Source organism: Lates calcarifer, unplaced genomic scaffold, assembly GCF_001640805.2.
Source record: "Lates calcarifer isolate ASB-BC8 unplaced genomic scaffold, TLL_Latcal_v3 scaffold_86_184, whole genome shotgun sequence".
Taxonomy (NCBI): Eukaryota; Metazoa; Chordata; class Actinopteri; family Centropomidae; genus Lates; species Lates calcarifer.
In genome coordinates, this window is record NW_026118180.1 from 1 (window position 1) to 144,179 (window position 144,179).

General features: G+C 40.1%; 5 protein-coding genes across 6 annotated transcripts; 2 read left to right on the plus strand and 3 right to left on the minus strand.

Moving 5' to 3' along the window:
- Window positions 1-496: 496 nt before the first annotated feature.
- Window positions 497-11,232, minus strand: LOC108885124 (serine protease HTRA3). Its single transcript, XM_051069644.1, has 3 exons — window positions 8,981-11,232; window positions 812-911; window positions 497-707 (listed from the first exon to the last, which is right to left on the minus strand). The coding sequence occupies exons 1-3, from the start codon at window positions 9,393-9,395 to the stop codon at window positions 548-550; spliced, it is 675 nt and encodes a 224-aa protein (XP_050925601.1). The 5' UTR covers window positions 9,396-11,232; the 3' UTR covers window positions 497-547.
- A 5,647-nt stretch (window positions 11,233-16,879) lies between these two features.
- On the minus strand, window positions 16,880-36,160 carry LOC108885126 (SH3 domain and tetratricopeptide repeat-containing protein 1). The gene is made up of 19 exons (XM_018679315.2): window positions 36,015-36,160; window positions 35,343-35,396; window positions 34,267-34,397; window positions 30,779-30,884; window positions 30,470-30,610; window positions 30,126-30,324; window positions 29,925-30,001; window positions 28,329-28,524; window positions 27,232-27,362; window positions 25,265-25,303; window positions 23,804-25,168; window positions 23,151-23,291; window positions 22,840-23,061; window positions 22,550-22,730; window positions 22,180-22,330; window positions 20,726-20,848; window positions 20,300-20,450; window positions 19,685-19,881; window positions 16,880-17,922 (listed from the first exon to the last, which is right to left on the minus strand). Exons 1-19 carry the CDS (start codon window positions 36,016-36,018, stop codon window positions 17,629-17,631), a joined length of 3,903 nt encoding a protein of 1,300 aa, XP_018534831.1. The 5' UTR covers window positions 36,019-36,160; the 3' UTR covers window positions 16,880-17,628.
- Window positions 36,161-36,829: 669 nt separating this feature from the next.
- On the plus strand, window positions 36,830-53,045 carry znf16l (zinc finger protein 16 like). The gene is made up of 3 exons (XM_018679316.2): window positions 36,830-40,213; window positions 47,651-47,860; window positions 50,712-53,045. Exons 1-3 carry the CDS (start codon window positions 39,463-39,465, stop codon window positions 51,416-51,418), a joined length of 1,668 nt encoding a protein of 555 aa, XP_018534832.1. The 5' UTR covers window positions 36,830-39,462; the 3' UTR covers window positions 51,419-53,045.
- An 8,157-nt stretch (window positions 53,046-61,202) lies between these two features.
- Window positions 61,203-82,201, plus strand: sstr1b (somatostatin receptor 1b). Of its 2 annotated transcripts, XM_018679317.2 has the most exons (3): window positions 61,206-61,630; window positions 67,175-67,244; window positions 78,091-82,201. In XM_018679317.2, the coding sequence occupies exon 3, from the start codon at window positions 78,677-78,679 to the stop codon at window positions 79,781-79,783; it is 1,107 nt and encodes a 368-aa protein (XP_018534833.1). In that variant the 5' UTR covers window positions 61,206-61,630; window positions 67,175-67,244; window positions 78,091-78,676; the 3' UTR covers window positions 79,784-82,201. The 2 variants fall into 2 exon arrangements, with proteins under 2 accessions (XP_018534834.1, XP_018534833.1); XM_018679318.2 differs by lacking the exon at window positions 67,175-67,244 and having other exon boundaries at window positions 61,203-61,630.
- A 24,897-nt stretch (window positions 82,202-107,098) lies between these two features.
- On the minus strand, window positions 107,099-111,127 carry cd248a (CD248 molecule, endosialin a). The gene has a single exon (XM_018679319.2). The coding sequence runs from the start codon at window positions 110,853-110,855 to the stop codon at window positions 108,564-108,566; it is 2,292 nt and encodes a 763-aa protein (XP_018534835.1). The 5' UTR covers window positions 110,856-111,127; the 3' UTR covers window positions 107,099-108,563.
- Between the last annotated feature and the right edge of the window lie 33,052 nt (window positions 111,128-144,179).

The window sequence follows — 144,179 nt, forward strand, 5'->3', positions numbered from 1 at the left end:
TATAGAGTTGGAAGGAGGAGGCTTAGAATTAAGACTGGAAATGGGGGAAGAGCTCATCTGGCTCTGACCAAAGTTCAAAATACACCTACAAATACCTCTAAAGCTCACAGATTAACATGCTGCATCCACTTTGTCTAATCTGTACACAACAGAAATGGAAAAACAATAAGTTTTGTTTAATATGAGGAGTTACATGATCCAAATATTTCTTGACAAATAACAGTGAGGTTGTCAGGGTCTGTACCCTCGTATTTATCAACCGCAACCCATACTATAGCAAAAGAAGAAAAAAAAAAAGCTATGTGCATGGATAAACTGATGTCTGATTGTACAGTGATTGTCATTTTTCCATTTCTGTTTTTGTATACATTCAACAAGTAAGATAAAAGATATACATGAGTTAGTAGAGTGTATTTTTGAACAGCCCTGTTTCCATTTTCTCTGTACCTAACTCACTGACATCAGATGCTCAACTATTCCTCTGAGGATTAAGCATATAAATTATGTTGAGAAAGCTTAGACCATTTCAAGTGAAAAGGATGAAGGATCACAGAAATAAAACTGGATTTTGTACCTTGAGGTGCTGTTGGCCGGACACTGGAGAGCTGCTTGAGACTACATGGGCGTTGGTAACAATTAGTCCATTCTCTGACATTACAAACCCAGATCCACTAGACAGTGGGATGTTCCGGCCAAAGAGAGGATGCCTGGGATGTGGGGAAATGCAGCAGTAAATTTAGCTGTACTGGATTATAGAGAGCTGATGGCCCATCATTTTGTGATCAGACACACACACATACACAGTCAGTACCTGAGGAAGAGCTCGATGTGGACCACAGCAGGGGCAATTTTCTCCACTACATCAGCTATGAAGTTGAACTTGTAACGAGGACTGGCAGCATGTGAAGGACCTATACTGACAAGAAGAATTATATGTTTTAATAATCAGTCAAGACTTTGATTTGTTAATAATCAAATGAAACTTCTGACATAAGCCAAGAGGAAAGAGTGTTAAATAATGTAAGTGGGAAGTTAATTAGAGACTTTCACAGTGTCATGAATTGAAAGGAGAGATCTAAAGACGTCTTTACAGTTTTGTGTTGTAACTTAAAACAACCAAGAATGAAAACAAAATCTTACATTCTTGCACATTGGCATTACACAGCGAGATAAGGACCCCAGGGAGTATTTCGTTCAATATGAGTAGGAGCAACAATTAATATCCCAGTTTTCTCAACACTCAGTTTTAGTCCATCCAGTCTGCTAAAACTGTTAAATTTTTTAGTTTTTACTTTATTATTATTTTCAATACCCAGTTGGGGTGCTCCACAAGAAAACACAATGTTAGAGACATACCTGTATGAGACAAACCAATGTAAGACTAAAACCACTGACACCACCCCACAGCATTTAAGTGTAACAGTACCAGAACGTGCATCTGACCGTCATAGTGACATAAAGCAAAGCAGTCTTAGCATTGTTTGATTTCTAATGGGCTGCTTAAAAAAACACTTTTTTATTAAGACAGCTGTTGATAATAGAAAGCAGTACAGATTATCCTAAGGATCTGGGCATATTCTAATGGATCAGTATCAGCTAAAATAACACTGATCAAAATCTGATCCTTTCATTACTGTGTGCTCTGCTGTGTTTTATCAGCTGTCACTTATTAATGTTGACTCTGTGAGTAACCTGATGACAGGCCTATATTAAACTTGGCTGCTTAGTTTGTGTGTTCTTTGCACACCACTGTAAGTGCTTGTCAAACATAGATAGTGAGGGAAGAAGCTCCACACTACCAGTGAACAGAGTTTCTTCTGTCAGAAAATCTTCAGTATCTGGATCTTGGAGGTCATAAAAAATAAGGTGTTTGAGTTTGATTAATTAGTCTACAGCTGTGGCTATTCTAATCAAGATTTAAATCATGTAAATATCAATCAGACTCAGGATCAGCAGATACTCAGTATTAAAGGACCAGGGCCAAACAAAACTTGATCTGGACACCCCTTCCTCTGTTTTCAATGTGTGTTGGCAGTATCCACCCCAGCAGGACATACAGTATGCAGTTTTTTGTTTCTTTTAATGTTTAAAAATATGTAGAGAACTCGCAGAGAAGGTAGAGAAATGTAAAGTGAGTAAATCTGAGACAGGACATTGCAAATCAGTCACCTCTGTTTTACTAGCCAAACATTAATAAACCCACATGATGGCACACACTGGGCAGTTCTAATGGAAAACCATCTTTAATCTACCAAGGTTGTGCTGTCATCTCCTGCACTGTTCAACCAACTGTAATCATCAGTTATATTCTGTCTATACAGCTGCACTATATGCTGCTAAGCCAAGTCAGCCTTTGAGGAACATGTGGTTTGTTATTTTAGACTGAAAAGAGTTTCTCAAATGACAGAGAGAATCCAACCAAAGACTGAAGTCAGTGAGTTTACGTCTTAACATTATTACCTAACAGACTTTCCTTCTCATGGGCCTAAATGTAATTTAATCACCCATGAGACTAATAAAAGGAGAAATTTCAGGTCTAGATGATCAGTAAACAGCTGAAGGATGGTATCTATGGAAACTATTGTCACTGATACCTCAGTACTGAACCTGCATCCCATAGAATACTCTATTGGGATGATAATGTTACTCTTTGCAGGATGTGTAAATAGGCAACAACAGTTTGTGGTGTTGTTGAATTACCTACATTATATTGTTTCTATTATTTTGTTGACCTCATTTATATCTGTGAGGGCAGGCTAAATAACAGAAATATCTCTCTGTATAATGTGGCACAGTTCCCAGTAAACCAGCAGCTGAGTGTTTGGTGGTGGCTGTGCATCTGCCAGCTTATTTTGATGATTTTTTGCCCCTTAGTGGACAGCAATTCACTCATGCAGCTTTAATATATATATTTTTAATGGATTTTTGGATGTCAGTATTGTTAGACATAACAAAGGGCAAATCTGCAGATATACAACTCTGCACCTGCTTTCACGAGCCTTTTTAAGTTGCACTTAAAAAAACCTTGAATGGACCGAGATGGTGATTTAAAAAAACATTGAAATATGGAAACAGAGCAAATAAATAATGAGGTACATGAAGCATGTGATTTAAATATCACTCAAGCTTCCAGTGAAAAACATCAAATCTGTGCGGAGCAATAACGTAGCTGAAACCTTCCAGACATCAGTATATCAAACAAACACAAATTCTCTCTGCAAGTACATTGACAATTGCTAATCGGTTTGTTAACCTGAACCGTACCAATGATGGCCAGAGCTTTTAAAATAAAACCCAAGAAGAAATAAACTGTAGTTTTTCTTCTTGGGTCCATATTATACCTTACGTTTCTGTTGGTGTCGTGAAAGTATGTGCAAACTCCAACAGTACCAGTCTGATTCTTCATCTATTATCCCCAGAAAGACTGGAAGTGTGGAAAGTATCACTGAGAACATGCAGAAAACACAAACTCACACAATATTCATATACACTCTGTCATCACATTTACAAAGCCCTGTGTGTGGTTCTGTTTCATAATCTCTTCATCTTAAAAGTGAATGTGAAATTGTGTGGACCTGTGTAAACCTGATTTCCACTCTCACACCACATGCACCTGTAAACTATGATCAACAGTGACATTGCTTTCAAATGTCGAGATGGTGATGAATAATCATGTTGTTTATAGCACTAGAATCAATACACAACATTTAAGAGAACATCTCTGGTGTGCCTTTGACTGGTATTATTTAGTTCCTAAGTGTGTGGACTGTAAAAGAATAACTTAACTGACACAGGGTTCACCTAACATCCTGTATCATCCAGGGCTTACATACCATATCATTAAATATCATCAATACTAAGTCGACATTTTGACCTGGTGGTGGCAAAATCGAAATTATTCAGCCTGTGGGGGAGCATGAATATGCTCAATACATTTTGGGTCAGTCTTCCTCTTAGATTCTGAATCATTTAGCCTGTTGGTAGTGCTAGAGAACAGCTAACAGGGTGAAAAATCTTTGAAGTCATCCTCAGGGAACCATGAATATCTACAGTAAATGTCATGCTAGTCCGACCACTGCTACAGTCATCAGCACAATTCCTGCTCATGAGGTTACACACACACACACACACACACACACACACACGCACACACACACATTACCAAATGAGAGATATCAGCTGAGGAAACAGGAAGTCCCTGCAGCCCAGAGTTGTGGCAGACTATATTTACATTTTCCTTTGATCACAAGCCCTTTTATTTTGTCTGGGTTTAAAGGGTATGTGGTTGGCACACACACACACATGCACATATCACTGGAGCATTACATCCCTATGGGTGCGGTGAACTAAAAATATATGGGTGATTAACCTGCAAGTCCCATCTCCCACATCAGATGATTTACCCAACTGATGTGGTAAATCATTCATGCCTTTTTAGATCACTTGAGTTTAAAGAAAATAGCCCTGAAGTACCATTCATTTTTGTATAAGTAAAGTTTCAAAAGTAATAAAGCTTTAAATCTATGGTTCTGTATATGTGCCTACATTTTGAATGCAGAGAAAGATTCTAATGCAGGTTATATTTTGTAGAGAAATTAACACACAAAGAATATTTAACTAAAAACAAAATGATTGTGTGCTCAATAAATGTATTTGTGCATTTGCTACTCTAAATTTGATGTGATGCAGTTCATGAAAGCTTTCACATGTGCTGTTTTAAATACTCTCCATCTGGTTGTGTGTCTCTTATACACAAAGGAAGTCATTTATTTTAGCTTTCTACCAGCAGCAGCAGAATTTTCTCTCTGGAGGTGCACAGTTACCTTCTTAATGGAAAAACCGTCTGACTTACCAGTTTCAATTACATGAACTGATGAAATCCAAAAGGTAATTAAGAGTAAGATTTTTCATAGCTCTGGTAATGTTGCAGAGTCCCTTGATCTCAGCAGCAGAGACTTTAAGCTACACATCAGTATCAGGGCAGATATTGACCAAAATAACACAGATCAATTATCTTTTATTACTGTACTCTGTTGTGTTTTGTCCACGTCTGCTTGTGTTTCGGCTCCTCTCTACAGGGCTCTACTATTCAGTATCCAGTTATATAAGTCACTGAAAATGAGTGAGTGTGAATGCAAAGTATTGTTTGGGCACAGTGATTCATCTTCACCAAGCTCTAATACAAATCATCATTAGCAAAGCAGTGTAGAAAACACTCAGCTACAGCTTTCCATGTAGAGCTGCTGCTGTGTATTACTCTCACCGGTTCAAATATCAAACGCTGAAGGCAGTACATCATAAACTGTCTCTAAATAATGTTGATTCTTTGAGTTACTCAATGACAGGCCTAAATTAAACCTGGCTGTTGTTGGTTTGTGTCTCTGCACACCACTGTCAGTGCTTGTCAAAGTTTGTGAGGGGAGAAGCCCCACTCTGCAACACCACTGTGAAACTCTATTTTTCAAGCCACGAATTCCAACAAACCCTGTGAGCCGCCCTCTTTTTGGCAGTAAGCAGTCTCGTAGTCACATCACTGTCACTACTGGCATTCTCCCACCTCCACTTTCATTCATACCATATCTATAATTAAAGCTTATAAACTTTATCTTTTCGAACCATGGTCGATTGGATCAGGAAGCTCTTAAAAACTAAGATGTTAGACAGTAACTTAGAGATAGGGAAACAGTCTTGCGTCAATTGTCATGTCACTGTTGTTTGACCAGCAAGAAAACAAAAAGTCACTCCTCTTCCACTGCCATATATCACTGCACAGGCTTCCATCCATCCGTAATCTATACCGCTTAACGTTAAGGGTCATAGAACTGACATATGCAGACAAACAACCATTCACACTGCAAACTCCACAAGAAGAAGCCCCCGGATGAACCAGTTGGAACCCAAAGGTTCTTACTGCGGGGCAGCTGTGTAGAGCAGTCGCCCACCAATCAGAAGGTCGGTGGTTTGAATTGAAGTCGAGCTGAAGTATCCTTGGGCAATTGCCTCCGATGTGTGTGTGTCACATCGGTGTGTGAATGTGTTTAGAAAGCACATTATATATATATATAGAACATGTGCTGTATGAATGTGTGTGAATGTGATCTGTAGTGTAAAACGCTTTGAGCGGTCAAAAAGACTAGAAAAGCGCTATATAAGTACAGTCCATTTACTGTGAGGCGACAGTGCTAACCACTGCACCACTGTACCAACCCCACAGGTTTGATTCTTTCCTGGGATAGACTGCAACTTGTTTCTTGTTTCCCAAAGCAGGCAAGAAAATTAGTTATTGCGGGTATGATTGTTACAGATTTAGTCATATATATTTAAAACCACATTTTCAGGGACTTTAAACTTAGGTACTTATTGTCAATATACTGTGAACATTATGTTGAGTTGCAGGCTATGACTGATACATAAATGGCAAGTTGCAAATATGATGATACTGAATATGTCAGTAAAGTGTTCACAGACAACATATTTATTTTCAACTAGAAATTCAGATCTTTCAGTATAAAGTGACTACAGCGTTTTTAAACTTCTGTGTGGTTCTGCTTAGACTCTCACAGCATTGGGTTGAGGTTATGGAATGCTCCTGGTCTAATTTAATACAGAAAGTATCTATTTATATATGTGCTTATTCATACATTTAAACATCCATCCTCCACCTCAAATGTAGCTCTTCTTTCATTCAGAACACACGCTGCCTCAGACCATAATCCAGTCTGTGACAGTGCTGACACCACAATGTAACTGAGAAAAGTATATGAATGTAATTTGTTGGGGACAGGGTTACTCTGTATGACAGGAAGGCTATATGATGGCAAACAGAGGGTAAATACTGTTGTCAACTCAATATACAGGTCAGAGATTAAACTAGCATGTTAGCGTGCTTTCTCTTGCAATGTTTTTTCCTTTACTGTATGCAAAATCCTTTTCTACTACTTCAGTTGTTACACATAAAACTTATACTATGCTCTGAGCTGTTTAAACTCTCTGGATGGAGCTTAAACTGTGGGAGGACCCACTGCAGCTGTATTTATTACTTGGACTGACTTGGGATGGAAAATCATAGAAATATGTGCTTCAACCTCTGCCATCTTGGCAACAGCATCACTATCTAAATGAATAGGGAGAGAGCCAAAACTTCACTTTCAATGGTCACCAAGACATAAAAACTTCATCCACAAAATCACCAGTCAAATCTGATAAAAAACTACTTAAAAAGTTTGGCGAATTTGCCCCAAAATAAGCTTTCAAATGCATTTTTCCCACAGGTTATACTTGTACTACGCATGCACAACAGCTTCATTCCATAGCTCTGTGACATGATATCGTTGTTACAGTTATATGATCTCTGGCTTGTGCTTTGGACACAGCTAAAGACAGTGCTGAAAGCTACAAAGACTGGACAAACCAAGACTGTTTCCACCAACTTGCACAAACTCTTTAGACAATGACAGTCAACACAAGAGAACACACTGAATGACCAGTCTGTTACCACTGAAGTAACGCAAACTCAGCCAACTTTAACATGTTCTTGTACCAAAGTAAATATGGACAACAACCAGAGAATTTCACTGTTTCAGTGTGGTAACATTTGCTCGGAGAGGGCCAAAAAAGGAAGAAAAATACAGTTTGGTGAGATCCTGGATGAAGAGGCATGTAGCACTAAACAGTCTACAGAGAGAACTAAAGCAATCTCCATTTTTCTTTGATTTTCTATTTTATTTTTTTTACAGGTGGCACATAAGTGACATCATATCAAACATGGTTTTAAAAAATCCTTATGAAAACGACTGGCAGAGACTGGATACGCACTCTATACATATCACACACTACATGATTTTATCTGCTGGCTGTCAACACCTGCCAACAGACCAGCTTACTCTCATCTATCATCACACCCAAGTCATATTCAGAACTGGCTCAAAAGATGTTCATCCCCATCTTTAGGAGATCACCAAAGTCCATCCATTATCTTTACCGCTTATCTGTTAGATTACCAACGTCCATAAATCATCTAGGAATAGGGGTAATTGTACTTGTATGTCTGTGATTTTAACAGTTGACCATCACTTGAACCACACCATCAGCATGGCTAAAAAGCCAATAACTCTAGTATAAGTTTACTTATACTTTTTACACATGCCTTTAACTACCTCACTGATTATCACCATCTTCTGTATACAAACTGTACATTTATGTTTATTACAGTTTGCAATGTTTTTGCACTTTATTTTCATCCTTCTTCTTTTTATATTATATTTGTATCTATTCTATTCTTCACTCTTGTTTGTTCTCACTGCTGCTGTAAACGAGATGAATAAAGTCTGTCTTAGCTTATCTTATCTCATCTTACATAAACCAGAAGTAAAACACCATTCAGAGACAGACCTTCATCTCTAAATCATCCAGTACCAGTGTGGATCAAGACTGTGGTGAACTCACAGTTTATGGTGCATGCCCCTCTCTCCCTTTAAAGGAAAGAAATCCAACTGTTTGTGTGACCACAGGGTGCTGAAACAGAATCTCCTCACAATGTTCTAAGGGCCGTCATTTCATAAAGCAGCTCCACTCATTCACTTCATTCTCTGACAGAAACGAGAATGTTTACACTGCGAGGCCTTCAGAATCCCAAGCTACAACACATGAAGTCTGTGTTATGGTGGAGGGACTTTCTGAAGCAGTCTGCAGGACAGCCCTTTTACTGGAGGTGTGGTTAATTTCCAGTCTGCTCTGTTCCATTTTTTTTACTTGTGCACGTTAAAGCAGTTGGTTTGAGAGGACTACAGTATTCAGTCAGTTCAGATACCTGCTATAAGCTGCTAATTTGACTTTCCAGTATTAGACTATTGTAAAAGAACACTGAGGGGTTGGTGGGTGGTTTTTTAGGAAAGAGCTCTGTTTAGTGTCTTAAATACACTTCAGGGTCTGGTATAGACCGTGTGGTTACCAAATGAAGTCACCAATGCGTAAACCGTACCTATACTGGTCTCACACGGTCCTTTCTGGGTCTGGGTGATGCCAGGCAGTCCCTGTTGCAGAGCCTTCCTACTGGTCGCCTTCAGGTGGCACACATTACTGTAGGTCTTTCCATCGCTGCCACAAACTTCGTGGCTGAACTTGCACTGACAGAGCCCCTTAGAGAGCCGCTTGCCCGCCGGGTGATGGCACTCCAGTCCGTCCCCACACGGCAGGTCGTCCTTGCGGCCGCACGGCTCTCCTTCCCCCTGGGCGCACACCAGGCAGCAGTTGCAGCGGTCCGGCACGTAACCGCTGGGGCAGCTGGGACTCGGACAGGTACTCACATCGCACCGTGTTGGACATGTGGCTTTGGGCTCAGCGCTGGCAGACTCCTTGAGATAGAACAACACAGCTGTGTACAGGAAGATCTGCATTTTGTTTTTAAAGGAAGAATTTTGACGCGGATAGAGATATTTTACGCGGAGATCATGTCCACTGGTTCCGCGCTGCTCATCTCTCTCTGGAGAATTCCCATGGATGGGTGGATGCTCCTTAATGCTGCAAAATACACCAGTATTAATGATCCTAATTTTGGAACTTGAACGGTGAAACTTCTAACTCTCTTGTTCCCGAGCGTAATTGCGCGTCCAGACGCGACCGCTATCCAGTTCGCAGTTCAGAGGATCAGCTGGAGTGAATGACGTTTTCCGTCTTCCCCTCGCTCAGGCTGACTGATGATCCACTCTGCTGGCAGGGCTTCGCCTCGAGCTGTGAAGCCGGCCGGACAGAGGGAGGAGACGTGGGGAGCAGTGCCCTTGTGGAGGCGTGGCGATGGAGATGAGACTCAGATGTTGCCATCTTCATTGTTGTGTATGTATGAACTCAGAATTAGACTTAAAAATCAGATTCTACCTCATCCCACAGCCACTCCCCTAATGCACCCACCCCTTTAGATATTTAGATTTTGGTTCATAAGTCATTTATTTTCTGTACAATGTATCTACCAACATGGTGTTTATAAGCTGTCTCCACAGTCCCAGGACACATGGTGTTGAAATACCGAATCCTCTCACAGTACAGTAGGGACAGGAATTAAAACTCAAAGGTGTTCATAGGGGCGGCTGGAGGAGGAGGAGGTAGAGCAGTTGCCCACCAATCAGAAGGTCGGTGGTTCGATTCCCGGCTCCTGCAGTCCGCATGCCGAAGTATCCTTGGGCAAGATACTGACCCCAATGTGTGTATAGAAAAGCACTTTGTATAGAACATGTGCTGTATGAATGTGTATGAATGGGGTGAATGTGATCTGTAGTGTAAAGCGCTTTGAGCGGTTGAAAAGACTAGAAAAGCGCTATATAAGTACAGTCCATTTACCATATCATTGTAAATGAGAAGTGTCAAGTTTAGTACTGAATGCTTGATCCAATCCATAGACGTGGTTACTGATTCTTTGGTCCAGTATTCCCTCATTTAAATTTGAAAACTATTTTCTTCGCATTCAGGCAAAGCATTCTCTTTTCAGGTACAGAGTACATGTTCATATTCCTCAAAGTAAAGTACTGTTTAAGCAGAAATGTCAACACACAGAACCACTCCTGTATGAGCTTATATTTTGTTGGTTTGCTGGTGGTCATCTTATAGATTGCCCACTGTGTGTATGTTTTTTATTTGTAGAATATACATTTCTCCCACATTAGAAAATTCCCAGAAATAACTGAGAACATGACCTCAGTGTCTGTACAGTCATGTAGTTTTTCCTTGGATGTTGACTGATTCCTTTAAAGACATGCAGCAACTGTGTTACACTAAAAATGGTGTGAGTCAACCCACACAGAGGCCAGTTTAGGAGAGATGCTCCATGCTCTATAGCACAGCAGAGACTTGAGTTAGATGTGAGAGGAAAGGTTGGAGGTGGTTGAGGGATCAGAATTGCCATCAGTGTATTAGTGTCTCCTGCTGGTTGTTGGTACCTGCATGAACAGTGGTGGGATTCTGGGACCATGTGAATCTCTGCCAAGCCAAAGCAATAACTGCCTCATCAAACACTTTACACTGCTTCACATCACCTCACATCTTTAGGTAAACAAAGGCCACAGCTGCCTGCCAGCTGACTACAGATATACACATGTTCTGCACCTGAAGGAGAGGAAATACCTAGTCTGTGTTCTCAGTCCAAAAAATATCCCCGGCAGACAACAAAACAAACGTGTTGTACCACTGTTAAACTGATTACACAGCCTCATCCAACAAGTTGTCCAACCTAAACAACCAAATCAGTTGTTAGTCCCTACCCTCTGATATGATCCATAAAATGCTGGTTTGGGTTAAAATAAGTACTTTTTCATGGTTAGAGTTGACTTGGTAGCAGTATCTTGTGTTTAATTCATGTTTTGTAGACCCATCCACTCTGACCTCCACTGTATGCACACTTTGTGTCTCACCTGACTTCCATCTTTGCTCCCGCCAAAGGCCAGGCTTCTTATCAAACATGTGAAGTTGGGTGCAGATTGGACCATGCATCTGTAGCTTCCTGTTTCATGGTGAAACATCAAAATTTGCCATGCTGCCGCATATGCCCATCAAAAAAAAAGCCTTCAAAATGTAACATCATCATTAATGGGGTTTTTTTTGGGATGTTACATACGTCTACAGAATTTCATACATGTAAGTGAAATGAAGTGAATCTTTGATTTTTATTAAGTTTTGGTGAGATTTACATTTTACAATATGTTGTATCTTATAACCTTATTTTTTAATGTAAATTTCAGTAAATAGTTCAATATTTCCCTCTCTAATGTAGTGCAGTTGAAGTATAAAGCAGCATTAAATAGAAATACTCAAGTAAAGGAGAAGTACTTCAAAGTACAATACTTGAGTAAATGCACTTTTTACCACTTTAGTAGTCATGTTCAGTTGGTCCAACCCTGTCACCTGACACAAATGCAGAACCAGGCATTACATCCTGTTTCAACGTTTTTCAAATCTTCCCTCATCACAGAATGTACAGGGCGACTACAGAAGGGCTAGCAGCAGGGAAAGATGGTGGTTACAGTTAACAGAAAAAGCAAACTCTGATTATAGGTCTGGGATTATAGGTCAGGGAGTGGACTCAGGCCCCCTGGATAAAATCAGGCGTGCTAAATCCATTCATCACCCTGACCTCACCATGACCTCCTCCTGCTTCCTGAAGACACATTACTTTCTCCTTGTCCTGTAATCTCATCATAGGTTTTACTTGACCTCTGACTGTGCCAATGTAATGTGTAAAATGTGTAAAATGTCATAACAGCATTTATTTATCAAAATGTACCTCAGTATATTATTTGATGATTAAGAAAATGCACTACTTGAAATTGTGTAATGGGCACTGGTTGTACATAAACTAATAATCATCATCATAATAATAATGAATATTTCTTTATTAGCCATTCTTGGGTATGGGTACTTGGATAAATGGATTTTGCCTGTTTTTACCTGCACCTGATTTACTGACTGACTGAGACAAAACATGCACTCATTTATTTGTGAGCTAATTGTTTTACCCTGTAAACAAAGAGACAAACTGTAGGTGTAAATGTAGCTGTTGCAGTGACTGGTGGCTCTGTGGTGGCTTCAGGCTGCAAGGAGCAGTCGACTCTATGTGCTCTCTGCATTTTTTTCTTTCTCTCCAAAACATGAAGTCATCCACTCTTTGCTGCCGACTGGGGTCATGAGGACACGCTTTCATCACTGTCCCCATGTAAGGGCAATTTAAGACAACCAGACCATGCAGCCCCACTCCTTCACTCAAGAGATTTTGCTTTTCCTCAGAGGGTTCTAGCTTTTGGTGGTCTGTTTCCTGTATGAAAAGGAAGCAGAGCGGCTTGTGCCGGGGGGACAATGTTTTTATCTTGAGATTACAAGGACCCAAATGAAGAAGTAGATTTAATAACAAAAATTAAATATCTTACAATCTCCATATAAAAAGCCCAAAACCAGGTAATAACACAAGAGAATCCATAAAGAGGTAGCAGGAGAGACTCCACTCTGAGCCATCATGGAGAATACATGACACAACTGTACTCTAAAGCTAAAAAGAGACAAGACCTTATATACACAGGAGAATAATCAACCAATGAGACACAGGTGGGACTGAAAACAGAAGGGAAAGAAATAAAGACAGGAAGTAAAACCACAAGAGACACAGGAGGAAGGTGATTACCAAAATAAAACCATGAAATGAGTCACACACACTACATTGCAGATCTCAAATGCAGAATCAACAGAGTGTGTATGGAAGAGGAGGTGGCCATCAGAGCTCTGTTACAACTACAACCAATACAGAGACTGGTGTTTGTGATGACTGCTGTGTAAATGCCTGACAGAGCTGAAATGACCAGGCTTCGGTGAACTTAGCTGTGCTCAGTTTCTCCCCTGAAGATGAAGGAACACAACCCAAAGTTACTAAAACTGAAATGAGAAAACTAGCTTCCTGACATAACTAGCCACAGCTTCGTGACAGCTGTAGCTGAGGGAGGCCCTGCAGTGGGGGTGGCTCGCTCTGTAGCAACCGGTGCTGTCTGAGGGGATGCCTGTGCAGCAGATGAGGAACAGTGAGTTTTGGGCCTCACATAGACAGCTGGAAATATGTTTCTAGATCTCTAAAAAAAAAAACAAAACAAGTACCTGCACTGCTGTCCTTACTTTGGCCCAGACAAAGTGGATGTAAGCCTGAATTGGCCCACATCTACAATAGCAAATATGGTGAAAATAACCCAAATCAAATGTGGGGATTTTTTGGCAAAGATATGGTGCTCACAGGAAATCTGAATGTGACCCTGATGAGGTCTGTGTGGTAAATGTTTGGACCAGTTTTTGTCATGGTTAGGCTGTTCCACCCTACCTTCCCTTTTTGTTTCCCTCTGCTTTACCCTCCATTTTGTGTATTGTGACTCTAAAGTACCTGTAGGTGTGAATGTGAGTGTGAATGGTTGTTTGTCTCCATAAGCCAGCCCTGTGATAGACAGGTGATCTGTCTAGAGTGTACACCTCCTCTCACCCAACGTCAGCTGGGATAGACTCCAGCTCCCCCACAACCCTTATGGATAAGTGGTATAGATAATAGATTGATAGATTGTTTGTCCTCATTCATTGTCTGTGTATGTGTGTGTGAGTTCATCCTCCTGGGTGTGGCTTCTCTGCACACCTGCACCTAATCACCTAATCAATTCCTCAACCTGCTGCAGGATTTAAACCCCAGCTCAGTCCTCTCTTTACCAGGTTGCTACTCTCAGGCCTGTTTACATAACAATGGTTTTGCTAAAAATGGAAATGTTTTCCTTTGTACTTTAATGAAGTTCCACTTCATACAACAGCATTGTGAAAATGATCTTTGTACAAACTGATGTGCATAAATGATTGAAAACACAGTAGTATGCAGGTCAGTAGATGGCTCGATAGTCCTCCAACTGTTGACAGTCCTCCATTGTTGTTCTTCTATTTTCACATAGCCATGCGTGGCGTGGGGCAGTTCTTTTGGTGCATGTTCTTTACATATGTATACTACTAATATCTTGGGTTTGCAACATGTATTAATAAGCACTGTCCCATTCATGCTGTTTGCTGACAATGATGTGTGTTTTCACTTATTAACCAGTACCATGTTATTAAATCTCATGTGAGTTAATACTTATCTATTTGCCTTTTGTTCTCATGCACTCCATTTGATGAGCATGTGAGAGTAAAACTAAACTGATAGGACTGACTAATTAGACATGTGGCATCTCCTGGGCATTAAACCTTTACAATATAGATGCAATATGCATAGAGCAAAAATTCATTTTGAGAAGGCCCAGTCTCATTCCAACAAAACACAATAATAATAAACCATAAGGGTTAGAACCCTAACCTTTAATGTCTAACCCTAACTGTTACACTACCCTAAACACACACACACACACACACACACACCACAGGCGTGAGTCTGTTTTTAATTCTCACTTTCCTCTGAGAGGCTGTTGGTCACAACAGGGGAAGCGGGCTGTGGACTGTTTATATTCAGGGTTCAATGACAGTCCAGGCTTGTTTGGACAGACAGGATGGGTGTTGACTACGACATATGTTTCTCACCCAGTCGTGGGTGTGTTTATTTGAAATGGTCTGTCACTTGAGGAGACATAGGGCTCCTTGTTCAGCAGGAAAACACTATCGGAGGGTAATAGAGGGATACAGACAGCACGTAATATTTATCTGACCATTCTTTCTTTTTCTAAGTCTCTACTGAATATTCCATACATCATGACTCACTAACTGCTGGAGATATTTTGAGATTTAACTACAGGATACACTGCCACTGCCTCTTTTTCCTGTAGTGTACTGTGTACGAAGTACACTGAACATTTTAATTAGACTTTTTTAATGAGAGTTCCCCCCTTACACCTTTTGAATGTCATCATCCCTGTGTTAAAAAACACAGGGGGCTGTACTGTTTCAGGTACAGGTGAGGGATGAAATACAATCAAGGAAGTCCACATATCAAAAACAAGGATAATGAGTTTGAGGCTCTATCCTACACCAAAAACGCTGGACACAACGTTTGTATACTCTGACAAGATTTTACGACTAACAGTCATGTTATCCTCCGTCCTGCTTGTTATCAAGCAATCCATAAAAGATGAAATGGCTGGATGAACCACATTTTTTTGCAGTGGCCTCACTGCGTTTAAAAAGATTTTCTTTTTCCTTGATAGTTGCAAAGGAGCACATACTGAATGACAAATGATGAATGAGTAAATACAGAGACACCACAATGAGCAAATGGTATACTATGATTACAGCATTGCTAGACAACTGCCAGAGTCTAGAGAGACTCTGCATGTGCCTGCACCACATAAACAGATGACAACATTCATCAAAAAGAGCTCATTTATACAGCTGTCTGTATGGAAAAGATTCAGGAAAAGACACTGCAGTTTGCCATTTGCTCCCTTGCACCACACACTGTATAGGTTTATCTCAGTAACTGACACCACCTGACCCAGACTGGAGCTGTCTGATTGTGAAGTTCGCGGATGACACAGCTGTGGTTGGATGCATTACCAACAATGATGCATTACCAACAGGAGGTGGAACAGCTGGAGGGTTGGTGCAGAGATAATAACCTCTGTATCAATGTGAAGAAGACCAAGGAGATGATCGTGGACTTCAGGAGGGGCAGACACCTCCTGTCCTCCGTCCTGTCCTCCAGCATCATTGTGTGGCAGCTGCTCAGCGGCAGAGATGAAAGCTCTGCAGAGGGTGATGAAAGCTGCACAGAGGACTGTGGGACGCAGCCTTTCCACCACCACAGACATCTACACCGCCAGATGCAGGAAACGGGCTGCCTGCATCCTGAAGGACCCTACTCACCCCGCACACGCTCTGTTTTACCCTCTCCCCTCAGGCAGGAGGCTACGGAGCATTAAGAGCAGGACCACCAGACTGAGGAACAGCTTCTTCCTGGAAGCTGTGAGACTGCTGAATTCTGGAGGACCCCTGTAGCCCCTGCAACACCCCCCCACCCTCCCACCTTTTTGCTGTCACTTTAACTTTTTGCACACTACCTCAACGGTAAATACTTTGGATATTGTTGTTGTGTCATGTCATTTCATTTATTTCCTTTTTCTATATTTATATTACTTCTTAGATTATATTGCATATTCTATTTTATACTTAGTTAGTTATTTATTTGGGACCAGAGTATCACATGTATTGGAATGACAATAAAGCTCCTTGAATCCTTGAATCCTTGAATAATTTGGTCTGATCCTTTGTCGTGCCCAAATCATTCAAATCATTCAAATCATGGATTCTGAGGTTGAATGCTACCTTACTTACTGGTCTCTATGCTTGCTGACAGGTACATATTATATAGAATGTGGTAGCTCACCTCTGAACAGTATGGTGTGTGTCAGAGAACTTTAATTTGTATTTAACAAACAAACATTTTTTTTGTAAAAAAAATTATATTCTTCCCTTCCTTGTCCCCCCAAAAAACTTGGCTGTTACATGATTCATAGTTAGAGCTCTTCTACAGCACCCAGACCTACTTTATAATCAAAAACATTTGAAATGATAATACAGAATAACAAGAAACACCAGTTTCTGATTGTAAAACACCTACTTCCTTTGTTCATAGAGCCTAAAGCTAAACCTGTGACTATAAGCTATCGGGTAAGGCCTTACAAGTATCAGAACACAAAAAATGTCACAATATGCAAATGATATACTTCTGTTTATGTTTGATGAGGTGAATCTGTACTAGCTGTAACCAAGAATATAAGAAACAATGTTCTTCCTTTAGCATGTATTTCAGTTGTGAGTGGCCCACAACATTCTGAATGTCATGAATTGTCCTTTGCTTGGTTAGGACATTTACCTATTTATTTAATTCTGATTCATGAAGGCCTCATTGAACACTGAATCTTGTGCTTACAGTACAATGTAGGTGACAATAAATCATCTGGGGCACCTTCATCTTTGTCATCTCCACAGAGTGTCTTAAAAAAATTGGAATTCCTTTGTGATAATTTTATTCTGTGCGTTAACTTGTGCAGGGTTTCTCATGAAATCAGATTATTCTGTGCAAAAAACACAAGGCAAAAAAGAAAAAAATAACACATCCATTCAGCCATCTGGTGACGTCTGACTTCTTCACACATCTTGCAGAAAGTTAGTTTTTTGTGTAAAAGAATATTTTCCAGTGGCCGTGTACTGTGAGATGCTGCTATAATGTTGATCTGGTGAGATGTTAATCCTTCTCACATTCAGCTCTGCAGCAAATCCTCTTGCCCTCTGGTAAAAGAACAGAGACAGCTCCCGGTCTATGAGGAAGTTGTGGTAGATGGTGGCGAGACGTGTGCAGAGCTGCAGCTGAGATCTCTTGTTGCCTAGATCCATGGCTGCAGCCAGAGCCAAGTGGTAGTAACCTGCAGCATCAAACGGGTCCTGTAGTGATAACAGCAAAATGTATGACCCCTTAAAAAATATTTGGCCATTGTATTTAATACAGGTGATAAACACATTAATACTGAAGTTGAGTGAGGTTGTGTTTTCTTTTATGCTGAGATTGCAATTCTTTCATATTTCATTTATTTTATTTATATTCTTATTTCAAGAATATCAGCTTATTTTGTTATTAAAGTTATATGCTTTTACAGAATTTGACCACTGGTACAGAGGCATAGTACTACTGAGCAATGATCTTACCAGTGGGCCATCATTTTGTTTGTAGTAAGGACGCTATGCTGTGCCAACAAAGGCAGTAAAGAATAAGAGGGCATGCTAGCCAGTGTAAGCAAATAAAAAATATCTTCAAAAACTCTGACTTTGCAAATGTTTCATTAAGAATTAATGCATTAATAAATTTGAAGGATAACTATGCTGTGCTTTGGTGAGAAACACTGAATGTAAACAACTTCTACCTCATACCTCATGCAGAGTAATAAGTCATATGACTTGGATTTGACTCAGGCTCAGGAGTCCTGAATTTAATTCAGGTAGGACAAATTTTTGGCAAAATTAGAAAAGACCTGGAATTCAACTTTGATATATAACAACTTGTTTAGTACTTGAAGAGTACAGAGTTCAGGACTTGGATTCTGTGACTTGTTATTCTTGAGATTTGTTGGTCCTGACTTGCAACTTCATGGCCCTGACTTGGACATAACTTATGTGACAGTATGTTGGTCCACACTTTTTGGCCACCATTTTTGTGGCTGTCAGTAATGAAAATAAGAACCGTCAAATACTGATTATGTAGAGTAATAATTTGTCAACAGTATGCAAAGAGTGATGTGCCTTTAAAAGAAAGAGTACAGCATTAAGCTGATTTTAAAGGAGTATTATGTGGAAATGGTTTTATCAGTATTTACTGTTCAAAGAAAACATGTGATATATGTGTGTTAAAAGCCACTATGTGTGAGTAGATGTTAGTGTGAAAAAGACATATAATTTAAAAAAAGAAACAAGGAAGAGTTAAGAAATAATGTTGTAAAAAATAAAAGGTAACTTAGTTTTTAAAAAAATACAATCAGAACAGGCCAGAACATGATGGTGTAAAGCAGAAAGAGAAAAGGCCAAAAGAGGACAGGGTCTGCCCTGGCATGACCCTGTAAGCTGAAGTGCAGCCGGAAGAAAAGCACAGGGGCTTTCCAGAAGACAGTGACCTTGGAGAGAAGATAAGAGTTTATTTTTAGAGCCCAGGTGCTTCTCAAGAGACAGTGACCTTGGAGATACGAGTGTAACTTTTTTTGAGGAGCTCAAGATAGACATCTAAACGAACCAATGTTTTAATGGTGTAAAATTGACTGACCAGTAAAATGACCTGAGAGGCGTGGAAAGCCACAGCCAAAACTGTATAAAAAAGGGACAGAGCCAGTACAGGTTTGGGGCTCTTCTGGTGTGTCATGTATGCACTGTGAACAGTTCCCGGGTTTCTTTGTCGACAAATAAACTCTGCTGCCTTGGACACTGCCGTCTCCTGATAATTTTTGGACACCTGAATCAGGCTGAAGAATTCTGATCGTAGCCCAGTGGTTTGGGACTTTAAACCCAAATCCACATCAATTATCAACTGATATTATAGAGATATTTAAGGCTTTATTCCACACAACAATGTAGGTAGTGACTATAGATGACAAAAGAAAATGGTAGGACTAATCTCCAGATTCAGATGGTTTCGGGGACTTGAAATAATGAAAAGCCATACCTTCAGGTCATAGAATATCATGTCCCCTAGTGTCTGGTAGACCCTGACATAGTACAGTGTTTCCTCCTCAAACTGCAGAGGTGTCGGACAGAGGGTCAGAGTCTTCAGGTAATAGTGCTCAGCAAGTTCATACTGCTCCAGACAGCGGTATAGACAGGCCAGGCGGTGGTAGGCCACTCGCTCATTCAGACGTTCACCTGTATGTAAAACCAAACACAAAGGTAGTGGACACAGTTACTCAGTTACACAAATGTCAGTGCTGACATCTATCGTACACTGAAGGTGAACCTTTTTTATTCTTTTGTGGATTCCAAGTCAATTTGAGCACATTCACACTCCCAAGAGCTAAGCCTAGTCCACCCTGCTCTACTAGATTACAGACCAGTAGCATTTGACTGTGATTGATGCCCACCAAAATGTCCGCTGGGTGCTTTGCTCACTTGATTAAAAAAAAAAAGTTTTACTTTCTATCGTGAAGTACTTGGTGACAGTGGAGAGGAAAAACTTCCTTTTAATAAACAGAAACCAGCTGCCACATCTGTCAGTGTGAAGGCACTTATGCATACAGTATGAAAAAAATTCTAAATTCTTTGTGTTGGAGTTGGTTTTTCATACCCTGAGTGATACTGATGTCCAGTGCAGTCTGAGCAAACTCAACAGCTTCCCCATACAGCTTGAGACTGAGCATCACTTCAGTCAGCTTATTGCACAATCTCAGCCTGGTATGAACACTGCTGCTCTTCACTGCGATGGGCAGAGCTCGGTCCTACGTGGTAGATTACACAGAGAAACACAAAACATTTTGAAATGGTAATTCTGGTCTACTTTGACTTCGGCCTTATTTTCATAGTTTTGGTAATTTGACAAAGTAGGGGGGTGTCCAGAGATCTTTATGAAGACATGATAAGTCAATATGAAAAGTGGATGAATCATGAAAAATTGCAGCGTATTACAGTATGGGGGCCTCCAGGTGATGACAACTACATGTCTAAAGACTAACAAGAAATCTTTATAGACCAGCTTGTTTTGTTCAGACTCTACCCTGTAGAAGGTGACAGCCTTGTCTCTGTCCTGGCAACTGTTGAGGAAAATGTCTCCTGCAGCCTCCAGAAGCTTCAGGATGAACTTGGTGTCTCCTGTGCTCAGAGCGACATCCTGAGCTACCTGACAATGGCATCAAAAAAAAAAAAAAAAAAAAAAAAAAACAGGCTTTCATTTTTATGCATTTCATTATGAGTTTTACTTTACCTGTCAAAGACAAGACAAAGCTGACACCAACACAGCAGCTATTTAGGGTTCCATGGCCAAAAGAGGGCTCAACACACAATCCTGGAGAGTCAGTATGGATGATATGTTGGAGAGGTACAGCTTTCTAATACACTTACCACTTTTTAGGAACGCTTATACACCTGCTGATTCCTGCAGCCATCATGCGACAGCAGTACAATGCATAACATTAATGCAGATACAGCTCAGGAGCATCATAATATCTCAGTCACTTTGACCATAGAATAATATAATGAAATTGGTGTCAGGCGGGCTGTTTCAGTATTTTGAAAGTGCTGATCTTCAGGTATGTTGTGATGGTGGTGCACAGGAAGCAGAGATTCAGTGAGGATGAATGCTTTGAACCCCCATTGAAAGACTGACTGAGTTTATCTTCTACACTGTTATTAAGGAGATCACGATGGTGAAGGACTTTTTCATTGTGTTAAATAGACGTTTGGTTCAACGAGACCTAGGTTGCAAGCCCAGAGGACAATGAGAGGACTGTGTATTTTTGTGTCCTTTACTCACTCAAACATTAATGGATGAACTCCAAGTAAGTGTAGGATGAGAACTGCAATTTTGCGAGCTGTACATGGCTGGAATTAGCCAAAAATGTAGAACATATGGTTTAATCAAAACTAAGATGTGTGGTATCTTACTGTTCCATTTGGAAACGGGATGTTATGTTGGTACTGAAGGATTTCTATGTTGTTGGTCATCAGTGTTATGAGTTCAGTGGAATATAAAATAAAATGCACTTTGCTCTGTATGGTCCTTTGGTTTGTAACTCCAGAAGGGGGTTGTTCAGTAAAGCTACAAAATGCTGCCCTCCCCTGGAAGAAGATAAAACTATGAAAACACTTTATGAAATAGATTTTGCTCTATGAGAGTATTTAAATAATGCCTGCTCATTCAAAACAAAATCTGTACAATTTCCTTTTGTTATTTTGTTTTCTTTGGAGTAGAAATGTTAGTTGCTGGAGGTCAGTGTTTACATGTCATAGTTTTGTATGTCATGTACATATCTCATATGGGATGGACCACTTTAATGATATGACAAAACTGAGAAAAAAATATATATATTTTTTAGCTGATACTGTTCATCCACTATTTGAGAATTTACAGTATTTTAATGCTCAACAAAGTTTGTAGTTGAGTTTCAAAAGTTCCAAATATCATGCTGCAGCTGATAGGCAGAGACATTGAGATAGAAACTGTTCTCAGACCTGAACATAAAGATCAACCAGTTCAGTCTGGCCCAGCAGGTGGTAGATCTTCCCAGCCTGTAGCCAGCCATATGCCTCCTTCTCCCTGAAGCCCAGGTCAATGTAAATACCCAGACTGCTCTTGGTGTAGTCGAGAGCTGCCCGGTACGCCCTGAAAATATTCAATTTACATTAGCTCAGATTATTTTCAAAATGGTTACATTGTTTCAAATATTTTGCTGTTTGATTGAAAAATTCATCTTTGACAGGAGCAAGTGAGAATGTAAATGAATGTTATATTGGACTTATATTGGACCCTCAAAAAGCAGTGTCTATCCACAGGGACCCCATGGGTTGGTCCCAACCTGGATATAAAAACAAGCCCACACACCTTTCTGTGCCCAGAGTGAGGTAGAGCTGGCTTATAGCCTCCAGTGCATCTCCCTCCTGACCTCTGTCTCCTGATTGTCTCAGCAGCTGGACCTGGTGCTGGCTATAGATGATACACTGTTCCTGGTCTGGACTCTCACAACCATACAGATGGCACAGGTTTCTGGTCGCAGTGAGCTGACCTGACAATGGGCAATGGTCAATTACAGATTATTGAAAAGAGGATAAATGCAGCATTATCCCAGAATGTAAGACAGAGCAAATGTAAATGTCTGTGATCTACACACTTACAGTCTAACAGGTTGGCATTGATAGCCAGCAATAAAGCCCATTCATAGCATCCTTTTCCATAGTACAGCTGCTGCTGCTTCACATAGTGCTGCCCCAGCTTGAGGAGCACAGTGATAAAGTTTGCCTCATGACCTTCTTCATCCAGCTCTGAGAAGAGCTGCACAGCCTCAGTCAGGTGCCTCTGCGCTAGTCCTTTAGCTCCAGCCTTCAGACACAACAGCCCTTCACAAGAATGAAGAAGGACAACGTCATCTCCCTTGAACTAAACTCCACTAGAAGAACAATCTGTTATAAAGCCTGTACAATCTTACCTAGGTTAGCCTGAGCTACAGCCAAGTTTGGCAGGTCCTCATACTCTTGGCAGATGTCAATGGCAGCCTGGTAGCTCTCTGCTGCTCTCTGAAGATTGCCCATACATCGAAGTGCCACACCATGCATGTTGAGGACCACACCTTAATGTGTAGTTAAACGCATTTACTTTAGTATTTATGACACAGCCTGATGTGAATGTATTTTTTCTGCTTAACTCATACTGCACATTGTTGTCTTATGTATTGCCCTCATGTGCTTAATTGCACCTTGAAGATGCTTAGTGTTAATTTCTTAGGATATGCACAATGCTCTGAAGGGGCATGGGATATAAAGAGAATCTACAATGCACATGTACATATGCAAACTTTTTTAAAAACTAGACGGTTGTAAGGGGAATCTACATTACATAACCAATTATCTAAATCACTTATTTGTAGGTGAAAACAAAAATGAACCTGTTAAAAATGTCGACAGATTGGACCGTCAAAACTGTAACCACGTATAACAATGTATGACAAGTAGTGCTACAACATCTAATGAATACTTACTAACTATAGTACTAACTATACTAAATAACTATAGCTGGGTAATAATTTTAAGGGTCATGTGGTTTTTGCTTCACAATCATATATAACGAAAGTAACCCACTGACCTTCCTGAGGGGTTGTGCAGTGTTCTGGCATGGAAGATAGAACCAAGTCCAGTATATCCAAAGCAACATTGGGCTGGTTGTTGTCAATGTGAAGCCATGCCAGCCAGGTGAAGGTACTGTTTCTTTCTGGCACAGAGATGGGGATTGCCTGTAGAGGTGGACTGTTGCTGATGAGAATATGCATATGGTGGATAGCATGTTCAACCATTTTGTGCTTGTAAAAGAGTTGGCAGAGACAAACAGTAAGCTGATGGTGCAAAACATGGTATCGGTTCCTTCCTCCTTCTTGAACATTGGTAAAAGAGAGGGCTCGATGTAAAAATGGAGCCACCTGAGATGGAATGGAGGCCTCCTGCTCAGTGATCCCATTCAGTTTATTGACATTGTCCAGAGCTAGAACCATGCTGTTAAGACAGTCTCTCAGTTTGGCAGATGGCTGCAGAGAAGCTTTCCTGGCTGAACTGACACTGAGGTTGGGACGGCAGAGGTCACTGTAGACCCTTCCCAGGGTCAGGTATCCATGACTGAGAGACATGCTCCATGTTCCTTGAGCTTCAGCACAAAGAACAAGTAGTCTCTCAAGGTATGGAACAGCTTGAGCCCCGTCAGCACAAGTGCAGTGGTGCTTTGCCAGTAGATAACAAGCCCGGGCTTCTGCCATTTTGTTATGAGAGAGAACAGCTTTCTTGAGGATGTATTTAAGAACAGAGCTGTCCTCTAAGCTTCCAAGGCAGTCTGGGATTCCCAACAGAAACGCAACAAGTCGCTCTGTTACAGCAAAGAAACTTTCAGCATTTTTCTGCAAAATATATATAGCAGCCAGGTTGGAGTAGATGCTGGTCAACAACTTGAGATCACTGAAGCCTTCTTGTGGAACACTCAGGGCCTCCTCAAAGTAAACCCGAGCCTGGCTGAACTTAGACCTCCCAGCACAGAGCTTACCCAACAGGAAGCACAAACGAGTCTGTGACCAGAGGAGTCGCTTCTTCTTCGCTGTTTCCCTCGCAACACTCAGAAAGGCCATCAGCTCATTCTCATCAGAGTGCCCAGAGAAGGTAGTGGAGGTGAGGCATTCAGAATTCAGCCTATACAGGAAACCAAACTCTTCTTTACAGTCCTTTCCCTCCAAAAAAGAGAAGAGGTGAGTGAAGTTCTCAGTGTTGTTGTTTCCCTCTACAATTGGGTGAACAGTGAAGCATGGGGGACTTGAGTCCTTTGCCTCTGTAGGCAGGACCTCCAAGTCCTCCAAAGATCCACTCATGGTCACAATGGAATCTGTTGAGGAGTCTTTTCCTTGGTCAAGAATCCTCTGAATATTTCTCTTCAGATCAATCTGCTGAGGATCAACTTTGCCTGAAGAGCTGACTGCATAAGAAAAATGGAAAGAAAAAGCAATGCTAAAATAAAAAGAGAGGACAAGCTATTTAAAAAAAAAAGTGACATTTAAGTAGCAATACTTACGTGATGGTTTCTTTTCAAAGTCTTGGTAACTGATAATATCTGAGATTGAAGAACGAAAAGTGCAAGAAAGTCAATGATATAAGATCCTGAATACAGAACAACTGGTGATTAAGATCTATAAATAATTAAAGCAATGGTTCAGTTCAAATTGAACTTTTTTAAAAACATCTATTAGGGACAGACCAATTATCTTCCGGGCCGATTATCAGCGTCAATATTCTGTATTTTGATGCATATTGGCATCAGCCTTTTTTTTTCAGATCAATATAAAACAGAGTTATTTTGGCTCTGATGCAGCCGTGCCTCTCTGTCTGCAGTCACTACTCTGTCTCCAGCATTGTCCCGCCCACAGCACCATCTGATCATCAGCAGAGCTACGGCAACAGCCAATCAGCACCAGCAGTGAAAGTTTATAGGAAAACTTTATAAGAGATGCTGACCCTGGGAACTCCCTGCACCTTTTGTTTTTGTTTGAACTTAAAACAAAGATAAGTGAAAGATAAAATAACATTTCAGTTATATTGAAATTTTGGAAAACTTTATTTACTGTAGAAAACTTTAGGGAGCTATTTATTTGTTTAAGTTTTCATTTAACTTCATAAGACATGCTGCTGAGCCTGGGAGCTCCCTGCACTTTTGGTTAGAATTTTAAAACAAAGATGTCTAAGATTAAAAAAACTTTAACATGTTGCAAATCTGAAAAGCTGTTTAATAAACATATGCTTAAAGGCATTTAAACAAAGTTTAAACAAAACAAAGTGTTGGAGTTTGTATTATTCATAATTTTGACGTCAATATTTTCACTTTTACTGCAAATGAATATCGGCTCCAAATATCGGTATTGGCCCTGAAAAAAACATATCGGTCTATCTCTAACATCTATGGTATCAACTGCAATTGAAGTCAGCAAATGTAACTTGAGTAAGAGAGCCCTGCATTCATCAAATGGGAGGAGTAGCATTCCCCACAGAGGCAAATGAAAAGGTAAAATAGGATCAAAAAAGTGCAGTTTGAGTTGTGGCAGGTCATAAATAGGAACTGTTGAGTTACCTCTCTCACATTAAATGGTAATATAGCTGAAATGTGTACATGCTTACACAGTATTTGATGGAACAGTGGAAGTTTTGCCAGATGGCAGTGCTCTGTGATGAGGCAAAACCATGTGTCTCCTGCTGAGCCAACACTTCAGTGAAATAATGTGCAATGTCAGCCTGAACATGCTGCATGCACTTGGTGTAAGCTTTGGATGCATGGTATTGTTTCAATCGAGTTTGCTCCATTTCTAGTGAAGGCAGAAGTTGTGATAGTTTTTACAACAAGGCCATAATTTGTTGGGTACTGGTCAGGGTGTATAGTTCGATCCACAATTAATTGCAATAACTTGTGATCTTCTGCCTTTTCACCTAGTCCACTGTCAGGTTAAAGTATTCATTTCTACAATACTCTGGTTTATGAACAAACACATGGAAAGCTTATAGCATTCCCATCAGTTTTAGCTGTACTTTGTGTTTAGTGCTAATTAGCAAAGGTTAGTGTGCTACCACACTAAACTAAGATGGTCAACATGGCAAACATTATACCTGCTGAAGTATAATGCGTAAGTACAACCTCATAGAGCTGGTACTGTGGCAGATTTTTAGTCTTGTACAGTCGTTTGTCACTGTGGTAGAGGTACTGACAATGTTGCATTGCCGACAGGTGCAACAGTTTAGCACTGAAAAAAAAAAGTCATTCATTTCATTTGGATAACTTGCCAGATTTTTGACACAGATCTTTTCTCATCAGTCTTACATAGGCTGCTACTGGTGCAGGGAATCATATTTTATTTTAAAACATTCCTGCAAAATATGAAATTTAAGCTTGATTTTAATATGCAGCTGAAATGCAGGTGTATTACCATGCCAAAAAATGATGATGGAAAATCTGTACAAATCAGTAACCGTGAGTCATTCTGTAGCCTTCCTTACCCAGTTTATAGTTCTGACCAGTATCATTTTGAGATTTCTTCTTCAATAGGGCAGTTGTTTCCTCTATGACTTTGTCCTCTTTCAGACTGAAGAACATCCCTTCCTCTTCCTCCAAGAAAATATCTGTTGAGCTGCAATGGTGACAGAGAATAGAACAACATATAGTATTGTCATATACAGTGGCATGAAAAAGTCAGTGAACACTTTGGAGTGACCCTGTTTTCTGCATTAATTCATTCACAAACATTCACAGTGCTGGTGGAGGAGGTGAACCTGAAACATCTTGTAATATGTCTAATGGCCATATTCCTGTTTTATTGAGTATATTCACCTGTTGTGTCATTTTAGTTCATGCCCTTCACCCCCTGTTCCTGCCAGTTCAACCAGTTACTGCACCTGCTCCCCTCTGCTCTTGTCTCAGATTGTCTCTGTTACCCTTTCTAGTGTTCTGCTCCTGTTTTTTGGGCTCGTTTTTTTTTTTTTTTTTTTTTTTACCTCATTGATCATTATACATTTTGTCTTTGGAGTCATCTTGACTGGGTGTCCTCTTCAGGGTAGAGTAACCACAGAACTAACCAATCTCGCTCTTGTCTAACTGTGGACAGTGCATCTAAACTCTGAGATGACTGTTTTCTGAGGCCTGGTTCATATAGGCAGATGATTCTTGTGAATAATAAACTCAAAATGTTTGAGTATTTTTGTTTGTTTGTTTTAATCAAAGTAGCTCCAACCCACACCTCCAGTCTGGTTTCACTGACTGGACTCCAGTTCTGTTAACTCCTGACTCCATTTAGCTTTTGCTGATGTCATTAGCTGAGGGGTTCACATACTTTTTCCACCCTACACTGTAAATGTCTAATGTCTAATATCTAATATGGACAAGAACAATAATAATTTGTGTGTTATTAGTTCAAACAGATTGTGTTTGTTCATTATTGTAACTTAGATGAAGATCTGACCAGATTTTAAAACAAATTAACACACATGCAGATAATTCCAGAAGGACCACTTACTGCCACTGTACTCTTTTGTAAAGTAACTTAATTTTTGTTTCGTTAAAATGGATAACACGTTACCAATATAGGCAATACACCCACCTGTAAATGTCAGTGAAAGGTGTCACAAGGCTAGTCTTGACCAGACCCACTTCTCCTGTTACCTCCTTCCTCCCTGTGAACCAGTCAAAACAAGACACCAGAATTCCCACAATGATGATGCGATCACCTGGTGCCATGCTCAGCTCATCTGGGCCCTCAGCATCATACTCCGCTGTGGCCAGGCAGGTTCCTCTGGCTGAATGGAGGAAAATATACATGATGATAAATTTAGAGCAGAATATTAAGTTTGAAGTGACGCCTTTAATTCTCTTTGGAGAATACTGACCAAAAAATATTATTGAGAACTTGATAGAGGTGCTGCTATATTATAGGTGCTATACTATATTTACATACTGTATGTGAAGTCAAAAGTCAGTCAAAATACACTAAATGAAATACAGGATTTGTCATGAATCATCCACAGTGTGACCTCATCTTCCTGTTTTATTTTGAAATCACCCTTCCTTGTTTGTCTCTGATCACTTTGCTTCCTTTGTGTGTTTTCTCACCTGTTTTCAGTCCCACCTGTGTTTCATTAGTAATCATCCCCAGTGTATATACAGTCCTGTCTTTTTCCCTTGAGTTTGTCTGAGTATTGAGTGAGTTATGTTTTAGTTTCCTCATGTTAACTGACCCTCAGCTGTTCTGGACTTTTGACCTATTTTGGGATTTATTTTCCTATTTTAGATTTGTTTGCCTTTGACCCTTGCCTGTGGTCAGTCAGTCTTCTGCTGGTTATAATAAATCAATGACCTGCTCAAGTGACACCTCTGTGTCTGCATTTGGGTCCATCTCCTGTGTCCTGACTCATTTAACAGCTGTGAGGCTTTTATCATCCAGTCCTGTTCATGCAGGTGTAGAGCAGGAATATTCTAACCTGACACTTGTCACTGTTATTCTGATGATTATGCTCATGTCAATGCATGAGCCACAGCTGACCTGCCACACTCCACACCACATTTTGGATGACTTCATAAGGATAAATAAGTCTACCACAGTGCACCACACATGTTCTGCTGCCTGCTGTCTATGTTGGTCAGCTGGTTATTAATCACACAGCCATCAGTTCAGCCAGGACACTGAGGAGAGGCTGAGTTGTCCAGTGTTTGCTGTTGGATCACAAATTTCAGTAATCCTGTATGGGCTGATTGGTTTTGGGCATATTTATCCCTGTTTGAAAGACTAAGCACTCCAGTATGTGCTTAGTGTGTCAAGCATCAGCCCCAAGCAAGCTGAAGTATGAGCTGAACAGGAAGTGCTGAGAGGATCTGAAGATTCAGCTCAAGTTCAAGCATAGATTCAAGTTCAAATCATCTAAGTGTTAATGATCAAATGAGCTGTGTGAAATGTGTCAGCTGAAGTGGAGGTCCTAAAATACATTTTAATGATAATAATAATAATAACATGAGGAAGAAATGCTGACAGCAACTGATTTACTAAAGAAATGAAAGAGGTTGAATTGTCAGTTGAAGAGCAAACTAATAAAATGTATGTTTGTTACTGAAATTCTTAAAGGAAGTTGAAATAGCTGTTTTTTGTATGTTTCTGAAATGATTTCTGAGAGAAACTAGTCTCAGTAGATTTTACTGCACTTACCAAACTGCAGAGGGAAGTCACAGGCAGGTTTCCCACCACCGACTAACATGTTCTCAGCACAGGACTTAAAAAACCATCTGTTAACAGACAGGATCATATGAGCACAGAGCACAACACCTTCTATATACTACTGTGTGATCACAGAACAATGAGAACAATATAGACAATATCCACACAGCCCTATGTGTAGGAGTGACTCACTGATGGAAAGGAATAACTGGCTCCAGAGCAGGTTTGGGTGCAGTGCCCCGGGCTCCATCGGCTAAGCAGAGGACAGACCAACCAGAGCCAAGAAAGGGAGGCTCAAACTGGGCTATGTCTCCCTGCTCCAGGTACAGGTCTCCTCCAGATGTGGAGCTGTCAAACATCTGGTTGGCACTACAAGTAGCAAACAATGAACCTAAGGACAAAGATGAAGCGAATGTGTTTGAAGGCTGTTGTAATTACAACAGTGCTCTTGTTATGCTTCTGTCCAGTAAAGCCTCCCAGCAGACTTCTTGTCTTCTTTGGATGAGCATCTTCTGAAACTACATTATATCACCTACCCTCTTGCATGAGGATGCCTTTGTAGATAAGGTCAAGAGTTTCCTCCTGAATGGAAACGTCAATAGCAATATCGTCTCCCAAAGAACTGAGCCAGAACTTCTGGTCAAGCAACAAATTCTCCATACACTGACCTAGGAAACCTGGAAGAGAGGAGGGTGAGCAGAAAAGTCATGTTCATACTTTACTGTGAAACAGGTATTGCATACAGCTAATTACCACTTTAGTAATTAATTGTGCACTTTTACATTACTGCAGAAAATGCCATATATTGCAAAAGCTGTCACTGACAACTTTTAGTCCAAGCATACCTATTGTATAATATGTGGTGAACTTCCATATCTCCTCAAATGTTTTGAATCTTACAAAAATAACTTTGTCTTCACTGTTGATGGAGATGATATGAGCAGACAATTCCTGTAGACATAGAAAAGAAACAAGTTACAACTAGACAGGAGATTTTTTCTTTCACATTTCTTTAATTAGATTAGATTAGATTAGATTCATCTTATGTAAACAATCATTAGTCCAAAAATATTTTTTCTGTTTTTCTGAACCAAAACCAACTATTTAAAATGACTGATACCTGGATCAAAAGTGTCTAAATAAACTACATTCCCATGTACAGTGTAGGAAAGTAAACAACATAAATCACTGGTCAACAGCCTCATTCCATAGATTCTCCATGGTGTGTGACAGTATCTATGCATTATTTTGTATTGGACGAGCTTTCCCCTCACTTCTTTCACATACTTACCACATCTGGTCACAATTTTGGATATTTAATCAAATTTGTTTTCTTCTCTCCCTCTGCCCAATCATTTTCACATTAACAGAGTCATTACCCAAAATGGAGTTCGTTATTTTATAAGATAGTGAAGCTTTGAGGTTTTCCTGTGGTAATTCTAGATAGCTTATAATTATATTATCAGCCGCCATTGTAATAGTTAGACATGATACAATGTCTTATCTGTAAGTGCTTCCAGAAACATAATTTTCCTACTGACTTAAATTGCACTACAAAATTACTTAACAGTAACACACTGTTCCAAAATAGATTGCCAGTGGTGCTTAAACCATGGGAATGCCACTGCCTCCAATACACTGTATTTTTGTTTTGCCATAGTAAGGAGTATATTTGTAAATTAAGTTTGAACATTTAATGAATTCCTTTTCCAAATCCACAGAAAATGTTTTATTAAATCACCAAAATGCTTAAAAATAGTGGATGGTATTTTGATTTGTAGCATCACAGTAATGTAGTTAAATGTTGGATCTTTGATCTTTTTTAAATTCATTTTCATCATTCCTAGAAATGGATTACAATGTAACAGCACCATTTCCCTACATAAGGCCTAACTTCTTTGCTGCTGTCATCTTGCTAGGGGATGACGTGCACTTAGCTGCTTGATGACTGCAGCCACAATGCTAAAATTTTTTACCTTTGATCCATGACACCCTCTCCTCTCCTCTCAATTTGAAATTAGCACAGTTTTTCAGAAAGTGTTTGTTATTGTTATAGTATGGAGAGTAGACTTTCCTTTTCTCCATCTTACTGTGACTACTGGCTAGAAGCTCTGACACACGCGGGGCTGTAGGGATACTTGTCTCTGCAGCCTTCTCTGTACCAAGGAAAATGGTGGTGGTCTCACTGGTTTGCTTTAAGTCTCTCCTGTGTTCTCTCTTCTTACTGGAGGACTCCTCTCTCCTGTAGCTGACATACTTGCATACTTCACACTATCCTCTTGAACTTTAAGTTCATATTCCAGCCACTCAGCAATGCAGTCAGTGAGTGTGTGGCTGCTCTCATGGGGTGGATGAATCCCTTAAAGCTGGCAGTGAGGTCAGGGGGTAGCTTACCCAGCAATCTCAACATGGGAACTACACAGCCCACACAGCTTCACGCCCCTAGCTGTTCCAGCATGCCCACCAATGGGTGCACTTGGAGAGCAAACAGGCAAAAGACTTTTGCTTCTCCACTACAGACATTTGGGTCATCCATCAACTCTGTGATGTGTTGCACAGCCAGATTGTGAGGCTTCCCTTACATCTTGGTGAGGACGACCATCATCTTGGTGTAAGGCTGCCTTAAGTTTCTATAGGAATCTGCCACAAGCAAGGCTTCTCCACATCTGAGGTGGTCTGTGAGGGTCTGGAACTTGTATTGCTCCATGGTGTCATCTGGGAGGATGTTCTCCAGTACAATCTTCATCCTGGAGAATTCTCTCAGATATGGTGACGTCAGATGTGGTATGGACAGCTTGGGCCCTCTGTATGTAAGCTCTGGTATAGATGACAGGTCTGTGTATCCTCTCTTTATTCATATATATGTATACTGTATACTCATGGCTACCATGGTGCATAGAATGGCCGCAGCTGGGCTCTCTGGCCATAGTGGTCTGCACAGGGGAAGCTTACTTGAGGAGGGCAGAGGAGCATGGTGTATAAGAAGGGTCTTCTTCTACCTGGTGTGAAATTGTAAGGCAGAAGAAATCCTCTGCTAGCTCATCACCAAGGTCAGGAGGTGGTATGCCTGTGTGGTATGTCTGTGTAGTCAACATTATGCACTGTTTCATACATCTGGGCAGGTGGTGGGTAGTATCTCTCTTGCCCACAATCATCTGTGCTTGGTAGACAGGAACGTGAAAGTGGCTGTTCAGCAGGTCTGGATGGGGATCTCTGTCACCAGTCTCTGGAACTGTTGTCAGAGCTCTGTTGATTCATATCCTCTAGCACAGAAACAAGCACGGGTACCCAGCTGATCTGGTGCCTGTGAGTTGCCAGCTCTTGGCTGATCAGCTGCCACCTGGTGGCCAGATCTGGCAACTGACTGATTTTGTGGGTCAGAACCTCACTGTCACCTCTCATATCCTCCAACGTTTGTTCCTTTTCTTCTAACAGCACACTCTGGTCTGGTGCACTGCCTTGGCTGATCGGTCCTGAGTGATTCCTGCTTGGCTTCTTGTGTGTTCTGAGGAAATGGGGTATGGAACCTCCTCTGGGACCCTGGTCCATTTAGGTTGTAGTCCGACAGGTGGGAAGGAACTGTTTGCTGTCTTTTGGGTCGGACGGCCATCTCATCTGGGTTGGGGGCATTGCATCTCCACACAGGAATTTGCCTATCTGGCCCGATCAATGGAAAATGAACTGTTCAAATCACTGTGGAGAGTCCAGTTAGAACTCTGGTGTTATAGTAGAAGAGGGATTCCAGTCACAAAGGCCTTGTTGCAATAAAGGGTTCCTTTATTTATACTTGTTTATTTTTATATTATACTCTCATGAACTTGAGGTAGTAAACTGGTGGTATTGCGTCTTGTGGTTGTGCTGCTTGCCAACTTGCTTTCTTCACACTTCTCATCAGACATGTTCTGTCTTTGTGAAGAGTTTGGAAAAAGTGGACTTGGTGCAGAGTTATCATTTGAGTACAACTGTGAGTTAACAATTGTATCAAAAAGTATAATCTGCTAAAGTTTTGTTAGCAAACACTGCAGAGAAGAAGCCACATTTTGTGTTGGGTTGTGTTTGTTTCCACTTGATTAATGTTACTCTGCTATTTGTTTACAGATTTCAGCAATCAGCGCGCATATATAAACTCCAACCTTGTCGGGGCCAGCAGTCCTTATGGGGACCAAAGCCCTGTTCTAATTTCATTTCTGAGATTCTGGTCCAGACTAGGGTTAGGCATGAATTGGTTATGGTTAAAGTCAGAGGTAGGTTTTGCTTTACACTGTCCACACTGAATGTAAGTCAAGTCCTAATAAGGATAACTGAGCAAACGTGTGTGTGTTATTAGTTGTACCTTGAATAGAGCATTGACCTTGCTGCTGTCAACCTGCAAAATGCGGAGTTTCCCTCTTAACATTTCCTTTATCTCCTCATCAGCAGGAAGACGATCAGGACCCCTGACCACATCCAGCATCACTGGCAGAGCTGAATATAGAACACACAGTTTGAGCATGGTATGACTGGATCTTTTAGTGTGTGTGCTCACTCATCATTTTTTAGATACCCACAGAGGATTAAATTTGTTTCCACTGGTGTTTTAAGTTCAACTCACATCCATGATTAAAATACAAACTACTATTGAGCAACTGGTACTATAAACTCATCCAGTAATTTCAGTAATTTCATTGAGTTGATGATGCCACTGTGTGACTGACTCATAGGTTAATGAGTGACTTCACAGGGACTCACAGGTTCAAGGTATAAACCATTTTAAATTCTATCACATGATTTTCCACTGAGGTCACTTTTGTTTAACAGTGTATATGTTTGCTCTTATGACTTGCTGACAGTACTACTGAAACCAATACTTAATGGTAAATTTGAACTCCTCTTGAACTTAACAGTCATACTTGAATGGGCAGAATAAAGTGACATTTTTTGAACACATCCGTGTTCCAAACAAAATTTCTGTCCAATTAGGTTACTGACCTATCATCTAATGTTGTCTCTCATTATAGTCTGAACTACCAGTACTATATGTACTAAAGGCTGCCAGTGAAAAGTGTTTTCGTTTGGCGGAACAGCAGTGACATACTGTATTGTTGTGCCAAAAGCCAGTTTAACAGCAAGAGCATACCACTGAGAACAGGCATAATGACACTACAAGTCTGGCGCACCATTAGTATATGACAGGTAAAGGGTGGTATCTGCAAGTGGAACAAGAATGACATATCTGTCTTTAGTGGCAAATACCAGTGGAACATCAGTGACATACCAACTGTCAAAAGTGGCATAACAGAATAAGCATATGCCACTAAAACAAGTGTTGGCGTGGTGTACCATCAGATACTCAGTCTCACATCACTCATGTATTATTCTGTAAAAACAAAAGCAAAAAACATAAAACTGGCTTGTTTCCTATGAAGTCACCTGTTGGGAAGTTTTCCTCATGTGTAGATAGAGTTCCCTTCAGACTTGCAGCATCTGTGGAGAAACAATGCACTGTTTACAACATTAAAAAGCACAGCTGCCGTTCCCTCATTATCAAACTGAGGTGATCTTGGGGCGGACTCTTCACCCCCACCCTTCCACTGCGGCTCAGATCACTCTGTGGTTTAAAGGCTTCTGCAGTGGTTAAAGCCCCCTAAAGATGACCATATAAAATGTAAGACATCTTTTCATTTAACCAGTTTATAAACCATGCTCCAGTGATTTAATGAATGCCCCCAAAATGTTTTCATATTGTTTTGTCTGATAAACAATCAATATTTAATTTACATTGAGAGAAAAGCTGAGACAGCAGAACATCCCACCTGGGACCAGCTGTTGTTTGGTATTTGACAAATTATTAACAATCAAACTTATCATTGATTTATTTCCTGTCATCAACTATTCCTTTGTCTATCCCGTTAAAATGAACAGATCGTGTAGGCCAGAGAAAAACATGGATATCTAGAGACTATTAACACCATGCTTTGACCATTGAAAGTCTAACATTTGGTATATTAACCACGTGACATTGTCTATATTTGCACGGACACACTTAGAAGTTTCCGTGGCGATAGGCTAACGGGAATATTATAAAAACACTAGTTCACATACCCATCTTGCTGTGCCGGGTTGATTCTCATTTGACTTCCAGTCCCCGCTGCTGCTGCTGCTGCTGCTGCCGCCGTCAGTCCAGATGTTTCTCCCGTGCTACACCCGTGGTTCCCTGGCTGATAAGTCCAATACTACGACCTCACACATTCTCTGTCTACAGACGGGATCGTCAAGCTGACTACAGTAACTATCCTGGTGTTTCTTTTCAAAATAAATGTCTTTGGCCTCAACTATAAATGGCCGCAAATTCCTCCAAATGAATGAATACTGAGAGTGAGAAAGGCTCCTGTTTTGGGCAGAAGATGTAGTTTATTTTATTGTATTATTGTATTATCTTGATTCATATTTGAATCAACTCTACATTTTGTTATATTTAACAAATATGAAAAACATTGATTTATGATTTAATATAGTGATGGGTGGGATGTTGATGCAACTTGGATTTAGTGTTTTATCTTCAAATATTTGATTTATTTTGGGTTTATTTTATTTACTTATTTACTTTATTTACTATTTAGGTTTATTTGTGTATATATCATTCATTTTCTTGTTCATGTTTATCTAATCAATTATTCCTGTTTTTGTTGATTTATCATATTTATTCATGATTTCTTCTTCGTACAAATGTTACTTCTCCTTTTTAAATTTTGCTGGAGTCAGTATTTACATACCTTAGCTGCCACCCTTTGAAACACCTGTATATGTGATGAAAAAACATGATACATAATGACAATTTTATTATGTGTCTATTATTTTGAAGATTACTCCATTTCCTGTATCACTCTGGTTATTTCAGCTTGGACACTTTACTGACCTTATTGTACAGACCCAAATTCTTTTGAGTACTATATTGTTTAATTATTAATTCTGCCTTTTACTCCTACTCATGCTGTAGACTGTGTGTACGAATATCAGTTCTTTAATGTTTTGAAAGCTTCAGCCATGAAAGGTTCTTAAAGTCATTCTTCAAAATTCAAGTGCACAGTTTTCTGGTTAATAATCACTCACTGAACAAATAAAGATCTTTCCATGACAAACTCACTAAATGGCCAGGGGGTGAGGGGGATACAGGCTTATGTTCATTCTCTTACATATAGATCAGCTGGAGTTATCTCCCAAATATAAAGAGAGAACACACACTCCTTCTGTCCTAAACTTTCCCCCTCAGTTACACTCTCTGTTCCTCTCATTGTATGTGTGAGTTTGGTTCTGTGTATAATCCAGAGTGTGTGTTTCCGAACATCCCAGGAACAGACTCAGCATTTCCTTTCCCTCAGTCAGTTCCTGCGTCGACTCAGAGTTGCTCTAAAGTTGGAGAAGGACTCAGGAATTTATAACGGCAGCAAACAGACAATCACAGGAGAGAATCACAAGATCTGTGACGTCTCAGCACAAAGACATTGGCAACGCATTCTGCAAGGTGTCTGAAAAACCTGTGTCATATAATACTCTTCTCTCATTACACTTTTTATTACACGTAGTGCTTGTCAGATGACAGTCTCAACATGGTGTGAGTATTTAGAATATATCTGAATACTGTTCTCTGACTGCTCTGCCATCATGATATAAATGGTGTATAAATATCATAATATAGAGAAGATCTGAGCTGATGAAAATGCTCATGTATCTGAGTCTGTCATCTGAGTCCTGCACTTAAAGCAGTGAGTGCTTTGCAGACTCTTCTTGGCCTGGGCCTCAATACAGACTGCTCTGCCTTGTTGTTGAAGGTTATTGGGGCAGTATGCAACCTGAAAAAATACCTACAGAGATTAAGCCTGAAAAAAGTTAGATGATTTGTGTGTAATACATACATACACTGATCAGCCACAGCATTAAAACCACTGACAGGTGAAGTGAATAACATCAATCATCTCTTTACAATAAACAAAGTCCTGCTGGGAAACCTTGGGGCCTGATATTCATCTGGATGTTACTTTGATACATGCCACCCAATTTAACATTGTTGTAGACCAAGCACACCTCCCCATGGCAAACACACTCCCCAATGGCAGGGGCCTCCCCCAGCAGCACAATGCTCCAACCACACCATAAAAACTGCTCAGGAATGGCTCAAGGAACACGACAAAGAGCCCAAGGTGTTGACCTGACCTCCAAATCCCACCAATCCAACATCTGTGGGATGCAAAAAATATAATCTAAAAGAGGCACAGGCAGATAAAAATGAAAGCGCAAGAAGCAAACTCTATAATAAACATATATGTGCAGTTATATAAAAAAAGGTATATAAAAAAAAACAAAAAACAAAAAAAAGGTCCATAGTGCAGGTTTATTGTTGGGTCAGTCTGGTGTTGTACAGCCTGATGGCTGTTGGAATGAATGACCTGCGGTAGCGCTCCTTCTTGCACCGCGGATGCAGCAGTCTGTTACTGAAGGAGCTACTCAGGTCTCCCAAAGTCTCATGCAGGGGGTGAGGGGTTGTCCATGATAGACGTCAGCTTGGCCAACATCCTCCTCTCACCCACCTTCTCAGTGGAGTCCAGAGAGCAGTCCAGGACAGAGCCGGCCCGTCTGACCAGCTTATTCAGTCTCTCCCTGTCTCTCTCTGAGGATCCACTGCTCCAGCAGACCACTGCATGAAAGATGGCAGAGGCCACCACAGAGTCATAGAAAGTCCTCAGCAGTGACCTGCACACTCCGAAGGACCTCAGTCTTCTCAGCAGGTGGAGACGACTCTGGCCCTTCTTGTACAGGGCGTTGGTGTTATGGAGCAGCTGACAGTGAGGTCTGTAGAAGTTGCTGCACAGTGGTGATGGGAAACAAATCAGAAAGGAAAGCTGAAGCAAAACGTTTTCTTTATGTGCATATTTCAGAATCCTCATCAGTTAAAAGAATAATATAATCACAACACTGAGATATGACTACATTGGATTTTTGATGAGGAGAGGTGTGCTGTGGTTAAATGTCACATCCAAAAAGTAAAATCTGCCAGTGGGATTCATCACAATCTGACAACCCAGAAGTTACTGCATCAATGGACAGACACTGATCAATATTAAACATTAGTAAATAATTCAACCTAATTATTAAAATTTAAAAGGGTGCCTTATTAGAAAGTAGTAGGCTTCGATTACACTGATAAAATGGTCACTCTCCTATTGTAAAACTTTAGAGGGCGCTACTTATGGATACCGATCTTCCGAATTCAGCCATTACTCTAACTCTGGTGTGTGTATGTCAAGCAAAAATAATATCAAAAAGACCACTTCCTTTAATGATTTCAAAATAAAAGTCTGATTGATGAAGCTAAATCCAGGCAAATATTTGACCTAATGATGCCTTTATTTTGAAGATAGATTGCTATGATATCCGGTACTACTCGTGCAAACTCTGAGAAACCTAACTACTGTCTGTCAGCATCATCCAAACATTAGCTCGCTGAGTAGCTTTTAGCTAGCTAAACTCTCCATAAACTAAGCTCAGCGAATCTATGAGTCGCAAAAGAAACTACAGTTTCGCTGACACGAGCCTCTCTCCTGAACTCCACGGCGCCTTCATGGAGCCTCCCGGGTCAGCAAGCCGAGCCGACAGCGATTTCCTGGAGCTGGAGCCCGACGAGGAGCTGCTCTGCTCGGTCAGCGACATCACCGAGCACCTAGGCAGAAACATCACCGTGGTGCTGGAGACAGCGCTGTCTGAGATCCGCAAAATGGTCAGCATCAGGATACGAGTCCTGAAAATGGAGCTACGTGAAAAAACGGAAGAGATTGAAGTGTTAAAGGCGAGACTGGATACAGTTCAGAGGGATGGCAGGGAGCCTTTCCCCGGCGTTACAACCACGGAACCATCTACGGAGGCGGGCTACAAGAAACCTGATTTCACCTCCGGAACCAAGCACAACAACGCCGACCCCAGGAGAACCAAAGCTGTCATGCCTGGTGTGAAAAAGGAGAATATAGATGCTATTTGTGACTATCTGATGAAAGACAAGAACTCGAGGGGTTGTGCTGAAATGGACGGAGACCAGAGCGGTCAAGCCAGCGGCGAGAGGGAGGCTCGCCAAGAGCAGGACCCGCACTCTCTCAGCCTGTGGCCTGACAGCGGGATGGCTGGCTCCGGGTCTGGGCACGGAGACTCCGAGTCCACCACAGATGACATCTTCAGTATGCTCCCCTCAGGCAGCAAACGGATGTATGACTACGAATGGATAGCACCAATCGAGTATTCCTCAGACCTCAAAGGTAAACTCACAGACCCAGTGACGGGGTGTGAGTCACACAGGGGTTCCTATACTTCTGAGGACATGTTGCGTGGTCCTGCGGTGACAGCAGCAGGCCACATGAAGAGTCAGGAGGGATAAGAATGACAATGCTCTGGTTATAGGCTAGTGACAAACTGTCAAAAAGGGCTTTAGTTTTTGAGATACTCCTACCGGGGGTAGAACAAAACCTAACAATGTTTTTCCTCATCTCTAAGGTCTCCCATATATGGAAATGGATTCTTAGGTTAAAATATTTTACTGCAAACATTATTAAATTGACACATATTGTTATACACCCCAAACCTAAAAAAGATCCAAAATATAGCCTGGCCGTATGGGAGTTAAGACATATAAACTCATGTAGATTAATAACACAAGCTCTGACAGCTTTGAAACTTGACATAATTGTGGTCAGGAAGTTGCTTTAGCTATCAGAAAAACCTGGATGTGAATATCTTGATGTATGTAACATATAGAGACCTATGAACACTTAGCAGACATGCAAAAAAGGAATATCTATGCAGGATGTTCTCATTTACTTTGTAGTTGCTTGGCCAGGGATTGTCATAGAAACACATATGATGGCTTGTTGGAAGGATGGGGTTGTGCTGAATCCAGTGATACCAAATATGTAAATATACCATGCATAGTCAGTGTGTTACGTCACTCAATGTATGAAGTGTCCCAAATGAAAGAAACCGAAACACTGACATTATCAAGTGTCCAGGACCAAGCTCATTATCAATGGTGAGAAGAATGTTGACCAAATCAATGTTATTGTAAAGTAAGTCACTTGGGGTAAGTGCTACTCTTTATTTATGATATATTAAATAATAATATATTTCATATGACACTTTATACAGTTCATATGGAAACAAATATCCAGTAATCAGGTTAAATTGAAATAGAAAACCTTTATTAAAATATCTACATCCACTTTAATTTATTTTTGGTCAAGTCATTACTGCATAATGGAAATTAATAGTGTTAATGTCTTTGTCCAAACCAGCAGAGCACAGTAAAGCCTGCACTGCTTACTTCACTCTCTTGGTGTGATCTTTGATTAAAGTGTTGTGGTCTACAGTGAGCTAGCTGCTGTTGGTTGCTGGTATGCTGGTTTCACACCGCAGGCGGTCTGTGCTTTGTGCGTTCGGTGTGAAACTGGCATTAGGCTACTGGGTGGATCTAGCTGTAGCTATCTACATCATTGTCTTCATGGATATTTTCCTAACCTGACAGGTAAATCATTTCAAATACTGTGTCATGTGAAAAGGCTGAGACTGGCCTAGCCTAATCTAAATTAAGTAGCTTAATAGCCTAGCTATAGAAAAAAACTCAGGCTCTTATTATTACTATTATTATTGTTATTATGTCATGTGAAAGAGACATGTGTATGACATGTCTATACATGTGTATGAAAGTACAAAATCTGAAATGTATATTACTTTTCCTTTTTACTAGTTTCTTGAATTATGGAGAATGTCTTACAGACAAAAATTTGTATCATCTGTGGGAAAAAGGCAGGAAAAGGCAAGAAAAAACCTTACCTTACGTCCACAAGCCCACAGGTGAAGGCCTTCAATGCATACTTACCCTTGATCAGCAGAGAGATGATGATATTCATAAAACCCTGGCTCCATATACAGATGACATACTTTTCTCCAAAATAATAGTATCATATCATGTATCATGTGGAGCAAACTACTGCCTTAATACAAAAGTCAGTGAGTGTGAAGTTCCAAATCTTGAGAGTGAGAGCACATCTGCACCAAGAAGTAGTAGTAGGGCTGATACAACAACATTTAACATATGGAGAGATTGTTTCATTTGTGGGAAGGCCAGTACTAGACCAGAACCTCTGACAGCTATTACAACTGGTACAGGCGCAAGTACCAGAGACAAGGTCCTTCATGCAGCTTCTGAAAGGCTTGATGAAGATGATCTTCGGCTGGTTTCATGCCCCAATCTCTTTGCATATGATGCCAAATATCATAGAAGCTGCCTTGGACACTACATCTGGTGTGGCATGGCTTTTCTCCATGTTTCAGGCTTCCAGACATTCAGTGACATAGGTGAGTGTATCTGGAATAAGATCAAAATGTTAATGGGAAAGGAAGGCATCAGCTGTATTGTTTTAGTGTTTGAAAGGCAAAGAAGAGGTACCATCCAAACCAGCAGGTGAACACATATTATCACAGGACAAGCAAGTGTTCCAAACTACAAGAAATACCTGAAGATCAGTGGGAACAAGGCTGCTCTATGTAGCTTTGTCAGCAACTACATCACTAGTACTGGGCCACTGAAAATCTCTTCAGAGAACACAGTCATATTGGCAGGTGGCTTTGAAAATGGTGAGGAGGTCAAGAGGGTTAGCAAGGTTGGTGTTGACTGCTTGACAGATGTTTACAGTGACCAGGAGGAGGTTGACACAAAACTGGCGTTACATGCAATACACCTTGCAGAGTCACATTCTCGTCTCATTGTCAAATGTGATGACACGGATGTACTGGTTTTGTTTGTGTACTATTCAAGACAAGGGATGTTTGGATCCTCAGAAGTGTTCATGCACTCTGGACATGGCCTAAAGGAAAGATTTCTCCCAGTTTGTTCACTCAGAGTCTTGAAGCAGCTCTTTGTGAGTGTTTACCTGCATGCCACGCCCTCATGGGTTGCGATACCACAACTTGTACAGAATTGGGAAGACAACTGCCTTCGCAAGACTGAAGACCCATCTGTCTGAGTTAAAAGAAATGACCAAATTTGGACTGTCTGGAAGCCTAGAAGAAGCTTTGCCTGTGGCAAGAAAGTATGCCCTCCTCCTATATGGGCAAAAGAAAAAGGAGAACGGCCGTCCTTGCACCAACCTAGATGAGCTGAGGTACACACTAGAATCTACCACAGATTCTTCAGCAGCAAATCTACCCCCAACACAAGATGCCTTCTAGCAACATGTATTGAGAGCCTTATACCAAACAGCAGTGTGGCGTCACAGCCACCTGGCCAAGCCTCAACTCTGGAACCCAGTTGGTAGAGGATGGAGGCTCAGACAAGATGGGTCCATTGAACCTGTCATGTTCCAGAAGGCACCAGCACCTAAAGAAGTTCGAGACATCACCCACCTGTACTGAAAAGATGGAAACTGCAATGATACCAGCAAATGCCAGTGTCTTTCAGTGGGCTTGACTTGCACTGAGTTTTGCTCTTGCTCTTTCCCAGACTGCCCAAATATGACCCACTTTGTCACTGATGATGGCTTCCAAAAGCAGCCCATGAAAAACACCAGCCAAAGAGCTGGGGAGTTTACCGTGAGAGGGCTCATTCCTCCTCGTGTTTTGTTTAATGAACATTTGATTTGATTTGAGACAGTAATTTAATTTGTACTGTGTGAAGTTAAGTTACAGTTTTATTAAAAGGATCATCAAGGCCAAACTACAATCCTGTCACCTTGTCACTTGTGTGTGCTATTGCTGAGCCGTAAACCTTAGCTCGATCCATGCCCCGGTGATGTCACACGGTACAGTACAGTACATTGCTATGCAATGCAACATATTCTTTTATTTGGGACAGTTTATATATTTAGTGATGAATGGTTATGCATGGTATTTACATATTTGGTATTGCTGGATTCAGCACAATCACATCATTCCAGCAAGCCATCATATATGACAGTACATGTATCCATAATTACGGTGTTATCTTTCAATTTTAATCTTTGTTTCCATATGACTGTATAATAAAAGGTGTCATATAAATGTATCATTCATTAAATGCACCATAGACATAGGCAGCACTTACCTCAAGTCACTTGCTTAGTTTGCAGTAACATTGAGTTGTCAATGTCAATGATTCACTTCCTTTCATTTGGGACACTTCATACATTTCAGTGACGTAACACACTGACTATGCATGGTATATTTACATATTTGGTATCACTGGATTCAGCACAACCCCATCCTTCCAACAAGCCATCATATGTGTTTCTATGACAATCCCTGGCCAAGCAACTACAAAGTAAATGAGAACATCCTGCATAGATATTCCTTTTTTGCATGTCTGCTAAGTGTTCATAGGTCTCTATATGTTACATACATCAAGATATTCACATCCAGGTTTTTCTGATAGCTAAAGCAACTTCCTGACCACAATTATGTCAAGTTTCAAAGCTGTCAGAGCTTGTGTTATTAATCTACATGAGTTTATATGTCTTAACTCCCATACGGCCAGGCTATATTTTGGATCTTTTTTAGGTTTGGGGTGTATAACAATATGTGTCAATTTAACAATGTTTGCAGTAAAATATTTTAACCTAAGAATCCATTTCATATATGGGAGACCTTAGAGATGAGGAAAAACATTGTTAGGTTTTGTTCTACCCCCGGTAGGAGTATCTCAAATTTTTGGGGGCATTGTTACTAGCCTATTAAGATCTGCTCTGGTCATGAGATAGTGACTCATAGTTATGAAATATTAAGTAAAAATGTAGATTGAGTCCAAATAACTGGGGCATGGTGGCGGTGTGGTAGTTAGGGTTGCAAAGGGGTGGAACATTTCCAGAAACTTTCTATGGGAAGTTAAGATGGGGAATTTTGGAAATATTCCAAGTTGAAAACTTGTAAAATATTTTATGATTGATGCTGGATAAATAAATAGACACAGGCTAGATGAATAGATGAATACTCATCAATCAGCTGATGAATCAAACTCTAACCAACAGAAAACCGGCTGAAGGAACAGCATCACAGTTGAGCAAGCTACCATCTTATTTGGGAAGCAGCACTCTAGCATTATAGATAGCCTCTTAAATTCAAGACAGTTTTTATTCACATAGCGCCAAATCACAGCAGAAGTTACCTCAAGGCACTTTCCATATAGAGCAGGTCTGGTCCATACTCTTTATATTATATTTTTTACAAAGAGAGATCCAACAGTTCCCGCCATGAGCAGCACTAGGCGACAGTGGCAAGGAAAAACTTAAGAGGCAAAACAGACTTCAAATTGTCAATGAAATGGTCTTAGCTAGCTTACATTTAGCATCTCTGATTTACTGGTTAGGTAGCTACTGTATAAACACATTTTGATGTATTTTTTGCTAGTTAAACTTTAGTAGCACAGATCAAATATATTGAACCCAGTAATATGATATGATGAACTGACTTAACCGGATGTCGTCTGTAGACTCAGATGGAGTAGTGTGGCTGTACTGAGCAGGATTCTAGAAATGATCTGTACATTTCATGGAGGAATGCACAGAGCAGGGTAGAAATACAACTGGATTTGCATTAAATCTGGCTGTTTTAAGCAAGATTATGCTGCAAGATACATCTACATTTAAGTTCCCTGTTACAGGCTAACCTGCAATTCTGCAAATTACTAGTTTATTCCTGTTAATTCCCAAATATTCCTTTTAATTCCCATGCAAAGTGTCCAACATTGAAAATTCCCAGAATTTTGCAACCCTAGTGGTAGTTAGCACTATCACCTCAGTTCTGTCGTACCTGCGTAGATTTCTCCCACAGTCAGGACATGCAGGTTAGTGGAACTGCAGACTGATTTGCCTGTAGGTGTGAATGATAACCGTTTCTAGTGTCTAATGACTGACTGCTGACCTGTCCAGGTGTACACCTCCTCTCACCCAGTGTAATTTGGGCTCAATTCCAGCTCCCTGGCACCCTCCATAGAATAGAATGGTATAGCTAATGGATGGACTTAATCATAACTATGTGATAACTCAGACTCTAAGTAGGAAAGTAGAACAAATCAGTCTGTTGAAGGTGAGATTGGACACAGTCCAGAGGAATGGTAGGACCATCCTTTTCCCGGTGTGACATCCATCAAGCAGTCTGCAGTGGCTGCCGTCAAGAAACGTGGTTACACCCACAGTCTTTGTTGTAGTCTGTTCCACCTTTAGGCACTGTTTCCCTCACGCAAGCATTGTGTTTCCCATGGTGCCACCCCCTCCACTTTTGGGGTAGGCTTTAGTTAGGTTATGGTTAGATGTAGCAGAGATTAGGTTAGGGTCAGGTTGAGTATCTCAAAGGACAACTGGTTGGAGTTGGGCATAATGTTCAGGTCCACGTCAGACTATGTAAATTTGTCATCTGTCAGAGAGACTGTTTGTCAGACTGTTTATACTATGGTTGGTATCTCTTTAACATCTGTGCCAATATTTGACCATTGTGAGCAACTTTGCAAATCACTGAGTAAGATGCATCAGTGGAATAGTAACTTGATTGGTCATGTATTTAATCATTAGGTTAGCTAAAGATAGACACTGCTGACAGTAGTGATTTTATTGTGGTAGCATATGGCTGCCACCATGACAAAACAAACAAAAACAGAAATGAGGACAAGGATTTTTTCGTGGTGACAGCAGTCAGTAATTTCAATTTCGCAGTTGTTGGTAGTACCAGAGGGAGTGAAACAGCCACACAGCATCAAGCTTTGAGTGATATTCCCAGAGACCTCTGCTTTGGTTTTATCTCTCCATACAACATTATCTCAGAGAGGCTGTGACTTATCTAGAAAAGTGACTCTTTAGATGTCTTGTTTGGTGTATTTTTCACAATCCACACACTAACCATCGCCAACTTCTCTCACTGAGTTTCTTTTTAACACCACATCCTCTAAGCTTCTGAACAGTTTTCTGACTGTGAAACTTCTTTGTGAACTCCTGAAAGAGGGATTTCTAGAACTTTGGCAAGTCCCTTGAAGCTCTAGGAATTGGTGTGTTTTTTCAGTATTGCATTTCTGATGCTCTCAGCTCTCTTATATTTGACATTGTGACAAAGAAACTGGAAACAATCAGCCCTTCATTATGCATGTGTTTTTAATTTTTTTTAAATAGTTTGTTTGAGGAACTGATTTAAATTCTATCTGAATGGTGCCAATAATTGTGTCCAGTGTACATTCTATGTGTCTTTTATTTCACCATATGACATCTTTTTTGTAGTTCAGTAACTAAATTGGTCCATTTCAACTTATTTCTGAATTAAATCATTATTATTATATAAAATGAAATCTTCTAAATGATGTACTTAAAATTCAGCCCTAATCTGTTCAGGGCGTTCCCTGCCTCTCGCCCACTGTCAGCCAGCCCCCCAGCGGTATAGATAATGAATGAATGTACTTAAAATTCAGGGATGCTGATCATTTTGGGAAATTTATCCAATTACTCCCACTACTCAATAAATGAAGATGATGACATATTAAATAATAAATTATGATTAATTATAATAGATATTAGTGATTTACTACATTATATAATTTTGAGCTACTATTTTAAGGTAATATTGGCAAATATTTTTCCTTACTTACTTATGTAAAGCATTAAGTCAGTTAGCTGGATTTGACAACTAATATGCTAAGTACAAATTTCCTCTGCAGATTATTCAAGTTCATGTGATCATATTTTTTCCAGTCATGAAGGAGTCTGAGTGTGAGAACACCCTGACTAGTGAGACGGATAATGATGACAAAGATGAGACATCGAGGAGGGAGGAGGATGGACTTGACCAGGCCCAGGTTCCGCTCTCACATGTCCAGCCCTCTGACTTCTCCATGGAGACCCAGAGCTCTTCGGTGGAGGGAGGGAGTCCCCTGGAGGTCAGCGCAGACAGGCCCGAGCCAGGTGGGTAAGAATGGGGAGAAGGGGAACGAATGATTGTCCTAACTACAGAAACAAGACCAAAAGTGTAATAAACTTAAAAATACATTGACAGACGTTGGTGTGAGCCAGGGCTGGGTGAATGACTGTCACATGACTGCACCAAGACTCACCTGGAGTCATGTCCCCACTCCTTTGATCTAATATATAATATAAAGAATTTGAGCCAATTAGCATTTTAAAGCAGACATCTTCACACCCAGCCTCAGCTTCTGGCTGACACCTTTGTAAGAATTTCTTTTCTTTTTTTTTTTTTTTTTTTTTTACAATTTTTGACTATTTGAGGCAGGTATCTTTGTTGAACACTAAGTGAAGTGTTTGATCCCAGTTAAGGAATTAAATCGTCGAAAGCCCAGTATATTCAAAGCTGTGAAGGTAAACCTCAGCAAGTACCTGACTATGATCTGACTATGATGCTTAATCTTGGTATTTCCCATATATAGGCTCTGTTTGGGCGACTCGCTGAGGCATAGAAAATTACTGGGTTTCAACTTAATAAATCTAATACTTATTTCCCTCTTTTCAAACTAATTGATTTTGGCCACACGCCTGTCTGTGTGCTGCAGTAGCCGAGTGGGGACTAGAGGCTTCTCTGTGCGTAACCGCATAGCTAGCATCTACCGTAGACTACATGTGAGATATATCTGTCAATATCTGTAAATAATATCTAAATAATCAGGGTTACACTCTCCCTCGCTAAACTGCACATTGGTCTCATACTGTGCTACCCATCATAAGTACATTCTCTGGGAAACACATCTGACCTCATCTGATTCTGAACCAGAGCCTACATCAGACAAAATGGCCTTTTGTAAATAATGGCTTGTCCAATATCTGTGGCTCATATACACTCAGTGGCCACTTTTTTAGACACACCTGTGAAATCTAATGCAACAGCTCAGCCATAATTTTTACATTCACAAAGACAATAATGATCAGTTTTGAACTGTCACTGTCAGAGAGGTATTCATCTCTCTGTATTTGTTTACCAAACAAATACATTAGAAACACATTTTTAATATAACACACCACCACTGACTGCAACCTCACCAATAAAGATATAGCTTAATCAACATCAAACAGACGAACAAAAGCTGGCCATTTTAAGCTTGATAAAGGGAGAATATGTGGCAGAGCTGTTGTACAGGATTGCACTGGATTGTATAGGTATAGCTAACAAAGTGCTCAGGGAGTGTATGTTAAAATATTATCATGCATTGCATTTATTGAAAAGAGTGCAGCCAAGGCACTGTTTACGATTATTTATATAATGTGTGTATGGGCACTGGCAAAAAGGGTAACAGTGAAACTGTATATTGCAGTGCCAAAAGGTGCAGAGAAGCATTCTGGGTTCACCTAAATGAAAAAGTTAGGGGAAACACTGCAACCAGTGTAAAAAGTTTCTCTTGGGCCCTCAATGAGGAATTCCTTTTCAACTGGGAAGAAAGAAGTAAAACAGCTCTGACATGATGGCAAAAAACTTAAATAAGATTGTTTTCTATCAAAAGAGTGTGGTTTACACATTAGCATATGTTTCAGGTGTTGGGTAGTACTGTTGCATGTCTGAAAACATTGTATAAAACCTGCAGTGTTCAATCAGTTGGGTCTGAAGAGTTCAAATTAGCAAATTAAAAAAACAGAAGACAGAAGTGAGCTGACCAGACCTCTGTAGCTTGCTCCTCATCTCTGCTGCAGGTCAGAGGATAGGGCCACATTAGTACCTTTAAATTTACGTCAAATTCCAAACGGCAAGGAAAGATGTGATGCAGAAATTCAGCTAAATAAAGTTCTTAGAGAATATAAAGAATATAAAGTCAACTTCTACTTGCTTAAGTTCACATATAGCTTGATGCACAGTTTTTCTCCACTCTGCTATCTGTACCTGCCAGGTCCACCTTCATCAGACTGGCTTTGGTATCTAAAGGATGAAATTTACAAGTGATTATAAATACCTACATTTATCCATAACTGACTGATTAAACTAATATATTATGATGCCTTAATTGCATTAATATTAATATTATATATTGCATTAATATTTAATCAGAGTTGATATACTGGGAGATCAAAAGTTAACTGTCTTGAAATGAGTGAAAGGTCTGTATTGAAGAACCAACTGCAACAACAGTCGTGTTTCAATGGCAGCTCTCTTTACAGATGATTCTTTCAGGTGCTTTTTGTTGGACAGGTGTTTGTTTCTCTTGAAATTCTATCGGATTCAACTCAGGGGACATACCTGCTCAGGTCATCTTTCTGTATTTGGGTTTTCATAGTAGCATTCTATAAATGTCTTCTACACCTTTTGCATGCATGCAGCCCCATATCAGCACACTACCACCATGTTTCATGGTCAGCACTGTGCAGTCATTGTGGTAGTCCTGGCAAGGTCCACACCAAACATGCTGGACTCCATGTGATCCACACTCATTTATTTTGGTTTCATGTGACCAAGGAATTTGCTGCCAGTGTTTGTTCATGCAGTGTTCTCGACACTGTCTAACCAGTCACTGAGACACCAATTTCCACAGATAATCCCGGTGCCAAGTGCCAATTCAGTTTCTCACTTGTTTAGCCTGTTCCTCTCAGTGTAGGATCATGTTGCATTAGACACAACCCAGGCCAAAACTGGAGGCTGTGGTGTTCACTGGCTCTTTTGAAATCTTGTTCATGTAATTAGCCTTAACTGGAAATCACAGGTTCAGTCACCTGTGTTGCATTAAAATTGTACTTTGGGGTCTTTGTTTTCAATGTAGTCTGTCTAATGTGTGTGTTTCTAATTAGACACAGAATCAAATACCCTACACTCTGATTTCAGGTCAGCAGTTCCCCAGTCACACCTACATCTGCTCTCTGTGTGGAACCTTCTGCCCTGACTCTGTATTCCTGGAAGAACATATTAAACTGATACACTCAGACTCTGCTGGTGCCCAGACTCTCCAGGCCCTGCAGTCCACCTCCTCTTCTGCACCCAGCATGGGGCATGGCAGCAGTGACTCCAGAAGGGGTGAGGGAGGGCAGAACGAGGATGGCACAAGACCGGGGGCTGGTATCGGCATCAGTCGGGGAGGAGGCCTTGTGAAAAAGGAGATTAAAATTGAGGGGGGGTATGAATGTGGAGACTGTGGCCGCCATTTTAACTACCTTGGCAATCTGCGGCAGCACCAGCGTATACACACTGGGGAGAAGCCCTTCATGTGTCCAGAGTGTGGGGAGAGGTTCCGCCATGCAGCCCGGTTAAAGAGCCACAGGCTAGTGCACAGCGGAGCCCAGAGCCCCTTCCCCTGCCCCCAGTGTGGCAAAGGTTTCTCAGTGCTGTCTGGACTCAAGAGACACCAACGGGTGCACACTGGTGAGAGCCCATACGCCTGTCCTCAGTGTGGTCGACGTTTTAAGGAGCTCGGGAACCTGTACACTCACCAGAGGATCCACAGCGGTGCCACACCTTACTGCTGCCAGCAGTGTGGGCGCAGCTTCCGCCATCTGGGAACTTACAAGAGCCACCGCTGCACCCCAGCACAGTAACCAGTCTGGCTGCTACGCTCTCTACGCTCTCACTAACCACTGATACCATGAAATATAAAAGCACGTGGTGCTGACTTTGAGGTGTGTGTCTTCATTGTGTGGCTGTCTGATGTCACTGTAGGAGGTGCTGCTCATGTAGAGAACCAGGCTGGTTTTCATAAGATGCTGCCCAAGCTTTCATATTCTGCTGCATTCATGGCATTTCTCCTCAGGCATCAAGCAACACTGTGTTGTTGAGTTTGAACGTTCATTCTAGACTGTGGAAACAGCAGCCAAAGTCTCAACTCAAGATCCAGATCCTTGTTTGTTAAAAAGCTTTCAATGATAGCTTACAGTCCTCATCAGCAGATAGAGTTTGCTCAGTTATCAAAAGTTCAGTTCAGTTCAGGTGAATTTTATTTATATAGTATCAGAATCACAACAGAAGTTATCTCAAGCCACTTTTCATACAGAGCCAGTCTAGACCATACTTTAATACTATAATATTCACAAAGGGAGACCCAACAGTTCCCACTATGAGCAAGCACAAGGTGACAATGGGAAGGGAAAACTTCCTTTTAAGAGGCAGAAACTTCCAGCAGAACCAGACTCAGGGTGGGCGGTCAGAAATCTTTGAGCACCTACAGTTCTGTTAAAACTGAGAAAACTCCATCTGCTCAAACCTGAGTTGAGTTAGTTTTGTTTAAGAGCTGTATCAAGACAGAGTATTCAGTACTAGCAGTAAGAGGTGTTTGGTGGATCCCGGTCCACAACCAAGGAGGAGGACCTTCCCTTTTTTGAACTGGACTGCATCAATGCTGACGACAAAGGACTGTTACAGTGGTTTTGCATGTTTCAGCCCATTTCCATTCATTTTGATATACTTTAAAGGATAAATCCAGTTTACCATAATTCACAATTCTTGACATATCTTTTTTCCATCATTTCCAAAATGCATGAACACTGTGCAAAAATACAAATCCATCAAACAATTAGTCAGGAAACAGTTTATCCACAGTATCAAACTGAGATAAGGTTAGGTTCTGTTAGCCCTGTCACCCCCTGATTCACTAAGTTTCAGCACAAACAAGTCTTTATTTAACCTTTTATCTCTTTTTTTGCTGTGACCAAGGACCAGCACTACAAAAAACAATAACAACAAAAAAATCATACAACAAGGAAAAAAGAAAGAAAGAATGTTAAAAACAGTAAGTTACATTCATCTGGAGCTTGGTGAAATACAACAGAGAAAGCATTTGAATAGATGTAGGTCTAGATGAATCCATTTATTGGTTTGCTCCTTGATCTACTGAGCCTCCAGTAGACCTGTCATGACCCAACTCTGGAGACGGATGGATCTGTAAGAGGAACACTGGGACATCGTCACCTACATGTGGACTATCTGTGTAACTGCAACAAAAAAGATGTGGGTCATACAGCACTGCTGATTGTCTTTCATCATGATACTGTTTGGTGCTATGTGTAGAGCAGAAAGTTTATCATATAATTTTTAACCAGTGTAATCTAATGTTACAGACTATATATTGGTTATTTTATATGTTTGCCTGTATGACAACTATTAAATTCTGTGATGATAGAAAAAAACATACTTGAAGGAAAATAAAATGCCAAGTGTCTGGTGGGTTTACTCATTTGATCTGATTGAGTCAAAGCCAATTAGAAGAATGACCTGGTTTAGTCAAGCTTGTCTGAAAATGAGTTTCCACGTCTTTAGCACTGTGTTGAAGACTAAACGCGAGAAAACAACTTATCCACATCTGTGGAAGTGAAATGCTAACCATTGACAATCTTCTTTCTAATAAAGAGTTCAGTTTAGTCCTGTGTCAAAACATAAAAGTACTGGTTTTAATGTTGTAGCTGATTGGGGTATATTACAGACAAAACTGCTTCCTGCTCTAAATAGGAAAAGGGGGAGAGAAGGGATTTTGTCAAATTCTCTTGTTTCTGTATGGTGGAAAAGGTTCTCAGTTAATAGAAAGTTGGATATGAAATCCTTTTTTAAAAAGGGCAAGGGTCACATTACTTATGCCATTGTATGTTTTGTGCCTGCTGTGCTGCAGTTTTTCAGAGGCGTCGGAGATTGTGGACCATATCTTTACATGAATTGCCTTTCTTTCAGTTCCCTTTCTAACAGTATTCACTGGGACATGGTGAGAAATCATGAAGGACTTTTTAAAATATGATGAACTGAAATAGATATATTTTCTGTGTTTAGCCCTGGTAGAAAAGCACATTGTAAGGCACGGCCAGCATTAACTGATCATGTCGTCATGTACAGTAGACTAATAACCAGCTTCCGATGCAGGCAAACCCACTGTAACATGCAGATCCGATCTTTGGGGGCATCCATCGTGACTGTAGAGTACCAGTACACGTCTGAGCCCACGGCCCCTCAGTGTTTCCATACATTCACTGATCACTTTGGTCCTGACATTCATTTGGACGTTACTTTGTCACGTACCACCCATCGAAATATTCTCACAAACCAAGCACACACACCCCTAATGGCAACAACACTCCCCAATGTCAGGGGCCTCCCCCAGCAGGATGATGTTCCCACCACACCACAAAAACTACTCAGAAATGTCTCTAGGAACATGACAAAGAGCCAAAGCTGCTGACCTGGGCTCCAAACTCCCCAGATCCCAATCTGATTCAGTACCTGTGGGACCTGCCTAATATTGCACAGGTCCCCCTCCTACTGGGGGACCTATTTAAAACAGATCTGACTCTGGTTCCTCAGCAGAACATTGTATTGTAACAATATGATGAATGTTATTCACTTGCAGCTGTCAGTCGTTTTAATGTTATGGCTGATAAGTGCCAGTAACAGTGCATTGCCTGTGCATTGTACTGGCAATGCACTGGCTGGCTTAGGGAATGTATTTTCCATTTTTTTGAAAACTCCTTACCCAAAAAACAGACAGAGACCGAGACAGGTAGGTAGAATGACAGATGGCAGAGGTTTGTGGGTTTAGAATAAGATAGTAAGATGAGTAACTATGATTTTGCCCATACAAAATGAGCCTTGAACCCATCACCCTACTACCATCTTCTGTCATCAGTGGCTTACTTGGTGAGTTTGTAAATCCAACTCATTATCCTCATCAGGTAAAAATTTGCAATAATGCCAAGCACTGAACAGAGACTCTCCAGCCTCTGTGATGCTTTATAGTTTTTAACAGTAGGGGGCCCTATTCCTCTGCACAAAAGCCTGAGAGCAACTATGTGTTGAGTGTTACTGTGCTATATATAGGTTCATGCTGGTGAACTTCACATGTGAAATAACCTTCAGTGGGACATTCTAAAAGGCTTGAGGTGAAAAAAGATTAACAAGGAAAAAAATGAGTTTGGGTGAGAAAATAGTCCTTTCAGACTCACATGAAAGGCACTGTGGGATTTAAGAATGACACTAAAGAAACAGAACTTGACATCTGGATTTTTTATGCAAGAAATTGTGAAACATCTAGATGATGATGGCTACCATAAAATGATTGAACACTGAATTAAATTCATATAAGGTCACAAATTAATAATGAAAAAAAAAATCGTCTTTCATTCAGGAAGCAAGGACACGTCAAGTCCAGTCAATTTTATTTATGTAGTGGAATATCACAACACAGATTATCTCAGGACATTTTTCATACAGAGCAGATTTAAGGTACTCAAGATGTGCTTAATTTGAATGTGAGATAATGCTTCATTTGATCTCCACAGATAAATCATTGCAGTAAAATATATGATATTCCTGAGCAGAGTGACACTGTAAACACATAGATATGCACAATAAATACAATCTTGAATTATTTGAAAATTATGTAAATATAACAAGATGATATGACAAATATTATCATATTGATATGTAATTATCACATGTAGATGAAGTATTAGTATAATTAAAAGAATATAATGAGTAACACAACAGTGTTAAATTTACAGTGTTAACTGACATTAACGGTGGTCAGTGTTATTTTAATACTTGATTTATCAAAACCAACATCCTTGGAGTAAAATCCTTAAAGTGTGTGGATGGTGTGGATTTTGGTTGTTGCAGGTATGTCCACACAGGTGGCATGGTAGTGCAGTGGCCTCACAGCAAGAAGGCTCCAGTTCGAGCCCCAGTTCACCCAGGGTTTTTCTGTGTGGAGTTTGCATGTTCTCCCTGTGCCTGCGTGGGTTTTCTCCAGGTTCTCCAGCTTCCTCCCACAGTCTAAAGACTCTTGGTGACTCTAAATTGCCTGTACACAGCAAAACTGCCAGTGTTCATTTCTCAACTGAGTGTGAGTGTAAATTAACACTGAGAAGAGTGGACACATATAAACACTTAAATTTAACACACAGTGATTTTGCTGTGTATGTTTTTGATTTCCATTGTTGCTCTCCAGGCAGCCTTTGCTTTCCCGTCATCTCAGAGCACTTTTACAATCAGTGTGCATTGACCTTTTCATTGCATGGTTTTACAGTAGGGAGCAAGGACTGATTTCAAAGCTACTGGTGCATTCAAGAACATTCACGCATTAAGAGTCAACTGCTGGACAGTGACCTTTTTAAAGCGAAGAACAATGCAAATTGCTAATTTTCCTTCTCATAGGATGTCAGAGAGTACAGTAAGGCTGTGTCCTGGTGAAAGGTACACTTAGCTCCACAAGGTAAAAGTCCTCTAAACCAGCAGAGCATAAATCAGACTCTATGTGAGTGGTATTAAGTCTGATCATTTATTTCTGCTACATATAAATTTGCAAACCTGCTGACAATGTGAAGAATACTATACTGTGATGAGAATGCACTGCTCTGGACTTAGTGGGTGTGTGTGCAAGCAGTACGCAGTGTGGCTCCCTCCTCAGGAGGGAGGGTGTCATTTGCAGGTGGTTAGGGCTGCCAGCAACTATGACAGATAGAGAGAGGGTTAACTGTTCCTGTGCTAGGAGGGGAGGTCTGCTGCCTCCTTTAGTTAGCCCAGGGCTGGGCATACACTGGGGCATGAGAGAAGCTGGTTGAGTGGCGTCCCTGGCAGGGAGAATCATACTTGGCCTAACCCTTATCGTGTGGTTTAGGAGACTGACTCCACTGTGTGCAGTGTTATGGATTCTTGTGCATTCTAGGTTTTGCAGTGATATGTTCATTTGATGTGTTTGCATCTCTTGATCGTGATGTATACATTTTTGTAGAACTGGTGTGGACAGATTTGCTATCCCTCAAGCGTCATAGCTTCCTTCTCTCCCTATGCTAAATGAAAAATGAACACAGAGTTATCAGATATTAAAATTAACTCTTACAGTACAGACTTGCATGTTTGGGTGTGGGAACAACAGTCAATATTAACTATGATGACTATGAACACTTTATACTGAACAACAGACCTGCTCATTATTCAGCAGAAACTTAAATTCCTGCCAGAAGTCTAACCTCTTTCAAAAACACCAAACAGGATAATATATGTTTCACCGTATGCATAATGCGTCTCCAAGTAAACATAAAGTTAGCAACTTTCAGATTACTATCTTTACAGATTATTTAGTCTCTGAAAGGTGCTTTCATGCTGCATTAGAGCTGGGGACACAACATAGATCAAATCGTGTAATATTAGTGATCTGCCATTGGCTCAGCTCTTTGAGAATGATTCAGTTACATAGCTCGTTATTGGTCGAGATAGAGTCAGCATGGTTGCCATCAATTTTGTTCATCAGATCACTTGTTTTTACTGTAAATAATGGATTAATAATGACATAAAACACTGATTTATCAATTTCATTTCTTGTTAAGATCCAAAAAGAGCGCTGGTTTCCATGATGGGTTATAAAGCCACTGGAAAGATTATAATCACAAACAATGGATTGTTGTGACAGCTAAACAGCGCACTGCAGGACAGTTTTTAAAGTAAGTTTGCATAAATCCATTAGCATCAACATCTGGAATGACACCAGGAGGTTAATAGGCTAGCCTGGCTTTCATGTAGGGTACTGTATGACATTTTGCAAAATAATAACCAGTTATGGTTAAAACATAACATTTTTGTGTGCCCTACAGTCTAATGCAAGTTCTAGTAGATTCTGGCCACAGGAAAGTGCCAGCTTTTAGAATTCTTGGTCTTTCAGAGATCCTATTTCAGACTATTTTGTTCAGGATCATCTATAAAGAAGCAGTAACTAGTAGCCTCATTTTCAGATCATAAAACAAAGGCAAACTGCAGTAACTGATATTCTTCATGATGAGACAGAGGCAGGCAGATTCTGTAAACCTAAAAACCCAGTAGGACAATACACGACTGATCACGTTGAGCTGGTGTAAAAATCCTGTGCTCTGCCTTTACGTGGCAGTATAGGCTCCCACATTTATATTATTATATTCTTCTCTGCGTCCACTTGTCTTCTGTATGTGCCAAACATGGCTGACATAGACCTTGTTGTATGACAGGTGTCACCAAGCTGCTGCCTCACTGAATCACGTGTTTCGGTCTTGCCCATCCCTTCATAACTACTGGCCCAATATTTCTGGAATATTATCAAGGGTACCTCAGTGCCCTTCGATCCAGTTACATCAACAGCACTTTTTGGGGTAAATTTAAGTAGACCCTGTTGCCTTGTGTGACCCTATTGGCTAGACAACTGATATTACCTCATTGGAAGTCACCCTCTCCTACATCACATGAGGCTTGGATCAGAGATGGTCTTCATTTTAGTAAATTGGAAAAGATTAAGCACACATTGTGGGGGTCTACAGCTAATTCTTTCAAATTATGGCAACCCTTCTTTGATCAAAGAAACATTGCAGTTCCAACATTTCAGATTACAGAAAGGGAGGGACAACAACTTGTTTGTGATTGGACAGAACCCCAGTCACAGCCACAGTCAGTTGGTGCTAGATGCAATCATAATGAGCCCCGGAGTGAAAATATGTATGTACATATGTATGTATATATATAGTTAGGACATGTTTTACAATGTTCCCATGTTTAAATTAATTTGTGTGCTTTGATTAGTTCATGTACATGAGGTAAGTGTATATACAGAGAGCCATGACAACAGACAGGCTTTCTCTCCAAAGCATGAAGTGCACTGCACCTACTTCAGTGTTAGGCTGATCATTACCTTGCAAGACAACATTACATTAAATAAATCGCCTACATAATACATTAATTAGTCACTAATTATGACATAGTATAGAACTGTAAAGTATCACAACCACGTCAGGCTCCTTCACCAGAAGATGAAGCTGTCAGGTTGTCCTTCATGTTAACCTGAGGAGCACCACCAGGAGCACACCTGGTTTTCTTCAGCATAAGGTGAAGGAAAGCCCAAGTTATATTTGAATTATGTCAGTGAGTTAAAAGAACATCATTATGTCAGTCTGCCTTACTCAGTCTGACTCTTCTTCTGCAGATACCTTCAGCCTTATGACATGTAGGGAGGTGAGAGTCAGTATCATTCATCGAGTCTGAGCATAAAGCCCAGCTGCAGGAATTCAATAAAGATCAAAACACAGCTGAGGTGAAGACTGAGGAACTGAACAAACATCTGTACAGAGGTGCCATTAACCTGAAGGTACTAGGTCTGTCTTTCTATTTTTGGTACTGGTTTCCAGGGGAACAACAATAGGCTGTTACAATCCATGACATATGTTGCTTGCCAAATAATTATAAGCGGTCTCTCTCTCACTCACACACACACACACACACGTCCTTAAGGCAGAAATGACTTATGTGAAGTCTCATATCACATTCAGAACATGTTACCAAATAAAAAAGTATCCTAGAACGCTGACACACGACTGTCAGCTGCACCTTGAGTAAACCTGTTTAGCTCAGAGGTGAGCCATATTTACATTATAATAACATTAATATCCATTTATACGTCCCACTGTGCCAGCACCACCTAACACAGGAGGTTTCATTTTGCATTCACTATAAATCACTCATCAGTGACTTGTTATAAATGCATGATGTTAATATGTGTTTATGAGAGAGCAAAAGTTACTTACAGTAGAAGTAACACTGGACTGTAAGTTAAAGTTCATGATTTCATTTCACTTACCATTGTACAGTACTTTTGTGGATTCTTGGCTCATCACATGAACAAATCTGCAACACTGTGATAAAAAGATAAAAATAAAAATATAAATGAGTAAAAGTATAAATATCTAGTAATAAATATATGGAAGATAGATGTGGTGTTTCGCCTTAGTTCACTCTCTGCTACTGTCTATGTATCTGCTCCTTTTGAAGCAGAAGGCAGTGCTGTTGTTTTTATGGTGATTTATTGATCTTTTTACTGAACTTATTGTTTATGAGTTACCAACCAGAATTCAAAATGCTCAAAAAGGGACCACATGCTAGCACTACTGGTAAATTTCCTGAAAATGCAGGTTTAAGGACAGATTCATGGGGCTCCAACCATTTTATTCATTTCTACAATGGCACATTTCTTGCCATGTACAAACAAACAAACAAACAAAAAACTGGCAAAGTTATACAGTATAACTTTATATTCAATTTTGAAACAATAATAAATAATCGTATATATATTGTTAGACCTATCCAGTTGATCATATAATACTACATGATGATGTGATTCTCTGACACTCCTTCATATGGTGGTTCAGAACTTGTTTTGACACAGTGACCAGGCCAAGTTTAACACACAGCTGAGTCTGAAAGCCCTGCAGCTTCCAGCTTAGTGGGACCCATTCAAAACTGCTGCTAAGCCAAGTGAAAGAGCAACAGCCTCATTGTATTTTGTGTTCATATGTTGAATTGAGAGGAAACAATATTACTGAGTTACATCTCAGATGAGAAGGGCTAGTATTCAAGGGGAATTGCAACATGCTGCTGCATCACACAGGTTAGGCACATAATAATTGAGAATATTTTCTCTGCCTCATGTTGTCTGAGCATTCTCAGATGAGGAGGGCTTTCAATTGCAACATGCTTATCAGCAGCCACCAAAAGCTACCAGCTGCTCAACGTTTGAACCCCACTCTTTATTTAGCCAAGGATATTATTTTTCTTGCTACATCATGCCTGTGTGCCTCCTCCTGAATCTGATTGTGGCACTGCTCTGTTTGCACCAGTCTCTTGTTGCTGCTCTCCCTGAAAAGTCACATTTGATTTTCATTAGCTCTGAAGATATTTAAAGATCTATCTTGAACTGCAGTGCTGCTGTCTCATTGGGACTGAACACTACACGTCTATAATGTGAGAGTGAAAGCTACTGTAGTGATTTTGGACAGTCTGTGCTCTAGCCTAGGTGGAACCCTATAGATAATCTTAGAGTATACCCTAATGCAGTCTAATACAACAGTAACTGCAATAACTCCTCTTCATGAAGGTTCTAATGTTCTGTTTTTGTTGAAACTGTTTCAGAGAGGTGATGATTTAAATTTATTATCATTTTTGGTGGCTACAGACAAACACCTGTGCCTCCTTGTATCTGAACACCTGGAATTACCAAACATCCAATTAATATTATCATTTAGCATCAAAAATATGTTTTCAGGAACAGAATATTGAGATGGAAAGTCCTGTCTGTGTGTATACAACAGGATTAATTTTAGTAACTAAGTGTACTTCCATTATTACTATCAGTTTTTATTTTTTTTATTAGCTGAAATAAAAGGTTGCATTCAGTTAGTCACTATGACTATGACTGTCACCAAAATCTCTCATTTGTCTTTTTCACTGCAAGACTCCCCCATACCAGGGACACTGCGTGCCAATATCACTGTAACAAAATGACAGGGAGATATGTCCATATCTGCAGTTGGTTTTCTCACCTTGTTACATTTTTTTGATGCAGTTTTTTTTCCACCTTCCAATTCATATTTCCACGGATCCTTATCTTCTCCTTTTCCTCCTCTTACAGCGACAGCTGTGGGTGTAAACGAGCAAATGACAATGTGTGTGTGTGTGTATGTGTGTGTGTGTGAGGGAGAGAGAGAGAGAACATGTCAGCATGCTACAAAAACAAGTGTCTAACAGCACCGAAGGAGAGAGAGCGCAGACTGAGAGTGTGGAGAGGCAGAGGAGTGAGTAGTGGCGTTAAGCAGCTCACAGATCAGTGGATGCTGACAGACACGCAGCTGCTAACAGGCAGACAAAGACAGAAAACAGGATTCTCACCTTCCAGGAGGAGATCTAGGAGGGAACCAGACATACTGGCCATTTTTATCATCACAGTGATGGGAAGACAGCAGCATTACTGCATCTACAGATAGATGGTAAGTTCATGACACACACCTGCAAGAATTTGAATTTGATCATCTGATTGATGAAAACAAGAAAGTCATGTGTTGATGAGCTCAGCTGATTTCTGTTTCTTTTTTATTTGGCATTTACCATGTAAACAGGTGCATAAATAGGCAAATTCATTTTTGAGGTTGACACGTTATCTGCAGCCAGCCCAAATGCTCATTTAAAATGAAGAGGAAAAAAACATCCTCAACAGCATTAAGAAAAGTACTAGTGTTTGTTCTGACCTTCATCTTTTGTATGTGCAATATTCATGTTCATCAGTGAAAACTCATCAGACCTGCTTCATGTAAGATTCAAATCACTGTCCAGAAATATTAACTCATCAATGTTTTTTTGCCCAGAATTTATACAAATAGATTCAGTGAAAATATTATATATAAATATAAAATCAAGTTAGATATCTCATTCATAGCATTTATATACATTCAATCAGTTCAAATAGAATTATTCTGTGCTTTCACATTATGTATTATGAAGTATACATGTTTAGTTTCTTGTTAAGATCTGATCCATATATACCAGTGACAGTATAGGAGGACTGGATTTTACTGCCTCATCTTTTTAGCAGAATATTGACCATAAATATTGATTAATCTGAAAAAACATATCAAGACCTCTAGCGGCCATATTAGTTATGACTCTTGTTCATGAGGAGAAAAGGTGGCAGTAGTGTGAAGATTCCAGAGACCATGTGGGGAGGAAGTTGGGATGAATCGATGGGTGAGTAAAACATCTGACTCTTACAAGGAAGACCACTGTTCACTTCCTGTTTCCAAATGACAACAAACTCCCTTAGCCTTAACAAAGTTGTTTTTGTTTTTTTTAACTCAAACCATGATTTCTTCCTAAACCTGACCATGTAACCATAGTGTTAGATCATAAAATGTGTAGTTCTGTAACACTTTTGAAAGGCACAGACACGTGATGTAATCCTGGCAGGGGTATCAGTGCTACATATAGCATTTCATAGCAACTGGTCTCCCCTACAGGGTTTTTTAAAACCAGACAGCTGATTTTGGGGCTGTGGTAGAGATTCTGTTCAACAGCTTGCAGCAGGGGTTTGCAGCAGGTCTTCATTCTGAACAGCTCCACTGTCACTGGTGGGGTGGGGGTGGGCATGATCGTCTTCAGAAATGGAACCTTCAGACACCTGCTGTTGAGAGAAAGCAGATAATATGACCCTGGCTTTGCCTGGGTTGGGTGCTTTACTGGCAAAGCCCCCAATGCCTATCCCCACAAAGCACCCAACCCAGGCAATGGCAGGGCCCCAGGCGTGCTAGCACCTGGTGGTGCAGACTAGCTCTAGGGACATGGAATGTCACACCTCTGGCAGGGAAGGAGCCTGAGCTGGTGCAGGAGGTGGACACTAGATATAGTTGGGCACACTTCTACACACAACATGGGCTCTGGAACCAAAATCCTGGAGAGGGGCTGGACTCTCTCCTTCTCCAGAGTCATCCAAAGTGAGAGGTGCTGGACAGGAGTGGGGATACTCACAAGCCCCTGACTAAGCGCCGCCTTGATGGAGTTTTCCACTGTGAACGAGGAGGTCACCTCTCTGTGACTGAAAGTTGCGGGGGGTAAGACTCTAGCTGTTGTGTGTGCGTATGCACCAAACAGCAGCTCTGAGTATCCAGCCTTCTTGGAGTCTCTGGATGGTGTCCTGGAAAGGGTGCCGGCTGGGGATTCCATAGTTCTGTTGGGGGACTTCAATGCTCACGCAGGCAATGATGGGGAAACCTGGAGGGGCATGATTGGGTGGAACAGCCTCCCCAATCTGAACCTGAGCAGTGCTTTGTTATTGGACTTCTGTGCTAGTCACAGTTTGGCCATAATGAATACCATGTTCGAGCATAGGGTGGCCCATAAGTGTGCACTGTACGAGAACACCTTAGGCCAAAGATCGATGATCGACTTTGTGGTTGTATCATCAGATCTGTGACCATATGTCTTGGACACTCGGGTGAAGAGAGGGGCAGAGCTGTCAGCTGATCACCACCTGGTAGTGAGTTGGATCAGATGGCGGGGAAGACTGACCTGGCAAACTCAAACAAGTAGTGAGGTTGCGCTGGGAATGTTTGACAGAAACCCCTGTCCGGGAGGTGTTCAACTCTCACCTCCAGAGTGGACCATGTCCATTGCACAACCCAAGAACCCGCTGATAGACACCAGTGGTGAGGGAAGCCATCAGGCTGAAGAAGGAGGCCTGTTGGACTTGGTTGGCCCAGGGGTCTTCTGAAGCAGCAGGGAGATACCGGGAGGCCAGAAGGGCTGCAGCTTCGGCGGATGTGGAAGCAAAAATTCAGGTGTGGGAGGAGGACAGTACCTGGGGAGTGGCAGACCAGGGTGGTGGTCCCCGTTTTTAACAAGGAGTGTGCTCCAATTATCGGGGTATCACACTACTCAACCTCCCTGGGAAAGTTTACTCCAGGGTGCTGGAAAGGAGGCTCAGGCTGATTGTCGAACCTCAGATTCAGGAGGAACAATGCGGATTTTGTTGTGGCCGCAGAACAGTGGACCAGCTTTTCACTCAGGATTTCTGAGGGAGTCATGGCAATTTGACCAGCCAATCTACATGTGTTTTGTAGACTTGGAAAAGGCCGATGACCGTGTCCCCCGAGGGATCCTGTGGGGGGTACTGCAGGAGTATGGGGTACTGGGGCTGCTGTGAGCCATCCAGTCCTTATACAACCAAAGTGAGAGCTGTGTATGCATTCTTGGCACAAAATCAAACACATTTCCAGTGGGTGTTGGACTGCGCCAAGGCTGTCCCTTGTCTCCAGTCCTGTTCGTGGTATTCACGGAGGTGAGGAGTGTGTCTGGTTTGGGAACCTCAGAATCGCGTCTCTGCTTTTGCAGACGATGTGGTTTTGTTGGCCTCATCAGACTGTGACCTTCAGCATGCACTGGGGCGGTTTGCAGCTGAGTGTGAAGCAGTGGGGATGAGGGTCAGCACCTCCAAATCTGAGGCCATCTGAGGGTTGGGGGAGAATTGCTGCCTCAAGCGAAGGAGTTTAAGTATCTTGGGGTCTTGTTCACGAGTGACGGGGGGATGGAGCGTGAGAGGCAGATTGTGTGGATTGTGCGGTACAGTAATGCAGTCACTGTACCAGACCATTGTGGTGAAGAGGGAGCTGAGTCAAAAGGCAAAGCTTTCAATTTACCAGTTGATCTACGTTCCGACTCTCACCTATGCTCATGAGATCTGGGTAGTGACCGAAAGAATGAGATCATGGATACAGCTGGCTGAAATGAGTTTCCTTCGGAGGGTCTGGGCGCAGCCTTAGAGATAGGGTGAGAAGCCTGGACATCCGGAGGGAGCTCGGAGTAGAGCCCTTTATTATGTCTCAGATTCTTTCAGTAAGGTGATATAGTATGTGGATTTGATTTAAAGTGTTTTACAGGAGCAACATTAAGTCATAGATCAGAGATAAAAATGTCACTTAGAACCAAAGACGATTGATCCAGAAGTCTAATGTATGGCCATTTATGAGTAGATCGTAGTAGAGTGAAATTAATAGTCTCCAGAGTGTGTGTGTCAGTAGCAGTTGCCAGAGATATCATTAGCATGGATGTTAAAGCCAGCAGCTATCGAAACAAAGAGAGAAGAACTGAGGGTAGATACTCTGAATGACTCTAATAACTCCTGTGGAATGTAAAAACCTAAAATTCTTGTTTCAGTCTTTGACTGTTACTTCATATTGTTTTTGATTAATTATTTTATTCTTTTTGTAACTTTTTTTAACCTTTGCTCCCACAGTGAAGAGACTATGCTTACATTCTACATAATAATTTTTCTGAGCGTTGACCCATCCCAGTCAGTTGTCCCATGAAGAATATTCTTTCATGACTCACCAGTGTGTTGGCCCCTTAACGAACCCACATCTACACTTTTGGTGTAAAAAGGATATAAGAGAACAAAAATTACAACGTAACCAAATATTCTGTTGTGTATCAAACCTATCTCTGTGCTACACATATGCATGGGGACCTCTAAACAATCAGCCATGAAGAGATGTTGCACGTTCTCCAACAATCAGTAGCATTTAGCAAAGGTAGATGTAGACTGCCAAGCAGTAACTGTGTAGATCTCCACAGAAACACATTGCTACAGCACACATGATGTTTTCACATATCTGGTTGAGTGTGCTCACACCCGGATTGCCTAAACCGTTCCAGTGAGACAGTCAGGGTTTGGACAGAGCCCACCCCAGCTGTTCAGGGTTGAAACAGACCCCTTCATGAAACCAAAAGAAGAGGGAGCAACGGTTCTCCAAGAGACTGTGCTCATTCACCCTCACCCACAGCCCTCATTACCACCAGAATGGTGGGGTACCTCCCAGGCTCTAATTGCTCTTGCAGGAACTGCAGAATCCCCTGCACAGAGCAAACAGCGAGCCTTACTCCGCAACCAGAGCACACTCCAGTGATAGGAATGTGCCACCTTCGTGGAGGGTGCCTGGGCCTTCTGCAGGGTGGAGACAACTAGGAAAGATAAACTGATAGCGTACCTCTGAAAAGTGGATGTCTGGGGAGGAAGCAAAAAGGCCCAACATCTGCTGGTTACAGTAGGGTAGATACTAGCTTATAACCTTGTTTGGAGATAACACAATCTTCTAGAGCTTACACAGACTAAACCTAAGAAGCAGTAGAGATCAAATAAGAGACACCCTTGAGGTACCCTTGTAGGGACAGGGCACCGGCACACTCGTGAGTCATTAAAGAAATTTCTCCACAGCACACTGGACTTTGATGAGTCAGTCCCCATACATACTGCCTATACACACCTCATGAACAGATGGCATTCATCAGGCTGAAACAAGCAATTTCCGACAAATCTGTCCAATGAAGAACGTGTTGTGAACCTCACTTAGAACACCTGAATGAACAGGAAAAAGTAAGTTTAAAGTTTCGGATAAAAATACAAAAATATATTCCATTAACTATCAGATGATTAGCTGATGTTTTTTTCATATTTAATTATAGGCGGCACTTCAGGCTGTGACCTGTAGATACATCATATGAAATGAGATTAAAATAGGCCTCAGCATGTAAACCCCCATAGCAGAGAGTGAAGAGAATGCAAATAAAAGAGAGGATGATGGATTCAAAGCACTCTCCCCCTTACAGTTCATTTTTCCTTCACCATGCCAACAGCTAAATGATAATTAAAATAGGGCGAAGAGTGCTGTGCTCTGGAGATTAATTTACAGTTTGAGGGTGACAACATGCTCCTTCAGGTTTGTCAGCTGATTATAAGTACAGCAGAGTCAGTCTTCCGGGGGAATTGATGTTTTGTGAAGAAAGAAAGATCAAATAATGTCTGAGGGTAGTGGAACCAAGGTAAATGTGCCCTGAGACATCTATTGATCCTGAAAGAACAAATAACTCTCCCCTTCATCTTAAGCAAATCTCTCTCAGCTCTCAGCTCCAAGTCCACCAGGTCCTACTGAAGACATGCAGCTCATAAATAGTCTAATTTAAATGCTTTGTCTTTTTCCTTCAATCAGCTGGTGACTGCTACTCAGAATTTTGATGGGGACTATTTTCAGCAGCGGATAATCCACATTTGGAGCTTTGGTGAGTACCTGGGGCAGTAGGACACTGTAGCATGTGTACCAGTACCCTCTGTTGTTTTTTTGGGATCCTATACAAAGTCTTATTTGGGGGAAGTTGTTTAAGATAGCATGACAGCACAGGAGCTATCTATCAGATGATGTCCAGGGATGAGTGATATTGAACTACAAGCTGTCTACTAGTATAATTCTCTAGTTACCTGTACCATAATTTGAGGCCAGTGATGAGAAAGTTGGTGATCTTGACATTGTACAATATCTCTGCAGCACAAAAGAGTTTTTTTCTGGCAATTATTTCATGAATTAATATTACATGTCAGAAAAAATATGGAAATGGCCTGGAACTCAGTGACCTCAATGGTACGCAGCAAAATCAAAAGTGTTAGATTTTCAGTGTTAGAGTTAAAGTAAAAATATAGAGTCATTTCAACTCTTGTTAAAGTCTATTTCAACTACAAGATAGTTAATCCTCAGACAGTGTCAAGTGTTGATGCAGAGAGTTAAATGACATACTCTGCTAACAACTCTGCGGAGTTGATTTCACTAGGTAGCCAGTGTTATTGCCAGAGGTCCAACATGTCTGTTTTTTCCAGCATCGAGGCGGGAGACCAGCCAGCTATTGTCTTTATTTGTGACTGGACGTGACCAGACAACACTCCAACTGTGACCAGGAGCATTGATGTGTGGACATCTAATCTTAAATTACCCAGTACTATTTATTTTAGTTGGTCGTTTATACCACATATCCCGGTTGCTTATGTAGTGTTAGCTAATCAACTCGCCATGTACTGCCTATACAGTCTACAGTACTGCCTAGTTAATTGAAAAGAATAAACCTCTATCACGTGTTGCTAAGTGAATTAATGGATCGAGTTATTTCAAGGGGAGGACACAGTCACAGCCTGTTTTGAGATTATTCACAGAAGTTCATGCACTTGGTCTGTTTCTGTTTGTAGCACTAGTTTAAAAATATATGTTTCTTTAAGAGGCCACTGTAGCAGTGTGATGTGATGATGGGGGAATTCAAATGAAAACACAGACTTTTATTTTGAAGTGTGCAGATTAGCATTTCTGCTATCATGTTTACACACACAGAGCCACATTGCCATATTGTGTGACCTGTGCTATTGAGGACTGCTGTCCACTGTTGGGATATGTTATGGTGTTTTTGAAATACAGATCAGTTCTACAAAGAGTTAAATATTGAGTTCAATTTTACATACAGAGAGTTGCTGCAAATCTGTCATACTGTGAAGCATTTAACACTTCAGTGTTGTTTTAACTCTATGTAGTGTGGACCAATATAGACACTTTCAAAGTGTTGAATTTAACTTGATAGGTGTTGAATTAACACTGCTGATTTTGCTGTGTGGGTATGGCCATGTAGACTACATTACTATTACTAGACTACAAGTGTGGCAATGGACACTGTAGGAATAAATCTGCCACATATAGCATGAAACAGCTCTGTTTTGGACAACAATGGAGCTCCATGGCAGAGGACTAAGGAATATTAGACTTTGGTAGACACATAATATTTGTTCATTCATTCAGTGTTTTTTTTTTGTTGTTGTTTGTTTGTTTTTTATTTTTATTTATTTATTCTGGCTTGGGTTTGTTTAATTAAGAAAAATACAAAATATTGTCAGACTTTAAACCTTTTGCTTTAAAATGATTTGGTAAATAATTAATTTGGGACAGGGTAGTAGGAACTTAGGAAGGATATCACACAGAAGCTTAATCATGAATTTACTTACAGGGGCTTTAACCCAATCCTGAGATGACAGATAGACTCAGACCAGCTTTTCATCCTGAGTGCCCCTCCACTAATGGAGCAAAAATTCAAAGGCTTCAAGGCTTTTATCTGTTCAGCTGATGGATGTCATTTGCATGAGTGGTTCAATTTCTGAGCAACATTTACATAAAACATACTACTTTTATATGGTATTATTGTAGTGTAGTAGCATACCACAACAGTGGTACCAAGCAGCACTAATGCAACTTCAAAAGGATGACAGCTTGTCATTATTAACCCCCTCCCTCCTGCCAGATGGAGTGGAGCTAGCAGCCTGTTTTGAGGGGAAGACTAATTCAGAAACTTAAGATTCCTCTTCTACCTCATCCATCATTAATGTTTCTGGAGGAGTACACTTTATACAGCCGATGAGCAGCTGTTTCATCTAGACTGCTCCTACAGACTCTCTAAAATCAGTGTAGTTCTCTGATGACAGTGATGACAGACAGGGAGTGGAAAATGCCTTTTTGGACTTTTGACCCACACCAGCCCATCAGATCTAACTCAGAAAAACTACTGCTGCCCCAAATGACCTGCTTGTGGTGCAACTAGTGACTAGTGATCCAACCACCTATTAACACATAAGGGCTTCAATGTTGCAGGCCCTCTTGCATTACATTATGCTTACACTGTAGGTGTGCTTAGCTCTGATTTTTGAGTTATTTTGTCCCATTAACACTAGCCTGGCATTTATCCACTTTGACTCATTTTACATAGTTGAATGGAGTATAAAGCAACTTTATGCTTCTGTTTCAGAGGGAAATCAAATTCAGCAGAACTGACTTTTGCCATGTTGTTGGTCCAGTGCATATGGCCTTTGTATGAAAATTCTCTCAACCTCACCATATTTCATCAATGGGTGGCTTATTTCTCAAGTAATACAATTTTGTTGCACCACTAGAGTTTGAGTCTGCATGTGTGAGCAGGAAAAGACTGAGCTAGACACTGAAAAGGCCAGCTTAGACCAACAAAGACCACACTAGGCCATCCAAAAAGAAAAACATAGTCCATCAAACAACCGGTGCACATGGTTAAATGACCAATGTGGGCCCTTAAAATGGGACAAAGATCCAAAGTAGACCTCAAAATCCACCATGAATCACTTCACAAGAAATATATCACAAAAAAATTCACAAGAAATATAAGCAGAAGCATTTGGAACGGCTGTGGCAACACCCTCCAGCATCTTCCTGTAAATCTATTTTGACCCACAGTTATGTTTTATTCATAAGCAATCTCGAGTGGCCATAGTAATTATAGCGGATGCAGAGGAGGACATCAGGTGAAATAGTGTAAAGAGTGACAAAGTCCACATTAGGAGGAGGTCGAGTTTGGTCAGCAAAACACAGAACTTACACACTCTTTGTTTCCTGTGTGAAAGTGAAAGTCATTGTTGTTCCTTATGACTGTTCCATAACCTTACTGCATGTTTATTATGGTAAACATGACAGCAAAAGCCATCTAACCTTAAAGAAATACACAATTTAACCCAAACCACGATCTTATCCTGATAATGATGTAGAGTTTGTGTCTCAGAGATCATGCTGTCCACCGTATATTTTTGCCTGTCTTTACATGAGTATGTGTGTGTCAGCAGATACCAGAGTATGAGTGCTTGGAGATGGGGTGTGTGGAGCGCATGTGTTGTGGAGGGAAGGGGGGCTGTATACAATAATGTTCATCTACATGATTGTAGAGGACTTGAAATCTCTCATCCCCAGTTCACAGTCTCATACGCCTCCCATCACTTCATCAGTTTTGTCACAGTGTTTAGCCAAAGACGTATAAAATGGGTTGGGCAAAGAAAGGACATGGTGGTCGTTGACATGCTGTAAGCATGGATTTTTACACTGACATAGAAACCAACAAAAATTGAAAATAGGGACTCAATGATCAGTTGATTTAAATATTTCAAGATTTATATTAAACAATTATACAGGACACAAAGAAACACAAACCCCAATTCCCTACCCTTCACTAGACTCAATAGCAAAAGGGGGATACAAATTTTACAACACAATTTACGATACAATTTTCGAAGACCACCTATCAATGAGGGTAGGGGAAACAAATTTCCATGTCTTGCTGTTGTATATTTCCTGGCCATGCCGAAAGCAATTTCCATAAATATGATTTGAGAACTACTTGAGAATCTACTAACTCTTGTGAGATTCCCCAGTAAGCAAAGCCCAGGATCTAACAGGAAGATAAACCCTGTGATCCTGGTGTCGCAGAAGTTGTACCAAAAGGGTCTCACCTTTGTACAAAGTCAGGTGTATGTACTTTCTGTGGAGCGAGGTGCAGTTGGTGGAGGAAATAATAGTGATTCAGTGTATCAGACAATAATTATGGGAAACCTGGTTTGGGGCCCTTATTCAGCAATAAGGAGTGCATTTTAGAAATAAATTTGCATACATGAAGCAGTTTCTCCACATTACTAAGCACATGTAAAAGATACTGCAACTTCAGTGTTGTATTCATTTTCACACAGTTGACCCTGACAATTAGAGTGATGGGCAAACTCATCCAGATACAAATTATGTACTCATTACCCACAGTTATACTATTATATACCATTCTGAAGGTACTGATACTCAGTGTTATCAAAACTTGGTAGTGGAATAATTTAGCTTTTTCCAAGTTCACCTTATATCACGAAAGAACACCATAAGCATTTAAAAGAGTACAATTTGGCAAGGAGGTTGCCAGGGTCTGTTGAGTACAACATTACATCATCTACCATGAGATTCATTTTATGGTTAGTCTGATCTACTCTGAAACTCTTTATATCAGGATCCTGCTTAGCTGCTTTGGTTAAGGTCTCAATAGGCAAGACAAAGAGTACAGGACCTAAAAGGCAGCCCTGTTGGCTCGATCTTCTCAGGGAAAATGCTGTTGAGATCTATCCATTGGTAGTAATTTTGTCCCAGAGTTCATGAGAAAGGGTTTTTACCCAATTAGTCAATGACTACCAAAAATTTAGGTGTAGAGGTGTATCCATACTGATCCACAGAAGAATCCCACCAACTTATTTCTGTAGCATTACTGACCCAGCTGGCAGATTGATTATCTTAAAATCAATCAACAGAATAGTCTAACCATAGCAAACATTTGCAAACCCAATACAGATAAAGAGGGAAAGAATTATCATTCTAGTGTAGCAAATGTGCATTAATATGATTGAACTCTCATAGTATGGCACCACTCCAATGTCCCTGGCTGGCAGCCTGCGTGGTTTTCAAGTTGGTTGAATACAGAATAACTTTATCTGGATAACTTAAAAAGTTAGTTTTGGCTAAAAAATATAAAAATCTTCAAAAATCTCCAAGGCAAAAACACAGGGTTATTAAAAAGAAATCATTTAAGTACTTAACTGTACTTAGTACAACGTAATTTGTTGGTGCTTTGCTTGAAAGACAGATGAATTCACTTAGACAAAACAATAGATAATAACTAGCTATATAAGACTACAGAGATGAAGTGGATTGCGAATGCCTGTAAGTTTATAGCAAACACAACCAAAGGTGCAGAGCCTCGTGACTTGAGAGTTTTATTCCTTGGGCATGGTGTCACATTTGAGGGCCCCTGATGCACCCCTTTCCCAATCTTTGTCTCTGGCAAGACAAAAAATTACTTTCTTTCTCTATTGTTGTCTAAATTATTTATTAATTTGGAGTTCTCAGAAATTTCATATTCGCCTTCCACCTTAATCAATTTAGACATTATACAAGATGAGATATGGAACTTGAAGGCTCTATTACTGGCAAGAAGGAAACAATGAATATAAACAAGAATCATGCATCAGCATATTGATCACATATCTTGACATGAAAAGTGGAGTGAAGAGAGGTGGGCACAGAGACAGGATTTATGATTTTGTCAATCTCAAAAGGTCTGTTAAAGGGAGTGCCAACTTACATGAGTACCTGTAATGGGAGGTCATGGGAAGAGAGGGCCCCACAAAAAGCCTTCCACACTTGGGAGGCAAAGTGGGGACTCCGTTCAGAGATGATGCCAGCCAGGATCCCACAGAGCTGAGTGGTATACCATGAGGTTAGCAATCTCTGTAGCTGAAGGCAGTTTTGGGGAGAGGCACAAAGTGTACAGCCTTAGAAAAATGGTCTATGATAGTGAAGGTGGTGGTGTTACATTCTGATGGAGGTAGTCCACAGCTATATGATACCAGGGGCAGCTCAGGACTCTGCCACCGTCTTTGGGTTGGTCTGCACCTGTCCTTTCTTAATAAGAAGCCTAGAAAGCCAACAGCAGACTTGTGAACTTCTCAGCTTTCACAAATAGTGTGTTTTCCAGCAGCCATCTTAGCACTAATCTGAGTGGAAGATGAACAATTGCAATTCTTTCCCTCGATCTAAAATTGCATGATAATGGCGAAAAGTTCAGTTTAGATGGATAGAGTGAGGACTAAATGGTCACTTTACGAAGTTTTGAAGTGTGTACACAATAATTACTTTTACTGAGTTTAAAACTGTTGTTGAATACATTTAACAAAAATCTGCCAACAACCTACCAACCTGGCTACCTTCAATGCCTTCTGGTACCAGACCCGACAGATCCGCTGTTAAAATATTGTTAAAATTTTTGAGCCAAATTCTTCATTGATAGCTTTAAACACATCTTTCCAAAATTTTTCCAATTTTGGGCATCGCCAGAATATGTGTGTCTGGTTGCCAATATGTGGGCCACAATTTCTTCAACATTTGTTTGAGAGTGTTGTGCCAAATTTAGCCACAATTTCAGGTGTCCAAAAGAACCTCATCTACCTTCCATCTGAATTCCCTCCACACATTCGAATTGGTTACCAGATGTGCTTCAGTACATATTTCTTCCCACATATTGCATGATATGTTTACATTAATTTCATTTTCCCATCTCTCTTTTATCTGTATAGTATTATTTGAATTCATACCCAAAAATATTTAGTAACAGCAACTTATGAGTTTCTTGTCCTAGGTTTTTGTTTGCACTTTTAACAGTAATTCCTCAACTGGCGTAGGCTCAACCACTTTGGCCCATTCTTTATGTTTTAGTAAGAAATCCCTTAGCTGGAGGTACCTAAAAAAATATCTGTATTTGGTAATTTAAATTCCTCCTGTAGCTGTGCAAAAGATTTAAAGTTACCAGCCTCATGAAGTTGATGTAGAATGTGAGTCCATACCTTGACCATTTTAAAACCCTGTATCCAATTTAGAGGGCACAAAGTCACTTATAAGTCCAATATTTGAGAGTGTTGGGATTGCTTCGGGTAGGCCAAATGTTAATTTTATTTTCTTCCATATTTTTAATGTGACTTTGGTCCATTAATTCATATTAATTTGGCTTGAGGGGACTTCTAGGAATGATAAGGCCTGTAGAGGTCTCTCACAAACACTTTTCAATATTGAGCCAGCGTGTATAAGACTGGTCCTGAATCCATATTGTTAATGGTTTTAATTGTGCTGCCCAAAAGTAATATCTCAAATTCAGAAGCTTGAGCCCACCCTTTTCTTTCGGAAACTGTAATGTTTTTAATCTAATTCTTGGCCGTTTTCTCTACTAAACAAATGTTGAGATTAACTTATCTAATTTGTCAAATGTGGTTTTAGGGATGTTAATAGGTATCATTTGGAACAGGTATAGTAGTTTAGGCAGCACGTTCATGCGGATACTTTCAATGCGGCCAATCAAAGATAGGGGGAGTGTTGACCATCGATCTAAGTCTTTGCTGATATTTTGAATTAGACTTTTGTAATTGACATTGTATAATTTTCCTACTGAAGGTGGTATATGAATGCCTAGATACTTAAAGCCATCTGTCAGCCATTTAAACCCACTGTGCAATTTGGCTGTATCAGAAATTTTGCCACTTATATCCATGGCCATTGTTTTGTCAACATTTATTTTATCGTCCAACAAGTATCCATATGTAAAGATGAAGAAGTATGGTATTGTTTTTGCAGGTTCTGTTAGATATAGCAATACATCATCTGCATACATTGAAATTTTGTGCTCCTCCCTGTTTATTGTAATCCCTTTTATGTTACTATCATCCCTGATCAGCTGCGCTAGCGGCTCAATACTGATATCAAACAGTAAAGGAGATAGTGAACAGCCTTGTCTGCAGCCACGTTCTAGGGTGAATCGATCAGATAAAAATCCATTCACTTTAACTGCAGACTGTGGATTTGAGTATAATGTTTGTATCCATTTGATGAAGTTCGGGCCAAATTGGAAACGTTTTAAAGTTTGGATTAGGTATTGCCAGGAGACGATATATTGTCCACAAAAGCTTTATAAAATTCATTAGTATATCCATCTGGAACAGGACTTTTATTATTCTTTAATTTGGAAATTATTTGACGAATTTTCAGCTCATTGATTGGTTCATCTAATCCTCTTGCCATAGACTCAGGTAATTTTTTTACTTTGATATCTTTTAAAAATTCTGCCAATTCCTCCTCATTTGTACAGGGTCTTGTAAAAATCTGTAAAAGACTGTTATTTAATCTGGTTTTGTGAGAGTTAAATTATTCCCCTTTAATTTCTGTACTATATTAGATGACTGTTGTTTTTTGGGTCTTAGTGCAAGTAATCTGCTCGCTCTGTCTGTGTATCCCTGACGGGTGTGATAAATAAATTACCTTGTCTGCCCAAAACTTCTTTAGTTTCTTATGTTCAGTATCTGAAAGGTGGGTTTCCTGCAGAAAGGCAATCTGGCAGCTATTTCTTTTTAACTGATTGAGGATTTTCTTTCTCTTTACAGGGCTATGGAGACCTTTAACATTATAGCTTATCAGTTTAAGAGGTCCTATATCTTAGAGGTGTGGCACGGCTTTAATTCAGCGTTTGGGTGGAAAACTGCGTGAGTTGATATAAGTGAGCATATGGAGAGGAGTTGTTGGATTATGTAAATGTGAAGTAGTAAAATATTTGAATTTCTATACACGGAGAAAGGAAAAAAGAATACAATAGCATAAAATACATAAATAAAGAAAGTAAAGGGAATGGCCTCAAACCTACAAGTGTGTGTGAGTATGGACTGGACTCTACATGTAAGATAACTGAAAGTTACATGCAGAACAGCAGCATATGCCTGATAATATTCAAGCTTTGACAGAAGATTCTTATTTCAAAGAGGTATGAAAACAAAAACCTTCACTGATGCTCTTATTTTTACTAGATCCCTGGGTTACGACGGAATCTTTACCATCAGAAATGAACATACAACTATGAAAGCCAAGAAAATGTGTATTCTGTCAAATTGTTTTATGGGTCATAGGTATAGCATACAAGGTATACGACATTTTCACACAGATCTATATATAAAGGATACTGTCGGTCAGTCCTCCGTTTCACTGGTTGGAAGGATGTGTAATATAATATAGACCATAGCTTTGGATGCATCCATGAACTCCCGCTCCTTGTTGTTGTTGGAGATGCAGAACCTGGCGGGGTACAGCAGACCATAGCGGACTCCTGGTTTCCCTCGAAGCATCTTTCTAGCAACGGTAAAAGCTGCTCTAGCTCTGGCAACATTAGCAGTGTTCAGAAAAATGGCGATTGGATTTCCGTTGTAGTTGAGCTGGCCACCTCGATCTCTGACTTTCCTCAGTATGTCCATGGCATCTCCTTTATTGTGTAATTTAGCAATAATTACACGGGGCTTGTTTCCAGGTGTTCTTTGTGTCAGACTCCAATGTGAACATTGAATTAATACCTCTCTGTCCAGCTGCAACACTTCCTTAATGAGCTTTGAAACCACTAAGGGAGAGCTCGACCCTGGCTGCTTGGTCACACCCATGATTCGGATATTTCCTCTCCTCATCCTCCCCTCCATGTCCTCACATTTTTCTTTTAACTTTTCAACTTGCTTTTTGAGATCCGTTACCATAGCTTGTGTTGATACAACTTCGTCGGACCACATCGACAGTCCGTTCTCAACAATCTTCATGCTAACTTTCACCTGCTGATTTGATGCAATCAGCGTCTGTTTTGCAATCTACTGACCTCGCCGAGTGGTAGTTAGTTTTTTATTTACCACATCTCACGTGTCAACTTGAGTGTAGATGTCATTAAAAATGAAATTAAGAGAGGTCCTGCGGGAGCTCGGAAAAGCGCATCTTACTCCATTGCGGCTCGTTAGCGCCCCCCACAAGTGTGCTTTTGAGTTCAAAACCTACATAATTCTGACAAACTTGTTCTGAGAGACAAACAGTTTGACTTTAATCAAATATTGTCTGTGGTCATGGTATAACATTATCTAATAGTACAGCAACTAACTGAATAATAAAGGCATACTGAGAATAATCCTCCTCATGAGAATCTCTATGCATTTTTAAGCTCCCAGTACACCCACTTAGGTCTGGAATACTAGTGTCAGAAAACCAAACAAACATGGCTGCCTCAGGTTAGCCATATAAGCCATATCAGTTTTATTCTGTGTGATTAAATCCAAATTTAGTAGACATAGTGCTGTATTTACAATGCACTGTATTTTTAAACTCTGGTCTTAACACCATGTAGAGTTGTATGATGATACTTGCAGGTCATCATTTCATCATCCTTACCATCCAGTCCCATGATAGAGATGGGAAAGATGATCTACACAGTCCTAACAGGAGGTCTAACCACTGTAATCAGAGAAATCATGTGTGGGTTTACCCTGGGTGTGCAGGGTTATTTACCACACTCTAAATCTGCTCCTCTCAGTTGTTGTGGCCTACTGGTAATCAGTGATTCTGCAGAGACCCTGCGAAATAATATTGTGTACTGAGAATGAGTTGGGCATGTGTTTTATAACTGAATACATGTATGTGTTTTTATGCAAATAATTACTGCAAAGCTCCAGATATTGTAGAGAAACATCATAAGGCTTACAAAATTTCTGGTAAATGCAATTGTGTATCAGGAAAACTAGTACAGTGACAGGTTCTCTTAGGTGTAACTAATGCACTTTGATGTTGTGCTTGGTGTCTGTCAGAGACAAACTGACAGTTCTGTTTTATCAAAGGCTATTATAATTCACTTCAAGAGCATAATGTATCTTTTGCTTCTGCAGGAACCTTGTGATTTCTCTGCACTCTGCAATGGCTGCAGGACTCCATCAGAGATACAACATGAGCCCAGGAGCCAAACAACACCATCTTTATATGCACACTTGACGTAATTTGACCTCCTGGAAGGCTGCATTTCAATCAGCAGATGGAGTGGAGAGGTCTAACCCTGCTTTTGATCAGAACTCTGCACTTAATACTAGCAACAGATGGGTACTAAAATGTATATTTAATCATAAATGAAACTGGGATGGTAGATAATTCCCTAGTATCCAGAGTGTACAGTAGGTGCCTTGGGAGAAATTGCTGCATAACCTGTTTTTCTATAGCAAAGAGGAAAAAAATTATCAAGTCTGGACTTAACAATAATATATCTCTCATTAGATGTCATTTTTTGACATCTAAGCCATTTGGGACTCCATGTCTATTTTCATAGCTACAGTCAATTGACTAGCTTTTGCTTGTGGGAAATGGTGTTCTTGAAAGCTTGCTAAAATAAAATTATTAAATCAATAACAGCTCTATGTAGTTTATTAAGAAAAAGAAAGAAAGAAATCACCATTAAGCTTAGTATACACATCAAAAGTGATAATGGATTTCAATGGGAGCCAGGACTATGGGTCCTATCCAACAGGACTGCCCTATAACACAAGTATGGACTATGAGGACTACTACCAGGAGCCTGATGTTAGTAAAATCATCATCCCATCCATCTATGCTCTTGTCTGCTGTATAGGTCTCACAGGCAATGCCATGGTCATCTATGTCATTCTGAAATATGCCAAAATGAAAACAGCCACCAACATTTATATCCTTAACTTAGCTATTGCTGATGAGTTGTTCATGTTGAGTGTTCCTTTTTTGGCCACATCAGCTGCTGTCCGTCATTGGCCCTTTGGGTCACTGATGTGTAGGTTGGTGCTGAGTGTAGATGGCATCAATATGTTTACATCAATCTTCTGCCTGACTGTGCTGAGTGTGGATCGTTATGTAGCAGTGGTCCACCCTATTAAAGCCGCCCGCTACCGCAGACCCACTGTAGCCAAGGTAGTCAATGTGTGTGTATGGGGGCTGTCGCTCATAGTCATCCTGCCCATCATTATTTTTGCAGACACTGTCCCAGCACAGGATGGTGGTGTGGACTGTAACTTCTTATGGCCTGAAGCAGCATGGTCAGAAGCATTTGTGGTCTATACCTTCCTGCTGGGGTTTCTGCTGCCAGTTGGAGCTATCTGTCTATGTTACTGTCTAATGGTGGCCAGGATGCGAGCAGTGGGGCTAAAAGCTGGCTGGCTTCAACGGCGGCGCTCAGAGAAGAAGATCACTCGCATGGTCCTGCTGGTTGTTGCAGTGTTTGTTCTCTGTTGGATGCCTTTCTACATTGTCCAGTTAGTCAGTGTTTTTCACCGGCCTCCAGATCCCATGGTCACTCAGCTTTTTGTCATCCTCAGCTACGCCAACAGTGGTGCAAATCCCATCCTGTACGGCTTTGTGTCCGACAATTTCCGGCGTTCATTCCAGCGCATTGTGTGTTTCCGGTGGCTGGAGTCTGGGCTGGATGTGGAACAGGTGGATTACTGTGCTGTAGCTTTGAAGAGACAAGCGACATGTAGTCCCCTGGATTTTCCCAAGGACTGCATGGCTTCTGAAATGGTGTTTCGCAATGGGACATATACCTCCCGTACAACCACAGTGTAATATTCGAGCAGAGCAGGACCTAAAACAAGTAGAAGCCACACCCTAAAGAGAATTTTCTCAACCTTGGGGTTGCACAAGGGAGACTGATATTTAATATGTTTATATACTTGTGACAAATAACTAAACTACAAAGGTTTAGAAAATATCATCATTTCTATGTAATAATGGACATGAAGACATATACATTTTCTAATGTCGGGGGTCACAGAGATACACAGAGACACAGACAACAAAGCTTGAGAGACCCTGAAGAGCAACTAATGGATAAGCAGCAAATATACAGTACAGCAACCATGGCTGGCTGACACATATAAATAATTGTAAGGACTCCACTAATATTCTGTTTTTAAGTGGGCAAGGATGTAAAGAATAGTTGAATATAAGCACAAAATGGTAATGCTTATTAACATTTTCATTCTGTGACGTGACTTATGAGCAGCCCTAGGCATTAGAGGCTGCAACGAGCTAATTACAAATGTGATATCCCACATGATTGTCATGATTTAATTTTTCAATTATTAGTTGATGTGTTTTAAAATGTATTGAAATGGAAATGTGTTTTGGTCTGTAAGTAATTCCACAGACATTTAGGAAAAAAAACACAACTATATGTTGTACATTACGGTGGAGGTGGAAGTACCATTTTCTGACACTGACTCACATGGCTAAAGTCAGCACAGTAACAGAGCTGTGTCATAGTCACCACTTTGCTGCCCTTAGATTCTCTTTTTAAACACAAATGCTATTTCCAAAGATTATGTTTTGGCATTTTCACTATTATTTGATAGATGATAGATGAGACAGGAGAGGCAGGGAGGAGAGATGAGAGTGACATGATGACATGATGACAAAGCTGTAAGGACTACTTACAGGGCTTACAGGGCGGTTGTGGCTCAGGAGGTAGAGCAGTCGCCCACCAATCAGAAGGGCGGTGGTTCGATTCCCAGCTTCTCCAGTCTGCGTGCCGAAGTATCCTTGGGCAAGATATTGAATCCCAAATTGCCTCCGATGTGTGTGAAGAAAAGCACTCTTCAATAAGAACAAGTGCTGTATGAATGTGTGTGAATGGGGTGAATGTGATCTGTAGTGTGAAGTGCTTTGAGTGGTCGAAAAGACTAGAAAAGTGCTCTATAAGTACAGTCCATTTACTTTAATTCACTAATTATGTTCAGTTGGTTCTACTTGTCTATTTTTCTGATTGTTGTTTTATAAACAGTGTTGGGTCTTGCTAAGCAATTTTGTTTATTGTATATTTACAGAATTTGACATATTTATGTAGTTACCCCAATGATTTATTATTGTCATTCTTGAAGGAAATGTATCTTATTTATTTCAAAATCTTTCATCAAGTTTTCTTTGTGAATTTATTACATGATTACCAATGATTAGCTATAATTAACATCAAATCAACACATTAAAAGTTCTGATTTTGGTTCCATAGTATCCAAAAGTTTTTAAAATTTTTACCTCAGCAAAATAAATGTATATCATCTGAAAAAAAATGTTTACTGTATGTTTTGAATACCTATATGTATGTGAAAAATAAATAAGGGACCAAATGTAAGCAATGAGCTAAAAGGAAATTTACGCCCTATGAGGTGTTATTAAGCATTATATATACAGATCAGCCACAACATCAAAACCACCTGCCTAATATTGTCTAGGTCCCCCTCAGTTCTGACTTGTCTGGACATGGACTCTGGGGGTGTCCTGTGGTGTCTGGCACCAGGACACTGGGGACAGACCCTTCTAATTGCAAGGTGGGGCCTCCATAGATCTGACTTGTACTGGATCATCCCACAGATGCCAAATCAGATTGCAGTTTTGTGGTGTGGTGGGAGCATCATCCTCCCTGATACTGGGGAACAACAAAGTTAAGGTGGGTGGTACGTGTCTAAGTAACATCCAGATGAATGTCAGGACCCAAGGCTTCCCAGCAGAACATTGTATGTAAGGACATGATCAATGTTATTCACTTCATCATCTTTTTAATTGACATTGTACAAAACAGAAATTTTACCACACGCTGTTCATATCTCAAACCTTTAAGTGTAATTGACCTTGTCTATCTTATATGCAGTTCTGCAGATTTGTATAACAAAGGTAAACTCAAAATTCTTGACAAAGTGAATTTCTGGGTAAGGTGTTAGTATGCCAGTAAACAAGCTTTTTTTTCCATTAACACACACTAATAATAATACTAATAATTTATTAATATTTTGGGTGAATAACACCCACATAATGAAAAGGTACACTTTGTGTCATTTTCTCAAGGCTTTTAAATAATGTTGGATTCTTCCCGTGATGTTTCTGTATTTGCTGTATCTTGTTTTGTTCAATATTTGTTGCTGTGTAAATGTGAGGTTTGTCTGAATTCATGTTTGGTAATTACAAAGGCTCACAAAACTGTTCATTTCACTTCTGGTTTCTGTCATTTGGTCTGTTGCTGGTTTCATGTCTCTTGAAGAAAAATGTATTAATGCAATGCTAATTTTATCTTTGAACCTTATAACAATAAGTTTAAGTGTCTAGGATCAAAAACTCAGATCTTCATCAGGTGTCACATACATATGGACAAACAGCACGTTCACCATAGCTAATCAAACATGGACATGCATAAGCTCTCCCAGGCCTGGCCACACCCATACCCACTACCACCACCTTATTATTCCATAATACATTGAAAATACATACATAAACATATACATCAATAAATAAATGAATAAACTAAGTTTTACATAATTTTACAAACACTTACATCAAAATACAAGATGTCCAAGAGCAACACCTTGCATTGATCAGGCACTAAATTTATTGTGCTATAAAAATATTCTTACCCATGCTTGCAGGGAGGGTAATCTGCCTCATTCTGTTGCCACAGCCACGCCCAGCACTCCATGACATAAAGGACTTCATTGGTGATGCCTCCTCAGACACATAGACAAATAAGAAGAAAGAAAGGCAGGAAACACAGACTCACCTCTACCTCCTCTTCTTCAGCTTGAGGGATGGTTGTGGTGCTGCTTCACTGGGCCCTCTTTGCCCTTCTCTCAAACATTTGCAACCTAGAGCGCAGCTCTCATCAGGAGCTGATCCTGCTCATGCCTCAGTTTGTCAATTTGCTTTACCACCTGGGAGGTGTAAGGTTGGTTGTCCTGAGCTAAGCCAACAGCTGTAGGATTGTCCAGTGCTTGGCCAGACCATGGAGGACCACTGCTGAATGGAGTGTTCATGTGTGTCTGTCTTATGTGGTGATCCAGCTGGGTAAGCAAGTAGGTGCTCCTACTGACAGGACATGGGAAGGTTCAAATATTAACCTGGCCCTCTGCCAAAAGGATGCACTGCTCTTCCTTATTTTCCATATTGTGCATGATTTTGATGTGCATATTTAAAGCACTCAAATTTCTCATGCAAAGTGGGCAAACTGGCATTTTGATCAGATTTTTTTTTATTTACTGTTAGTAATGATGAGGGTGAAGCTATTACAAAAATACTACACTACATTACATTACATTACCACTCATAATTGATACAGTTAATTGATAACTGCATTAAAACACACATCCCATAATAAGCGTGTTGAATTTGAAGCAGTAGCCTGCCTAAAACATTTACTATCATATAAATGTATATGGAAAACTGCTTACAATTAAATGCACATTCCAGCACAAAGTTGAGAATTTTTGTTATGACTGGGAATATGTGTGAAAAATTAAAGCTTCTCCAAACATCTTGGTTTTCACAGCACTGAATTCTGAAGGTGTGAGTAGTACTATCCAATTTTCAGCCTCCTAATACATTTCAACACATTCCCCACCTGCTTGGCTTCTTGAAGAGTTATGTCTTTGCTGTGAGTCTTCAGTGGGCTCCTGCCTTTGTACCAACACCCACCAGTCTGTCGGGCCACGAAGCTGGCCTCCTGAGCAGCTCCACCTGGCTTTCCAGGCCCCAGGCTGCCCACTCGAGGTATCTAGCTCCCTGGCTCCTAAGGTCCAAGGTCAGACACCCAGTTCTCTGTCCTTCGGACCTCTTACTGGCGCATTGTCACTCCCTGGACTCCCCACTCACCTGGCCGCAATGTGTCCTATGGTCCTCCAGCTAGTCGTCATTCCCTGGTCTCCACACTCACCTAGCTGACAAGTGTCTCCTTGTTTCTCAGACCCTCACTGTTCCCCTCTCATCCTCCCATTAAGTACTCTTATTATATAATTATAGAATTATTATCCATTAAAATCACTTACCTTTACTTATAACCTATGTTCTTGCCTGTGTCTGCCATATAGTCCAAAACAAACTGCAAACTAAACTTAATAGAACCCATTATATAAAAACAGTAAGTCTGTTGAGGCCATGATTTTCATTGATTTACGGGAAGCTAATGGAGTTAGTAAAGAATGTCCCATAGCTGTGAGGAGAAACTGCTTTAAATCACTGCTCAACAGAGAGTACTGAGCTACTCCATCCTGGCATGGTTTGGAAACTGTTCAGAGGCAGACAGGGCAGCTCTCCAGAGGGTGGTCGACAAAGCACAAAAATCATTGTAGCCCTATTTAGAATTGATTTTACAAATTAAGAGTAACTTCAATACATTCATGGAGTAAAAACATTCAAAAAAACCTTGACTCTGTGCATTATAAACTGATGACTGGTCACAGCCGATCTCTAGCCAACAGATGAGAGGAAAATTTGAATCCCTGGTCACTCTGGATGACTCTGGGGATGCCAAACACAGATATCAATTGTGTAAGGACCCTAACCAGACCTTGAGCTTTGACACATAACATTTAACAAAAACTGGTAACCAGACCTCACACAGCACAGCAGCCTGACACAATCAATAAAGCTGACTGGAATAGGCTGTAACAGAGCTGGTTTAATGACTTTATTCATTTTACCATTTAGCTGACAAGTACTACATTTTTAATGTGCAGAGAAACACCCTTTGTCGGTCTTGGTCAGAAGAAATGACATAAATCCTGTCATATGTTGTCCAGACACCCAAGTGCCCTGACCTATCAGGAATGAGCCTTAACACATGACTACAAAATTTGAATGGAACTACAACTACACTGGCTTTGGAGCCTACTCTGCTAGTTTGATCAAGTTTGATTTTATTATTCACTAATGAAGGGATTTCATTCAATTTAATGTAAGTTAATACATCAGATTTTTGGGTCTTTCCCCTCTCATGCATGAAAGCCATGCAGGCTACATGTCTGCCCAAGAATGCCTAACCAGAGGTCTGCAGACTTACAAAAGCTGGACAACTGAGACACACAATTAGAAGATTAGAAGAACATCACTAGCTTTGGCTTCCCACCAGGAAGGTTTCCAGCAACAACACCACAGCTCAAGTAGGTTTAATCAACTTATTTGTATCCATTAGTTGAATAGCCATAAAATACACAGCCTGAACATATTCTCTCCCACCATTTCCCATTTCACCTAATTGCTCATTTTTTTCAGCTAATTAACATTGCTCATTGCTTTACTTTGCATCTTAGTCTAATTGTCAGTCATTGCATTTATCCTGTGTTGGCAAACAGTGGTTAATAAATCTTATTAATTTGGACCCAGTCACTTCCTGTATGTTCTTTTAGAATGGAGAACGGAGATTCATTGAATCGGGAAGTCATGGCCTCTGGTATGAGACTAATCAATTAATATTAATATTCTTTTTGTTCCTCTTTGGAACTAGTTCCCTCTGAGAGCTTTTCTGAATAAAACCACACTTATGTCCTTGGGCCTGTGGTTCATGCAGCTAAACGTATTTTTCATTTTCAACATTGAGTTTTTCTTCATCTATTGTGATTGTAACAGCTACATCAGCTACATCAGCACAGACAGAAGAAGAAAGTGAATGCTTCTTCTCTTATAAGTTCATTCTATGAAAGTAGGAGAATCATGTTAGTTCATCCCTGTGGGCTTAAAAACAGGTGTAGGTGTTCTGATATGCATCTTACACTGCCTATGTTTTCCTCACAGTAAAAGCCTCCTGTGTTTGCCAGTTGAACACTTTTAATGAGAAGTAGCAGCAATAGGAAATGTTGGGTTACCTTAAGCAGTGAGGCTGATATCTATAAAGCAAAACTACAAACAGTAACTTTGGATCATGCATGCCTCGTTTCCTGTGCATGGGAAAGTAATTAGAGTGTGGGAATGGTGGGCTCCACTGCTGATGATAAAAAAGACTATATAGAGAGGTAATTACTAAATGTACATTGAATTGCAGACCATAAAACATAAACACAGGAGCTGTTTCATTAAAAGCTATTAGAAGAAGACAGACATTTTCCTCCAACACTGTGAATCAAAGCAGTATTTGGCATCAGTCATGTGAGCTCTAGCTGAACTGGAGCAGTATTTTGACAGCTGTTTAGGTCGTCCTCCAGGAAGATATACAGAGCTCCAGCCCCCAATACAAAGTGTATTGACATGTTGAAGGCTAAAGGAAATCAAATCCATGACTTTACATGAACATCCACATGCAGGCTAAAGACTGATAAATTCTGAGGAAACACATGCAAAACACATACTGCATTGTCGAGTATGTCATAATTTGCTGGTGCATTCTTTGTGCGCAGTGAGAATTACTGACAGCAGGATGTAACAGCAGGTTCAGTAAGAGAGGGATAGTAAAGCTTGACTGTTCTGTCAATTTATGTCACAGTTCCTGTTGCTGACATAAATCCATCAAGAGGCATGTTGCAGCTTGAAATAGTCAGAGATCTTATATCAGTCTGAGGCTGAGAGAGGCTCAGTCCATGTGTTCTTTTATGATAATGGCCCATGTGTTACTGACTGTCGTCAAAAACTGCACCTTTTGGAGCCTTTTATTTTAACACAAATTTTATGCTTGATGCTGTGTTTCCCCAGAGAGACCTAATATATCAGACATTATACAAACCTCTTAAGGCAAGTGTTGTGGTTTTACACTTTTTGTTAGAACATTTTATGACAATTAATGTCCTTAATGTCTCACTAAAAAAATTGGATTTTTAATGATACACATTTTAATGAGACCTGGGACCATGTTCCACCCAGTCTAATTGATTCACTTTATTCAATTAAAGCCCTTAGGTCATACTGCTAACACTATTTGTTTTTTGGTGTCAAAATGTCAAAACAGTTTTTCTCCAAATTGGTTTGGTGGAGGTTTAGAAACCATGTTTTATTTCATGCAATTCAGATAGTAGAATATATATAGTAGAATATGTACATTTACTGTACCTTTGTTATCTTTTCCATATAAGAGAGGAAACACAAGCAACATTAACATTAGTAAAGAAAAAATGAAATGAAAGAATTGCTCTACCTTAAGAACAGAGTCTGAATTACAGGTTTCCTTCAGTAGTCTCATTTACAATATACTATACAGGAAGCTTTGGGAAGTATTTATACAGCCTCTCTTCATCTCCAGCATGAACACTACTGACATTTGAGAGCACATATTTCATTATTTCATATAGTTTATTTTAAAGGATATGTTTGAATTTTTTTAAGTCTGTCTTTTACAATACTTACATGTCTATATGTGCACTTAAGATCCCCCTTAATGGTCTTTCAAAGTAAGTGGCAGGGGACAAATAAGGTGGGTGTCTAGCAATATCAGTCATTACAGTAGCTAGAAAAGAACTGCAGTAGTAGTAACACAAAGAAGGAATTTCATACAAAAATAAATAAATAAATAACCACTCACTTACTTTAACAATGTAAGATGCCAAAGCAATACAATATCTGCTCACAGGTACTACCTGCAGGGTCCACTGTGGAGTCAGCTCCACTTTCAGGTAATGCATGTGAAAAAAACAACATTGTAATGGGAAAACTAATTCCTTACATGTAGCATGTATATTGATTTTGTATATATCTAGTCTATTTACTACATAACATAGGTATATATGCTGGTGTAGCGACATGTATTGATTCTATGAGTCACAGCAACTTATTTACATACTGTCAGCAGGAGATGATCTCTGTCCATATGGCCGATGCAACAGTTCATAGAAAAAGACATCATTCAGAATTTCCCTTTGAAGAATAACAAAAGTAGCATTTTAATACAATCAGATGAATTTAATATTAAAATCTGACTACTGTGGATATTAGATATGACACAATAGGCTGATGTGTGTTGGGGCTATTCACAGTAACAGAAATTTTGACCAGGGGTGCTTAAACGTTTGCATGCATGGGTGTGATGGTCAGATTTTCTCTTTCAAGAAGTTACAGAAATTGTTACACACAGCTCCCAAAGATATAGTGGCTTTCAGACACTGTTGATGATCTAACAGCCACTCTGAAGCATACTGAGACTCTTATATAAGCACACACACACAGCACACATTCTCTACTCAGTTTACATGGGGATAAGATTCCAGTACCTCCCTAACCAGGAGTGACCATGAATAATTTGGAAATAATTTTATCTTTTGATTTAGTCTCGTTTTGTGCAGCATACAGTTGTTCCTAACTGTTCTATTTGTTTCTGCAAATATGCAAGAATCTCTTTAATGCAGCAGTGCAACCAACAGGACCATGCCTCGTGTCAACATGAATAAAGTAACCTGTCAAGCTAGATGACATAAGGAACATGAACAGAACAGGAAGAACAGAACAGTTCATCTGGCACATAAATGATGAATACTTTGCCTCTGATTACAGCAGCATTGCTGTTTGAGATTAAATCCACAGCAGAGCCATAAAACATAAGCTATTTAGAGTTCTAGTATGATGGCCGATGGCCTTTTAAACTTTGTGTAATCATTATCTGCACCAACCTTATATATGGGTGAAATTAATCTGCACTTGTCCCAATGGCAGGTCATTAAAAGGGCATGTTGAGTGGCCAAACATAGTTCAAACTCAAGATAAGATTAGCGTACAGTGCAGTTACCACTGAGCCCATGAGATCACCCTCATCCAACTGCAGAGCTGCAGTCCCACCACTTTCAGCACTGATATGTGTCTCTTACAGGTAATGGTGTAAGTGTCATCTAGGGGCAAGGGAAGTAATTGCTGCTGTGCTTTAGTGGTTTGTGGCCACCTGCAGGCAATGGGTTGCATTTTTTTAAAAATAATTGCTGCTTGTATTTTTTTTTATTTTTATTTTAAACCTATACTTGTGTTAACTGAAACATATTCTGCTAAATACTGAGAGGAGTCCAGAGTTCCCATGACTGTTAAAATTATCATGATTTTGTTCTTAGGCAAACATAATTTACACAAACAATTTTTCTGGACATACAAAAGACTTTTAGGACATCCAGCAGAAGGTAAGGCACCTCTTTATTATACTTTAGCCATGGCCACAACAGCTGAAGGTCAAAGTTTTCCAGAAAAGTGAGTTGAGAGTTGTAGCTGCCAAAGTTGGAAATCTGCCCAGGAGAGCCTCTTGTGTGTTTATAGAAGCAAGGTCAGGGCAGACGAGGTATTCTCTCATCAGTGATAACTTCTCTTGGAACTGCTCCTCGGACAGTGTCTGGACCATTGTCTCATTCAGGGCTTATATTAACTAAGCAGGCTTGATCCCACTCGTGTCCCAGTTCTGCTTTTAAATGACTGGATTTATGAGTGGCACAAAAACTAAATCCTCATCATCAATGGGCTCAGGTGCGTTTGCATTTGCAGAGCTGCCGTTATCAAAACCTTCTGGTAGCTAAGAAAAAGCTCCTCTGCACTAAACCTGATACCTTGGTGCTGTCACTGTGACAGTAAGCTATTATAAACAGACTTATGTATCATTGTGCCTCTGTTAATTCATGGTAACAGTGAGACATGACATGTTAAATGAAAACATATCCTTACTCACTAATGTTTGTTTCCAGCATGATGTGAATAAAAGTGCCACTCTCACATACCTCAGGTGTCTATCAACCCTATAAACTTTATACAGAAAACAACATCTCACACGAGGCTCATAGAGTTTTGGCATCTCGTCTATTTTTCACACTTGCTGGTGTGTGGTTCCCAGCAACAACAGACAGGGAAAAGATCTGTTGATACACATATTGACATCATACCAGAAACTGAGACCTTTCACTAAGCCTGTGAATATTCTCATTCATCCAGGTCATCGTTATCTCAAGGAAATTTCAATCGAACACAACTGGACTTAGTTATTGTTTAGGAAGATGTTTCACCTCTCATCCAAGAGGCCTCATCAGTTCATGCTCGCATATGACCAGGCTGGGACTGGTCCATTTCGGACCTAGTCCACTTCAGTGACTCTTTTCACTGTCACTGAAGGTGACGGGCAATAGCTTGTACACTCTCTCTTTCTGTGTGTAATTGTAAATTAAATTCATAATAAAATTAAATGAAACATGGTCATTATCAATGGCAACTCCATCCAATGTAGAAGGACAGGAATCCTATCCATAAGATTTTATCAATCCTATCTATCTATGTCTGGCCCCAGAGTATATTAAAGAACTTTTTTAAAAATAAATGTTTTTATTTGGCGTTCAATTTCATAAAACAACTCAAAATAAAACACAGAATAAACATAGCCCAGCTAAAATAAAAAGGCACATTTATCAAACCTGACACATTCCCTGAATTGGCCATCACCATATTGCAACTATGAATTCTGGCACCTCATCTACTTCAGATAAAAGCCCTAGAGAGAATAGCAGTTACATTCACATTTACATCAAGGAATGGCCTCCACAGTGTTAGAAATTCAGGTATTTTGGAGTGTTTTAGACAGGTCAACAAGTCCAGTGGGATATGTTCCATTATAATGTTATACCAGCTAGAGAGTGTGGGGCCCCTACAGGAAATCCAATGAAGTAATATATCCTTTCTCGCACAGAATGACAATATCCTGAATAGTTTTTTATGATGTACATTAGCAACTTGTGTATTAGGATGAGTTGATGAGCATCTGTCAGACACCACTATGTATGTTGTCTAAACTCAATCTTCACACAATGATATGTAATCAAAGAATGGAGATAATCTCTCCAGGCAAAAAAAGACTTTTTCTAATGTTCCAGTGTAACTCTGTCTGTACATTATTCGCTTTAAACCTCCAGCTGAATGATAATGAAACCTCACTATTTTCCCTCTCCCACCCCTGCCTCATATTAAGGGAGCTTATTTGCCTCTGAAGCAGTCAGTGAAAAGCAGAACACACTATTTAGTTTTTTCATAGCTTGGTTTGTACAAAGTGGAGTGCAACTCCCTGTGGTTAATTTATAGCAGCGCTGGGTGAGAGTGCAGCCAGCTCAGTACCTCAGGAAGCAGCACTGATGTTTCAGCTCAGTTGACAGTTAATGAATGTTAAGAGGAACCTTCCTGTGTCTGGAAAATCTGCCCTTTGTATTTAGTGTGATGAAGCCAATAAGCTGCAGCTTATCACATGCATGCAAACACATACACACACACACACACAAAAAAAAAAAAAACAGTCAAGTCACAAAGACTATATGTATCGGATTCACTTACAGACACAGGGTATCTTTGGCTCATTCTACCAAATCAAATCTGTCTGTTGGGGAGGAGCATTTATTATCAGCACCATTTAGAAGCTGGTGAGAATATTAGTTATTATGTATGTATAATTTATTTGGTAGTTTTTTTACCCTTGAAATCCCTTCAGCTGTGTAGATAATTCAGTAGAATCCTGTTATTATTTCATAATCTCTTATGTATCCATTAATTAAATGTCAAATCTTTCCAAAAACTTTGAGAAAAAGCTGAATTGCATCCCAATTTACTTTTTAAGGTACAAATTAAGATAAACAGGCAGGTAACTAAATAAAAGAAAAACCTGAATAAATGAGTGGAAAAACATAATGAATGTAGATGTCTCCACACAGGTGCACTGTTTGGTACAATTAGGCAATTAAAACACACTGTGGTGCAGTGTGTTTTAATTGCTTTGGAGTTGTTTTGGAGTTTGAGCCCCAGTTTGAGCCCGGGACTTTTCTGTTAGCATGTTCTCCCTGTGCCTGCGTAGGTTCTCTCCGGGTACTCCGGCTTCCTCCCACAGTCCAAAGACATGCAGGTTAACTGGTGACCCTAAATTGCTTGTAGGTGTGAATGTGAGTGTAAGTGGTTGTTTGTCTATATATGTTGGCCTGCGATGGACTGGTGGTCTGTGCAGGGTGTACCCTGCCTCTCGCCCAATGACAGCTGAGATAGGCTCTAAGCTCAGGCAACAGTTCCAGGACTTTAATGGTAATAAAAGGGCTTAGGGTAGATTGGAGGAAGAGTGGTTAAAGGGAATACTCTTTGGATGAAGGGAATCCAAAGAGTGAAGGTACCAGACACTGCGGCAGGGCAGATGGTGGTTGTAGACTCTGAAGGAGAATGGCAATGATGACCAGAGGCAGAGGCAGAGCGGTGACTCGAGGCACAGGCAGAGTTACTACAAGGGACACAGGAGAGGCAACATAAGTGAGGCGAACAACAGGAGAGGCACACTGGTAAGTTTTACCAGTAAGTACGTGAAAGTAGGCCGAGAGTTACCACACACTGTGGCAGACAATCTGGCAGCGAGTGGAGGTGATGACCAGGTATAAGTACAGCAGAGTAATGAGCTGATTAGCGGCCACTGTGTCAGGGCATCACTGGAGCTCTCTGCCTCTGCAAAAAAACCAGACACACACAGGGGAGGAGAAACAAGGGGAAAAACAGAGAGGGGAAAAAAACACAAGAAACACTAAGAAAACCTGGAGTCACAGGCGAGCTGTGACAGTAGTGGGAATCTATTGTAATCTCTATTGTAATCTATTGTAATCACTTGAATTTTTATTGTTACATCATACATCAATGCATTCTGTGAACTGAACTTAAGTCAAGTCAGGTCAATTTTATTTATATAACACCAAATCACCTCAAGACTCATATAGAGCAGGTCTACACCATACTCTTTATATTATTAAGAGAGACCCAACAATTCCCACCATAGTGGCAAGGAAAGCTTCCTATTAAGAAGCTGAAACCTTGAGCAGAACCAGACTTAGGGTGGGTGGCCATCTGTCTTCACTGGTTGGGCTGAGAGAGACACTAGGTGGTGCTTTTGTTGCAAAATACTGAAATATGTAAAAATTACTACTAATACCTACTCTTATCTGCAATCTGCATGAAACCTTGCACATATTAGCAAATGAAAAAGTTATAAAGGAAAAACTTGAACTTATACACAGGAGGAAATATCATATCTTTACATATTTCTATTCAATTGACACAAAACTTGAATGAGTAGTTTCCCTTACCATTGTGATGTTGACTTTCACTTTTACACAAAGTTGAGAAATTTGAGAAATCTACCTTTTCAAAGAGAAACACTTCAAACCTTGGTAAAAAGTCTTCCAATCTGTGTGCTGCTCTAAAAGATTTGCATCATGCCTGAGGTCCTGTAGGTCTGACTTGACTCACCTTAACAACTTGGGTACAAATTGTACCTGGTGGTTCCATGTGTTGATATCTGCTTGCAGGTGGTAGGTTTTGTGTGCATGGACTGTGTGGGCATCTCCAAGAGCACCTGCCATTTAGTTTCATGTAGCTGCCTCAGTGCAAAGCGTACACAATCACCCTGGCATTGTTCTGTAGGCTCCAAGTCTATTGTCTCTCCCCTCTCCCTGCTGAAGGTGTGGTGATCAATAATAATCATGTTTTCACCCAAACACATCACTGGTGTCATTGCTCCAAAACAGCTGTGCCAATCACAGTGAAACATTTACAATATCTCAATATATGGAAAGTAATCATATATTGATGTTGTTCATAGACATTGAACTGTCACTAAATACCCAGAGAATTGTCACACACCATCTTGGTTGTTGTTTCCACCCCCTCTTTGCTAACTCAGTAATCCACCTTGTTACTGTGAGACTCTGCACCTCAGTGCTTTTTTCATGATCTCTGGAGACTTCAATCATGTGACACTGAACACACTACTTTTTGCATATTTGTATTTTTTAAACCTTTTTCTACTCACATGTATGTATTATCTCTAGTATTTGATAGTAATTTTTAAAGTTTTTCTGGGTCTGATTTTGATATTTGATATTATTCCACAACCTGAATACATATCACCTCAAATTTGCAGCCAGAGGCAGATGGTACGGTCACCTTAAAGCTATAATGCTACTCACTGCCACTGGTGCTGTCACTCAAAGTCCACAACCTCCCTGGCATTCTTCTGTAGGCTCCAAGTCTATTGTCTCTCTCCTCTCCCTGCTGAATTGTGCTCGATGACTCCTTGTAGAGAATGATGAAGTACATGCCAAACATTAATGCTGTACAGCTACTTAATTTACATACTAATATATTCTACGTAAGGTTATTCTTTAAGATCTTCTTAATCTGTAAGATCATTGCTGATGTCTTTCCTCTTTGTGTTAACACACACCTGGATGCTTCAGACCAGCAACCTGCCAAAACTTCTGCTTTTATAGAGGTGATCACACTTCCTGATGATCACTTAATCAAGGGCATTTGACCAGCAGCACCTGGTGCTACTTACCCTCTTAATTCATGGAAGCAGTAAGGGTGTACTTCATTTTTCACACTGCTTCTGCATTTTGGCCCAGTTTTTTTTTTTTTCAGATACATTCAGTCAATATTTCCTATTGTCTGCTGCTCAGCTGATTTTCATATTATAATAATGTTCTGTTGTGTTGTAAACATTATTTAGGTTACCACTAAAGCTCACTACCTCACTGTAGTGCTACCATCTGAGCCAAAACAGGAGATCTAAATCTGATCATTGACTTTATAGATTCTTTTATTCCTAACCTATTTGGGCAAACACACCAGAGTTTATTTGAACTGAACCACTCTGTATGGTTTGATTAGTATGAAAATTGTCAGTCAAATGCAAAGTTAATCTAAGGTATTGTTTGGATAATACCAACTATAGAATTGCATTATTGCAGATGTGTGAATTTGCATGAATTCAAAATGTAACCACAGCTAATACTTAAATCCATTTGCTGGTGGTAAGTTGTGAGGAAAGTGCTGTCCCCATCAGTGCAAATGATGTATAGCCTATATTTGCACACAAATTTATTGTCCAGGGTAACATGTATACTTGACATGTGAATTATGGGTATGTTAAGTATGTGTCCTACTGTGGTTATTTCTCTGAACAATAACTGAATGAATATCCCACTGGAATATCACTGTACAAGACACCTATTTTTAGCCATTGTTGTCTCCCTTGCAGTCCTGACCAATAATGCTTATTATCAGGTTTTTCTTGGGAGCTCTTGTGACTCAAGAAAACATAAATCAGTTCATTTAAAACTGCACCATGACCAGCTGTCAGTGAATTTGATTTTCCCGTGTGGATTCACATAGCATACAGAATGCCATCACCAAAACCATCAATCAGTCAAAAGTTACCTGTATGTCCATTTGCACAGCTTGCTTAATTTTAATAGCCCAGTGTGCACAGGCAAAAATGTCTTTCTTCCCTACAGTAACTGTGAAAGTTTCCTTAGTGATTTAGAATAAAAAAAATAAATACAAAAGTTCATCAATGCTGTCTTTTTTCTAGTTGAAGGCATAATAATACTTGTATGGGTGGGTCAGACATTTCAAAGAGAGCAAAGCCACTTTTGAACTACTGTTGAGCCTAGTATGACTCATTACTTATTAAGTAAATGTATTTCCATTAACCTACTTGTATTTTTTATCAGCATAAGAATTCAGTTTCAGGTGACTGTAAAAATGCTTTAGCAGCATTGAGGAGGCTTTACTAGCTTCTGTCATTTCCATTTGATTTGCAAATGGAGCCAGAGAGAGAAAGAGACAGTACACTTCCCTCCTCCCCTCTGTTTTACCTGCTGTCTTCTCCTGTTCGGATCAAAGCAGTGGAGTCTAATTTAAGATGGTAGATCTGGATGTAAACAGCACACATCTGGTTTTAATCTCTCCTCTATCCTCTCTCTCTGCCTCTCTGTTGTCAGTTGACCATGGATTTAATGGAAGCGCCAGCCCTGAAGTCCGCAGGCGAGCTGACTAACACACAACACTTTCACCCTCATGAATGTATAGGTCACATCTGGCAAAAGACATTTAAACACTGGATGATTCAGAGCGAATGTGTTGGGTTTTCAGCAGCATTTGTTGTAAATTGGTAGAACTGAGCTCAGAGTAACATGACCCAGTCCAGGTTATAGTCCACATTTTCTTGGTCACTAACCTGGTGTTTTTCTCATAAAATTGGCTTTTGTTGGTTAATGAGTCATGAGAACTTTGCATCCACAGTTTTAGAGATAGAGGGTCAATGAAGATAAATAGGAAAGGATCCCCCAGAATACATAGAAGCATTCTTATTATGGCAAGCATGATTCAACTCTGAGAAAAGTTGGGAATAGCATATTATGAGACATAATGCACAAGAAAATGAAACAGTAATCATAGTGAGCCATAAGGAGTCATTTCACCATTATGAGATCAACTTACCAGGATGAATGGTGCAAAAGGGGCAAAGAGGAATAGACAGCTAGAAGCTGTAGGAGGCCAGAGGAGAGAGTGAGGGTGAGATGTTAGCACACGAAAAAAGCTAGAGGGCTGTCACAAGTCGGAGGAGAGGTTTTCTAAAAATTAACTGTGTGTACATCATACGTATCCTGACAGGAATTTCAGTCTCCCATGAAGTGTAAATTCAACATCCTCTGCAATAGCTTAGTAAAAACCAGTCTGAAATCAACAGCATGATTTAGAGACTGAGTACAGGTTTACTCTTGGCTAAAAGCAGGTGAAGGTCAAAACCAAGCAGGCAGGAAAGCTGAGGTTAACTTAGCAGGAACTGATGGCTAGAACCTTATGGCAGAGGCACATTTGACAATGTGGCAGAGAAAGAGAGTGAGCCCCTAAAAATACTGATGAAGAAAGGGGAACAGGTGTTTAGGTGCGTAGGCTAAAGTCAAACGATGGGGAATAACAGGGTAGGTGGGTGTAGCAGGATCTGCAATGACATTAGTATATAGTAGAGGAAAAGACAGGCTGCGTTTTGAGTAATTTAGAAAGGTAATGTCTAAAGTTAACAATGATCAAAGTGTGGAAGCAGTGAAAACACTGTAGAGCACATTTTAGGAACAAAACGGTAACTGTAATTAAAACTTCTGAATTAATCTATTGCCCCAGTGCATGATGGGTGGACTGTCCAATATACAGTACGTAGTTCATGTTACTACAGTTGTCACTCAGCAGATCATTCACATGTTTATAAAGGAATTAGCATAAGAATAAGTGCACACTGTTGCTTAAGATAACTTTGTCTAGTATTAACAAAGCTCTCCAAACAACAACCCCCAGCGGTCAAAGCTTACAGTATGTGACAACAGATCTTTTTCAATACAGACTGTGTTAAGTTCGGACACCAGACTTGGTAGTGTGAACTTAAAAATGTCAACTCAGGAGTCCAGACTCTTGAGGACAGGACAGTGTTCTTTCTAATATCAGCAGCTCAGCGTGGCACTGATGATCATACTTCACCATGACCATTCCCAACTGCACTGTGACAGAATAATCTTAACTCAAAGATCCACATTTAGGGGTGAAAATTGACAGTGACCATAGCAGAGAAGAAACTCTTGATCACAGATCCAATCTGTATGTATATTAAAAATCAAATGAAATTTCATGCACTACATATGTTCATTTTCATTTATAGATTTATTTTTATTGAAATGGTTATCTGTACATATAAGAAACCTGAAATCCAAAGAGACAGTACAGTTCAACAGTTTTTGTTACATTTAGGCAAGGCTAAAATGGACCCCAAAGCAGACTCACAAGAGAGAGAATGTTAAATGAAAAAAGCAGAGTTTAAGGGGTGAAGGCTGAGGCTGTACATAAACACATTCTGTAGATCATGCTTTGGTTCTTATTCACACACTCACAGGCACACTGAGTGCTTTTATTTCTCTTGGGGTGTACACAATACAACCACAAACACACAATGAGTGCTTGTTCACACAGTCAGTGGGAAAACAATACATACTGTAGATCTCATGCTTCTCCATCCTGACATACACAAGAGCCTTTAGCATTGCAGCAACATAATCTGCTCCATGTTGTTCTAATTAGAAGACTATAAGAAGAGATGCACTGACAATATACAATGTAACCAGATCTCTCCTCCCTCTAACAACACATCCTCCTCTCTTCATTGCTCCCTGCTGTCCTTCTCTCCCTCTTGTTTTCTTCATCTTTTCATTGTCCTACTCTTCTTTTTTTGGTTTCAGAACAGCACGTTCTTAAAACAAAACCAAACACAAATATGTAATTTCTCACTGCTTTCCAAAACAAAATAGCAAGGTGCCATCATTTGTCTTCTTTCTAGATACTTTTCTGACTTGCAATGGTTTTGGTTAAGGTGGTTGGTTGGTTGTGACAACCCCTCCATATGGGCACTTGGTGTCCCAGCTGATTTTTTTTATTTTTTTGTTTGTTTTTTTTTTTTTTTTTTTTGCTTCTCTTTTCCAGGCACACCTGGGATTGGTGTGCTCCACCCTATAAAATCTCCAGTTTATTTTCAGTAATTGTTTAAGAGTCAGGGAGAACTGAAAAGTGCCCATTATAATCTCTGTAAGCCAAAAGTGGCATTGTTTGTCTGGCAAATACTTCACAACCTTGAGATAGTCAATTAACAATCACCTAGCACAAACACCAACAGCTGTGATTACAATTTTAATTTAAAAGAACTGAAATTGGGCTAAATCAATAGTTTGTATAGACCTAGTCTTTAACTGGATGTGGACATTAAGCCTTTTAATGATGCTTTAAAAAAAACTGTAGTTGTGATGGTATAAAATTAACACTCATATAACTGTAGCAGTGGAGTGCAGTGTAGTCAGTGTAGCTTAATTTCCTCATTACGTGCTTCACTCCCTCATTACATGTTGCTACTTTTAACTTTTTCATGAAGGTCCAACTATTCTATGGAGTATGTAGGCTATAATATATTATTTCATTTCCTATTTATCATGGAATCAAAAACTGGGGTATAGGAGGAGTTCGGGGGAGGACTTCCGGCAGGCAGAGATGCTGAAGGCTCTGGACATTGTGGGGCTGTCTTGGTTGACAGGCCTCTTCAGTGTCCCATGCAGGTCAGGGACAGTACCTAGGGAGTGGCAGACCAGGGTGGTGGTCCCCATTCTTAAAAAGGGAGACTGGAGGGTGTACTCCAATTATTGGGGTATCCCACTACTCAGCCTCTCTGGGAAAGTTTACTTCAGGGTGCTGGAAAGGAGGCTCCGACCGATTGTTGAACTTCGGATTCAGGAGGAGCAATGCAGATTCCATCCTGGCCACGGAACAGTGGACCAGTGCTCAGGGAGTCATGAGAATTTGACCATTCAGTCTACATGTGTTTTGTAGACTTGGAGAAGGTTTATGACTGTGTCCCCCGATCGATCCTGTGGGGGGTACTGAAAGTATGGGGTGCAAACCATCCAGTCCTTGTACAACCAAAGTGAGAGCTGTGTTCGCATTCTCTGCATAAAGGTGGTGTTGGACTCCACCAAGGTTGTCCCTTGTCTCTGATCCTGTTTGTGGTAGGTATTCATAGACAGGATCTCAAGCCACAGCTGAGGTGAGGAGTGTGTCCGGTTTGCGGACCTTAGGATCATGTCCCTGCTTTTCACAGATAACGTGGTTCTGTTGGCTTCATCAGACCATGACCGTGGACTGATTTTGCCTATGATGGAATACAAGCTGAGGACAGACAGTGCCCTAGCCAAGGTATTTCACACCATCCCCCAAAATGCTACACGTAACACAGAATTAAGAATGAAATAATGGAGTTCATGAGTGAAATAGTGACCAGCGAAATACTTAAAAAACAGGGGATAGCTGCTGAATGCTGAAGGTGGATTTGACAGAGGATCCAATCGGAATGTGCCAATTGTGCTCCATTATTTAGACGAGGATTATGAGGCGCCCTAAAGGCTGCCAGTTATGGCCATTACAGAGCCTTGTGATGCAATAAGTCTGACAAACCTGGTAATTTCTGGGCTGAGGCCTGAGCACACAAAAGATTCTCAGTGAATGTTATGATGGTGCAAAGAGCAATGCCAGGTTAAAGAGGGGGTACACAGAAAATATCACAGGAGAAAGCTGGACAAGAATTTCCATATGTGAACTGTTTCAACCATCAGCTATATATTTTCCATGCCAGGTTAGCTGAAAATAGACTTCAAGCCTTTTTCAACATATTTTCCAGAGAACTTTGTGCATGACGCACTGATGTTGTCTTTTAGTCTATTTATACATTTCTATAGGATGCAGAACTCATTACATATCTGCTTCACTTAGTCCTCACACTTAGTTGAGAAATAATGCCATCCACATCACAACATAAAGCATTTTATTTCCTCTGTGTACTGTTCAAACTAATCAAAAACACCTCTGTCTCATTTCAAACTTGGGTTTGATGCCCATGACACTGGCAATAGCAGTTACCTCTGTCAGAAAACTGTCCCATTATTCATGTATGCAGGCAATCTCTTCCTCCAGTGCCTGTAAATGTTGGTGGCCTGTGCATCAAGGGACATGGCTAGATGAGATGGATGACTAGGTTTCTATCCTCTATGCCCTTGGCCCAAAATTAGAAGAGCACAATTGCATTAAAGACTGAAAGTAAGCCTTTAAGCCTTGTGCCACAGGTCTGGCTTCACTTGTGAGGTTATCTGTTTCGGCAAGGGAATCTAATGGATCACATCAGGCAAATGCTTTGCTCCCAGACATATTGCCTCTATGCACACACTCTATCATGTGTCAGACAAGTGGTGCAGAAAACAGGCCAAAATCTTCTGTAAGATTCCTTATCAGTGAGGGCTCACAATGAACAGGTTGTATAATTGTTTGATAAGGTCAAAGAATGAGTCTACTGTATTTCTGGGCAGGCCTGGACTGCATGTATTCCATATAGGTTTAAAGTGTGAGATGTTCATTATCCTAGGTCTAAACTCCCTTAACTCCCTTGCACCTCTCCCATTATTTTTTCTTTATCATTTATCTCTTCTTTTTTGAACACCTGACTTTTGATGACTGGCCATTCGGAAAGTTTACTTGAGGCAAGAGATTCTGGCTCAATGTTAGATTACAGTGGCATGATAGCGACAGACCAAGCAATTTTTTGATCTATAGTGAAATAGGGATCTATAGGGAAATAAAATGGTCTTATATCTTATATAATATATAAGAATGTAAAAAAAATAACAAGCTTTGGTGCGACTCAGAAATACTATGTAACATTTTCCCAAATATGTATTTTTGACAATCATTACTGTGGAAGGATTACAGTTGATTGAGATTATTGGGTGTAGCAGAGAAATTGATCTGTGTATTGTTGACATAACAGTGATATGACAAGTCTTGAAAGCAGCTCAACAATTGGCCCAGAGGGAGCATGTAGGAGAAGAGGATTGGTCCAAAGACTGAACCCCGAGGAACTCCACATAGCAGGGGAGCTGAGGAGGACACATTACTGTTGATACAAACATTAAAATGTCTATTAGTCAATATTTTTTCCAGGGAACTACTTTGTTTGTTGTTTTGTGCAGATTCTCATTTACCTGATTGTCTACAATGGAGCTTATATTATAAGAGCAAAGTTAGAGCAACTCTGCTAACTTTATGAAATATGCCAGGTTAGGAAATACGCCTGGTAGGAATACACCAGTTTTTTTGTTTTGTTTTGTTTTTTTTAATTAAAGCAAGTGGAGGTGCAACTAAGGTGTGGCTCAGCCCACCAACTTCCCAAATTGACCCAAATTGACCCAGTTGGCTAAATACATTAACATTGCAATTGTACATAGAATAACTGTCCACTACATATTTAAGTCTGAACTTATTTAAACCAGGCACAGAAGAGGAAGAGGCCATCTACAGACAGGAAATGGAGGGGCAAGATTAAGTCAAGGGTTTGCTACATATCACAGGAGGCATTAGTTGATAAAATGTAAGCAAAGAGTAGAAGACAGGGATTTTTCAGAGAAGGGGTTTTGGTAACTGCAGGTTAAAGTGATACCTTTGAGTTTGCATTCACACATCTCATATTCTCATGACACTAACATACCTCTGTATCTGCTGCCTTCAGTTTAATCTTTGGCACCTGTCTTATTCAGTCTCTGCTGAATGCATTTCAGACTTTACTGCAGCTCCAGGAATGTCTGATGAGGAAACCTGATGGTGCTTCTCAAAAACAAAATGTTCCCTGTGTGACTGCTTCGTCCTTTATTCAGACAAATCATGCTCCATTAGAGGATTAATCACATGTCTGATGTTTCTGGCAGCTAATCAAATGCCAGCAACTAGGAGGGAGACAATACAGAGTTTAATAATGTGGAACAAAACTACCTACTACCTACAAAACTATCTTTTTGTCTACCTGGCTATTGTGTGCCCCCATAAGTCTGAGATTAAACCCTTTGAGCCATTTTCTGGAAATCATAGTAATATTGGCATTTATTTGACCTGGTGTTTAAACGAAAGTCCAGTATTCCCTCTTCTGTTTCCTTTTTTTGTGTTTCATTTTTATGAAATGATGGTGTACAATATGAAACGTGATGCTCATGGTAATAAAACCACAGTGAATAATGATTCAGCTCTGTCTAGGCCTATAGCGCACAGGCCTTTTGCTCCTACAGCCAAATTCTTGCCAAAGTGTTCTAAGGTGAATAACTTACAAATCACACCTAGCCATCAAATCTCCTGTGTATGTCTTCTCAAGGAGTTTCTTCAATGGCACTGACAGGATGCCTATTGTCATATTCCTTGATGATTTGTGGGGCTTTTCTCTATGAAGTAGTTACTGTAGAGGCAGCCCCTTTTGATTCTTTTGATCAGTGGAACCTTATGAACGAGGAAGGAAGGAATATAAATGATTGAGGAATGGACAGATAATCAGGCTTTGAAGGTAGAAAGATGCTACTGTTTTTGTACTCAAGTAAAAGTACTGTTACTTGAGGCATCCCTGTGGAGACCAGAAGGGATAAGGACATCTGTTCTTACCATGACGCATTGCTGAGGGATTGCAATATGTTTGGCTTGTCAGTGCACTGGCCTCAGAGACAGGGCTGACCATGGGGAGTGATGTGCCCTTAACCAGGGGAGACTGGTCTCTGAGTGGTTCAGAGAATTGGTTGTAAGTGAGGTTGCAAAGGTTGTGACAGAATGAAACCAGAGGAGATGGGGGATTGGATGGCAGTTCTGGAAGGCAAACCTGTTTCGGTCAAATGAGTATATTGGGAACAGAATGTCCACAGACCTGATTGTCTAAATGGATGTTCTATATCATCCAGGATGAGTTGAGCCATGTTTGGAAATGGAAGACAATAGTGTATCTAGCTCATCCACAAAATCATCCATTTGTCCTGGTGGACAATTACAAGACTTTTAGTGGAGCAGTCACAATAAAGTGTAACTGTAGGTCTCAATAACTCACTTGCACAGATGACCCATATGCTCATTTTTCCAAGAGAACAGTCTTGAAAATAGCCACACCATGACAGGTTGAATGGTTAAGAAGGTAGCTTTGCAGAGAGGGTGTCTGGTCTGATGTTGAGTTAAACAATACATCCAGATGTGAAACATTTTGTGTTTTGCATATTTGTTTTGAACAAATACAATTCAATAAATGAAGCCACCAGATCAATGGAACAAGATAGATACCTATTAAAAAGACAGCTGACAACAACAACAGTCTGCCAGGCCTTAGTGGAAGTGTTGTGTTAGGCTCTGCGAGACTTCTATCAAGACATTTATAAGGCAGCTGGCTACTGCCCAGCATATTTTGTTCCAAACCCAAAAACCCAAAAGGTACTGTGCTTTTAATAACCGGTAGATGTTGCAAAGCTTTAGCATGAAGAACATGTCTCCCACCTCAAATTAAACAAATGTGTCATAAGCAAGAGCTTATCCAATTTAGATGGCCCGGATACTAAATTTAAATTTGGGCTAACATGCTAACATGGGGCTAAATGTCCCATGTATATAAGATGCTAATAATAAATTATGTTACACCACTTCCTTTTATAACTTAGTTTGCTAAAGTTAATATCTTTGTGTAAGATAAAATTAATGTTAATGTTAATAAACATCTTATCATTATGTTATCACTTTCTGTGTGGTGAACTTTGATTTGCCTTTTAGGTTTGTTTTTCTCAGATATTTTGTAGCTGCTGGACTTCTCTCCTGACTTCTCTCCAAGGTATTATATTTGAAGGAATCTAAATGTCAACCTATTTTTTCCAACTAAGCCCCACTCTTCCCATTTCTGGTACCATTACACCACAGGAAAGATGAGATAGAAATGTGGCACTATCCAATGGCAAAAAGAAGACAATCACATTTTGTCTCCTCTGTTTTTGCCACTGGCACTGCATAAAGATATTCTTTTAACAAAATCATTTTTGTCTTGACAAAATCTCATTTTTATCTTTGAAAAAAGTATGTTGAGATATAAATTCACAATTTTCATGGGGGAGTGGTTTCAGCAGCAACAGGAGGCAGCTGTTTTCAGTGGAAAAAACTCAGATAAACCCACTGTATACTACCTGCTAAGCACCAAAAGGGAGGCAGACAGCCAGAACTGGTGAACATGGTGGTAGAGGCAGGTACAGAGAATAAATAGATGCATGAATGGATGATACGACAGGTAGATAAACAAGTTCTCATTTGTACTGAAAGTACACCCTGCACACAAAACTTTGGACAGGAATTGGATGTTTTGTTTTTTTGTTTAATGGAAAAAGAAACATAGCATGGCTGATGAATTGATGTCCATGCCTGAGTGCACCAGATCATTAGAACTCCAGCCAGTCATTAAACTAATGGTGGGTGTTTTATTTTTGGAGAAAGGACATGTCTTATTATTTATTTATTTTGTCATTTCCCTTGATCACAGCAGTTTGTAACCACAGTGTATGCTGAAATACTGATGGCCTTAAAGGGCTTCAAGATTACAAAGTAATGTAGGTGTTGTTTTTTCAGGCATTTTCTGATTTTATTTACAGCAACAGTGGAGATAGCCAAGAGAGGCAGGGGGAGAGGGGGAATGATATGCAGCAGCAGTTACCATGAATTAGTTACCCAAGACCCTGTGGGTCCCCTGACAGTTTGAGGCCCTTGGGAAGTTGCCCCCTTTGCCTGGTTGGTCCAGGAAAATTGTACACAACTAGAATAAGTAAGTATAGTATGTCAAAACTGAAGGCTGAAGTTGGTTTTTAAACTGTGAGAAATGTTTACAACAGACTGGGTAATGATAAGTAATGATAAGCTCAGGCAGCGCTGGCTAACCTGGGGTTATTTACCTTTATCTTATTCTCCATGTTTCTTGCCCTGTTGGCCTCCTTTTTGGTGATTTTACTATGACCCCTGATCATAGCAAATAGGTTTGTCAGCACAATATCATTATTAAAAATAGAAATAATGGGGACAGCATTAGGGAGGGAGGCGGTATATCTCTACCTAATTTAAGAGACTTTTTTCATTCTGCTCAATTAAAAACATTAGTTCACTGGTGTGACAGTGAAGGAAGCAAAATGAAACCTATGAGAGCTGCTTGAATCCCTTCATCTCATTTACCCTACACACCTGGTTTGATGTTGTAAAAAAATTAAATCTGGGAACCCAGTTAAAAAAAATTTAGATGGCTTCCACATGATACAGAATTTAAACCCATTCACGTGGATTCTAGATTTAGATATTGGATGAATTAAAGTATTACTGCTTACTGTGTTATAATGGAGAGAAATACATTACAAAACTTTCAGATAGTAAAAGGAAAATACAATTTGGAAAAACCCACACTTCAAAATGTATGGTCTCAAACCTTTATCAGGGAATTAGGGGACCACAATATATATCAAGGAGAGATGGGAGAAAGAATTAACTGATAAAATATCTGATCAGTAGTGTGAGACGACTTGAGACATCTTACTCTATGTATTAGCGTAAATTTGGTTGGAGGAATAATGATCATCTCTTTATTACCCCCAAAATGAAATGAACTGAAAACAGATTCAATATCAACAAACCAGACATCTTGGAGCAGTTGTGGAGGTGGGGAGGCAAATCACTACCACATTTTTTGGAGCTGGCCTAAGATACAATTATTTTGGAAAAGTACATGGACAATCATGTAGCACATTCTCAGGCTGCAGATCCCCACGACATTTATGACACTTTATTTGGGTGATCTACCAGAGGGAATAACAGGAAATGATAGATACCTCTTTGATATATTAACTGTAGCAAAAAAAAAAGCAATTACCCATAAATGGTTACAACCGCCACCTATAGTAGATAATTAGCTTGACACCATTAAAGAGATTCATGAAAAGGAAAGATTCACTTTTCTTCTGAGACTAAGAAATGATGTATTCATTGCAAAATGGACATGGATAGACATTCACCTTCCCTCTTTCTGTACACTCTACTGTGCTGCATTGAGACACCCCATTTAATTTCCTGTGCATTATATTCTGTTTAACAGATGTAAGATTATAGGTGACTAGTGCCTGCCAGTGTTGTTATTGTTGTGCTGTTTTGTGATGTTCCTTAAAAACTGATTTAATAAAATGTAAGTAAAACCTAAACATTGCATTATATTCTGTAAATCAGCAAACTGACATTATGATATTTTTAGAGAATGTTTCAGAGAAGGTTACCAAAGAAAAGCACAGCTCAGATTGTGTCTGTATACTGAGAACTGTGGAAGAAATGACAATGCTGAAAATAGGTCAGAGGGGGAGAGAGACAGAGAGAGAAGAGAGTGCGAGTGAGAGAGAATGAGACCCCCTCTGAGAGCCACTCACAGAGCCAGAACCTGGTTTTGATCAGCACATTCCATTAGTCAATACAATCACAATGCTTCCTCACTGTGCTCAAGTATCCATTGGTATTTTCTGTAAAAACTCTTTCTACAAACAGAGGGCCTACTGAGAATCATGGTAATTTTTAAAATTACAGTATCCCTACTGTCACACACCCACCCTTCCCTCTATCTGCATTCATTTCAACTTGTCTGATGAGGTGACTGTGAACACCACATGGCTTTTTACAAAAGGTGAATGACTTGATGAGCACATATCAGCACAATATTCTTCACATGTTCAGAGCAGAGATGTCATAACAAGTGCAATAACACACACATCATTGTCATCCACAAAACCCTTTGTAATATGTTGTAATATGAGAAAAATGTTATCTTGTGATCTAATTACCAGTTTGTCTTTCAAATACATTTAGCAGTTTTCTTAAATGTATGGTAGTTTTGTTAATACAGTGAAAAGAAAGTCAAAATACTGTTTACATGTTCAATAATAAACTTTCACACAGAGCCCCTGTCATACCTTTTAATTCACAATTTCTTAATGTAACAGAAAAAAGACATCAGCTGTTTCTTCTATTTCACAGTGTCAATAAAATAAAGACACATTTCATGTGTAAATTTGGAATGACACTTTGGTTTTCCCAGTTTTAAATGTAAGTGCCTTGAATTATTTTGTCTGGTTTTCCTTTGATTTATAAAATTCATACACCCATATATCCAATGAGCACTTCTCCAAAAAAGGCAATGTAGCTTATTTTGAATTCTATTTTGCATTGTTAAATACCTTTGTATCAGTAAGTTGCACCAGCAACTGCCTCACTGACTGCAGTCTAGCCAATGTAGCCATAAAAACATTTCAGGACTGGTTTAAGACACAACCTTCCAGGGTGTACTAATCAATTAGGGTTACAAAGGGTGATTGATGGCCATTCTATGAACAAGGTAAAGACTAATATTAACTATCAGTCCCTACAACATTCTTTGTGCAATGTGAACATCTGTGCTTTAACCTCTTAAAAAAAAAGTCAAGGAGAGGAGAAGTGCTGCTAAGTTGGACATGAGTGGGTAAAAACATTTCCATGTGTGGACAGACATTCCTCTAAATATCACAGGTTTATGGGGTCCATAAACAGTATCACTGAGATGTCAAAATGGTATTACATTATTACAATTGTTACATTACATAACATTTCTTAAAAAATGGCTGGTGACAAGTATGAAGCACACATAAATACAATAGAACCACAATATACAAAGAAGAAGGTTTTGGTCTCTTATTTAACCATTCAACTCCAACACAGTGATTTTCAAATGATTGTTTACCCAGCAATATCATGTGAATGCAGAAGGTCTTTTCTTTTGAAGGGACATTTGCTTAGAGTCTCCTTTCACCCACTGCTGATGTGAGCTAACAATGCATCTAAGTTGACAGTAACAGTTATCTACAGTGATATGCTATTGAAATCAAATCCTGACGCCTGAGGATTTTGCATGAAAGTGACTTCATAGTCAAGTTTTTCCACCTCAAAAAGGCAGAATACTTTTACCATGAATACAATGATTTCCACAGCTCTTAGCAGTATCTTGTTCCAGCTGTGAAATGCTGAAATGAATAAATGTCTACTCACGTTACCCTCAGATAGTAGCAAATTTTTTGACATTACTGATGAAGACAATAATATTTTATAACCATATAGCATTGTGCAATCATGAAGCAATCAGATCAGTGTATGAAACATCAAAGCAGTTTGTACCACACAGCAACCCTATCCCCAAAATGTCAGTGGTTAACAGTGTCTCTTTCCCACCTCTATCAGTTGATATTAAACACTAATATCCAAACATGTTCAGAGCGGACAGATCCACAGTCAGAGAAGGAGCAGTTAGTTTGACTGTTACCAGGTTCATTATTCACTCCTGTGTAACTCTGAAACAGAGTCAGTTTATGTAAATGTCAGTTTCTCTCTTCTCTGTTTAAACATGGATCTTGACCCCTGCTGAGGGGTTAGGAGCTCCCTGTTTATCATGAGCCCCAGAGATCCAGTGGTAGCAGTCAGATACATTCTTATTGCGTGGCTGAACAGCACAGTGGGTGCAGTAGACAATGCTCAATGCCACCATGATCACAATAAAGATGCAGATGGGCACTAGGAGGCCCACCAGGAGCCAGGTGCTACTCTGTTTCTGTCCACCCTCGCTTGGGGATGGCTGGGAAGGAGTAAACTGGGTGAGAAGAGTTTGGTCGTGTGAGTGTGTCATTTCCACATTGTCCTTTTCCATCTCCCCCAACTCCTCCTCTGGGAACTTTTCCCTGAGGAAGTACTGTTCCTCTTCTCCCTCTTTGTGGTTGCTGTGATCCGTAGGCATGTTGTGGTCTATGACTGAATCCTCAGGATTTCCTGGTCTCTGGCTGGACGTGGACAGCTCAGCCCACCAATTCCAAGCTCCCTCAGAGACTGTAGAGGTAGAAAGGAAGGGAAGAGCTGTGGTGGTCTCCTTGTCATCCTCATACAGGTCTGAAGTAGTGCTGGAGCTGGTGGTGGGAGGAGACATGGTGTAGATGGTGTTTGGCAAAACTTCCAGCTCAGACTGAGATCTCTGCCCCCAATTCAACCTGTCAGCTCCTCCATTGGTTGTGTCTACTTCATCATTCTCAGCCCCCTGTGTTGGAAGGTCTTTTGCCAAATCAAGGGGCAGTTCGTCATTTGGAGCACTGGTGACCCAAATGACATCAGGATTCAAATCTCTAGGTGGATCGGTCAGCCAGGCCAGAGACTGCTCCTCCTCTGGAGGCCAGTCAGTGTGGCTCTGTTGTGGATTCCAGTAGTCCACAGAGTCCCATACAGGCCCAGGTTGGTGGGTGGCCCAAGGAAAAGAAGGGGTGACAGCAGATTGGTCATCTCCTTCCCTTCGCCTACGGCATGAGTAGTGATCAGACATGAGTTCGTAGCCTTCTTCACAGTAGCACTCAAATCCTCCATCATAATTCACACACATCTGCTCACAGGTCCCAGGGATCTGGCACTCATCAGTGTCTTGACACTGGCTTGGGTCGTCAGGTACTGGAGAAAAACCCAGATGGCAATGGCAGATATGAGAGCCTGGAGTGTTCTCACAGGCATGTTCACATGGGTCATTTATACACTCATCTAAATCCTCACATCCACCTGTATCATCTGGATGGTAACCCTCCCGACATCTACATTCGAATGTCCCCGGAGCATTCACACAAAGTTGCTCACAGGGACTCTGGAGGCACTCGTCTACATCCAGACAGCCACGTTCATCTGGTGCAAGCATGTATCCCTCAGGGCAGGCACAACGGTACCCATCTGAAAGGGGCAGGCACTCAAACTCGCAGAGCGCCCCTTGACAAACATCAGACAGCTCACAGCTCCGCCCATCATCTCCCAGTTGATACTCCTCAGCACACTCACAGTAGAAGTGAGATCCAGCTACCCTGCAAAAATGATCACATCCTCCATTATCTTGGTCACACCAGTTGTGTGATACAGGGGGATCAGAGCAAAGAGGGGAATCTCTTGACCACCCCACTGAGCCATCTTCCTTCAGCATACACAGAACCTCCTCTCTGGTGCCTTCAGGGCAGGACATGGCAGCAACAGATCCAAAGGGTACATGGGTCAGTAGTGTGCTTAGAAGGTTAAATGGTGTGGTGTAAAGGGCATTGCCTGCACCTTCACTCCACAGGGGAGGACACATTCCTTTGTAGGCATAATGGCAAAGGTACCCATCTACAGGAACTGAGCAGGACCCATCCAGCCATTTTAAGTTATCACTCTGCTCTTGAATACTGTAGCCCAATACCACACAGCGTGGTACCGCACACATACTGAGAGAGTCCTCTTTCTGCCAGTTGGTATAGTCTGTGTCCTGGTCTCCAGTAGTCCAAGAGAAACCCCGCAGCGGGCGTGTAGCAGTACACTGGCGAGGCTGCCGCTGCAGACCAATCCATACCTGGATCTTGGTGCGTGAGTTGCGCAAGTCCAGAGTTGAGAAGAGTGTGGCAATAGAGGTGGCATCCTTCTTGCGCTTGATTGTAGCTAAGTTTCCACCTTTCTCTTTGCAAGCCCTCCATGAATCCAGGAAGGTTTTTCGTTGGAAATAGACCACAAAGCAGCCATCCACATTACACAGGGCATCACTCTCTCTCACATCTTGGCCTGGGTCTGAAGAAACTCCAAAGAGGAAAGTCAGCAGGGAGGCTAAGAGAAGAGCAGCAGCACCGCTCACCGGGGAGCCCATTCTTTTTTAGAACTGAATATATCTCTCCACTCTCTGCCAGTCTCTCACCCTGACTTTCTACACACTTTTATGCCCCTGCCTTTGAAAGTTTCTTTGAACTGTGGCTTTCTCTTTAGGCCTTTTTGTTGTCTAGCTGAACTTCTCTCCCTTCATTTGAACCCTGACTTTTTTCACTGTCTGTCTGTGTTCTTCACTCTGTCCTGCCGAAACAGATCTGAGCTGGAGTTGAGTGCATGCAGATTGTCCCAAGATTTCAGAGAGCAGGGAGGGAGGGGAGATATGGGAATTGGGGTAGAGGGAGGGATATATAGCAAGAAGGAGGGTGGGCAGAAGGGGGAGAGGGGGAGGGAGTTGAGGAAAAGAAATGTATGTTTTTGGAAGAGGTGGGGGTGGGGGTGCTATGTGTGTGTCAGAATGGGGGAAGGTGCAGCAAACTGCATTTCTCTCTATGTCATATGGTTTTCATAAGTGCCGTAGACATAGTTTGGTACTCTGCCATTTATCTGCACAGACACACACAGGCAGACACACATACACACACACACACACACTTGTACCATGGCAGTTGAAAAAGTGCCATAGTTTTCTTTAAAAACTAAATTGAGACTGAATTATCATTTGAACAGCAGTCTATTAATTTTATGCAGTGTGACTAAGACAGGCAGGTTCTTAATATGTATATCTTAAATGGCATTCAGTACCTTTGATAGTATGTGTTTTGTCTGATTAATTTATATGGACTCAGATCAAAGGTCAAAAAGAGTTGTTTTTTTTTTACAGTTACAAAGGTTGATTTATAACTATAAAAATTTGGAATCATTTGTGAAAATCACATTACAGACTCAAAAACTTTTTGACACGACTTTGAACCCATACATTCAATTGCATTTAGTGAAGCAGGCACTCCACAGGCATATTCAAGTTCAACCAGTTTGTTTGATGATATTTTATGTATTTATTTGGGTTCACATGTGTCTATAAGTTTATTGATAAAAAAAAAAAAAAAACACCTTTGAGTGTTCTCATGGGTAATATGAAATGGAACCAAGCTTGGACTTAGCCTGGCATCTGTCTATTTCCACATATCTGGCATTCTGCACCAACAGCACTACCCTAGGCCAGAAAAAAGATATCACTTCCTGCACAAAAGGTCTGCAGCCACATTAAAAACAACATTTTTCTCCCCTCCATGTTAATGACCCTCAGACTGGGGCAGGGAAGTAGGGTAAGTTGTTGAGGTCACTGGTGGAGGGAGAGGGCCCCTGGGTTTGCTATTACAACAAATGTGGTAAAAATGGTGAAATGGAGAGTTTCTTAACTACGTGTGTTGGAGGGAAGAGAGTCTAGTCTATATGTGTCTAGGAGAGGGGGGTGAGGATGTGGGGTGGGGTGGGCCTGTAGCAGGAGTCCTGTGAGTCAGCTGATTATTGTCTGAGAGCCCATAATATGCAGTACTATGCACCTCACTGTTAAAGGTAAAGTGTTGTACAAAAGTTTAAGAGCAGCTGAAACTTCAGTAAATGCCTGTCAGTAGTGGTGAAAATGAAAGAACAGTTTGTGCAAAGGAGTTAAGTAGTTTATATGTGTGTGTGTGTGTGTGTGTGTGTGTGTGGTGTGTGTGTGTGTGGAAACAATGAATTCTAGACATATTTGATAAGTTTGGACTACATTGTTACAAAAGGTGTTTTTTGTGGAAAACATTTGAAAAAGTAACAAAAACACTATGGTCATTGGTAGTGAAACCCATATAAATTATTGGTCATATACAGTTTTGTAGCTGGTCTTTCTCTCAGAAGACCAACTCATGTTGATCATGAGTAGGTCACCGTTTACTTTTCTATTACTGTGCATAGAATATTAACTGTGCTACACAAAAGAGACAGCTGTCATTGTACAAATAATACATATAGTCATTAGAACTTGTCTCATTAGGTATCAGACTAGCATGGTGACCTTATGTGATTCAGCAGTACTTGCATCTTCCAGCTGGCTAAAGCCTTAGTGTTAGCTTGCATTTACAGAGTAAAGACAGGCTCTAAAGTGAGACAAATTGAAAAATGAAAAATTCATATATCTGTTTTCTAATTCTCATTCTCCTTCACCTGAAAATGCACTCACACATTATAACCATACACACACAGAGAGAGAGAGAGAGAGAGAGAGAGAGAGAGAGAGAGAGAGAGAGAGAGAGAGATGCCTTGACTCAGCCTGAAATTCAAACCACCAGTAACCTGGACCTTTTTCCATCACTCTCACCAGGTGACCTCACTCAACCAGCCTACTTTTATAATTGTCTGACATTTGGAGGTAAACTGATGGTTAATAATCATGGCAGCCTTCAACACACACTCTCTAAAAACCTATTAGCAAGTTCCTGCACTAGTCTCCCAGCCTCTGTCACTGCCTCCAAGTGCTGGAGCAGACAGCATAAATACCATGTGTGGGTTGCTATCACAAGATTGCTGCTATGAACAATATGTGGGTAGGGGTGCATGACAGTCTGGCAGCTTTATTAGGTTATCTGTACAGATAGAGCCTTCATTCACACAGAGGCACACACTGATGTCTCGAAAACATCTCTAGCATATGATTTACGTGTGGTCTGTCAGTGGCAAAGTTGCCAGTAGATTAGTTAAATATGAGATTTAAAGGGTTATTCTGGTTTATTAAAACGTACGTCTTACTTTTGTTCTCAGTATTTTGAAACTTGTTCAAACTTTTCTTGACCAATTGAATTTTCCTCTGCCTCCAGAATCTGCCTGGCTGCCCCCCAAACTGTTACTGGATTGATCTGCCCTCTGGATTTGTGGATTCTTGTTTCCCTGCCCCACTCCATCTGCCAAAGTACCTGCTCAGCTCAGCTCCCCCTTCCACAGTGCCACAAAAAATGACCATTACAACCAGTACTCTGCCTCTGTGTCTGCATTTGGGTTCAGTAAAGACTAGTGTCTTAACACTGATGGCATTTGGGAAAGCACTGAGTTCAAGTAGGTGGGTGCAGATCCAGAAGTCTCTCTGTAGACAGCATTAATGACATGAATCAGATTCAGGTGGCCATAGGATAGCCAGTGTTCAGAGAGCAGTAGACTGACATGTGACCTTTTAGTCTAATTGAAGACCAGATGCACTGCCACATTGTGGACCATTTGGTCCACTGTGTTTGAAGGGAGGCCCACCAGAAGCATTGTAGAAGTCAAGCTGAGAGATAAGCATGAGATAATCAGGCCTGATTTTTCTTGTATAGTGCAAAGTGGCATGACTGGGAGGCAGATGCAACATCATCAGAGAAGGGTATAAGGTCATCAAACACAAAACACAGGTTTCTCATGATCTTGGTTGGGGTGAGAGATGAAGAGGTTATTTTGATGCTGATATCACGATGATTGCCTGGGTTGACTAAGAGTTCAGGTCTTAGAGGTCTTAGAGAGGTTTAGATGAAGGTAGCATTCCTTCATCTACATGGATATGTCTGAAAGACAAGCTGAGATCCATGCTGAGACTGTGGTGTCACTGGACCCAGTGAGGTGCTTTATATTGCAAAGAGAAGAGGCCCCAGTACTGATCCCTGGGGCACCCCTGTGGAGAGAGCACCATATACAGTTAGGGGTAACCTCAGGATGCATCATTTCTAACATCTTCACATCAGTAAAATTTGGTTTAAATATCAGTTTATATGTAATTATGAGTAGAGGCCCTATGACTTAGACTTATTTAGAACTGTGACCATTTATTTTACTCTCTAATTTCCACTGCTGTCAGTGGTGTACTATTTAGCTGATACCATGAATAACTTTCATATGCATTTTTTTAAACATACTTTGTCTTCTCATTTCAGCTGTATTTATTGTCTTTTCTGAAACCAATAAAAATGCAGACATGCAAGGAACAACATGTTTCAGTGTAATTTATACTTATGCAGGGAGTCTCATTTAGCTCAAGATCTAAATGAGAGCAAGAGAACTGAGATCAAATTACATATACGTGAGGTCACAGTAAGACAAGTCAGTCAGATAAAATAATCATCACAAACTTAATAAAACAAAAATAAATGCAATCTTATAAAATAATCAGTAATAAAGTCCCTCAGGGGAAATCTGACTCATCTTTTTTAATTTCTGTCTCTTCCCTTACAATATTCAATATGTTCATTGCACCAATTACAGCTGGCTTTATTATTTTGATCTGTAGTCCTCCATACAAACCTGTAATAAACAGGATGACAGTAAAAGAAATGAGTCAGTTGTGCTGAATAAAACATTACACTTTTAATAAAACCTCAATGTTTCAATCACAATAGACAGACTTGCTTCCAACTATCAAGTATACATCATTCATCTGAGCATTATTACAAACACTTGACATGTTGTATTAATGATGACCAACATAATCAGTGTATCACCTTGAAAAGTCCTTCAGCCATTTTTTCAAATTTGATTTAAAATGTTTAAATCCATACAAAAATATAAAAACAAAAATATAAAAATGAGATTAGTAGTTTAAAGGAGAGTTGAATGTTAAATCTATTTCTTGTTAAATAACAGTGCGTTAATAGTTCCCAGTAATTTCAATGAAGCAACATTTCAGTCTACAAAAGATATTTGTTAGGCACTGTCAAATCTCCATCACAAAGCTGAGCAAGCAGTATATAGAGACAAACACCTTCATTACTCAGGTGATTGTGATTCACATGATTGAGAGTCAATCCACTCAGAGGCTGGACCAATCAGGGCATAGCTTGACAACACTACCTGATGCAGGGTAGACAGGGCATGCTCTGTTACTCCCTGATACTCCCACATGGTAGACAGCATGCCAATGTGAGGAGGGGGAAAAAAAACTTGAAACAACGTGTGAAATACCACAACTAAAAGGTTAAATAAAGTGAAGATCACAGATCATGTACATTTTTCAGAAAGACTACTGAATAGAAAAGTAACGAGAACTGCTATCTAAACACGCATATAGCTTACCTGTTTTCAGTCAAAAACCAAAGATGGTCTAGCATTTTCAGTTGTTGGTTCAAAATTATGAGATAGATCTTTCATCTCCATTGATATGTTTAAAACCCATCAAAAGACTCACCTCTTTTCTTTAGTCTGTGTCATCAGGAAGACATGCCTGTCCACACTCCAACTTATCTATGCAGACACCAATGCTTTTATTAATTTACTTATAAGCTCTTATTTATATTTGTGCTTTTGTTTGATCATAATCATCATTCAGATAATCCCATGATGTAATCTCTCTGTAAAGCACTTGGGTCAATGTTGTTTTTAAAAGCTAGTTTTACAAGTAAAATCACTATCACTGTAAGTTACACATACATGTACAAACTCCCCAGATCCCAATCTGATCTGTGGGATGATCCAGAACAAGTCAGATCCATGGAGGCCCCCACCCTACAACCCACAGGACCCAGAGGATCCACTGCCAGTGTCCATGTGCCAGACACCACAGGACACAACCGGAGGCCCTGTCCATAGCCCCAACAGGTCAAAGCTGTTCTGGTGGCATGAGGGGAAGCTACACAATACGAAATATTTTGACTATTAAATGGACTTTCATGTCACCTAAAGCATGAGTCCTCTCACTCTTTGATCTTCTGATTTTTCTTGAAGTCAAAGTTTCTTTGGTTTGTGACCAAATACCTGCAAAGATAATGACATTCCCATCAGCCACAGCTAATTGCTGCTAATGCTAATACACAAATGTTGCAATGACATGCTAAAGTCAACATTATTAACATTATATCCCTCTTACAGCTACAGCATCACCATTTATTAAATGTTTATGCACTGCTGAAATAGGTTGACTTCAGTGTTGACATTTATATGCCATAGACACACTCTATGGCTTTTGCATTAGTTTGTTGTGACCTCTTTTGTCCCTATAAGCAATATATATACACATGTGAGCAGAATACAGAATAAAATAATAAAGACAGTAAAACCAGATTTTGACACTGACCTCTCTTCAAGACAGCATACCAAAGTCAGATAATGAAGGGACTGTTTAACTGATTGTACTTCAGTGGTGCACATTCCATAACACATTTAAACTCAGTCAAATTAAGTTTAACCAGATGACTGTGAACTCCTGGGGGTGTGAGGCCAGTTAGTTATCCAGCCATATTCCCTCATCATAACCAAACTGAGGATGCAGGCACAGATGTGGAGCAAAATTGAAAAAAGAGTGTCACTGAATATAATCTAGGGCTTTGCAGAATTGTCTGATGATGACAGGGGTTGTGTACACACTGTATTTCACTACTGTGATGCTGAATACAGCCAGTTTGCTTTCCAAATGATGATGCACACACACACACACACACACACACACACAGCTCCAGATACAGATGCACCCATGTTTGTATGAATGTGCTTATACATCCTACTGTTGACTTACTGGCTTAGTGTTGTCAGATTGCATTGGACTAAAAATATGCCGCACCACTGTGAGGCCAGACTCCTGTATATTATGCCGAGGTGTGATATTGTGAGTGGATGTGATTACATGAAGGATTAAATGTGTTTCCCTGTAGATTGGAGGTGAACAGGTCACAGACAAATATAGTATAGGGTCAGTGTGATGTATCTGGGCTTTGTGTTGTGTGGAAACTTAGTGCTCCCTGGATATTTGGCAAGGGAAGAATGAGTAGGAGCCTATAAAAACAAACACAGGATCTTCTGTCCTCTGATGTTAAGTGGCTGAAGCTCCAGCAAAACAGCCAGATTAGTTTAAAGAGTATTTGGTGCACATCCAAAGTGAATGAGAATTGTTTGTGCCAGGGTTTATATTTGGGTCAGGGCAGATTAGTGCATGTGGTGCTGAAATCGTATCATGGTATGAATTTCTCAAGAGAGCTTGGTAATTTGTGTCTTTAGGCAGCAGCTCAGCTATAAATATGGTAATAATACAATATGGCACACATCAACCAGTAAAGTATGGAATTTCATTTATAATCATATTCATAAGTATTGAACCAAAGTTTTGAACAAACTGAAGAGGTCTTGGAAAAACATTGAGGACAGAATTGTGAGTATAATTAATGTTTTTAAGACCAGGGAGGAATGTATTTGTTGATTTGGTTGTACCTGGAAAATAACAACAATATTAAGTATTTTATAGTATTTTATATAGCTTAAACCTAACCAAACCAAAAAAAAAAAAAATGGAAATTATAAGTTGGACCCATTCATCCACCAAAACCTCCTCCCTGTGTGGACACACTCTTTGCCTAACGTTCTGCCAAAAAGGTTTTCTGGTGGAGAGCCCTCCCATGTCAATCAATTTCCTGCTGAGGCTGGGCCAGGGCAGCCTCCAAGGGAGTTGGAGGGGTGTCATAGTTTGGTATAAGATTTTAGATTTAAGTCTGCAGTTTGAACTGAATCAACAAAGGCTGGCACAAGTACACAAAATAGAGACATACATGTATATGTGCATGTTAACATAACCTTTCAAAGTACCTATTCTACTATTCTATTATTTCAACATGTTTCATTAAAACATTTACTCTGAATGGAAAGTGCTGCAGGACTGAACTGTTTGGAATAAACAGTGAACTTTTGCCTAGTTATTATCTCATACCAAACAGGATGAAGCTTGAATTTGTCATGAGAACTTAAGCCATAGCTGATTGTCCCAACATGAAAGCAGTAAAAGTTCAGTGAGCTGTGATATAAGGCTAGGTGTTGTGAGACAGTGTCCACAGCTACAGTGCTAGTGTTATACTCCACGCTCAGACACACATTAGACCAAACTTGGCTCTTAGTGTGGTAGCAGGAGGTCATGAAGTGGGGAGGGGGAGTGCGAGGGGAAGCAAAATATCAAAGAGTTCCCATACACTCCCTCTGGACACTTGGTATGTAAAACACAAACAGCTTAAACAGCCTTTAAAGCCTCTGCTGTTTTGAGGCAGACTTTATTGATCCATATCCTGTAGCTCTCAGTAGCAGTAATATTATGATCTTTTTTAATAATGAAATTCTAACTGGTACTGATTTAACACCGAAACACAAGATCCTTAGAAACAGCTGTAAAACCTGATACACATGAAGACTGTTTTTCTCAAACTAACGTCTTCTTTGTCTAAACCATCAACCTGTCTCCTATGTCCCATCCCAACTAGACCTGACCTCTAGTCCACCTTAAAGAATCTCACAGTTATCTTTAATCAGGATGTGTCCTTTAACTCCCACATAAAACAAACTTAAAGGACAGACTTTTTTCACCTGCATAATGTTGCCAAAATCAGGCATTTCCTGTCTCAAAAGAAATGGCAACCAAGAAATTAGCAAAAGAAATGGAAGAAATGAAGAGAACTAACTAAGCAAGATGATAAAACAACATGTGCCCACTGGGTTTAGTTGATGAAGTGCAACAATTGAAGGCTGAGATAAAAGAAGAAAAAACAAAAAAGAGTGGATGATCTGGTGATATCCAGTCTTGAGACAACCCACTGCACCAGCAGGGACAAAGAGGGCGATGATGAACCAAGAGGTAAACTGCACTCACTTGAGCAACAAGTCATTAAGTTCTTCAACTACAAAGATAAATATATTCCTTTAGACAGTAAGAACATAGCGGCTTGTCACCCCTCACCCCAAAAACAAAACACCAGGCCACAGGAGAAGATGGGAAATGTCATACACAAGTCGATATTGTTGTTGTGAGTAATGATGTAAAACACAGTTTATTAAAACTAGCTTTAAAAATGTGTGACCACACAGATTTTAATTCTTGATTTTCAAGATTATAAACTTTATGAGTTAGAAAATGACATTGATTCAGAGACCCACTTCTACCAGAACATTAACATGACTTGTGAATATTATTCTGAAGAATAGCTAAATTCCAATATGAAGGTTTTTTTGTTGTTGGGAATGTAATGGAAAAAAACAGGGCCAACACAAGGTGTTGCCCATCAAGTTAAAGTAATTTAAACTGTTTGAAACACCAAGAAAGACAGATCTCTTAAAGCATTATAGATTAAGACATGGTCATGGTGGAGAATTTCTCCCTTGTCTTTATTGGGAGTGTTATTGCTCATTTAAAACATGGGGCAGCCTGCGAACCCATCTGTCAAGAAGTCACTCGACCCGTGAGTCAGTGACACTGTCCGCTGTACTGTCATTTAAATGTCCATGTTGCTCTTTAAACACTATCTCCACAGAAAGAGAATACTTAGAGCATATTGGTCGTCATTTAAAGAAACAGGAAACTGTGTCTTGTGTTTTTGAAAATTGTCCTTTCAAAACAAACATTCATGGAACATTTGCCTCTCATAGGAGCCGGAAACACACTCCTCATACACTTGATGACTTCAAGCCTGAGCTTTTGCAGAGGTATGTCAATCCTCTAAATGCAGGGGATGATCCTGTGGATGAAGACGATACTGAAGGTGCAGTGAGTGAAGATCCTGAAGGTAATGAAATGAGAGAATTGCCGAATTTAATAGAAAAACATGTAGCCCACGTGCTGCTTAAGTTGGAAAGCATATTCAATGTACCACAACGGTGTATTGATGAGTTAGTTGAAGAGCTACACTTTATCTCCTCATCAGCTTCAGGTCCTATTTTAAAAGAGATTTTACAGCCATGCTTAAAGAAGCATAATTGTGAGGTTGATGATTTGATCATCTCAGAGATGGTAACAGACCTATGTGAGTGCAACCCAATTACATTAGCCCTAGGGCATAATGGTCCTCTTTCCACCTCCTACAAAAGAAGAGAATATTTCAAGGAGCATATTTCCGTGGTGGAACCCATAGAATATATGCTCAGTGCCAGGGAGCAGAGAACTTTTCAATATGTACCTATTTTGAAGTTTTTGCATGAGGTTTTGAAGAAAAAAGAGATCCAGGATTTGCTCACATCTAGTAATGAAGCAGACAGCAGTTCCAAAAGTCAATACAAATCATTTCAGGATGGCACACATCAGGATGGCACAAAACAATACACTGCTGTCAGAAAACAATCCAGCTATTTCTCTCATTCTGTATTTGGATGATTTTGAAGTGTGTAAACCACTTGGCACTTCAAGAAAAAAAGCACAAAATTACTGCTGTGTATTGGGTTTTAGCAAATGTGCCACCATTGCTCAGATCATCACTAACCGATATATATATATATATATATATATATATATATTTGTTTCCTTGAAAGCAAGATTTCTGAGCATCGACACAGATTCCTGGAGACTCTCCCTCAGGAAAGACTTATTCCAAAGCATCATTTTCTAGAGCACCCACAGCTAATAAAGGTTTTTGGTCCACTTGTATCTCTTCGGACTATGCGCTTTGAAGCTAAACACATCTTTTTCAAGCGTGTGGTCAGGCATACCCACAGCTTCCGAAACATTCTGTTGTCTCTTGCAGTGAAGCATCAGTTAATGGTTGCACACCATCTACATGGTGGTGCAGTTGTTCCACCATTTCTGCAGGCAACAAAACTGTCAATGGTGGATTTGACTGTGCTGAGGGAAGACATAAAAAAAGCACTGCAAGTAAAATTCCCCAGCGAGTCGTTTGTCCAGATGGCAACTACAGTGTGTTGCAGTGGCACCAGTTACTCCACTGGAATGATCTTGGCACATGGCTCAACAGGTTGCCTTCCAGATTTTGTGGAGTTGATTCAGATAGCCGTTGTCAACGGAAAGGTTTGCTTTATTGTGAAATGTTTAAATGCATGGTATATTGAACATCTTAGAAGCTATGAACTTGAAAACACAAGAAGTGTTAAGGTGACTGAGTCAAGTGAGTTGTCTGACATCTTCCCAATGGCAGCATACACTGTTGCAGGGAAGCGTATTGTTACCCAGAAGCGTTACATTTATGTCCATGTGCAGTGGTCATTAACAGCTTCTCATTTGTTTGACTTTACCCACCAGGCAGTTCTGGGATAAAATGCATAACCAAAAATGCTCTTTATATGTGAGGTCATGATTTCATGAAGAAAACAAAAAGGCTGTTTACATTAACGTATTTATCTCACACTTAAGTTAATCATTTTCACCTGGCCTTGCACCATCTGATGTGCGAAAGCTTTGATTTGCTGGCTAATATGTTTACCTTGTATAAGTGTTTTGTTTTTTTGATTCAAGTGAGAATGTTATATCTACCATCAGACATTGGACAATAAAAAAAGAAGAAGCCTGGAATGCCTTTTAATCTCAGATCATGCCATTTCTTAGTGCAAAAAGAGATGAATCTCTTGACTCCCACTAGTATGCAGATACAAAAAAGTAAATCTGAGTAGTAGTTGTAAATATGACTGGCATATAACTGAAAATGTTATGGTTGTAGCTTTTATGTGACATGTGACACATTACTTTCAGCTACTGTAATTTTCTGATCTTTGTAGTTTTGCTTTTATTACGTTATGCTTCAATGGAAAAATGGAAAATATTACGAAGATGAAAAAAGACTCCTGTTATTTTCCATAGAAATAAATGTTTCAAACATTTAGTCAAACTAACAGCAGATATATAAATGGGCGCTCAGTTTCGCAGTAGTCCAATTTTGACAAAAAGCATATATAAAATGTCACAGTGTAATGTGAAAGCTAATGATTAGAGACGTAATCATTACCATAGTTCCTTTCTCCATGCAAGCTAATATCTCAAAGGTGATGAAAAGTCCTTAGCTTATCAAAGGTAATATTTTCCTCTGATACTTAATGTCTTAAGGCTGACACTGGATGTATTCTATAAATCAAACTGAAGCGATGTGGTTTCTCTCACAGACGCCCCAATGTCTCATCAAGCCAAACTTAGGATCATTCTTCAGGACCATGACATTCGCAAACTTGACTTACCTCATGGCCTCCCTGGGACTGTGGGTGAACTTGAGTCCATTGTAAGAGAGACATTTGGGCTTCAAGGGAACTTTACTTTGCATTACAAGGATGCTGATTTTGGAGAGGAATATTTCAGTCTTACCTCAACAAGTGACATCAAGGACAAGGACACAATAAAAGTGGTTAACATTGTTGAACCTCCCACATTTACTCTGAACTTAACTGAAGGGGACACTTCCTTTGAAAGTGAATCAGAAACCTCCATCTATAGCTCAGCAACCTCAGTCAGTAGCTAAGCAAGCAAAGCAGTTGCTCATCCGGATCCCAGGATACACTGATTCTATCATCACCTGAACATGGGATTCAGCGATCACAGCGGTGGCTGGCTGAATTTCCTGTACCTCGCTTTGCCTATGACACAGAGCTTTTGCTTGCCTCAGGAAATGAAGCTTTCATGAATGATGGAATTCCACTCAATTTTACCTCAATCCTTCCAGACATCCTTGAGAGACTGGCTGAAAGCGTCTTTCAGTATGTTGCCTACCCAACAAGCGCACAGTTTGTGGATGTTGCTGAGGCGCTGATTCAGAAGCATCCTTGCCTTAAAGAACCGGGATCATATAATGGATGCTATGGATGGCAACAGAGACTAAAATATAAAATGGCCAACTATAAAACCAAGTTGAGAGGGCTCAGATGCCCTGAACTTGATGTGAACTCTCTCAGGAAGAAGTGACCACATGAGAAAGCACCTGCAAAGAATGTCAAAAAGCCAAAAAAGTCAGAAGTGAACTATTTACCTCCTCACCCACAAGGAGAAACAGAAGAAAGTTTGGAATATGAAAGAGTGGAGCTCCTCAGTGAAGTGAGGAAGAGGGACAACTGTCAGATCATCAGTGAAAAAATGGCGAAGACATTCTCCATTCGCAGGCAGGAAGTTGTCAATCAAGCACCAATAATCAATGACCTGAAAGAAAGATGGCCTGCTCTTTTTGATGCAGTTCAGGTAAATATTTTTCCATAAGATAATTTGCAGTATGTATTCTTTTAAAGTAAATTGTATACATTAACATGTTGTGCCTATTTGTGCCTTTTTTATACAGATAAACCAAGAATTCAGAAGGATCACCACTGTTAACCTGGAGACAACATTCATGGCAAAGCTGGACCAGTACTCTCAGAAAATAATGTCCTTGCTGTCCTCAAGAGGGGGGGCTGCAAAAATGTGCATTCAGCGCATCCAGAACATGCTGCTAGAGGTATGAATAAATGAAATGTAGTTTATTTCAAATAGGATAATCCACTTTTTTTTTCCAATAGGTGATATTGAGTCTTAAAAGGTAGCTGTTTACAACTCAACTATGTCAAATTATTGTTTAGAGCTTGAGGCACAAATGTCAATTAAAACTATAAATACTGAATAACAAAACAAATTATAGGTGATGTGGATCATGATAGGCAGAGTAATTTGTAAGATTTAGCAGTTTTTCTATTTGTTACCTGGATTTTTCAAGTTCATGAATTGATCAAATGGCTGTCTTTGAAATGATCAATTCATTATTTTGATTATCACTGGAAATCTATAATTCGTACAGTTCAGGCCATATAAACTCACTTCTTTTTTTTTTTCTTTTTTTTTTGGATGTAATTATCAAAAACCCATCCTCCTCGAAGAGCAGTTCGACATTCTTTTTCTTATTCACAGGACAGGACGTCTGTGGAGAGAAGGAGAGAGGTCGCTATCCGTGGCTTAGTGGTGTATCTCAGGGAAAAGGAGGAGGATCTCTTCAAAGAGCAGGTAAATCAGACACGACTATACTTTGTGTTAGAGCTACAATCTAATCTATTATTAATTGATTTCTAAATTAATCAGCAACTATTTTGATAATTGATTAATCGGTTTGAGTAATTATTTAAGAAAAAGAAGTCCAAATTCTCTGATTTCAGCTTCATAAATGTGAATTGGTTTCTGGTTTCTTTACTCCTCTATGACAGCAAACTGAATATATTTGACATTTGAGGTCGTCATATTGGGCTCTGAGAAACATTCTGACATTTTCTGGACCAAACAACTAATCAGATAAAGAGAAAATTGTTAGTTGCAGCCCTACTTTGTGTTACTCTCATGTATAAGTATGATAACTTAAAACATTTATATTGATTCTGACCTACCAGGATGGTGGCGGGGATATTACCAATGAAGTGATGAAGATTGTGGTAACCAGAGGTGCCATAACGTCTGATCCAGCCAGCGCAAGGATCATACTTGAAGGAACAGAAGTCCTAGCAGACCTGGATGTACCCAGAGCCTGTGCCTTGCTAATGGGGCTGATATATGCACTCAACCTCAGCTACCCAAAAGAACTGAAAAACACTTTTGAAGTGTTTCAAAAGATATTCCTCGAGCTGGATGATCTGAAAGCCAGTCCTAAGGTAATGTCACTAAAAAGTAAACTGTTGTACTAAAAAATGTGAAGAGTGAGGCTATCCTCAAATTAAACAGGAAATGTTCCACTGTTGTTTGCAGTGTGTTGTGTTCCATACTGTACAGTAGGCAGTAGGTGTAAAGTTGAGAGTTAAGCATTAAGTACACCTAGTTCAAAATAATGCACTTTAAAAGGATAGCTCGGGTTTTTGAAGTGAGGCTGTATGAGGTACATATGTATAGTGAGTGTATTACACACAGTAGATGGCAGTCAGTAAGCTCCACCTACGGAGAAGCAGACGGGGCCACCGGCACGCAAGATGAGCTTTACATACATCCTAATAAAACTGATGTCAGTTTAAATGTACATTATATTAAGAATATGTTTACTGCTTTAATTTGCTATCAGACAGCCTATTTCTGTGAGGAAACTGAAGTTCTACTGCTTGTTAATTCAATCGCTCTGGCGCACCAGCGTCCATGGACAAAAACAGCAATTTTACCTGACAGCACACAGGAGTTGCTGGTCTCCTGCTGCCTTGATCAGTAAGTTTAATTGTGTTATTTTGTGACTTTGGTGTTAGTTCGGGTTAGTTCAGATTTACCAAAGTCACACAAACAAACTGAGCCTATTATGCGTGTCGGTGGCAGGAATGTGCTGACCGCTGTCTACTGTGTGTAATACACTCACAATGTACTTCATACAACCCCACTTAAAAAAACATCAACTATCACTTTAACACAAACAAACTTGAATCAGACTAGCATGACTGTCAAAATGTTCAGTCTTTTTGAGACAGTTTTACAGGGGTGTTTTATGTCATTTATTTTATGGAGGCAACAATTTTGTCTGCTATTGAAATGTCAATATAGAGTCTGGAATGGTGGACTGGTGTTCTAATAAACAGTTTGATCATAAAACTGGAATTTCAATGTGAAATTGATTGTATATTTGTAAGTTATAAGTTATTGTAAGTTATTAGTACTCAAAAAAAAATAAGGTAACAATTTGCATGGATATTTCTGAGTAGAATAAAAGTAAAAAAATAAGTTTTAATAACTAAATGGAGTAATTTTTACACAATTAAAATTAAGTTGGTTCAACTTAATTAAGCTTGTAGAGGACAAAGCAAATCATTTTGTTTGTACTTAAGTAATAGAGTTTGCCTAACTAGAGAACTCTTGTGGCATTTATGCAATAGTGGCTAAGCTGAAATAACTTAAAAAGATCCATGCAAATTGTTACCTTAATTTTTTTACGTTAAGCCAGCAGATCATTTTTTAGAGTGTACAAATGCAGTGCTGGAACAAACTGTCTTACTAAACCCTCTGATGCATTTTAAGGACAATACCGTACTACAGGAAGGGAGTAGTGTATATTATTATCATCAGAATGGTGAGAAAAAGGCAGTAACAAATGAAGACAGACTCATTGGTCAGGGGTTCATCATCATCATGTTGTTGACTCATCAAAGATCAAAAAGCTCAGAGAAAAGAAGCTAAAATTCAGATCAAATAGTTGTGCATTTATCAGCAGTAACTCTGCAGACAACCAGGAGAGACCTATAAGAAGAATGAAAGAAAATGAGAAAGTCTAAAGCAGAATTGAATGTATTCTGAAGCAGAATTGAATGTGTTGAATATATATTGCACAGGAGAAATTAGACCGCAGCAGGAGGCAGATCACCATGGTGAGCAGTCCCCTCAGAGCCTAGACAGTGGTGGTGGTGAGAGTGGAGCTCGAGGTTCAGGTGCCTTCATGGGAGGAAAACATTTGATCAGGGAGTAGATGGAAGATGGCCAGGCATCCATAGTTGAAGAGGTGAAGGTGGGTTGCACAATGTCACAGTGCTGAAATGACAGCAGAGAGAGAAGATTTTCAGACTTTAACAGTTTGGAGTGATTGGCTCAAGGCTGAAATCAGCAAGCAGGGTTTTAGAGACATAGGGAACTGTGCATGTGACTCAGATGCCACGCACAGAGAGCTGGTCTTACTGACTGAACTTTCACTAAAGTAGAGAGGCAGAGTGGGTTCACAACCACAACTCCCAGTGAGTCCAGTACAAACAGCAACAACATCAGGTTTTACAACAGCAGCAGGCAGAAGCTTGTCTGAGTTTATTTAGCAGGATGATGTACAGCTTTATTTTACTCAAAGTCTGTGTGATCAGCTCCAACCAGCTCCTTTATTACAGAAGGATCCAATGAATGCAGAAAAGCCACTAAAATGAAAAGTTGGAAAGTGAAAAGCATGAATAAAAGCAGCTATCTTACTTCTTAATGTTCTGATACTTGTTAGTGTGTGAACTTGCTGCTATAACACTACAAAATTCAAAAAATATAATTCATGTGTCATTTTTTTCTGTTTCATGATCATCATAGGCGATCTAACCTCTGTTTTGTTGGGCCAGTCCCAGTCAATAATCCTGGGCTGGTTTTTATTCCCAGTCCACCTGCCTTAGCTAAATCACTCCAAGGTGATGCGACAGGCTACCAATCTGTACCAGCTGAAACAAAAGGTGAAGATATACATATACATGTTACATTACATAACAACCACACAGTTATTACGGTGCTGGAGCCTATCCCAGCTGACACTGGGAGAGAGGCAAGTTACACCCTGCACAGATCACCTCACTCTATCACAGGGCTGCAATATAGAGACAAACAATCATTTGCATTCACATTCACACCTATGGACAATTTTAGAGTCACAAATTAACCTGCCTGTATTTGGACTGTGGGAGGAAGCTGGAGTAACTAACAAGAAGAGTTCCATGTAGAGAGTCAGAAAGCCAAACAGCAAGAGAAAGTTAAGGACAAAAAAAGAAAGTTAAAGGTAAAAAAAAAAAAAAATACACAGGAAACAAACACAACAAAAGCTGCAGTTTTCATGCTTTCATTCATAATCTATACTGCTTATCCATTAAGGAGGGGCTGGAGCCTATCCCAGCTGGACAAATCGTCAGTCCATTTCAAGGCCAACATACAACACACATTCACACTCACATTCACACCAACAAGCAATTTAGAGTCACCAATTAACCTAACATGTATGTCTTTGGACAACACAGGCACAGGGAGAACATGCAAACTCCACACAGAACAGCGAACAGACCCAGAACTTTCTTGCTGTGAGGTGACAGCGCTAACTACTGCACTACCATCCTGTCCCAAGCTGCAGCTTTATTAATTAATATTGCAGCAGGACGATTGTGAGAGTTAAATGCTGATTATTTCCACTAGTTGTGAAATGTGTCAGCCTATCGTATATAGCACCTGCTGCTGCTGCTTCTTCACTGTTATGACCTTAGGCCTGCTGCTGGCCTCCTACCTTTGTGGAATTTGTAGTGTTTATTTTTTTTTAATTGGCAGAGATGTGATGATGAACACTATTTTGAGGCTGTATACCGTTTCCACAAAGGTGCAGGACCCACCTGGTTTGACGTGGGTTCAGTGTCTTGGCAGTTCTAATTCACTTCAGGTTTTTGTGGTTGTTATACACCAGGAATGGCTGCTCCATCCCTCCAATCAATGCCTCCACTCCCCCAGGGCTAACTTAACCATCAAGAGCTTGCAGGTGCTGATGGTGAAGGTGAACAGGGTCTTGAGGGACTGGAAGATCTCGTCTCAAGACATCACCCCAAGCAATGAAATGACCACTGGACAAGTCAATGTGAGGACTGTGTTTAACAACCCAGGGATGACCAAGGATTAAAGGTTACTGAGATAAGTCAATTATGTGGAAAGTAATGGTCTCTGAATGGTTGGAACAGTGGGGTTACAGGGAGTAGAGACAATGAAGGTGGAGGATTTGAAGTACTTAGGGTCAACAGTCAGGAGCAACAGAGAGAGTAGAAAAGAGGTGAAGAAGTGTGTGCAAGCAGGTTAGAATGGGTGGAGAGAAGTGTCAGGTGTGATGTGTGATAAAAGAGTATCAGCAAGAATGAAAGGAAACGTGTACAAGATGGTGGTGAGACCAGCGATGTTGTATGGTTTAGAGACTGTGGCACTGAGGAAATGACAGGAGGCAGAGCTGGAGGTAGCAGAGATTAAAATGTTGAGGTTCTCTTTGAGAGTGACGAGGATGGATCAGGAATGGATCAGGGACAGCGCATGTTTGGAGATAAAATCAGAGAGGCTAGACTGAGATAGTTTGGACACGTAAAGAGGAAGGATAGTGAATATATCGGTAGTAGGAATGAATGAATGGTTACCTGGCATGTGCAGCTTAAGGCATGTGCTTGTGGAGCTGCAAGTGATGAGCAAGTTCTTGGTCCATGAAGTTCTCATCACTCCCAGAATGAAAAGTGCAAGCTCCAGCAAAGACACAGGTGAAATCAGGTGAGTGTTAGACAGCAAATGAGGGGGTTGTTAAGGGGAAAAGGTTTGGCCCACCAATAATCTCCTCTTTACTGGTGAGCCCTGCCTTTTACTGGATACTTGGCCAAAAAATGTCTCAAATGAACATAATCAATTTAGATGCACTGACTCTCCTGCAGTCTGTGCTGTGGAAGGTCTGAGTGGTAGACCAGCCACTGGGAACAGTCTGCTTCTCTCATACAGTCAGTCATACAGTCATCTTAATGAATTAAATTAGAGGTCATCCAGGCCTTTATGTCTTTAGTTGACTTAAACATCTGGGTAAAGAGTAGGCTTTTTAAGTAGACTTTAAATTACTCCAACCTTAAAGCCTGTGGTAATCTCTTAATAAAGATAAACTGTTCAGATCAGGAGTGTTAATTACAGGTAAAACATTCAGTACAGTAGAGTGGAGTCTAAAACTGGTTTAGATGAAGAAACTGTTGAAGTTAGTTCAATAAGATCTATAGGAGAGAAGCAAAGTAAATATAAATCAGGTGTTACAGTTGACTAAAGCTGCTGTACTAGGCAATACATCAGTGGGAGGGAGGTGATGAGTTTTTATCTCCAATAGTAATTTTATTTGTAAAGAAGTTCATAAAGTCATTACTATTGAGAGCTGTGATTCTCCCTCAGCCTAGCTACAGTGCTGAAAAAAACTTTTCATTATAAATATTTTAATGAATAATAGGAGGTTCAGGAACAGATGCTCAGGAACAGTTGTCTACATAGGCAATGAAATGGCTCACATTTTACACACACTATGGGCCCATCAATGCAAGCCAAAGCATATTTTTTTTGAATGTAACTACAGTGACTTATTGGGTTTTATGTGCTCCCAAAACATGGGTGACCTTTATATCAATACCATATCCCTAACCCTAACCACTAACCCTAACCTGACTGGCTCCTGTGTAGACACTGCACTGGAGCTGCTGCTGCTGCTCTGTTAACATGCTGCCCACACTACGCCTCCTGTGTGGACGTGGTGTAGGAATCCTAAACTTGGGGTATTTATTATTACTTTGATCACATAAAAGCAGTATAGGCAGAATCCTGAATTAATTTATAGGATCACCCACCTGTATTTTAGTCTTCTTTGATCCAAAAACCTACACACCCAACCACTCCTAAATACGATTATATGTGACACAGCATGCAGTTAAGCTCAGCCTTCTTATTCTTTTTCTTTAGCTCTCTCTCCAGCCTTGAGTACACCTATTAGACAAGGTCAGTGTCAGTGAAGAATTCATCTTCTCACTCACACATGAGAGTGATATTTCCTTTTGTGCTGTAGCCAAGGCTACCACACACACATATACTAACACATGCAACTAAATATTCCACACACAGATCCACCCTGCTATAATAGAGCTCTGCAGCTGCTGTAACTCATCTCCCCAGAAGAACTATGCTGGGTACAACTGTCTATATGATTTGAATTACCCTGTAAAAATAAATGGTTAAAATAAATTATAACATATTATAATAACAGATCTTGGACACTATGTATTCACTGCAGAGTGTTTGCATGTGAACAGGGCAAGAGTGTGTAGTGTGTTAACTGTGTGTAACTCCTGTCTCAGCCTGTGCATCTGGCTTTGTCATCAGCAGCCATGTTTGATCTGTAAACCAGATCACTGCTCTTTATCTGTCGATATTATGTACTCTTTTCTGCATTGAATCAACCCCAAAATATATTTTGTTGCCTGTTAAATTAACTTCTGTGTTATGAATGTGGATTCAAGACCTAAGTGAATCCAGAAAATGTCTACTGCCGTTGAAAAGATTTATTAACCGGTGTCTTTCTGCCTTGCACTTCATTGTCATTACCTCCAGGTTCCTGACTGTAAGCCTATTACTTGACCACAGATAAAGTATATCACCTGCATCTGTCATGCTTGAGTGTCTACACATTAATCATCAGAACTAAACAGTAAAAAGAATTATTTGGAGTAAGTTGATTTCAGGGTCAAATATTTTTTGTGAGATTTTTAAGTTTCTTAAGTGTGAGGCCCATTCTGAAAAGGTTTTAATTTGGCTGAATTATACAGGCTATACAATTGTCTTTTAATGAAATTGCAATTAGCACAAATAGACTTCCAGTAATGAAATGGCACAATATTTTATTTTCATACAGACTTATCCCAAGACTCTCAGACTGTGAGAAACAAGATTCTCTGGTCTGATGAAACCAAGATTGAACTGTTTGACCTCAGTTCTAAAGACTGGCTGAAAATCCCTAAATCTGGGTGTGCAAACCCAAGAAGACACAAAGTTGTAACCAGTGCCAAAGGTGTGTCAAAATGGAGTTCAGAAATAAAATAAATGTATACATAGATAATGGCAAAAGCCAGCTTACAGACAACAGATGGAGGCAAAAAGCAAACTGTGACATCAGTGACAGCTGACCTGACCTGAACAAGCAATATGCCAAGAAACACAGTGGTAGAAGAAGATGCTGTCTCTTGAAACTTGTGTGATCTGTGGTAAGACTGCAGGGCTGAGCAGCTACAAAGTTCAGGCAGCTGATATGAGATGCTGAAGAAGAATTAGTAAAACTTTTTCCACTGTTTCACTGCTGTCACCAGTTTAGATCAGAGTTAGCATCATGCTGAAGTATGGTTTGACAGGTTTACCCTTTTACTGTTCATGTGTATAAGGGAAATTGTTTTCTAATTTAATGGTTGTAAATTGATCTGATGATGTTTGTCGAGGAGAAGCACAGGGTTTAAACTAAATTCTAGTTCACTGTGGTCACAAATGTGAGGATAACTGAATGATTATGATGCTTGTGATTGTGATAAAAGACTGATTAATAGAGCAGCATAATGTAATATTACTTTAAATAAACTCTATTAAAAGTTATTCAAAATAAATTTCATAATTAAATCTAACTAAAAGATGCTTGATGTTAAAACAATATATACATGATGTTGAGAGACTTGTGCTGGAATCCAGTTAACAATATTCAGGTAGCTGTATAAGTCTTTGAGTGGGGAAGTTAAAGCATAACTTGACAAGGTGGTTCAACTGATTACTGAGTAAAAGATCTGAATAATTTTTCAGAGATGACTGTCATTATGAGTATGGACTGATGAGGGAGAAATGGATTGAAATGATTTTAGCATGAGGCTGCAACACAAGAAAATGTGAAAAAAGTTAAACTTGTGTGAATACTTTCTAAATGCCTGGTATGTAGGACAGTCCTATTAAGATCTGCCGGGCTCAAATAAACAACCCTAATACTTTTCTATAAGTTTTCCAAAATCAACAGCACTAATTTAAGAGGAAGAGACTCCCGAGTCTGTTAACTCTCTGAACTGCTACATAGGCATAAAACTGAACCTTCAAATGAATATAATGCCACCTCCCTAACTCTTCATTTAACCAATGTAATTTGTCCTTAAAATACAAAAACTACTGGTGAAAATTTGACAGTTTTATCCAAAAGTTTGTCTCCCAGAAAAATTGTTTGAAGCCACCTGCTAATTTAACAACATCGTCCACTTTATCTGTTCTGTGCAAGCAACACCAAATGTTCAGGAGCAGGTCAGAGCCAGTACTTCCTGTTATTCAAAGCCAAGAAGGCAGCAGCTGAGTAAGAATATACTTTGAATTTAGTTTAGTTTTAGTCTACCCACCACATGGCCCATACAGAATGCCAAATAAAAACAAAATAAAATGAGATAGACAGACCCGTTAGCACAGAGCACCACTATGTATGATTGACATCATAGTCATCCAAATACTCACAGCCCAAATCCATGATAACAAAAACAGCAGCACAACATGGATTCTTTTTTAATGACAAAAAATGAACTGCCATAAACATTCCATTCTTCATGATTCCTAATGGATTCATATAAACCAGAGAAACCAGAGATAGGTGAGTGAAGGTAGATTACCTATCAAATAAGTGGACTGGGTGATTAGGTGAAGTAAACTCTCAGTTAAGAAAACCAAAAGAGCTATTAGAGGTGAATAAGAAATGTGATGCTTTCTTAAAGTAGCAGTGCCATGGAGTGCAGGGGGCAGACTGCCACTACAGTAAAGCCCACAGTTTAATACACTGATTGGGTGGATTGGTCTGGATATGAGCGATAGGGTCAGGATAGACAGATGTGAGACACATATCTCAACTTCTGCTGCTTCCATTTCAAATATTCTTTTTTAACCTGTCTTCTGAGTACCCCAAATTTATGATTCAGTGATGATTTATGAACAAAACATGGCCAAGCAGCATTAAAGAATCTAAGGGGGTTGTTGAATTGAGAGGAGCAGACTCTTTGTGGCAGGGGGATTTGTTTAGTATCTAGTATTTAGTTTGTTCTTCAGACAGTGGGCTGCAGCTGGTCCAGAGCAGGCCTGAGTCACACAGGAGGTCATTAGGTTGGCACATCAAAAAGGAGTCGGGTTGTTCTTATCTTCTCCCCTGGTGGGATTCAACATACCCCCAGGATCCAGTCAGATTCAGTAAGCAGACATCTGGCCTGTAATAAACTACAATTGAAGTTATTCACTGTTGAAAATGAATGTCAGTAGTTTTAGAATAAACCTGTCAACAGTGAACATTTTGTGACTTTACTCTTTTAATTCCTTCAGTCTTTTCCCATCACTAGAAACACCATTTAGACTGCAATGAATCAATCACTAGCACTGAATACTATAAAAATTCTTCGCTTCACCTCAACTAAGCATCTCAAACTGGTTTCCCACACCACACTGAGAGTTGTCTAGTCAGACATCTGTTTTAAATAGAGAAATTACACATGCATACACCAGCTGCTTTTTAAAGACGTAGCCATTTAAAATACAGAGGAAACCTAAGATACTACTGAGTTGAATACTCTGTGTTATGGAGAAGTGCTGAAGACTGCTATAATTGCTTTTTAAAATTATAATAATATGACATGACAATGTGAAAACAATGTCATGATTTGAAAGAGATTACCTGCAGTGATGAACCTACAGAGATTTATGAGCTGAATCTGCAGATATCCTGTGCTTTATGGAACCTTATTCTTAATTTCATCTTATTTTGTCTATTACAACTTCACCTCTCTCATAGTCATTTTCAGCCACAGCAGACAGAGAGGAAGCTGTTTCAGTGTCCACTACCTGCTCAGCTTCACACAGCAGATGGATGCAGTTAGAGATGAGTGGGAGAACACAGCTGAGGAGCCAGACATTTCCCTGAGGAGGTGGTGGAAATCAAAACAGAGATAAAAGGAGAATCAAAATTGGATTTGGACTTAGATTGATCAAGTGAATATAAACACCATTCATCATTAATGTTTCTCTGTAACTGCTAGATGTGGAAGTTCAACATATCAGCTTAAAAGGTGATGATATGTATACACCAATCAGCCCTAATATTATGACCACTGGTGGATGAAGTGAATAACATCGATCATCTCATCTAAATCAGTCTGTTAAACTTTGATTCTTGCTTATTTAGTCAAGAATATTTAATGTGATGGAGAAACACTTTTTAGGCTCACATTTTTTCAAGTCTTTCTTTAATTAACACCCATGTGTCCATATGTACAATGAATGGCTTATTGGGCACTGTGATAGTTCCTTCTCACCACAATGACTGCAAAGAGATTTAACAGAAATGATGGACCAAATAGATATCTTCCAAAGTTACAGAACCTTTAGTACAAAATCTCTTCTTTGTGTTTCCACTGACTGAGCTGCAGGGGTCTTAACACAAAGAGGGAACTTTGGAAGATACAGACTTCATTTGGAATTTGTATAACTCACATTGCTGAAGAGTCATGTTTGTAATGGTAAATGGTAAATGGACTGTACTTATATAGCGCTTTTCTAGTCTTTTCGACCACTCAAAGCGCTTTACACTACAGATCACATTCACCCCATTCACACACATTCATACAGCACATATTCTATATATTTAATGTGCTTTTTAAACACATTCACACACCGATGTGAAACATCACACATCGGAGGCAATTTGGGGTTCAGTATCTTGCCCAAGGATACTTCGGCATGCAGACTGGAGGAGCCGGGAATCGAACCACCGACCTTCTGATTGGTGGACGACTGCTCTACCTCCTAAGCCACAGCCACCCCAAGTGTGAGTAATTAAGAATGCTTTTTTCAAAACTAACAAATTCAACACTATATTTCAGTGTGTCAGTTTTCTCTCTATAAAAGCAGGGTACAAAGAAACTAATAATAAAACTGGGGAGGGTCTTGCTTTATTATAGCTTAGGATAGGCAAGGTTTACCCCTCTTCCCCCACCCAGTCATTTTCAACTATTGTCCCTTAAGACAATAGCCCCAGTGTCCCAAGAACATATCTAACAAACAGAGGCAACGCATATTTGGATTATTATTATTACTATATATATATATCACTAGGCACTTACCTCTCCACGTGGTTGTATGGGCTGTCTCCTTCTTAGCCAGAAGGTTTCAGAAATTTCAGTCAGCTCAGTCAATTTCAGTAAATAAGATAACATAACATAAAATATTAGGAAACCTGTTACCTTAGGAAAAGGGAGCAAAATAACTGTGTCAGTGGGATTCACAGAGGCAAGAACGCATGTAGAGAGATGATCTAATGTGCAACTGCATGATGTTAATGAGGGCAACAGGCATCAATATCGTCCTGTCACCTATAGCCATACTGGAGGGATGGTAATAAACAAGCACATAACTTCACCAATGGTAGAAAAGACAACAACTGTAAACTACTAAAAACATTGTAAAAACAGAAACACTGATGAGCAACACAAGTTTAACTTAAACTTATGACCATAAACACACTGCCACAGAACATGCTGGGAATAACTTAGGCCCATATCATAAAGTCTGTGAATTCCTCTGTGCAATGAACTATACACGACATTGCTCAGCTTGTGCCTGGGTGTTTTGTCTGTATGGTGGATGAGCCTCTGCCTGTGTCACTAGACTCGAAGTACACAGGAATATGATACTTATTAAAGATCCTCCTGAGTTTTTCAGATACTCCTACGGTGTAAGGAATGTCAGTGACAATGCTGTTCTGTCTATTGTTGGTTTCTGTATCGTCTCTTCTGTATCATCGTGTGGTTTCAATAAAGGCTGCAAAAGGAACAGCTCTCATCACCAACTTACTAAATCAGTTTGTCTTACTAATAATAATAATAATACATCAAATTTCTATTCTGCTTTTCAAGACACTCAAAGACGCTTAACAATATAACAAAAGAAAAGAGAAACAGTAAAAAGAAATAAGTAAATTAAATAAAGTGACAGTTATAACTATGCAAGTGCCAGGTTGAACACTTGGGTCTTGGTTAGTGATTTGAAGGTCTGTAACGAGTCTGAGTTCCTGATGTGTTGTGGAAGGAATTCCAGAGGGTAGGGGCAATGGCAGTGAAGGCTCGGTCCCCCAAGGTTCGGTGCTTGGTTCTGGTGATGGGGGTCAGGAGGTTGGATCGCAGATGGCAGGAAGGGGAAAGGCGGTGGAGGAGGTCAGTGAGATAAGAGGGGACAAGGTTATTCCATAATTCAGCCATTGAGATTATTGTTAAATGTCATGTAAGTCCATACTGGCTAAGCACCAACTCAGAAATTATGCAACTACTCCTGATCCTAACTCTTCTGATTCCCCTTGAATCCAGCGAACCAGCTCATGTTTTCACCAGTTTTGAGCAAAACCATTGTAATCACAGTGATTTGCATTGATCAATCTTTCTCACATGCCTTCTCCAGTGTTATCGTCTCCATTCTCTCTTTCCAAGAATATGTAGGATATGACACTCACACTCACTGTTCACTCTTGAAAACATACTACATTTTTTGTTCCAGTGGAGAACTGACTTGTTACCAGATTTATTTTTGATCAAAATGCTCTGAACCATTCGAAATGAAGCGTGTGAACTGGAATGGGACCTGTTTCATGTTGATGGAAAAGAGGTGTCAGAACTCTTGTTTTGTAAGGCCTCAGCAGATGATTCTTGTGAATGACAAACTCAAAATGTTTAAGTGTTTTTTGATGTATTCAGTATTGACAATAACAATACAATGATTTATGTGTTATTAGTTAAAATAGATTTTGCTTGTTCACAGTTATAAAAGAATATCTGACCATATTTTACAACAAATCTCCTAAATGCAGGTCATTTCAAATGCTTCACTTTTTTTCTTCTTTTTTTTTTACTCTATTTATTTATTTATGGTATTTAGTTTTTCTGTATATAAATCCCATTTAAAAGGCTGTCCTGACAAGTAGCAACATCTTACCAAAAAGCTTTGACTCTGAGTGACATCACTATCTATAAATTCTCTCTCTGCTCTCTGGCTTAGCTGAAGACGAATGGCGGAGGTTAGATATGGAGGTTTACTTTAATGTGTCACTGATAAAACCGAGGTCTTGCCCTCAGCAGGGTCACCCTCCATCACAGAATGTAGATGAAGATATGTTATCAGACATTTTCCCACAGTCCCCCAACTGAAATTTATGCACTCTGACCCCTACAGCTCCATTACTGCTAAAATGTCTTACAGTCATTTACATTCAGTGTCACCAAGCAGTGAAAATATCCACAGACTACTCACCACTGACTGTGAGAAAAGATGAGATTTACTACTAACAGAGCTACTGCAGAGGCCTCCTCCACTGTGTGTTGTTATTTTTCACAGTTGAACGGTGATGTGTGATTATGCTGCTGCAGAGCTGGCCAAGCCACGCCGTCTCCTCGTGGGAAAGAGTGTGTGTGTGTCAGTGTGTGTAAATGCAGAGAACCAGTAAGGTGTCCATCATGTCTCAGGCCTGACTCCAGTCTGGCCAGTGGTGTGTTCAGACTACCAAACCAGGGAGAGGTTCACTACAGCACTCCGAGTATGAAGCAAGATGTGTGTTCTGTCTGATTTTTATGTATTTGCCCACAATTTCAGCCTCACACACTATGACATTTAACTCATCAACTTAATTCCTGACATCTGGAGTTATTACTCAAACTGTCCATGAACACCCATTAAATTTTCGCAAGCTATTTTTGGGTTCAACTTTGGCCTACCAAGCTCACTGCACTTGTGTGTGCTGTGTTACACTGCAGTTGACAAATATTGAGGGTATTGCAGATGTGTTCACTATCATGTTTACTTCCAGATATGACTTGGATCATTCAGACTTACTAACAGTGTTGCTTTGACTGTACTCTGTGTCACTGAATCGCTGCATCCCCAGTTCTCAGCAGTCAGGCCAGTGAGTGAAAGCTGAGATGACCTTAGCCAACTCTGTCTCCTAGAAAGTTCTGTCATATCAGTAAAGGTAGCACATTCAGGTAGCTGGACTGGTGATCAGAGTGTACCCAGCCTCTCACCCAGTGTCAACTGGGATTGGCCTCTTTCCACAGGGATGTGCAGAGGTGTGTGAGAGTGCTTATTTGTACTTTAGAACATAAAATCCCTTTAAATAAACCAAATTTTAGTGTTGCTAGGAGATACAAACAGCAGTTCCCCATGTCACATGACCCCCCTCACTGAGAGGTTCTACAGTGGTTTGACAGTGTCTGATTGCTACCTTTAATTCTCTGAGACTGTGTGGGAAAATGTGGTGTAGAACTAATGGTGAATCAGTCTGATTCATGTGGGAAAGAGCAGTGTGCAACCGCAAACATGTACTGCTCATCATGCAATGGGAGTTAAAACAATGTTAAGAATTACAAGATTATGATTGAGAGACATTTTAAAAAACTTTCCCATACTCATCTACTTTGAAGATATATATGCTGAAGGTACCCATATATCTATTTGGCAAATACTGTGACTTTCGGTCCCTGAGGGTAGCCCCACATGGGGTCTGGAAATGTGGAATGTGTGATGGGAGGGAGGGAGCTGGAGGATGAAACAGAATCTTGGTCCAGTGGAAATCACCAAAGGAGGCTGGTGGGTTGATTCGGGGGGTTTGCAGACCCTCAGGGTGGAGCCCAGCCCAGGAGACTGACTTGACTGGGCCATGGCCATGATAAGGGAAACCTCTCTGAGAGAGCCCTATTCTCCGTACATCATACAATACTGATAAGTGAAAGCTTAAGGCGAGCAGCTGGAGCCCCTCCCTTAGCCATGAAGTAAACAAGATTAAAAGTTGATTAACAGGCATGGATAGTCTCTAATGAGGTTATTTACTGTACAACCCTTATTGCCCACATTTCTGTTGTTATTGCAGAACCAGCAGCTAAATGTAATGCAGTGGTGGGCCATCAGCAAGCCTTCTCAATCACTGAATTATATTTTTATATATGTTTCCCATTAATTCACCCATTATCTATACCAGTTATCCATCAAGGGTTGTGGGGGGGCTGAAGCCTATCCCAGCTGCAGTTGGGCAAGAGGTGGGGTACACCTGTCCATCGCAGGGCCAACACATATAGAGTCACCAATTAACCTGCATGTCTTTGGACTGTGGGAGGAAGCCAGAGTACCCAGTAACCCATGCAGGGACAGGGAGAACATGCTAACTCCACACAGAAAACCACTTCTTGCTATAAGGCGACAGTGCTAACTACTGCACCACTGTGCCACTCTGTTTCCCATTAATACTATATGTATGAAATAGTTTCCAATAGTCTATTCTCTTCATCTCATCTCATTTCCTGCTTCCAATACAGTCTGTTTATGTTAGAGTTTTTATCCAATCAGATTTCAGCCCCCCGTTGCCAAGTTAACAGAAATCTGCCTTGGATCCTTCAGAATCAACAGTACAGGCTCCAATGCAATGAAACTGTTGCCTTGCGGATCCTTTAGCCAATCAGATTTTGAGTGGTGAGATCAGGGCCTTCTAGCAGGCCTTCGCTAACGTCAAGATTTTCATGTCATTTGATTGGATGGTCAGAGAGTGTAACTGGTCAGAACTAGCTTACTGCATCTACAGCTACTAGCACAAGCTAAAACGTTAGTATAGATTTTATAGCTGTTTTTTCAACCCACAACGGCTGAAGGAGGAGGAAGAGTTCAGTGACTCTGTTGTAGAGGTTATCTGTCTAAGTCCTTTTCTATCGCTGGGGAGGCTAACGCTGAAAGTCGAGTCTGCCCAGTTTTAATTGGCTTTAGGGCTGAGAATGTTCGCTCAACAGAAGCAGTTTTTTATTTATCTACAAATAATCATCAGCTGCAGTCAGTAAAATGCATTTTACCTACAGTATATTTTATTGTTTACATCTTTGTCATTTTCTGAGTTAATATTGATGCTTCTGCTGGAGATGATGTGTGTGGAGCAGCTGTGGCTGCAGTGTTTGGAGACCTATTGAATTGTGTTAATTTGGTTTTTATAGCATTGCTTCAGTAATGGCATTTATTCTGGCTACATGTCTGTCTGTCTGTTCAAAGTTCTGTTATACTGTGTTTCTGTATGTTGTTGATGGCTTCTATAGCTGTGACATCATAATGACGGTATAAAGGGGAGGGTTAATTTAGGTAGGACGCCAGTGAAGGCCTAGGTGTGAAATGCATAATGAAATGTTAAACTATTTATACTGTTGGTCTGAAACACAGTTCATTTAAGAGTCAAAGTGACTGTATGGGCGTGGGAGGGGTAGGGGGGCTAAGTGTGTGAGCAAGCTAACATTTGCTAATTAGCACTAAACTCAAAAAATAACTGAGGATGATGGGAATGTAATCGATATATCATGGCGAGTTAAGAGACACCAGAGTCAGTAGGTTCCATCCTCTGGGTGACATGAATGTCTGCTTAGTCTTGACCAAAGTCGATCAACCTGCTAACTGACATTGCCATTCATACAGAAGCTAAAAACTCAGAATGAACCTGATTGTGTGCTCCCTCACCAAACAAACCCATAGGAAACGGGATGTGAATGGCAAGATGTCAAAATGAGAACAATAACAGATGAGCCTTTGAGAGAAAGATAAGTGTTAATTTCTACTTTGATAACAGCCATGTAATGCAGTGGGAAGTAGGTAAAATAAAGGTTTATTTCTACTGTATACAACTGTATGAAGTGTCTCAACAAACATAGCTCAGCTGGGGGAAAAGCAATGCAACACATGTCTGACTGAAGTATCTCTCAGGCCCAGGTCAGGAGAGTTCAGAGTGTGGGTGGTAGTGCGAGTCTCCATGGTAATAATGTGCTCCAGGCTGAAGAACTGGGAGTCTAACTTAATTATGCAGCCCTGGGCTTGTCAAACAGACCTAAAATGGTAGATAGACAGCTTTCAACTGCAAGTCCTCCGGCTTCAAAGACACACTCTCTGTTTTGCATCATAATAAAGCCTATGAATATCAGGCTTGGAGGTGAAGGAGGGACTCACTTTGTTGTTCCAATATAATGAAAATACATAGGTACAAGGTCATGCATATTTTGGATCACTCAGTTCACTTCCTTTCTGAAAGGCCTGAAGATGAGATTTGATGGCAATGGAAACAAGCAATTATTTCACCCCTGACAAATAATGGAGTTTCCCCTTCAGCCAGTCAGTAATGAGACACAGCATCCCACCAAACAACCTCCTCTGGTGAGTCAGTGAAATATATATATATATATATATATATATATATATATATATATATATATATATATATATATTTCAGAGAGAGAGAGAGAGAGAGAGAGAGAGATAATGGGTAGAAGCCAATCCCAGCTCACAGTGGGTGAGAGGCAAGGCCTATCCCACAGATTTTCCCACAGTCAACATAAACATGAACCTAACTTGCCAGGCTTGAGAAGAGCAGTGTTGATGGTGCTGTTTTTTGGATGGTGACAAGTAACACATGAAGGCCATACATAATGATGGCATAAACTGTCTCACATGATTCCTGTTAAAGTTCTGAATATATCTTCATCTCAGGAGTTTTTCCAATCACAGAAGGTAACTTAAGGTTATGAAAGCTTTAGAAACGTTAAATTGTTTTGATAAAAGTTTTTTGTTTTGTTGCAGTTCTGGGTCTAGTTTTGTTTAAAAGGTGAAGAGAATCGAATACAGTGTTGATGAATTTCGGATTAACAGCACAACTGGTCTAACTGAAAACAGTTCTCCCTAATTTTCAAAGTTGCTAATGTTAAAAACTAAAATTGTAATTGTAAATTGTGTAAATTGTAATTGTAAAAACTGTAAAAATATTCTACAACCACTGACTGCACTGTGAGGTATTAACTGCTAATTACTGGCAACTCTGGGTGCCAGGTAATTTGAATAAAATACAAGATAATGTTGTAAACCAGATTATACATAGATTGCTGTAATTATATACAACAAAAACTTGTAAGTGGTATACTGTAATACACTGTAATAAAAACTTTTTTTTATTCTTTAGACTCTCAGTGTTTTGATTGAGTGTGAAATAAAATGATGAATATTTCATTAAAATGATTCTCAGCTTTAATTTGAGTTGTTTACATCAATATAGAAAGCACTGTGTGGGAGCTACAGCCCTTTAAACACATAGTGGTCAAGGAGGTATTATTTTCTAAAAGATATTTTGATTTTGTTTGACCTGTCCTATCACTCCATCATAGTATAGTCATTAACTCCTGTCAGCTTGGTTGTTGTCATGTGTTTAACCCGAGAAAGAAAATCTATCTCACAGAGACTGAGGATTTGCAGAGGATTTCAGTCTTTTTGGGCTGGGGAGCAGCAACTCATCCACTCTGCTCATTTAAATAAGATAGAGGGAGAACCAGGGGAATGTGGTCTCCACCCACGTGAACCAACACAGATTTTCCCATTTTCTTTGAACAAAAAGGCTGAATGTCTATGCCGTTTAAGCTGTTCTTCTCTTGTCATCATCATTTTCTTCAGATTCTTAAAGGAGAAAACCCTTCATATGACCTATGTCCTCCATCCTCTGTGGTTCTCCAACATAAAGGTGTGCTGGTGATTTCAATGCATGCTGTGTAATTCCAAACCTGTCAACAGCTATTTGCACAATGTAATGAGAGAGCCAGTAAACAAATGCAGCCCATTACTGATAGGAGTAGATGTGTTGGTCATATGATAATGGCTACAAAGCAAAACAGTTACCTCAAGCAATCAAAGGACTTGCTTGCAAACTAAAAACCTTTGATCAGAATGGAGCTCAAACACTACAGGCAATGAAGGATTATTGGTGCAGTGTTTGAGTTCCATTCTGGATTTGCTTTTGTCTTGAAGCTCTTTCTTTTGTGCATCCAGATTTGATCAGGGTAGGCTTCCCCATGAAGTAGCATTTACTACTCAAGAACAAGCCAAAGTCACAACACAGTCACAAAAAATATTTATCAAGATGCTTATCATATGCCCAGGCTGAATGAGTGATCAACAGAGAAAAAAATGAATCAAAATTGCTACAGTTGTATGAACTTAAATGTTCAAATGGTTTTTAAAAAAGTATAAGAGCAGAGGTGAGTCTCAGTTTCAGGAGAGAGAAGGTAAGTATTCCATGGTCATATGTAAATCTACCATAGGAAAGCTGAGAGAGATGCATACACAAGTACACTGAAAGAACTTAGTAAAGTAGCGATTATGCAGAGATGGTCCTGAGTGTTATACTATTATAAATTATATTATTGTGTTACTCTTGATGACGCGTTAATGTGTAAGTCAAATGAAGGTAGTATAGTAAAAAGTTAAATATTATTTTGAACTGTGATGTAATTAATACACTTAGTTACAGTGTAACTGTACTAGAGTAGTACTGAAAATTACAAGGGTAAGTTTTATTGCCTTAAAATGATCATTTTCATTCTCTCTGACACAGTCTCACTTAGGATTGTAGTGATTGAGTTTTCT

Excerpts from the sequence above, each read along its gene's own strand:
- LOC108885126 (XM_018679315.2), bottom strand. Across the intron at positions 34,398-35,342 it reads TGAGGAAAACTTCCCAACAG|CTCTGCCAGTGATGCTGGAT; the intron begins GTGACTTCATAG and ends TTCTATATTCAG. Across the intron at positions 22,331-22,549 it reads CTCACTCTGGGCACAGAAAG|GGCGTACCGGGCAGCTCTCG; the intron begins GTGTGTGGGCTT and ends GAATATTTTCAG.
- znf16l (XM_018679316.2), top strand. The coding sequence starts at position 39,463 with ATGAGTCGCAAAAGAAACTACAGTTTCGCTGACACGAGCCTCTCTCCT. Across the intron at positions 40,214-47,650 it reads GTATTCCTCAGACCTCAAAG|TCATGAAGGAGTCTGAGTGT; the intron begins GTAAACTCACAG and ends TATTTTTTCCAG. Across the intron at positions 47,861-50,711 it reads CGCAGACAGGCCCGAGCCAG|GTCAGCAGTTCCCCAGTCAC; the intron begins GTGGGTAAGAAT and ends CTCTGATTTCAG.
- LOC108885124 (XM_051069644.1), bottom strand. The coding sequence starts at position 9,395 with ATGCAGATCTTCCTGTACACAGCTGTGTTGTTCTATCTCAAGGAGTCT. Across the intron at positions 912-8,980 it reads ACCGTGTGAGACCAGTATAG|GTCCTTCACATGCTGCCAGT; the intron begins GTACGGTTTACG and ends TTGTCAGTATAG. Across the intron at positions 708-811 it reads CACATCGAGCTCTTCCTCAG|GCATCCTCTCTTTGGCCGGA; the intron begins GTACTGACTGTG and ends CCCACATCCCAG.
- sstr1b (XM_018679318.2), top strand. The coding sequence starts at position 78,677 with ATGGATTTCAATGGGAGCCAGGACTATGGGTCCTATCCAACAGGACTG.
- cd248a (XM_018679319.2), bottom strand. The coding sequence starts at position 110,855 with ATGGGCTCCCCGGTGAGCGGTGCTGCTGCTCTTCTCTTAGCCTCCCTG.